We start from the raw sequence: 144,179 nt of genomic DNA on the forward strand, positions 1-144,179 counted from the left end.
CTCTCTCTGTGTGTGTGTGTGTGTGTGAGAGAGAGAGAGAGAGAGAGAGAGAGAGAGAGAGAGAATTGTTGTGGAAGTGCCATGAAAAACCTATTGGAGAGAAAGGGTTCTGAATAATCAGCAGCATTTGCACTGTAAAAAATGGCTTGTTAATTTTTTTCCCTTCCCTCATATTCATAGAAACGGGTCAAATTTCTGCACACATTTCAAATGTGTCTTTTTAATCTTTGAATTTCATGCTTAATTTAAAAGTTTGGTATCAGTTACTCCCTCCTCCTGGTCTAATACTTTTACAATAGAACGTATGTATATATACTTCAGGGACGCGGGTGGCGCTGTGGGTTAAACCACAGAGCCTAGGACTTGCCGATCAGAAGGTCGGCGGTTCAAATCCCCGCAATGGGGTGAGCTCCTGTTGCTCGGTCCTTGCTCCTGCCAACCTAGCAGTTCGAAAGCATGTGAAAGTACAAGTAGATAAATAGGTACCACTCTGGTGGTAAACGGCGTTTCCGTGTGCTGCTCTGGTTCGCCAGAAGCAGCTTAGTCATGCTGGCCACATGACCCAGAAGCTGTACGCCGGCTCCCTCGGCCAATAAAGCGAGATGAGTGCCGCAACCCCAGAGTCGCCCACGACTGGACCTAATGGTCAGGGGTCTCTTTACCTTTACCTATATATACTTCTGTTTAATTCAATCTAAGATTCAGGTGGAGTTTTTTTAAAATCTGAGACAAACTGAAGACAGCAATGTAGGAAAGGTCCTTTTTGGAACTAGCTGAGGTGGGCAGTGATGGGTGTGAGAATAGGGCTAAGGTCTTGAGATTGTCATCCACATACTCTGTAAGTATGCCAGTGTGCCTTTCTCTCTACTGGTGGGATGAGGAGCCATGGATCTCGCTTGCATTTCTGATTCCAGCATCACTGAAGGAAGCTGGGAGTGAAGAGATATCTTAAAGCTGCTGTACTTCCATAGGAAGCTGCCTTATACCATGATGGCTGGCCATTGAGTGGCAGTGGCTTCCCAGGTCTTTCCGCTGCCTGGAGATATTAGGGATGGAGCATGGGCCTGCCTTCTGCAGTCAGCGCATGGCTGTGCTCCTCCCTTTCTGTGTGTCACTGGGGGTGCAAGTTACCTCTTTTGCATATATTGGGGTGGTGCATGTGCAGAAATACATCCCCCCCCCATGCATGGATTACCCCTCTCTGGCCTGTGACTTTACTAATTCATCACTATAACTAAACTAGGATTTGAAGCATGATCTTCGGCAGCAACACCTCACTCTCGAGACCCCTGTAAAATTAACATTTTTGCAGCACCTCCTGTTGTCATGTTGTATGTTTGGTCATAACTGAGATTTTTAAAATCACTGGGTTCTTTCCTACTCTAAAATTCATATACAGTGGTACCTCGGGTTACATACACTTCAGGTTACATACGCTTCAGGTTACAGACACCGCTAACTCAGAAATAGTACCTCAGGTTAAGAACTTTGCTTCAAGATGAGAACAGAAATCACGTGGCAGCAGCAGGAGACTCCATTAGCTAAAGTGGTGCTTCAGGTTAAGAACAGTTTCAGGTTAAGAACGGACCTCCGGAACGAATTAAGTACATAACCAGAGGTACCACTGAACTGTATATAAACTGTTCAGGATAGATTGTCCCACAGAGATGTATTACTGAGTTTTGGAGTTTTGGAAGTGGAGTTTCCCCACTTCCCGGTTATGCTGGAGCATCTATCTGAATGTTCTATTCAGTGAGCATTCAGTAAAAAACAAAACAAAACAAAAAACACCTCTTGAGCAAAGGACTGAACTGAATAATCATCCCCAGGCCTATATAAGAAGCCTAACATTTATGTAATATTTATTTAGAGCTTCAGCATGTTCAAAAACCCAAGGCTAACCACAGCTGGCAGACATGATTTAAATTAATGCTTATTCAAAATGCTTATTTGTTATTAAAAATGAGATTGTTAAAATATGCAAAATAAAATTTCAAACCAAGGTATTTCTGTTTTTACTCCCACATCCTCCAAAAAGTTAACCATGTTCATGGGACAGTATTGCTTTATTCAAAAGTGTTTGGTGCATGCCACCCACATGTACTGGTTGGGCGTTTTATAGCTGTCATTGCTGTTTCAAAAGCTTCGCTGTGTAGGTGTGCTTGGCTTGCATCTCACAATTTATATTGTCACTAAAGTGAATGACTGTTTAGCTGGTATTTTCCCTGGGGAGGAAATTTTTGAGTAATTGAAGTGTGCTTTGGATTTAATTGTACAGCAGAAAGTGTGTGCATCTTGATGTTTTATAAGTTGGTACATTGCAACATTCCTTGTTGTTAAGTGGGATGTTCTAAATGCTTTGCTTTTAGTTCCCTAACAGCCAGTAGAGCCCTGAGCTGATTGGAACTGGCAATTCTTTTTACCCCCATGTTGCTTTTCTGTCATTTGGTCCAGGTGTGTTTGTTATCCTCCATTGTAGAATCTTTTCAGATTTTGGTGCCAAGGGAAAATCCCTCCCTCCCTTGAAAGAAATATTTCTTTCTCTTTCTCTATGTGAAAGAGGCTCCATTTTATGAAGAGTCTTTCTGTCTATGGAGTAACTTCACTGGAGTTGTGAAAAGATTTGTGTGCACATTCATTCAAAGGAGAATGCATTTTAGAGGCTGAATGGTGAGATATAGATGCATTTTGACCTTACAGAACAAGAGTCAAGTTCAATGTAGATAGAACAGATTGCAGTTTCTAGTACCTCACAGAACCTTCATGTCAAATCAAAGATGCCTGGTATTAATTTTGAGTAACAGCACAATTTTAGGGACATCTATATTAAATGAAAAAGGATTTACCCCAGGTAAGTATTTCTAGGATTGCAGTAAGTCTTACGTTTCCAAGAATGAGTGCTATATTTGTTCATATTCCACTTTAGGAATGGAATTTATTTGAGCAAATAATTATATTTCAGCATTAATTCTCAATCTGTTATCCTGTTATCTGTATGCCAACCAAATGTGGAACTCAGACAATATACAGAGTCAATGTCTTTCTGAGTTATCCACCTGAAGCAGAAACCCTGTATATTTGTGGAAAGATCTAACATAACTGAAAATTATCCTAAAAATAATAATAAATAACAAAAATATATTTACCCAATAGGAGCTACTGCTTCCTCAAATGGGAATTGTGAACACATCTGGTTGTTGCCATGACAACAAACACTTGCATTAAATATGCTAATTAAACAGTGACCAATAAATAACAAAATTTCTAAGCTGAATATGTGGCAATCTCATTTTTCACAGGTAGGTTTGAACAAACTGGATTCAGCCCTTCACTTAAATACGTACACTGTGACTAACTTCATTTGTGAGCCTAAAAAATAAGTGTGAATATGGTATATTCAAAATGTTTAAAATACGAAAGGCAAGTAAAAGATTTCTGTACTTTCAAATTTCATGATTTATACAAACCTCTTGTGAATTTGAGGGTCTGATAATTTTTCATATCTGGGATTGTCTATATTCCTAGCACAAAAAATGTGGTGACAAAGATTTGCCATATAACAGGGCAGAGAACTTAGAACTGTGTATATCTTTTGAAGACATTAGTTAAAGATTACAAGAAACTATCCTTGTTTTAAATAAGCCAGCTATCAGTGTGTTATTTACTGATCCTGAGACTACAAATGGAGCTAAATGATCCAAGGTGCTGATACGGAACCTGCAAATACACAAACGCTCTTGCAGGGATGCTTTTGGTCTTTGGGCAGATTCATAACTTTGGTACCGAATGCTATTCTTCTGGTGATGGTGGAGTGTTTTTGAAGTGTGGCCTCATTTGACTGGCAGCAGACACTAAAGATCCTAAAAATGGCTGCTTCCTAGGCCTCATGAAGAAGGGACAACTGCAGGCTGAGCCATGTGCTCACCCAAGCAAAATAATTCCCCTTATTTGTGCCCTTGCTTCCACCATGTTCATGCTTGTTTGTTAACAATACCTCTTGGAAAGAAAATCAGTAAACTGTGGCATATAATTACGAGTCTCCAAAATGGTGTTTCCCCAAAAGGAGGCAAAAGGAAGTCTTCTGTTTGAAACCCTTGGGAGCCACAGCCAGTCAGGGTAGACAATACTGAGTTGATTCCTATGTTCCAAAAATGAATGGGCGTCATGAACACTAGCAGCAGGGGTGTCTACCACCAGAGAAAGCCGCAGTGGTTAGGCCATTGAACCAGGATCCCAATCCCTGCTCAGCCACAAAGCTCAGATCTCTTAGGCTCTCTCTGAGCCTAACCTACCTGAAAAGAGGATGAAACAGAACTGGGTGACAGGGAGCGGCCGCCGAGACCATATAACACCGGTCTTGAAAGACCTACATTGGCTCCCAGTATGGTTCCGAGCACAATTCAAAGTGTTGGTGCTGACCTTTAAAGCCCTAAACGGCCTCGGTCCAGTATACCTGAAGGAGCGTCTCCACGCCCACCGTTCTACCCGGACACTGAGGTCCAGCACCGAGGGCCTTCTGGCGGTTCCCTCACTGCGAGAAGCCAAGTTACAGGGAACCAGGCAGAGGGCCTTCTCGGTAGTGGCGCCCTCCCTGTGGAACGCCCTCCCACCTGATGTCAAAGAGAACAACAACTACCAGACTTTTAGAAGACATCTGAAGGCAGCCCTGTTTAGGGATGCTTTTAATGTTTGATGTATCATAGTATTTTAATATTCTTTTGGAAGCCGCCCAGAGTGGCTGGGGAGGCCCAGCCAGATGGGCAGGGTATAAATAATAAATTATTATTATTATTATTATTATGGATGAGAACCATAAGTTTCTCCATATGACATCATAGGGTGGGATAAAAAGTGGTCAAAATAAGGAGCAAGGTAAAGTTGTCCTTGTCCCCAGGTGATGTAGGCCTCTGTAAAGGTAAAGGAACTCCTGACCATTAGGTCCAGTTGTGACCGACTCTTTGGTTGCGGCGCTCATCTCGCATACAGCTTCCGGGTCATGTGGCCAGCATGACTAAGCCGCTTCTGGCGAACCAGAGCAGCGCATGGAAACGCTGTTTACCTTCCCGCCGGAACGGTACCCATTTATCTTCTTGCACTTTGGCGTGCTTTCAAACTGCTAGGTTGGCAGGAGCAGGGACCGAGCAACGGGAGCTCACCCCGTCGCAGGGATTCAAACCGGCAACCTTCTGATCGGCAAGTCCTAGGCTCTGGTGGTTTAACCCACAGCGCCACCCGTGTCCCTTATAGGCCTCTGTAGTTAGGACTAAAACCCTTCTGTGCTCATTCTTGATACCTGTTTCTTCCCCATGCAGTCGGCATTTCTCAAACTTAGGGCCCCAAACTGTTGTTGGACTACAACTCCCAGCATCCCTAGCTAGCAGGACTGGTGGTCAGGGATGATTGAAGTTGTAGTCCAACAACAGCTGGGGACTAAAGTTTGGGAAACACTGTACACTGTGATGTTAACTGAGTTTGAGCTGTCCACTCCAAGGAGATTTATGAACATTTCCGATGCACGCCTGGAGCTCTGCAAGGGGGAGGGCAGCTTGGAGGAGGAGCTGCAATGGAAACCTGGTTGGCAGGGTCCTGGCTCAGGGTCCTTGTTCCTTGGATGTTTCTCTGCTTCAGATTACCCACTCTCTGAGCTGCTTCCCCCCCTACAAGAATGGGTTGTCAGGGGTTTATTATTACATGCCATGCGTGACGTCATTCATTTTCATGGGAATTGTATTGTCTCTGCATATTTGAAGGACCTGTGCACAGTTCTCCTCGTTTGGAATAGAGCAAGCCCACAACTTCTGTGCCTGTAACTTGTGTGCATTCTGCTTTATGTGTATGGCAACTGGCTTACCTCTCACAGAGTTACAATCCACAGCAGTCATTAATGAACTACCGTGCCCAGAATTCTTGGGAGGGGGAAACTGTGCTTCCCATGTGCTTTGAAGGCCTGGTGTGTGCACAGCTGTACACCTTTGTGCTTCTGGGCTGCTTGTGTGCATTACTCATTAAACACTCCACTGTCTGCTATATGGTGCTTTTCAATTTTTATTTCAGATATCTGAGCTGGGTTTTTTTGTTTTAGTGTGCCTGCAGGTCAAAAGGTTTATTATTTCCTTTTAGGTTGGTGAAAGCATGTCACATATCAAACTACACCTCCAGAAGACCAGAACAAATACACAGGTCATTTCTGTTCCTGTGATGACCAACCTCCTACTTTTGGGGAAAACTGGGTGTGTGGGTTGTTCCGCTTATGAAATCATATCCTGCTTAAGCTCTTTTGCTATGCTTTTCTTTCCCCCTTTTTCTTTTAAAAAGAAGAATTATAATATATTTGTCCTTCATGACCCTCCACCTGATAGTTCATTTACCGGTATATGATCTGCTGAATGCTCAGCAGCAGTTTTCAACAGTTTTCACTTATGGTGCTCAACAGGTACATTAATGCAGAATAGTCCATAATGTCATGCAGAGATCCTTGGGGATCCTGCAGTTTATTTCCTTTTATTGCAGGAAATAAGCCATTTTCAAGCCCAAATCAAAATGTCAGAATTGTGGCTGCCCCTGTTCTTGAATGGAACTTGGTTTTGTTTTCATTTTTAATGGAACAGAAAAAGAGATTTGAGGCTGGTTGCCCTCCTGCTTGGAAATCTGCTGCCTGAAGCAACTGCTTTGCGCTGTTTTATAATAAGATTTATGCCTGCCATCTGCTTTCTGGTTTATTTGTATATGCTTCGCATTCAGGAATCCCGTGCCCACTGGACCAGAGTGTTTGTTGTCGTTCTGAAAGGCTGGTGTCGTTGAGCCGATGCTTCTCCTCACAGAAGCCATGGCTGACTCATCGGCTGCAAGTCTCGCTGCCCTTCTGCATGTGTTGTAACCATCGTGGCCTTTGTCACGTTTGCTTCCCATTTACCGGAAACACAGCTCAGGCCTTATCCTTTGTCACATTTATTTGCCGTTTGGTGTCTCAGCTACACTGCCAGGAAACAAGGCTGCAGGTTGTGGCGCATGAACATCTCTCCAGCTATCTTTCACAATGCAGACAGAGGCAAAGGATCTGCCTTCCTTCGGTTCTCCTTTGAACCTTTGTCCTCCAGCACTTCTCTGGCAGACTTTCTGCTTTCTAATTACTGGAAAAAGAATATTTATTATTAGTTATTATCAGAGGGTGGCAACTGGATCTTCACCTATGTGTTTGATTGCATTGTTGTTGTTTATCCATTTAGTCATGCCCGGCTCTTCGTGACCCCCTGGACCAGAGCACGTCAGGCACTCCTGTCTTCCACTGCCTCCCGCAGTTTGGTCAAACTCATGCTGGTAGCTTCAAGAACACTGTCCCACCATCTCGTCCTCTGTCGTCCCCTTCTCCTTGTGCCCTCCATCTTTCCCAACATCAGGGTCTTTTCCAGGGAGTCTTCTCTTCTCATGAGGTGGCCAAAGTATTGGAGTCTCAGCTTCACCATCTGTCCTTCCAGTGAGCATTCAGGAGTGATTTCCTTCAGAATGGAGAGGTTTGATCTTCTGAGCCAATTTCTGGCGGTGTTGGGAGAGCATTCTTCCCCCCACCTCACCAGAACTTTGACACACCTTGAGAGCTGGAGTGGCATAGCAGCTAAGTGCCCAAGGAAACGTGTTGGTTTAGTTTCCAACAGATCAAAGCAGCAGTGGAGGTTTGTCTGTTAGAGCAAAGGGGGCACTGCCCCACCAACCCATCTGACTGCCTCCGTGTGTGTGGCTGCATTTTCCTTGGCTCCCCCTGCTGTTGGGCCCCCAGTCCCAATTGGCACCTGGCACCACTGGCACTCATGGATCAATGCCGTAATTTGGAGCGGGGTGTGGGTGGTGCATTCAGACATGCAGTTTTCCTGATTTAACACCCCACTTCTACCTGCTATTTGTTTCATGTGGGAAATGTACACGTATTCATTCAAGTGAACCGAATAGCTGCTTGGCTATAAGTCACTTTGGATTGCCTTGGGCAAGATAACAAATGAAATAAAATAATAAAAATAAATGATAGTAACAGCAGCCTGGAGTCGTGGCAATAACAATGGGAGAAATGGCATGTGGAGGATGGGTTAAGGCCATAGCTGTCAACGTTTCCCTTTTTTAAAGGGAAATTCCCTTATTCCGAATAGGATTCCTCGCAAGAAAAGGGAAAAGTTGACAGCTATGATTAAGGCCCTCCAAGAGCACCTGCCTGATTTGTCACTCTTTTATACCATCATGTCAGATATTGATCTGTTAGAATCTTATTTCTGCCATGGACTCACCTTCGGTAACTGTCTCTGTAACGTGGAGGGAGCAATAATAAGGATCTACTTGACCAGTTTGTCGACCGAGTTAAAAGTACGCGAAGTGCTTTGAAGCAAGTGAAATGTTCCGGAGCCGCGAAGAGTTTCCACGCCGCTTTGGGGGAGTAGCTGCGCGGTCCAAGTTCAGCACATGCCGCATACTGAGAACGACTTGCAAATGAAAACTGCAGCCTTCCGGACAAGCGCACGTTGCGAACGTGATCCTAAGGCTGCCCTTGGATGGGAAAACCAGACCCGCGGAGTTGAAAGGACCGGGATCCTCCTGAGGGCAGGAGGATTTAGGATTTGCAGACGCGCCGCTTTCCCTCCAGTGACAAAGAAGACCGTGCGGGGCGCCTTCCCCTCTTGCAAGGATCGCGCCGAGAGGCTGCGAGGAGCCGCGCGGACGCCCCGGGCGCGCTCCTCGCTTTTTTGTTGCAGGATGCAGGTGCTCTCGGCCCGCGCGCAGCTCCGCGGAGGGAGGGAGGGAGGGCGCGGGGCGGGGCGGGCGCGGAGCGATCCGGCCCCCTCGGGGCTGTGGGGCGGCCCGTGGGCCAAGCTGCCCCCTAGAGGCGCCTTCCCGCCGCGCGCGCCCCGGCCCAGCCCCGCGCGCACCGATATAAGCGGCGCGGCCGGCGGCCCGAGAGCGCAGTGCCTGGCAAGCGGCGCCCCGAGAGGACGAGCGAGGCGCGCGGAGACGGCGAGGTAGGGAAGGGAAGGGAAGGGAGGGGAGGGGAGGGCGGCTTGCCCGGGCTCGTCCCGCCGCCAGGCTTCTTTGTTCGGCGCCGGCCATCGGCCCGGAATGTCTTTGTGCGCGGCGGCGGCGGCGGCGAGCGAGGTCGCTTCTCCGTCTGCGGAGCCGAGCGCGGCTCCGGCCCCCGAAGGGCGCGTGGCCAGGCAGGAGGGCAGAAGCGGAGCGCCGGGCCAGCCGAGCCGCGCTGCTTCCCGCGGCGCTCCTCTCCGGGGATCGGCGTCGCCCTCGTCGGATGGATGGCGTCCCGGGGCGGGCATCTTCCTTCGGGCAGCCTGATCTCCAAGCGAGTTGCAGCACTTGGGCTGCACGTCCATTTCCAAATGCATGATTTTGGGTGGGTCAGTGGGGCAGATCAGAAATAGGAATGAAGTGCCTGGAATTGCAGCCTGTAGCCCTATTGATAGGGACCCAGGTGGGACCATGCACACTGAAGAAAGTGAGGCTTACTTCTGAGTAAGCGTGCAGGGCATCAGCCTGCAGAGCTACAATGCTGACCACATGTCCTTGGGGACATCAAATGCACTGTGGTGTTTTGGAATGACATGGCACATGTCAAGGGACTCTCAGCAGATATGGGCTGCGGGCGACAGTCACTGCTTTCGATCCCCAGTGCTAGTCAGGCCAGTTAACAAAGGAGATTTACATCAATGCTTTGGCCACATCACAGGAATCTGTATGAGGACTGCACTCCTAAGCACACGCATTAGAGTAGTAAGTCTCATTTACCCTAAGCAAACATGCTTAGGATGGTAGGACTGAAACCAACAACTTCAAGTTACAAGAAAGGAGATTGCGACTAAACATCAGGACGAAATGGGCTCTCCTTCCTTGGAAGTATTTTAGCAGAGCTTGGAGGGCCATCTGTCATGGATGTTTTAGCTGAGATTCCTGCACTGCAAAGGGTTGGACTAGATGACCCCGGGGGTCCCTTCCAACTCTACAATTCTGTGAGTCAATGATTCTAGGATCACATTGCAGAAGTTTCACAAAGCCACACTTTGAAAAGCGAGAGAACTTGTCACCTGCTCCTTTGTATGCGTATCCCTGTTTCAATAGGAAGTTAAACACCCCTAGAGAAAGAAGAGCTGCTTTTGTGTTGTTGTTGTCATTTCTTGGGGTCAGGCAGTCTAGCGGAGCTCCTTAGCCGACAAGCATTCAAGGGATGGGCAATAAACAGCCACCCTGTAACTTTCAGCAGTAATGAGGAGTTGTAAAGTTACTCTGTTTAGTTGCTAAAAGCAGGATAATGAGGGTTAAAAGAAAAAAGTCAGAGTGCCTCATTAAAAGTTTTATGATCCTCTGAAAGTATTAGTGGGCATTCCCAAGAATATTTTATTCTGCAAAGTTTCAAGGCTATGGCAACTTTTTGTTTGTTTGTAAGTTTAGATGTTGCCGTTGAGTCTCAGACTTGCAGGGGAAAGTGGCAAAGAGTTGTGCAAAGAGGCCTGTGTTTCTCTTCCCTGGATTTTCCACCAGCAGAAGGTCTGATTCATTGCCAAAGGGTTCCAGGAACAAGTTTTCTTTAAAAAGAGAAAGGGACTCCTCCCTTGCCTTGCACATTTCAGATGTTTCTGTGTGTTTGCCACTGTTTTGTTAAATAAGCTACAAAGAGTGAAATGTTAAATGTTCTTTTTCTGTCAAATTTTGACTAAACAGAGCAGACGTTAGGTAGGAAGAGTCACGTGGTTTGATGGGGGAAGAAGCAAAATGTACCACAAAGACCTTTCCACAAGGAATCATTTTTCTTTGAACAAGCTGATATACTTCAGCAGACAGAAAGAAAGGAGCCGTGCTGTTATTTTAATTGACTTTATTAATAGGTAGCAGCATTGCCTATAAATGTCTTCCAATATCACATGCCATCTAATATTGTCTGCCTAGTTTTGAAGGTGTAAAATGGTATTAAGTTGGGTTCATGCCCTCTTGGTTTGCTTGATCTCAGTCACAGAATCAAAGTTGGGGAGCTGTTGGCAGGACAGCTTTGTGAGCTTGTGGAAGAAGAGCTAAAGGAAATGACAACTTCAGAATATTTAGCTAAGACGTTCTGTGGGTGGTTGAGAAGATACAGAGCAACTTTCATGTCTGTTTTTCAGATACACTGCATATGTTTGCACCCAGCCTTAACAACACAAATAAGACTATCTGATGTAGAATAGGCTGCAATTTTTTTCTACAGCTCCTTTATCATGTCTGTTTGAGGTGATTCTTTAGGGCATTGGACTACTGTTTTTCAGGCATGCTTAATAAAAGTGAGTGATGTGTTTGACCTCACACTGAGCTGCTTTTAATTCTCTTAATCCAATTGTTCAGATCCTGTTCTTACAATGGATGGACTGGACTTGGTGGTTCTGGCTTGGGATGGCAGTCAGGTGGATTCTTACAAATACTTCCAGAGTTTTGCTTTTAACAGTTGTAGACAAAGAACATCAAGTCGCTCTGAAAATATTATTGAATATTTTAAAAACCCTTCAACAGTGGATAAAGATTTCAGATTTTTAGACCAACAGAAGGTATGCCAATAAAATAAGAAATTTTGTCTTTGTTTTAATATTAACCATAATAAATGTTGTGTGGAATCAGGTGTGTGTGTGTGTGTGTGTGTGTGTGTGTGTGTGAGAGAGAGAGAGAGAGAGAGAGAGAGAGAGAGAGAGAGAGAGAGAGAAATGTGTAATAGGAACATTATAGGCTCAGTATTCTACTCCTTATGCAGAATGAAATGATAGGCTGACATGGCAGAATTCTGGACTGTGTCATTTCGGATGGCAAGTGTAGTTCTGTATTTTTTAAAGCTCCCTCTCTTAAAAAAAACCACTTCGTTTAGAAAAGTAGTGCCATTGGGATAAAGACTTGCCCAGCCCCAGCCCTTGATGTATAAGGTAGGACTTTTTTTACATGGGAAACATTCAAAATAAGAACCCATCCTGCAGTCTGAATTTTACCACCTGATTATCCATAATGTGCAGAATGATTTGAAGTTTGCAGAATTGGGTTCTGCATATTAATTCCAAAATGCCAAAGGCCATGTTAAAAGTAAATTTGCAGCTATGCAGTAACAAAGGAGTGTGCTTTAACTCCATCATGCTTTGCTTCTTGAAGGCAAAGGGCACAAGGGGAGCTATTTGGCTGTGTGATTTGGTTACGGCAGCAAACATCCTCTCACAGAATCAAATTCTTTCTGGGGCAAAGGAAAAGGAAAAGGCGCACTGGGAAAGCAAGTGCCTGGGAGGACTTGGGTTTTTATGCATGAAGAGGATGAATGACTAACAGGGAAGACTGTATAGATCTTTGTTTTCCTGCTATGATTCCAGATGTGGACTTTTTCAGAAACCTGATTTCTCAGTCATCCAACCCACCTGCAGTTCCTTTAAGTGCAGCCTTACAACAGTTACCCAGCCTGCCATTCTCGCTGCCCTTCTAAAATGAGTGTAAGGGGCAGAATAGCTCTGGTCTCCCTGGCCAGAGGACTGAGACCCCCCCCCCCCCAGCTCTGCTTACTGGAACAAGCCCAGACAATAGCCTTTGGATACTGCAATTGTCTTTGGATATGGCTGTCCCTGATCTTCAATATCAACAGCTAATCCCCGTGGCGATTTGAGCATATCACTTTTCTGGCTGCGGCTGAGCATTGTTGGCATGCAAGCATCTAAATAGCATCATGGGGTCTTGCCACACAAACATGGAGGTGGCTGCAGAATAAAAGTAGACCGGGCAGCACAGTTTCTTGAGCCTGTCCTGGGAGACTTCTGACTGGCATGCAGTAGGACCTCAGAGCCATTCATTAACAAAGAGTCAAGATTGCTTTGTTTTACGTTTCAGCTGGCACACTGGGCTAGACTCCCTTGCTATTCTGGGGTGAGCACTGGCAGGGGGCCACAAAGCCTACAATCAGCTTAAATCCTTTTCTTTCATGGGCTGTTATTCTATCCCATTGCAGCGAGGAGGGGCAGGGAATAGTAACTCACCCAATTGTTGATTTCACCGTGTTGATCTAGCACTACCCTTGATCAATCTGAGCTCCTTTTTGAAAACATTTGCTTAAAATTCACACTGAAATTCTCATTGCATTAGTTGGAATGTGATGCTTTTAGTGGAACAGTTAAAGTGTAATGAGCTGTTGATTCCACAACATTAAACCAAGTTACTTTTAATGTGCTTGACTCAGTCAGGAGATTCCTTTTTCAGTTTCTATTTCCATTGTGGTGATAAGCCAGTACTGTCAGCTGCAGTAAGCTGATTAAGGCAAGTCAAAGCAAACATGCCAGAATCCTGCATATAAGCAAGTAAAACTACATTTTATTTTCTAGTTTAAGCATGATTAAAACTTCTTTTCCACTCACCCCTTCTTTTCCACTCACTCCTTACAGATTGTAGAGTATTAGTAGTAACTTAATTCTTTAAAGCAAATAAATTATTTTACTAGCTAGTTAGTATTAGGAAGGCGACGCAGGTGGCGCTGTGGGTTAAAGCCTCAGCGCCTAGGACTTGCCGATCGAAAGGTCGGCGGTTCGAATCCCTGCGGCGGGGTGCGCTCCCGCTGCTCGGTCCCAGCGCCTGCCAACCTAGCAGTTCGAAAGCACCTCCGGGTGCAAGTAGATAAATAGGGACCGCTTACCAGCGGGAAGGTAAACGGCGTTTCCGTGTGCGGCTCTGGCTCGCCAGATGCAGCTTTGTCACGCTGGCCACGTGACCCGGAAGTGTCTCCGGACAGCGCTGGCCCCTGGCCTCTTAAGTGAGATGGGCGCACAACCCCAGAGTCTGTCAAGACTGGCCCGTACGGGCAGGGGTACCTTTACCTTTACCTAGTATTAGGAAAGTAATGGGCAAGATACATCTTGACAATTTAAAATAGATATGATGAACCCCTTTGATGAATAGGCTAAATAAATGTGTTGATTTCCTTCATTTACACAAGTTGAATACTGCACTCCAATTGTGCAAGTTGCTTGCATTGTTTTTGCACTGAATGTCAGAGAAGAGATAGGAAGGGTAGTAACTGAAAGCCCTCCCAAGGTATAGAAGTCCCAGGGCTACAGTCTAAAAGTCATGTGAAGCTAAGCAGGTTTGGACCCGTTCAGTACCTGGATGGGAGGCCACCTGGGTAACATATGGATTCCCTTCTTTAGCTTCCTGGTGAAAGGGTAGGATACTAATAAACTTTCTCTCTTAAAAACTTAACAATGAGGATTAGAAACTTATTTTATTTTGGGGGGAGGGGGAGGAATTGGTTATAGCTCTAAAGCAGGGTTTCCCAAACTTGGGTCTCCAGCTGTTTTCGGACTACAGTTCCCATGATCCCTGACCAATGGTCCTGCTAGCTAGGGATGATGGGAGTTGTAGTCCAAAAGCAGCTAGAGACCCAAGTTTGGGAAACTCTGCTCTAATGAGTCCCAGCTTCTCTGAGTCGTGTGGTTGTAAATGACATGGTTTTTTTTCTTGCTAATAAGATTTTCTTGTTGGTATAACTTAAATTTTTTTTAGTATCAAAACGAGTTGAATGCATAGAAATATCGCATCTCTGCCCCATGGACATGCCATTAGATGTCCAAATCAGCGGCAGCAGAAGCAGTTAGCAGGGATGAACAGGGATGTAGAGAACTAAGTGACATTGGTGGTGCAAGCAGGTAACGTGGGTAGTTTCATGACAAAATTCGCACTCTTTTTATTCCCTTGGGAAACATGTATTTTAAACAATATTGTTTGTGTGAGGCCTCCTCTGTCTGTTTTCATGAAATATGAGGAAGATGGCCCTGATTCCCTGATAGCCACCTGTTTGTTTACTGATACAGTGGTACCTCTGGTTATGAACTTAATTCGTTCCAGAAGTCCATTCTTAAGTTGAAACCGTTCTTATCCTGAGGCGCGCTTTTGCTAATGGCGGCTCCTGCTGCGCGACTTCTGCTCGCATCCCAGGGCAAAGTTCGCAACCAGGAGCAACTACTTCCGGGTTAGCGGTGTTCATAACCTGAAGCATGCGTAACCAGAAGCACTCGTAAACAGAGGTACCACTGTATCTAGAACTGGGCCAAAATGACCCAGAAATTCCTAGGCAAATGTTTTTTTTTACAGAGACATTTCATTTTCTCACCAACCTGCTTTTCCTCTGAATATTCTCCATTTATTTGTGTGCCACCCCCTTCCTGCTTGATCTGGGACATTGTGGAGGATGCAAAATGGAGGCCATGTTGCCCCCATGGTTGCTGGTGCTGTTGCCAGTTGCAAGAGCAGCAGTACCCAAAACAACACCACCCCCAGTTGGGAGGGAAGAAAATAAAAGAAGTCGTTTTACTGCCACTGCTAATGGTGAGTCTCACACTCAAGCAACTGTTTAAGAATTTATGTTTCCCGGGATAAATGTCATGAAATGCACTTCTCCTATATCCCAAAGTTTCTGCCCACAAATAAAGTGGAAAATGTCTGAGAAGCCTTTTGCACACTTGTCAGAGATGTACCTAAGCTCCCTTGCACTGCTGGCAAGGAGGTGTATTTATGCCCCCCCCCATCCCTTGTGCCCTTGGCAAGGAGATGTACTGGCACCTCTGAAGCCAGGAGAGACCATGGACAAGAAACTCTAAAGTGTTGCTTTTCATTGCCTTTCTCTTGGGAGGGAGCCCTGGAGGGCTGCTGAGATGGCCCATACCAGTGACCGGATTCCTCCACCGAGCCGCCCATAAGTGCCTGTGTGCCTATCAAAGCCACCCAGAGCAGTGGGGGGGCAGCCAGGGAGTAGGCAGCCCCTCCAAGCCAGAGGGAAGAGGCTTGATTTTTGTGTCCCCTTTCCTGCTGGGCCTGTGCCTTTGGTGGTGGCCAAGCTGGCCAACCCCCAGATCTGCGTCTGCACATGGTGATATGTCTATTGATTGCTTTTAAAACTAAAGAAACCTGCAAATCTTGCAGAGGTTGTACCAGAATTTCTGATATATATATATTTTCAGTAGAGGGCAGTATATTCTGAGTAGTTGTACTAAAACCAATCTTGCTTTGCCAAGACAAACAGTGTTCCTTTCTCTGAAAAAGCATACAGTTTTAACATTTGCAGGCACACACGCAAACACACATACGCTATGTATTAATATCTTGTTAAACACCATTTGACAACAATAAGAGTGGGATTAAAATATATTGCAGGGGTTGGCAACATGAATAAACAAGGGATTACCTCAAATCAAAGAGAAGTGGGTGAGTCTTTGTTGTGAAGTTGGATGAGCTCTGTGGCATCTGTCCAGGGTCCTGAGCCTCGATGATGTGTGGATGTTTGTCTGTCTTGTGAAAAATCTCAGTAAAGAAAGATAAATCAGATTGTGTTAGGGTCAAACTAGGTGTGACATGGTAGATCTATGAGCTTTATGCTCAGATAAACAGGTTTCAGTGGAGGTAGGCTAAAGAAGCACAATGGGAGAAGGTATAGAACCCGTGGCTAAATTTGCCTTTTCACCTAACTGAGTACACTTTCCGTACTGGATCTGAGCAGTGGAGAAGGTGACGTTTGGAGGACAGACCTTGTATGTGAGGAGGGCTACCCTCCTCTCCACACATGCAACCCCTTTGCTGCTAAAATATAGCTTCTTCCCGGTGTTGGGAGCTCTGGGTTTAAACAACAGATTTTCTACCATCGTGTTTCTAGTTTGGTCCTCAGGAAGGACATTGGAGAACCCAACTTCTCTTTATTTTTACTTTTTGTATTAAAACTTGCCTTATCAGGTCAGCTTACAGTGAAAGATTTAAAACACCATGCAATAATGACTACATAAAGATAAAACAAAAAGAGCAAATCTGTGCGGAGTTGGTCCCTTTCTGATCCTGTTCTTTCTCTTATCCAATAACACAGCAGCTTGTGGAGGAGCAGAGAAGAGAAAGAGAAAGAACTTGGCAATTTTGGAATGGACAATTGTGGGGCATAGATTTGTTGGTGTTTTGGAAATAAACAGCTGCTGCACCTTATACACCCTAGAATTAGTGAAGCAGTTGGGCTGGGCATTTAAATTGCATCTTAAAATTCAACGTCTGTATAAACACTATTAATCCATAGATTTGTCCAACCAGCAGATTAATAAAACAACTTCAGTTCAGTAGCCTCACACCCCAGGATTTTTCGAAAGATGAAAGGGAATTGACTGGATTGGCCTTTTTAGAAGGGGAGAAAGCCACCATGAAGAATATCCGGTCCTTTTCACTAGATCACCAGGGCATTCTGAGTGGGGTGTTCCTTGCCAATTGGGGGGAGATAGAAGAGAAGGTGTTCATTCAGACACCTTGATCCTGACAATTCAGAGAAGCCTTTCTGAACCTTGGGTTCCCCAATACTGTTGGACTACAACTCCCATCACCCCTGACCAATGGTCTTGCCAGATAGGGATTATGGGAGTTGTTGTCCAACAACATCTGGGGTCCCAAGGTTGAGAAAGGCTGAATTAGAACCTGAAAGGTTTTAAAAAGCAAAGCAGACCATATTGCTTCTAAGTGTGCCTGCAACCTGACCGGTAGCCAGTGTAGTATTTTAAGGGCAGATGTAACATGCGTCCACCATTGTGACGTGGGTAACTTGGGTGATGCTGCCATATTCTGGACCAGGTGCAGTTTTCAAACTCTCTTCACAAGCCATACCACGTAGAGGGCACTCCAAAACTCCAATCTTGAGATCGACAAGGCATAGCTCCTATTAGCCGCTTCCTTCTTAGGTGGATGGAAGGCAGCCGTGGTTCTACCCCTAGGAGGAGAGGGTTGAGTTTCCAGCTCCATGCCTTACCTTGACAATATGAGGGGTGTTTCTCATTATAACTAACTGAATTGTGGCAGGGAGTAAAAGAAAGCAGCTGGTCATGGTTTTGTACCTCCTACATAACCACATCTGAGCTGCCCACAATTTTTCACTGCCCTCCTCTGTTCAGAAGACTTCTCTTTTGCTTCAGTTGTCCACAGTATGCATTCCCAAAGCAGTCTCCTGATGGCTGCAGATTCAGTCCTTCCTGATGCTATACGAGGAGGAGGCTTTATCCAGTGTTGCTGATTTCATTTGGTCTTTGGTCGGTCGGCAGAAGCACGCCTTGGCCATCTTGCCAGACTTTCCATTACCAGGCTGATGTTTAATGGGGAAGAGGGAGCTCCGAGATGTTCATAAAAGGAGGCTGCCAGATAAGTACTTTCTTGGCTTCCACATGTAACTGCTTGCTAAATCAAATTAACACTGCCCCACAGGCCAGAGTAAGCAGAGAAGGGAGCAGGTTACTAGTTCAATAGGCAAGTTCGGTAAAAGTTGGGCCTGGCAACCATCCAAACAGGGGTAGCGGGTGTAGACAACTTTGCATGCAATAAGTACAGTCGTACCTTGGAAGTCGAATGGAATCCATTCCAAAAGTCCGTTCAACTTCCAAAATGTTTGAAACCAAATCGTGACTTCTGATTGGCTGTAGGAAGCTCCTGCAGTCAATGAAAAGCCATGGAAGCCCTGTGGGACATTCGGGTTCCAAAAGAACATCTGCAATCCGGAACAATCACTTCTGGGTTTGCGGCATTAGGGAGCCAAAACGCCCGAGTTCCAGGGCCTTCGACAACCAAGGCACGACTGTATTGGAAGTGCATAATCTAACTCTTAAAGGTGTGGTTGGGTTGTGTATGTTTTCAAAGGGAAGAAACAAATGCGGTCATTTTCAACCAGTGTTTTGACTTCCATACCTCCATGTCTGGGGTGGCGGACCTTTTACAGCCTAAGGGCCATGTTCCTTCATGGGCAGCCTTCTGGGGGCCACAGTAGTGAGCAGAGTGACAGGTATTATTCTTACCTTGTACAAGAAATGTTAGTGGTTTCTATAAACACCCCCAGCATGCACACACCATCTCACATCGCCCCCACCGTTCCAGGCAACCCAGAGTCCAAGAGCCCATTTCCAGTTGCGCAGAAGCGAGCTACAGAGCAGGGCTTCTGAAGAGGGCATGGCCATGGGGTGTGTGGCCTGGTAACAGCCCCAGGGACCATACTGAGAGGCCTGGAAGGCCATGTTCAGGCCCAGGCCTAAGATTCCCCACCCAAGCTCTGAAGTGCCCAGCAACATTACTAAAAGGTTTCCGCCTTCTGATGCGTAAGTGGCAGGCATTCTTTTGAAAAGCTCTAAGGAGCACAAATCACAGCATCTCTCTCTGTGTGTAGGCACATTCCAGATCCTAGAATACCATGCACTCCTCAGCGACTCAAGCATCCCATATGACATTAAACTATCCTGAGTTTGGAGAGCAGTTTGTTCGATGAAACTGCTGCCAGTGTGGAAAGTTGCTGGGTGGAGAGGGGGCGTGGCATGTCCACCTACCTGAGGAACTGAAATACACCTGGCTGGAGATAGTTTTACCACCCCCACTCAAACTAGGCTCAAAATTGTGATTGTGCCACAAGGCCAGAAAGGCACATCTTTGCCTCTGTGTCTGGGCACACATGCCTGGAATGCAGTGAGATCTGCTGTGAAGAAATGGTCGCCTTCTGTCTTTGAGCTTGGGGGGTCATGAGGCGCTTGCTCTCATGTTGGCACAGCGCCACCCAGAGGGCACCACTGCACTAGCGCTCCTTGGAGCCATTCAGCATCTCTCTTTAGGTTTTGCTAGGTCTGTTGCCACCACCGTCTGATAGCAGCACAGAGACTGGCCACAAAAGGAGATCTGAGATGAATGAAGGAGAAGGGCTGGATTCTGGTTTCAGTGCCATGAGTTTAAATTTTCAGAACTCTTCTGAGCCAATGATTACAAGGGGATAAGACAACCTGCTGGAGTTGCTCAAAGATAAAACCATTGTTAAATCAGAAAAGAGAAGTTTCTGAAGGCTTTTAGCCATTTCTCATCCTGACTGATTCTCGTAATAACTGCTGCTTCAGATCTCTCAGTTCCAATATATTTATAGCAATGAGATTCAGTTAGTTTTATTCTAAATGCTTAGAAAGCTGAAAGAAATGCCAAGCATTCTGGAGAAGTCTCAATTGTAAGTCTTTTTCTTTCTTTACATATTTAGCTCTCAGTGGTACTTCCTAGTATAACACTATTCCTCACTTTCTCCTATACTTCCAGCCTTCACAGTAAACCTTTCCACTTCTGACTACATAAAATCCCACCACTGCCCCTCTGTTCTGTGAAAAAGCTTCACCTATTGAATTTCTGCCTAATCCATAACGTTTATGCACATTTTTCTAGAAAAATGAGCAAGCCACACCACTGCATCATGACAATCTATGTACAATATACCCATATTTAGAAGACTATGTGCAGTATTAAAACCTATATTTCAGCAAGTGGAGTCTAGCTAAAAACAGTGTGTTATGGGGGAAAGTCTGCCTTTCTCAAGAAGTCAGACTTAAGACTTGCAGTGCAAGTGGTGTATCACTTGCCATACAGGGCAGGAGGGGTTGAGAACCTGCCCCCCGGCTTTTTCTCAACCCCCCCCCCAATTGTAGAGGAAGATTTATATAAGCTCCATACTGGCATCAAGGAGGAGTGGGAAGCCTGAGGTCTCTGAGACAAATAAAGGCTGCACCTGCCTGGATGTGGAATAGAATAGAATAGAATAGAATAGAATAGAATAGAATAGAATAGAATAGAATAGAATAGAATAGAATTTATTATTTATACCCTGCCCATCTGGCCGGGTTTCCCCAGCCACTCTGGGTGGCTTCCAACAAAGTATTAAAATACAGTGGTCTGTTAAACATTAAAAGCTTCCCTAAAGAGGGCTGCCTTCAGATGTCTTCTGAAAGTCTGATAGTTATTATTCTCTTTGACATCTGGTGGGAGGGCATTCCACAGGGCGGGTTCCACTAGCGAGAAGGCACTCTGCCTGGTTCCCTGTAACTTGGCTTATCACAGTGAGGGAACCGCCAGAAGGCCCTCGGAGCTGGACCTCAGTGTCCGGGTAGAACGATGGGGGTGGAGACGCTCCTTCAGATATACTGGGCCGAGGCCGTTTAGGGCTTTAAAGGTCAACACCAACACTTTGAATTGTGCTTGGAAACACACTGGGAGCCAATGTAGACTGGTGTTATGTGATCCCAGTCACCAGTCTAGCTGCCGCATTCTGGATTAGTTGTGGTCACCTTCAAAGGTAGCCCCACATAGAGCGCATTGCTGTAGTCCAAGCGGGAGATAACTAGAGCATGCACCACTCTGGCGAGACAGTCAGCGGGCACGTAGGGTCTCAGCCTGCGTACCAGGTGGAGTTGGTAGACAGCTGCCCTGGATACAGAATTGACCTGCGCCTCCATGGACAGCTGTGAGTCCACTAGCTGCATCATGGAGGAATGGTGGGATATAAATGTCAGAAAAGCAATCAAAGTAAAAAAAAAGTTTTATCATTGATAAATGATATGGAAAGGAAGACCAACTATATAAAAACCAATCTGGTCTTCATCAAAACACTATTGCACAGGGACATCCAGTGAAATTAACTGCCTGCAGATTTGGGAGAAGCAAGTGTGAGTACTTTTTCACAAAGTGTGCAATTGGTCTATGAATATAGTTGCTGCAGAATGTTCTAATAATCACCAGCACAAATAGTTTTTGAAAGTGCTACATAAATTTGAATAATTTTATCAGTAGTTTATCAATCGTTTTTCAGTAGTTTTTGACTATAATCTGTGGGGAAAGAAACTCCAGGCATTTCCCTTCTGACTAGTGTATTTTACCTTGGGCAAGTAGTGAGAACAGTCACATAACTGGGTTCTCTAAATTTGTACTTGTATCCAGATAAGGCGTTCCTTCTTATCATTCGCTCTCACAAATTCTTTGTGTGGAAAGGAACATCCTAATACTGTAAAAAAGCATTTTGCCAAACCATTCAGTCTGTGCCAAGAGAACCCAAGATAAATACATTAAATAATTGCTGCCACCATCACCTCACACAACTCACGCAGAAGAACTTTCCAGTGAAAGTGTCATGGATCAGATCTGTCTGTCATCAGTCTTGCCACCCTTAATGGCATTCCAAACCGCTACTTGACTTAATGTAAAGACTGCTGTCTTTCTCCAAGGTTTGGGGATTTACTGGGCAAACATTGCACTACAGTTCTCAATTTTATGCAGCCTCATCAAAAATCCCACTAAAATTGTAAACACCTTGAACACTATAAACTGATGGCCCCATCCAGCAAGATTTGATTTTAGTGCTTTCTAAAGCAAGGGATGGGACGCAGGTGGCGCTGTGGGTTAAACCACAGAGCCTAGGACTTGCCGATCAGAAGGTTGGCGGTTTGAACCCCCGCAAAGGGGTGAGCTCCCATTGCTCGGTTCCCTTCTCCTGCCAACCTAGCAGTTCGAAAACACATCAAAGTGCAAGTAGATAAATAGGTACCTCTCCGACGGGAAGGTAAATGGCGTTTCCGTGTGCTGCTCTGGTTCACCAGAAGCAGCTTAGTCATGTTGGCGTCATGACCTGGAAGCTGTACACCGGCTCCCTCGGCCAGTACAGCGAGATGAGCGCCGAAACCCCAGAGTCGGCCATGGCTGGACCTAATGGTCAGGGGTCCCTTTACCTTTAAAGCAAGGGATGACAGTGTTTGCCAGCATTTTTCAAACACTTTGATGGGTTTATTCTAGTGGGAAGCCTGAGTATTGCAGGCTAACCTCTTAGCCTAGAATTGTAGTATTGAAACTACTAGGGTAAGCAGATAGGATACATTGATTATATTGAGAGCTGTATGATTTAAGTTATAGATAACAGACACCCAGCAGTTATTTAACCCTGATATCTTACAGCCAGAGACTGCAGTGCAGCAGAACTATCACTTAAAGAAAAAGTGTACAAAATGCCCATGTTTCCTTTCTACTGTTTTCTGAATATTTTTATGGCAATGGTGGTAGTTTGTTTAAAATCTGAAGGGTGTCGTGTAAGATGCCACTTAACCAAAACATTCAGTGCACAAATTGTCTCTGGACTGGTGGTCAGGTTATTTGGGATGAAGGCATTTGTTTAAAAATGGCTGTTTTTGTTAACCAAGATGCTTATCCTTTCTCTTCTTGCTGCTTTGTTTTGCCTTAGGCTGCCTCCATCCCAGATCGACCAGCTATGAATACCATTGATTTGCCAAGCCTATTTGAACATGTGGAAGGGGAGAATTTCACTGAAACCAACTTGACTTGTGGCAGTGGAGACTGCATCACTGTGGACTCCTTATCGTGCCCAGCTATGCTCAACAGAAATGCCCTGCTTTACACCCTCTCCATCTTTTATATATTTATATTTATGATAGGCTTAGTGGCCAATTTTGTGGTTGTCTGGATGAACTTCCAAGCCAAAACAACTGGCTACGAAACTCATCTCTATATCTTCAATCTAGCCATTGCCGACTTGTGTGTGATCATCACTCTTCCAGTCTGGGTGGTCTCCCTTGTTCAGCACAGCCAGTGGCACATGGGACAGATCACATGCAAGATCACTCACCTCGTGTTTTCCATCAATCTGTATGGGAGCATCTTCTTCCTGGCATGCATGAGCGTGGATCGATATCTCTCCGTGGCCTGCTTCACAACCTCCGGCAGTGTTAAAAAGAAGAGGATCCGCCGTTGCATCTGCATCTTTGTCTGGCTTTTTGCTTTCTTTGTGTCTATCCCCGATACCCACTACCTGAAGACCGTTTCCTCCAACAATGAGACCTATTGCCGCCCTGTCTACCCGGAGGAGAATGCTAAGGAGTGGCTGGCTAGCATGGAACTGAGCTCTGTCATTCTAGGTTTTGTCATTCCTTTCCCCATCATTGCCATTTTCTATTGTCTCCTGGCAAGAGCCATATCTGCCTCTAGTGACCAAGAGAGGAAGAGCAATGGGAAAATAATTTTTTCCTATGTCATTGTGTTTCTGGTCTGCTGGCTGCCGTACCACGTCGTGGTCTTGCTTGACTTGTTGCTGACCTTCCATTTCCTTCCCTTCAGCTGCCACATGGAGAGCTTCCTCTTTGCGGCTCTTCATGTCACTCAGTGCTTGTCTCTGGTTCACTGCTGCGTCAACCCCATACTCTACAGCTTCATCAACCGAAACTACAAGTATGAGCTCATGAAGGCGTTCATCTTTAAGTACTCGGCCAAAACAGGCCTCACCAAACTAATCGATACTTCCAGGGTATCAGAAATGGAGTACTCTGCTCTGGAACAAAATGCTAAATGATCACAGCTTCATAAGAGACTTTTTCTGTGCTCTGTCTTTAGCTGGACAATAAATTTGACCTAATATAATACAAATACAAACATGACTGTGCTTTTTTCGGAACAAATCATGTACCACCAAAATACTGCATTTTAAATGTTTTCTTGTGTTATTTCTGCCATTAGCTAGTCCACACTGTTCAGTTATGCTATTGGGAGTGGGAGGGAAATATACAGTAAACAAAGCCATCTTGTGGTAAAGATGTTCCTTATTTTATTATATACCACTTGGGGAGCAGATAGTCCCTTCCCTAGCTACCTTGACTTCACTGTATACATTTTTACAGTGTGTATTTAAAGAAAGCAGACCTCTATTTTCTTGCTTTTGCAATTATACTGGAAAATCAAATATATTTAATCATGCGTTTGAAGCTTCTTGTCATCCAATATAGAATGCTGTCCTTTTAATGTTAGAATTCCATTCAGTTCACTGTTGTAAGAGTAGTAGTTATAACAATTGTTAAATGAAAAATATATGTTCTTCTCTTCTAAGATGGCCTTGGCAATTTTTTGTGTGGCAATATAGTTGTAATCTAGATTTTTTTAAAAAATATAATGCTCATTATACCATGTGATTATTGTGTAAAGATGTGTTTCAAAACCCTCACACACTTATTTCATTCAGTGTCCCATCTCCTTATTTGTAAATTATTTTTTGAAAAAAATAAATATATTTGAAAACGAAGTAGGAGTAGCATTTCATTCATTTATTTTACATTTACTTTATGATTTTTACATTTCTTTCTGCAAAGGAAGAATAATCAGATACTCTTTTTAGAGGGGGACAGTGGCGTCTACCTCCCAATAGCATCTGCACCATGGTAGCAGTAGACAAGGCAGGTTCTCTTCTGAGGGATTGTGAGATTTCCCGTGAGATTCCCAGAGGTATCTTTTGGAAATAAAAGGACCTTATCTATCTCTGACAGCCTCCCCCTCCGTGGCTTGCACTATGGTCAGTGCAGGAAACCAAGGGAAAGATTCCTTCCTTCCTTCCTTCCTTCCTTCCTTCCTTCCTTCCTTCTTTCCTTCTTTCCTTCTTTCCTTCCTGCTGGACCTGCCTCAAGACTCTTTAAAGTGTTGATCTGTAACTAACAAATATAGGTAGGTAGCCGTGTTGGTCTGCCATAGTCAAAACAAAATTAAAAAATGCCTTCCAGTAGCACCTCAGAGACCAACTAAGTCATACCATACCAATACTCGTATCAATAACAAACTTAGTTGGTCTTTAAGGTGCTACTGGAAGAATTTTTTTTATTTTGTTTCGACTAATGAATATGTTAGTCCTTAAGGTGCCACAATTTTTTTTTCTGTTTTTTGCTGCAACAGATTAACATGGCTGCCTCTCTGTCATTTTTAAACTCCAAATTACTTGTCCTTTTTACTTTTTACTTGCTGTTTTTACATCCGCATGTTGATGCTCCAAACATTATATTTTGAATGCTAATGCTTCATTTTGTAGTTAGACATGCTGTGGCATTCACTAAGCCACAGCGTTTATACATTGCAGAAGGTCAGAGGTTTCTCTTCACTGAATGGTGCAATCAAACCGTACCATAAGGACAGCAACCACAACCCCTACAGCAACCACATGAAGTAAATATCACAAATCAAGTAACCAAGAGGTTGACTTTCTCACTTGGTTGGGAGTCTTCCAGTCTTTCTTCCTCTCACACTTCTGGCCACTTCCAGTCTACTAGGCTCAGTCGGGAACCATTCCATTGGAGAAGACCAGTGTACTGCTCCTCATCACTCCTTTGTGGCTGTAATCATGCTGGTCTGATTTAATGAGATCTGCTTCACAGAGGTATGGTCTGATATAGAACTCATATCAAGGACATCATGGATGGACCATGCTGTTTCTTAAGGAAGTTAGCCTTCAGACATTGGAGGCTCCTCTGAATGCATACAGGGCATGGGTGGGTGGGTGGGAAAGGAGTCATCGTCATGTGTCTTTGTTTATATAGTGCCTTAGCAAGCAATGGAAGTGCCTGGGCACCTCCACTGCAGCTGTGCCAATGAATATGGCACAGCCAGGGAGAAGCTGCCTCTCACCCAAAAGAGGGCCATTATTTATTCCATCCTCTCCCAAATCCATATTCCAGTTGGCAGTGTTTATCCTTTTAAACTAGCAGGTGTACTTGCAGCCATTACTCAACTGCAGTATTTGAATCCCTCAGGAATATTCCTACAAAAAACTGAGCAGGGGTTAACATGGGGAACAAATTATTTTACTGGCTGCAAAGATCTCACTCACTGATGTGCTCAGTCTTTAACAATAAAACTTGCATGACCAAAGGCTTTTAATCTACTACACCTAGATAGCTCAGAGATGACTGTATACAGTCCCACTGATTTCGGATACCTTACTCCAGTGTAACACTGAATCAACCTACAGTATAGTAGTGCCATCTGGTGACTACTGCTCTTAAAAATTCTCCATGGCCAGAGAGTAAAACAGAAGAGATTTTATTCACACTTTTAGGAAACGATCACTAGTAGCAGCTTTAAGCAACTACAATGAACTAGATTTGTAAATATTGAGGGATCAGGAATCTACAGTGCAAAGTCTGGGATCTTTGTTATAATTCTGAAATGTGGCTTTGTGCATATACCCCGCTTTCTCATAGGTGACCACAATATACCTATGTTTTGGTGAAGTTCACGCTTACAGTGAATGCTAGCAGTGTGGTTAGACTTACTGAACCGGTTCAGACATAATGCTAAATGTTTAGTGCTGTGAGAATGAGTCCTGGTGAGCCTCAAATTAATATGCTCCTCATCTTTGGATTCAGCTGCAAAGAGAAGTTTAGAACATTTTGCTTCCATTTTAGATTAATCCCACTTTGCTACATCATTTGAACTTGACAAACTATGCTTAATTAACTGGTTTGTTCAATTCCAAAACATAGAGTTCAGAGGTTACGGCTGTAATCCTCCACACAAGCTTCAGTTTAGCTTGTGAAATTCAGCATAGTGGTAAAAAGATTATTCTGCCAATGCAAGCATTCCTGCTTGACCGATGGAAGGAGCTTGTCTCTCCTTGCTCCACATGCTATTCTGGGGGTTCTCTCTATCCCTGAGAGCAGATTGGAGGGAGGGGGCATATCTGGGGAGCAGGGAGGGGGAGCCCCATTGCACTAGTGAGAACTCTTGCACTAGTTCCCAACAGTGGAACAGCTTAGTTGAATCTGGTCCATAATCTATCCACAGGACTGTGGACTTAAATTTTAACATTAATTTGACTGTTAGATGCATATGCCCTTTAAAGACAAAAAAGTATAAATTAATGTAAGTTGATCTGTGTAGACACCTCTGGATATCCAAACATAATTACATGGGATTCTAATTAAAAAATGTTTTCTAAGATTTAAACAAAAGTCCAAACAAAATGTTGGCTACTAAAACTGGTCACCAAGCAACTGGGTTAAAAACATATGAAAACCAAAGCTGACATTCCTTTTTGTTGAATTCTTTTTATTGCAGCATTCCAAAGCATCATGATTCCTCATACACCAAATGTAGAGATGATACTCAGTTGAAAATTCATCTTCTTTTTTTTTGATAATGTGCAATGCAGTCCTATTTTACAAATACAGCCTTCTTAGCTTTATCAGCCATAAATTATCTTCAGATGTTGCCACGTGGCTACTAATAAAATTTCCTTGGCGATCATCTAGATAACCTACTGTGAAAGGTTCCAGAGATTTACAGGCGTGCTACTCTTTTACCCATCAATTCCTGGATGGAATATTGCTGACTTTAGATACCATCTTGTGATGAGTTCACTGGGCATAAAAACCATTTAAATTTTCTCACAAGTAAGAAATAAATCAGCTGTGAACAATGTGCTAGGCAGAAGACATTGCTAATGTGCATCACACTTTTACTATCACAGTTAGCTGCCATCCATTCTGAATGGGCTCCGTTTAACATTTGGGCCAGGCAGCTCTCTGGGGATTTAAGAAGAGCCTGAGCTAAGGTGGGGGGGGGGGGCAAGGAGAGATTAGAGCTGAGCCCCAGGTCCCCTCCCCCATCTTTAAAACTTGCCAGTGGAGCATATTTGAAGGTACAAACTGAGCAAGGCCCGTGTCATTTAAAAATGCTGAAAATCAGCCTAATAATAGTAATTGGAGTAGTAAACCAAAGTAATTTCAGTGACTGGGGTCCCATGGTATGGAGATGAGCAGCCTGGAGGTGTTCATCTCTCCTGAGCAGAATTTCTTCCCTTTCTTCTATTATCCATCTGTTCTTAATCTCTATGGCTTTCACCCTCTCCATTTCAAGCTACATCCTGGACTGCTCTTATACGTTTTAAGATCCTTACTTTCGGGCATTTTCATTCAAATTTAATTCTGGAGTTTTCCCAATGTCTGGTTTCTGTGCACAAATGCTCATCACAGGGTTTGAAGTCATGAGAAAACTGATAACATCAAGGAAGGCAAGAAACTTAAGACGAAAAATATTATGAAGGCTTTTTATTCATTAGATTTCTAACTGTGAATTCAGGCTGGGTAACAAAAACCAGATAATATTTTATATCATACAATTAAAATAACACCGCATCTAGATCTGCAACCCAGCTCCTGAGAACCTGCTTAAAGGGTATTGCTCTACCTGTCTGCCTGTTTCCTTCCTTCCTTCCTGGCTAGTTTCTGAATGCTTTTCACAGGGAAGGAATGCCTGGTACACAGCAGCACGTGAAAACATCTCCCTGCAGACTTAGCTGTTAATATTTGACAAACGATTAAGGATGTTAAGAACATACATGAGGAAAGAAAAGCACCCAACCTGTCCAACTAAAGGAGTGAATAGAACCTGAACATATAGGTGTGTGATCAAGAACCCTGCAAAACACGGTTTCCTCGGTTGTGTGTACAGAGCCTTTCTGCATACAGCTGTCCATTCTGACTTTCACGGTGGCTGGGGACAGAGAATGCAATCTTGCTTACTTCTTCATGCATTCACTCTGCATGGAGTTGTATGGCGAGGCCCTGGGGTCTCCAGTTCCCCTTAGGTAATAAACACACAGACACAAATATTTTGAGTTAATGGGATAAATAAGGCCACAATTTTATTGGTTACAGATGTGAGCGCTTTGGATTAGGCATTGGGTGAAACCAGACTATAGCCTGACTCCTACCCATCTGCAGGAAGTCTCTGAAGGGTCAACCACCAGTGGGGGAGCCCTATGATATACATCAATTAAGAGCACCCCCAGGGTTCCCAATGGGGTCGTGCCATGGCCTAGCCCACGCCTAGGCTTCGGGACAGGAACCACGTCCCCGGATCCCGTGAACAAGACTTACCCAATGCCTAACCACCACTTGAGCCCCAAAGGCTTGCTGCCAACACCCTCACACCTGCAACCAATCCCTAATGCCCTTAACGATATTGGCCAGCCAAATATAATTTCCCATATCAGAAAGTTGAATGCCATCATTGCAAAACAAGGCCTCCTGGTCAAAAGTATTGGTGGGGAACTCTGTCACCTGACTATTCAATAGTTGCACCTCCTTGCCACTGTACAATTAGCAATTTTCTTGGCCATTTATTGCTGCCGGGTGAGGGCAGTCATGCCAACAATGCCTCTCCAATAGCTGGGACCAGATTAAAGGCGAATCTGGGTACAAGGCAGCCAGCTTATCACAGTCCTCTTTGAAGTTCCAGGTTAGGACAATGCCCTTCCTTAGAACCAAGTTCTCTCCACGTTCAACAATCAAAGTGTCTGGTGGGCCATGCTAGATAGCTCTGGCCATCACAATTGGCATAAACTCTTCCCATTTCATGCCACGCCTTGTGATCCAGGAGACTCTTGACTTATTCTGGAAGCCCCAGGCAGCTGCCCATGGAGTACCCAGGAACGTCTAATAGTTTAATTTAATTTTACATTTCTATCCCACTTTTCCACCAAGGGGCTTGGGGTGGCGTACATAGTTCTCCTCTGCCCGACTCCATCCACATGGCAACCCTGTGAGGTAGGTTGGGCTGAGATTAGGTGATTGGCCCTCCGTCACCCATGGCGGGAAAACGATGTTAGAATCCAAACACAACAGAACAAAGGAGTGGAACAGCTGTGCTACCCTCTCAGAGCACGAAGATTGCCTGAAAAGGACATTGACAACGGCTTGAATATCTTTCCAGAAACAAACCCGCCGGTCCTTGAAGTCCTCAAGGCAGAGGTGGACAGACACAACTACCGTGAAAATCCAAGAAGGTTAAGGCACGTGTGATGGAGGTACACCCACCCCCCCAGCTGACTGGCCTCTGTTGTGCCTGCCACATCAGATTTCACCTGGAAATCATTAAACACCCTCATATTATCCTACCAAAGGGAGAGTTCCTTATATTAAAATAGGAACCTAAGCCATACCCTCAAGTCCTCCACGACTGTTTTGGAAAGGCCGTGAGTCTTGCTAAATAGGCACAGAGGGGCGACCGCATGGCAAGCCAAGTTCAGATGCCCCACAAGCCATTGAACCTGCCGGAGTAACTTTCCTAAGAGGGAGCAATGGAGAGATGGTATCCTTAAGGGATGCCACTTCTCTGGGGGAAGGCATGAGGACTGAGCCACAGTGTCCAGATCAGTGCTCCCTAACTGACTTCTGTCTAGGCAGATCCTTTGAGTTAAGGGGGGACAAAACTAGTATTCTAAAACCTTGGGAAATGATCCAAGGGTTCCTCGAGAGTTTGTGAGCTGAACTTCTGGCCTCCCCGAAAGGCGCCTTGCTCATATGGCAAAAAGCAAAGGAAATCCCTCATGCCTGATGTTTGCTGGAGAGCATTCCGCCACCGTAGGCAAGTCACCCATGGAGTTTGATATATGGCGGCTTTGTGATGGAAATCCACATGCTGACCAGGAATCAAGCCCAATATTGTCTATACTCACTGGCAGCTATGTGGCTCAGTGTTACCCACACTGGTCTGCAGTAACCTGCACTGCTTAATCGTGCAATAATATCCTAAAAATGGCACAACCAAAATATCATTAAACCAGCAAATAGACACATATGACCACAGGCCAACCTTAGCCTGAGGCTAAGCAGCCAAGGGCTAAGCACGAATTATAATTTATTATTATTGTTATTGTTATTTAAATCCAGTTGTATAATACATAAAGAAATTGTTAAACAAACAAATAACCACAACCAAAACCACAAGCAATAACAGTAGTTTGCTCCTGTCTATGCCCCATGGCAGCAATGCTTCAAGGGGGTCAGGGTGATATTGCTAATACTGGACAGTGGCAAGCCACATATACAGAATTAGTATTGTCTACACCAATTGGCAGCAACCCAGCAGCCGTCTGTATTAATATTGTCCACACTGACTGGCAGCTATACAACTCAATATTGTTTACCTGTGTCTATCTATGTTTTATATTATTTTGATTAATCCATTTACAGTATTAATTTTATTTATTTTTTGGTTAATGTGATAAATCAATATTGTCTACACTGACCCGCAGCAGTGACCTAGAAACAAAATCAGTGGAAAATACGTCCTGGTAGACCATTTAGTATTGCCTACAGTCACTTCTAAATCTGTTATTGGCAATAACAAGAGGCAAAGCAACTGAAAGCAAGAAGACCAACAATTCAAACGGAATCCCCAATGCAACTAAACACCTATTTATTTCTGTATTCTGTTATTTGTTTGTTTGTTGTTGTTGTTGCTACCCTAACCGACGACAGCCCCATGCTGGGTTGCAGCAATGGCAAATGAAAAGAAATTAAAGCAGGGATTTTAATGTATGTATGTATGCATGTATGTATGTAGCAGGTATGTAATAAAGTAGTGATTTCCCCAGCACCATGTGCAACCAAAGATACCGGGCCGTGAAGAAGAAAATAAAGCAACCAGGGTAAAATAACATAAAATGTATGCTGCCAATTAATGGCACAGCTGCTTAGGCAAAAGCTGCCTCTCCTATTATTTACTAATGTTTGTTATGCTACGTGCCTCATCCAAAATGGCCTCCAGAGAGGCACAAGGGGCAGAGCCACGTGCCTCACCTAAGATGGCCGCCAGACATGGCTGGTAGTCACAGGGAGGTCCCGGGTGCTCTCCCACAACTCCACCCCCAGGAAAAGGGAGTGGTCTTATCTGAATAGAGCTTGAAATTCTGTTGTTTACCATTGTCCTAGGACTGGTTCATATGCATATTGGGCAACATTCCACATTTCATCACTTGAAGAGTTAGTGACCAACTTCCAAAATTGTGAGCTGACTCCATTGAAAGGTGTTGTGTTTTCAGTGATGTCAGCTGATACAACAGGCCTGTTTGCAATACTGTAGTAGATGTGAAGTCCATTTCACGTGTACAAGTCTTTGCCTGGTGTTGTGAGTTATTGACTGATTGCCGTGTGAACACATTCTAGCAAAGAGAGTTTTTAAATATTCAATAGGTTAAATCCTGAGCTGAGTGTATAGTTTTCAACAGAAAACAGCCAATCAATGGAGCAACGATGATACAAAGCAGCTGGGAATTTGCCCCCTGACCTGTATATGTTTTCCCCCACTCAGCCGTCTTCTATCCAGTAGTTTGAAGCACAACCTGATGACTGATAAGTTTTCCTTTACTTTACACACCACAAAAACACATCGATGCTCTCTACTGTACTATTTTCAGAATAAAGAGAAAGAATTAAATTACACTTTAACAGCACAACACTGTTAACACCAAAGGTCAGGAAACCTTTAAGTAAGGTCACCGTATCGATTGCAGCACTGAAAGGATTAACATCAAATACTTGGCCATGAAAGGCTGAAAGGAAGTAAATTCAGCATGATATATTGAAACTGGTTTCTTTCATACATAGCAGAACTACTGACATAACAGGTTTATTGTTCAAACCAAGTTATGTTGCCTTGCCAACTTATATTCTGAGCTATCCAAGCAGATTTAATGTTTGTGCAATAATGACATCTCTCCCTCTTTCCCTTTGTTCCTTTCCCTTTCTTAAATTGTTAAAGAAGAGTTCGCGCCTACCTAGGAAATGACCTTAATCAATTTAGTTCCAGAGACAAGGATGAAAACTGCAGTTCTTGGGTTTTTTGCTTCTTCACAAGAGTAAATCACTATTGTGATGATCAAGGTGTAAGAGCCGCAGCTTGGCAGAAACTTTTGTTGCATTTCCCAGCAATTCAGTATTCTTGTTTTGTGTCACTTGGATTTGATTGGCAGGTATTTTGAATAGCAAGCTGATAAGCAAATGATACTAGAAATATCCTGGAAAGACGCAATACCAACATGCATATTTTGGACAGTGACTCTGGCCTGGTCTGGCGTATTTGGGTGTTTCCTAAGTGAAGCATTTGACTGACACAGGCCATTTTGAGGAGGTGCCATTTTACTAAGGCTGCCATATGTCCTGATTTTCCAGGACATGTCCTGGAATTTGCCTCCGAAAATGGTGTCCTGGATTATTTTTCAGAAATCAGGCAAATGTCCTGGAAAACTGTCAACAGGGGTTATATTGTGCCAAAAATGCATTAAAAAGCTCCAAAACTAAATTATTGTAGCTTTCAATTTAAAAAAGCTCAATAATTTTGGTGGTTTCCTAAAAAAAAAAAAGTCAACAATTTTGGGGTCTTCCTTTAAAAAAACTCAGGAGTTTTCAGGGTGTGCTGGTTTTTACTTTTTGAAATATGGCAACCCTACATTTTGCAATGCTTAAAATCCTGAAAAATGGTCTTGGCTTACTACAATGTACAGTATGTTGCATTTCTTTTGTATATTCTGTCCAAAAAAACCCCACCCAGAAACTTGCTATCCTCTAGTTACTTACTAATTGGAAGTTCAGATGTCTAGTGTCAGTCATGCCTTTCCCAGATCAAACTGGTATTTCAGAAGCCCTGTCTCTTGTTGACCTTGTTTTGTTCTTTGGTCCAATTCTGGTTGGAGAATCTGGATTTTCAAATCTAGGGATTTGAGACTGCTTCTGCTGTGCTACATGTTTCAAGAGCCTTGTGGCAACAGCCTTTTTCAAATGGTCTGTGCAAGGTATCTGGATAATAAAAGTATGTTATTCAGATTCCAAAAATCTTTATGCAAGCTTTTCTCCAGGTTTTGGTGATTTTTTGGGGGGTAAAATATATTGTATTTTGGTACTTCTCCAAACCTTTGGGTTCCACCAAGCCTATTGATACCTTCCTCTGGTATATGGATAGTGCTGATTTGGTTATGTAAGGACTGGTACTCAGACACTTGAGTTACACATGATTATATATGATGATGGATCCCTTAGTGCTCATCTTGGGATGGTGAAGATAGAAGAGGAATCTTTTCTTAGGAGCATTCTGAAGAGGTGGCACTCACAACACATGACCCATTTAACCGGTCAGTGGGCTAGTGATAACCTGCATAACACTTAAGTATGTCTAATGCTAAATGGCTTCTTCACAAGGAGACAAATTAATGCTCATTCCCTTTCATGCCCAGGGGCCGTGTACCTGCCACCATCGGCTGTAACAGTAAACATAGACACAGACAACACTGTTGAGTTAAAATTAGGCCACAACTTTACTGATTACAAATGTGAGTTTTGGCTTGACATTGTGTAGTCACCAACTCCTCCAGCCCATCTGCTGGAGGGATAACAGAGGTCAAGCCTGATCTGGGTTTGACATACATCAAATAGCTGCAATCCCTACAGATTTAGGATTAGAATCGTAGAGTTGGGAGGGATCGCAAGGGTCATCTAGTTCAACCACCTGCAATGCAAACATCTCAACAAAAGCATCCCTGACAGGTGGCCATCCAACCTCTGCTTAAAAACCTCCAAGGAAGGAGAGTCCACCTCCAGAGGGAGACCATTCCACCTATGAACAGCTGTTACTATCAGAAAGTTCCTCCTGATGTTTAGTCGGAATCTCCTTTCTTGTAACTTGAAGGCATCGGTTTAGGTCCTACCTTTTGGAGCAGAAGATAACCTGGAGTTAGTGAGGGCCCTGCCCTCCCAGGCCAGGTGGGAAAAGGCCTGCAAGGCAGGGTCTTCCAGGACTCCCAGCCACAATAATTTCTTGGCAAAGGCCATTTCCCACAGTTCCTGTCATCTGGAACTGGCTTCTCCACCACCAGCACCACCACACTGACTTCTAGCAACTTTTTTTGGCCAGGGCTGGAAGAATAAATTCAGCAGATGAAGTTTTTCACACCACTGTATCTCCATGACAGAGAAGCGTTTGCTGCCAGATTTCTGATTGGATATACAATGGATTAAGATAGTTGAATTCAGAGAAGTACTGAGAATGATCGCGAAAAGGCAGTTTTTAAAAAGGAAAAAGTTTGGGGTTTTCTATGAATAATAGTATGGGAAGTGCATTTGTTTAGTGTTTAAAATGGCAAAATCTTAAATTTACAGGAGGTTTAAGGAGAAACAGGTTAGCAGATTCAGTAGGTAGGAACTCCATGAAGGAAGTGGGATAATATGGCTTTAAAATGTAAGCTGCCCTGAGCCTAGAAAGAGCTAGATGTGAATGGGAAATAAGGAAGGAACAGACAAATATTTACACGGTAGCCTCATGCGTCATAAAGTCAAATATTATGCTCTTTCCTGGCAAGTAGTCCCACATGAATTGAATGAAAAAAATTAAATAAAATGCACATTCTTAGAAAAAACCAAGAGCAGTAGCATCTGCATTTTCTCCTGGCCCAGACAAGATTGGATGCAGGAGTATGTTCAGCATTCCTTTCTGTGTATAGGGCACAGTTTGAAGGGAATCCAGATGTGAAGGTCAGCTTCCAGATGTGGGTTGTATTTACTGGATCAGGAGTCTCAGCATAGGAAGTGTGTCAGCACTTTCTTCCAGTATCTTAGGCTGGTCCACAAGTGGGTGGGGACTGGAACATCGCACGCACGTGATCATTCCACCAGTGCAAGAATCTCCACTTACCAGAGCGAACCATCTCCCCACACACTGTTCTGGGGGGATATCCTGACCCTCCTGAGCAGATCTGGATAGTATGTGTGGGGCACATGGGTGGAGGAGAGGGAGTGAAAGTCCCATTGCACTGGCTTATGCAATAACTTAGATTAATCTGTTTCTTTTGTATTATTTATTTACAAAAGAACCAACTCACATGCAATTAGAGTTTTCAAATACTATGGTCAAAAATATTTTACAGCAGTTTCAAGACTGCAAAGAGGCACCAATAATGCCCAGGGTTGCTTTTTATAATCATTATCATTATTATCATTAATTTAATAAAGCATCTGTCAAATGAAGGAAAGTCATCATACAAAAGAAAAATGCAGAAACTCGGTATGAGGTAAACTGCCATGATACCAGTGTCTTCACCATTAAATTGCACAATGAATGAAGAGTATTCTCTTCTGGAACAAAGAAATGGCAACTTGCCTGATTAACCAATTCACAAATGGGGGAAAAGAGGTATAAATCCTAATGTTCCAACCAACTTACTGAAGCAAAAACTTTGGGTTCTTGATGTACTTATTAGTGGAGCTTAAAAGAAACGGTAGTCAGTGATCCCAGAAGTTTGCAGAATTGATGCTTCCAAGTGACTGCCTTTCTAAATCTGTTTGCTGCTTGATAAGAGTCTCATTCACCAGCCTAGAAGCCTAAAACGTTGAGCTACAGGCAGAATCAGCATCCGCTTGCTATCAGCAGGTATTCTCAGAATTCTTAACCCTGATTAAAGGCTGGGAGAGGTGAGAGAGGCTCAAGAGTCTTCACATGCTTGGATGAAACAGACACTATACAAATTGCTGTGATTAAATCTGAGCCAAGGCCCAGAGGGGGTCCAGTGATAAGACCTGTTTTGACTATCAGGCCTCCACCTTAAATATGTGAGCAAATAACATTGTACATCTGCAAATGCACAGAGTGCATTTCTAGCCCTATTTTTAACACATCTGTCTAGAACATACTTTACTAATTAAAGTCAACTTACCCTTTGATGAGGGATGTGGGTGGCACTGTGGGTTAAATCACAGAGCCTAGGACTTGCCGATCAGAAGGTCGGCGGTTCGAATCCCCGTGATGGGGTGAGCTGCTGTTGCTCGGTCCCTGCTCCTGCCAACCTAGCAGTTCGAAAGCACATCAAAGTGCAAGTAGATAAATAGGTACCGCTCTGGTGGGAAGGTAAACGGCGTTTCCGTTCGCTGTTCTGGTTTGTCAGAAGCAGCTTAGTCATGCTGGCCACATGACCTGGAAGCTGTACGGGGCCTCCCTCAGCCAATAAAGCGAGATGAGCGCCGCAACCCCAGAGTTGGTCACAACTGGACCTAATGGTCAGGGGTCCCTTTACCTTACCCTTTGATCAATATGGGGATCCTTTAGCCCTAGGTAGCAGCACTGTTGACCTTGGTCAGGCAACGCCATCCTAACACAAAGAATCAGATCAGTCAAGACAAGCTGATGGCATGTAGTGGTTTGTGGCAGCTAGACAAATCCATCCTTATTGAAATTCTTTTGCCCAAGGAGAAAACACTACAGTATCAGATAAGTGATATTGATTGCCACATTTGGGAATGCTGGGGGTGAGGGTGTCCTAAAAACTGTATTGATTACAATATGATGCCCCGAGGGCAGGTCATATAAATAAAAAGCTGGCTTCCTTATAAGATTTGTCCAACAGCTCCACAATTTCTAAGGCCTGATGATTCAGCAAAGTTGATGCACTTAGCTAAAAGATAGCAACAGTTTTCACACAAGGAATGAATGTTGTGCTTAGATGTACAGTCGTACCTCGCAATTCGAATGCCTTGCGACTCAAAGGTTTTGGCTGCTGAACGCTGCGAACCCAGAAGTGAGTGTTCTGGTTTGCAAACATTCTTTGGAACCTGAATGTCTGACGCGGCTTCTACAGTTTCCGATTGGCTGCGGGAGCTTCCTGCAGCCAATCGGAAGTCGCACCTTGGTTTCTGAACGTTTTGGAAGTCGAACGGACTTCCGGAACAGATTCCACTTGACTTCCGAGGTATGACTGTATTCCTATGCTACTAGCAAGGGTGAAGCTCTTGGGATGACTGGACTCTTTGTTGGTTAGCATGCTGCAGGATTGCTAATTGAAATAGTACTTTGTGAGTGGATTTGCACATTGCAAACAAGTAAGAGATATGAAGAAGGAGTTACCGCTGTGCCCTCTCTTTGTGTGCCTTCTGCGTATCTGAAACACATGAACTCCAGCTTCACAGTTACACAGAAAGCATGAAAAGAAGCAGCCCGGTGTTTGCGGTCTGGTGCCGCCTCCACTGCCATCCTCTGTCCCATGGTGTGGCTCCGGTGGTCATCGGGAAACACTATAGGCTCTCCCAATGGCCCCAGGATTCAAATTCACCTGCCTGCAATCTTTGACCAATCATAGGTGGACTTGGGGGCATTGCCATGGGGGGGGGCTGAGTCAGACTCCTGGAGTCCTCACTCAAGTCCACTTCCTGAGGAGGAAAAGCCAGGTTGGTCTCAGCCTGAGACCACAGTTGGCTTCAGATTTCTCTCCCACCCTCCCCATAATTCATTATATAGTGTTCTGCTTTGCAACTGTGCTGTTCCTGGATTGACCTTGCTATGGTTCTTATGGTCATCGTATTCAGGGCCAGGGAGAAATTTCTCCATCAGACAAATTGGGCCCTTCTGAGGGTTTGGCCTTCCTCATAGCAATTGTCATAGCTTCTGGTGCTTATGGCATTGGATAAGTCTCTAGTCTTTGGCAGAAGGGTAACTTGCCCCCCTTTTGATGGTGGGATATCATGTTGGAGGGATCCACAAGGGAGGTGCTTCTATCCTTGTGCCAGGCAAAGGCTCAAGGCCAGAGCACTCCCTGATGGTTTCCCTCAGGCCTCCACCCACCGCATGATGTCACAGACATGACTTACATTACTTACACTGGCAATATCACAGCTTGACTTATTATTTACTAGATTTTTTAAATGTGGGTTGTAAAACTGGTTCTTAACATTAGAACATTTACAGATTGTGGAGAATATTCTCCAGAGAATTTTCTAGCAGATAATATTCTCGTTCTCGAGAATATATTCTGGAGAATATTCTCACCTCACATCACTACACAGACGCAGGCCAGCCCCCTCAAAATTGGGCAGAACCCGGCACCTGTACTCTTCTCCATTCTTCTGCACCAGTTCTCTCCTCCATCTCTGAGTCTCTTCAACAATAGTCTGCCTAAACTGAATGTGCTGGAAAGCTGTGATTAGACAAAGCCAGAAATTGAGATGGTTGCTGACCTATGAGCCCATGGCCAGTGTCTTGAAACTGCAGATAGCATGTAGCTCTTGTGAAGATAGCTATACATACTTCCCATCCCATCTTCATGTCATCGTTGCTCATCATTTATCCATTTCTGAATATCAAATTAATTTTCTTTGACCGTATTCCACTAATCTGGCACCTTGAAGCTCACTCTGCTGAATCCCATTCTTATTCCCTCAGGGGAAGTTTCAGCAGGGTTTTTTTCTTCAGCCCTAAAACCAGTCCACTAAAACCCAGCCAGTGTGTAGAAATAGATGTCGCTTCATTTGAGACACCAAGAAATGGTGTCAGAAACTTTGATACTTTAATAAACTTTAAGAGATGTAAACAGCTCAATGACAGTAGCAGAAAAATCTTCAGAAACTGAAAACTTAGTTGTACAGGAAACAGTGCAAAGCAGTTTTCGGCCTATTGTTGGATTAAGGCTGGTGCAGAATGGATCTTCATGCAGAAGACACTCTCTACTTGAGATAGAAGGACAAAAACTGGGAGGGGTAGCTAATGTTGCAGAAGACAGAATCAGGATTCAAGATGACAGATTAGAGAACTAGGCCCAAACTAACAAAATGAATGTCAATAGGGCTTCACACTTAGGCAGGAAGAAACAGGTGCACAAATATAAGATGGTGAAAAGGATCTAGGGGTCTTCGTAGACCACAAGCTTAACATGAGTCAACAGTGTGATGGAGCAGCAATAAAAATCTAATGCTAATCTAGGCGGCATCAACAGAAGTATAGTGTCCTGATCAAGGGAAGTAATAGTACCACTCTATTCTGCCTTGATCAGACCACACCTAGAATACTGTGTCTAGTTCTGGGCGCCACAATTTAAGAAGGATGTTGACAAGCTGGAACACATGCAGAAGAGGGCAACCAAGAAGATCAAGGATCTGGAAACCAAGCCTTATGAGGAACAGTTGAGGGAGCTTAGTATGTTTAGCTTGGAAAAGAGAAGAATGATAGGAGATATGAGAGCCATCTTCAAATATCTAAAGGCCTGCCACATGGAAAATGGAGCAAGCTTGTTTTCTCCTGCTCTGGAGGCCAGGACCTGAATAAATGGATTCAAGTTATAAGAAATTATAAGAAGTTATAAGAAAGGAGATTCTGACTCAGCATCAGAAAGAACTTCTGAAAATAAGAGCTGTTTGACAGTGAAAGGGAAGGTGGTGGACACTCCTTCCTTGGAGGTTTCTAAGCAGAGGTTGTATGGCCCTCTGTCAGGGATGCTTTAGCTGACATTCCTGCATTGCAAGTGGTTGAACTAGATGACCCCTGGGGGCCCTTCCAATTCTAAAATTCAATGATTTTATGAAAATATATGAGGTTGGACAAACCGGTTGAATGCCTTCACAACTTTATCAAGGATATTTGTATATAGAGAGAGAGCAAATAGGCTGAGCCATGGCATTTTGACTGATGTCTTCGAACTGAGCAGTACATGTGGAGCCATTTAAAAAATCAGCAGTGTCCCAATGGTGCGGCCATTAAACCTCAAGATGGATATTCTGGTGGAGAGAAATAAACAATTTCCAGTTTTTTATGCTTTCCATGCTTTCTTCTAACCCCCCCCCCCGCTAAATTTTCAATGCTACAATGTAGTGATGCGATGGATGAAGGAAGTTGATTTGTCCCATTCATATTGGCGGAAATTAGGCATTAGTAGTTATAAATATGAAGAAAGAGACTGCCAAATATATGATGGTACAAAACAGCCACATGATTTGTAAGAGACTGGTACAGTTTCTGCAGGAGGTAAACAAAGCCAGCAGAAAACTAGACATAAATGCTTCCTAATGGACACTTTATGGTGTGAAACCACATGGAATTCCACAGCAGTTGAATGACAATGGCTGTGGAATATTTGCTTGCAAATATGCAGACTTCATCTCCTGGGATAAGCCTACTGCATTTGCAGAGTAGTTATTTAAATTATATTGCCACTCAACCAATATTTATTTATGTCTGCACCTGGAAATTTTGTTAGAGCTAAAACAGAAATTACAGGTTTAAATTTGCTGTTGAATTTGAAAGCTGCCATTGACAGGTAAACCTCCCTAGGAAACTGTAATTGGTCAGAGCTCAGGGATACACCTTGTGCTTTCCAACGTGAATGCTGAGAATTCTGAAGGCTGTCTGAAGACAGGCAGAGAAAGCTGGAGGAGAGCAGAGGCAATGCAAAGGGAAGCAAAGGAACACATGGAAAGCCTGCTGGATGAGGCCAGTGGCCTGTGGGAAACCTATAAGCAGGACAAAAGCACGACAGCACTGCCTTCTTGTGGTTTCCAGCACCTGAGAAGCACTGCATGCATTCCTCTCCATGGTTTGTTTTTGTGCTCCTTTCCCTCCCAATTCAAAAGCACCTCAAAGTGCAAGTAGATAAATAGGTACCACTCCGGCGGGAAGGTAAACGGCATTTCCGTGTACTGCTCTGGTTTGCCAGAAGCGGCTTAGTCATGCTGGCCACATGACCCGGAAGCTGTACGCCGGCTCCCTCGGCCAATAAAGCGAGATGAGCGCCGCAACCCCAGAGTCGCCCACGACTGGACCTAATGGTCAGGGGTCCCTTTACTTTTACCTTTACCCTCCCAATTATCTGCTTACCAAAATTAACCACTAAATGTGTAACTCCCATTCATTTAGAGTTTCCTCTCTTTTTGTCACATACGTCGCTTTCAGTATTTCTTGTTAGCTGCCCTTCTAGCTTCCTCTGCCTGTCTCTGGGGAAGCCTCCAGAATTCCTTACAGACAGAGCATGGCTACATGTGGCTACTTTTCACATGGCTTCATAGACAGGGCCGGCCCACCCATGAGGCAAGGTGAGGCAACTGTCTCGGGCTGCAGAATCCACTGAGCATTAGATCTTAATGTATATCTTTATTCCTCCCTTGTTCCTGATGTAGATCTTCATTCAGCCCTTTTTTTCTGGTGGGGAGTGGGTCCCCTTTTATGGGTCACCTCAGGTGACACACATGTCTGGCCGTGTTCACGGGTAGTGAGGATTCAAGGCTTAGATCCCAGATTCTACAGTGGAAAATTGAGCCGAGGGCCCATGACAGCTTCTGCTGCTCCTTCTTCCATTGTGCTGAGATCCAGGAGCAAAACCTAATGTAAAAAACCAATTGTCTCAAGGGAACCTCACATAATGTTTTGCTGAAAGAGTCACTGCAAGTTTTGGGAGGGAAGAATCCTTGGGACTTATTTCATTGAGATACTGTCTTCAAAGAAAGAGATTCCACACTTTGACAAATCCTATCAGCTTTCTAACTATGATAGGCCAGACCTATCATTGCCCTGTGCTACGTTGATTTATGTCTATTCCATTTTGGATTAATTTAATTTGGGTGCCAGAGGGAATATCTATGCCAAAAATTCAATTGGATATAAGTGCATAGTAGGGGACCATTACATTTCTGAAAGTTTGGCTGTCTTTTGAATTAATTTGGTTAAACTTAAATTACCTGCTGCTATAGTACTGTAGGCCTGTCCAATGTGGTTCATATTCAATTATGTTTTAGCTAGTATTTCTTTTCCTGTGCAGTGATTAAAACTTCTTTGTATATTTGAAATTTGTCCCCTGGTGAAATTAGGCAGTCATTTCTTCAATTAGAGCAACATAACCAGTTTCATTTTTTCATATTTTTTTTTAGTTCCTGTGAGACAACAATGCTGTTCTAAGGTTTTTAACTAAAATTAATAGGCAGTGTTTGGAGAGATCCCTTATTTTAAGTGGGATCCTCTATCCAGAGCCATAGCTGGGTGATCTTGTGCCCCTGGCAGAGCCATCCAGATTGCGCCCCCAGCCACGGACAAATTAGCTCTTCTTTCCGCCTCTCCTCCAACCCTCCACCCATTCAATTAACCCTCTATTTAAAACCTTTTCTTATGAGGCAATAATCAATATTTTTATTAGGAACATATTTTAAAGCCGATTTTGCGCCCCTCCCTTGCCTGCGCCCCTGGCCAGGGCCCACTTCACCCGCCCTAGTTATGGCCCTGCCTCCATCCCAGAGTATTATAGTTTGATAAAAAATAATAATGGATCACCTTTCTCTCAAAATATTGCTGCTCCTGCTTAGTTTGTGAATAGACTCTGCAGCCCAACAGCCATTTTCAATAGCTGAAATCTTTTAAAAATCTCACAAATCTAATCTTGGGATAGATCCACCAGCGCAGAATGAATAAAAATATTTTATAAAATATTTTCTCTCTCTCTTGCAAGCTTCAGGATTTGCATGTGTTAGGTACACACAAAAGGAAGCCCAACTAAATGGTAGGTGTAGAACCAACTTCCACTCGTGCAGTGGGCTTTCCCTTCCTCTCTTCCCAATACGCCCTCAGAAATCTGCTCCAGGGGGCTGGGGACACTTGGGATGCGCTGGGTGCTGAAGGGAGGAGAGGAAGCAGAATTTGCATTTCCAGGTGGAGTAAAACCACTGGTGGTGGGGCCAAGGCAAGATAAAGTTGCAATAACAGCAGGACAACCAACCATGATATAAACAGGCCTCAGTTTTATTGATTACAGACGTTAGAAGGTTTTGGCGCAGACATTGGGAGGTGTATCCTGAACTGACCTGTCTGCCGGTTGATTATTTGGCAAGATTACCCAAAGTTAAGGATCGCCCTATGATGTAAATCAAATCAGGGCAACTCCCCCCCCCCCATCACGATTTTTGGGGGTGACATGACCCATCCACCCTCCCGGTCTGTCCCACGGAGGACCTTAAGGTCCATAAATAGCAACACCCTAGAGGTCCTGGGCCCTAAGAAAGTCAGATTAGCCTCAACCAGAGCCAGGGCCTTTTCAGCACTGGCTCCCACCTGGTGGAACGCTCTGTCTCATGAGACCAGGGCCCTGCAGGATCTGATTTCTTTCCACAGGGCCTGTAAGACAGAGTTGTTCCGTCTGGCCTTTGGCTTGGATCCAGTTTGATTCCCTCCCCCTCTTTCTTTTTTCTTTTTCCTTTCTCCTCCTGCGATGAGGCTACATTTTAATATTTTAATGTTTAAATATTTTAATGTTGTATTTTAATTTTGTTTTTAAGTTGTATGCATTCAACTTATTTTTATTATTGCTTGTTAGCTGCCCTGAGCCTGGCCTTGGCTGGGGAGGGCGGGGTATAAATAAATAATAATTATAATTATAATTATAATTATTATTATTATTATTATTATTATTATTATATGGGGTGTCCAGACAGATGCACCTCCCTGGATCCCTTTAAGGGGATCCCCTGATCCTTTGGAGTGAGACCCCACCCCTTGGCCATTTGGACTAAGGACCCAGCCTTGTCCCCATCAACTTGTGACAATGACTACGAGGCAGACAAAGCCCCCAGACAGGCCCAATTTGTCTGAAGGCAAATTCTTCCCTGGCCCCAAAGCTGGCGAATAAAGGTTTCCATAGCAAGGTCCTCTGTGGGAGCTGCCTGCTTGCCCTCGGGCAGCCCCACCACATCAGGAGCAGGGTGGGCAGGCAGGGAAACCAGCGACAACTGAGCTGTGGCCTGGGTGCCCTGGGCTTCTATAGCCAGAGAGTCTTCCCTCTGACCAGTTCCCCAAACCATGCCCCATGGCTTCAACTGTGGGTGAGCCCTAGCAGTCAGTGGACCCAGCAGAGGAAGAAGGGAAGTCTTTCCCCAGCTGCACCAGAGCCAGGAGGCCGTTCCCACTTGTGCCAGAGCTCAACTTCTACACTGAATGAGTGGAAGCCTGTTCTGCTCACAAAACAATAGTGATGAGGGAGAAATAAACTTAGGTTCACATTTTAAAGTGAATTTGCACCGTCCAAAACAATACACAAATTGAAACAAATAGTTATCCTTTGACATTTGCACTTTTTCAGATTTGACAGTGCATAAGCTCTGTACAAAACTGTGTGAATTAGGAGAATGTGTGCATGAAAATGCATGCATTTGGGAAAACAAAATTTTTAAAATGTATTATATTAGAGGCAAATTGCTTGCAAAAATCTTCACATTAGATAAACTTCCATACAAAAATGTGTATTTTAGGAGAAACTTGCATTTTCATGTTGATGAATTCTCCTGGGGATTTTGTCTTCTTCTTCTTCTTTTTAACGCAATTTGAAGTGGAAATGTGGAAAACAAAACTTCAGACTTGAAAAATTAGGAACTGAGAAAAATGAAAATTGACAGATTTGTCCATCACTGTGCAACAGTAGTGCTGCCTGCAAGGCCAAAAGTCTTCTCCAGTTTAAATTAGGGTTTTGCAAATATATCCCACCCTTGTGGGTTGATTCAGAATGCATACAGAACCACAGATCACGTGCTGAACTTCCACATTCCCTCTTATGCAGGACTGTCAGGTATTTGTTATTTTAAAGGACGCCCCCACTTTACAGAGTGTAACAGATGTTATTTAATTTCCAACATGCCTTACCCTATAAAATTCAACAGAAATGGTATTGCAGCTTTTACCTTTAAGGAAAATTAATCTGTTTGCCACTTTGACATATGAAGCAAATGTTATTTGTTTTGGATATGAACAGCCAGAACCTCCGACTTTGCAGAACTGTGATCCATATACGTTACTGTTCCCCAGGACTCAGAAGCCTGCCTGTAGATCATTAGTTGACCAACTTGGTGTAGAATTCAAACTCTAAACTCTCCTTGCTTTTTGCAGATTATACAAGTGCAAATTATATAGCTGTGCATCCAAATGCAATAACGGAGGAATAGTACAAAATGCTTGATTATTCAGGTTCAGTGCCACAAACGGAATCCACATGAAATGTTTGTATAATGGCAGAAAATGAATAGCTGTGGTATGAAATCAGTGGGCCACTATCATTGGGTGAGTGGCTGCAGTTTCATTTATTTATTTCTCAGTAGATTTCAGTGGGGTAAACTCCTGAACTGATACTGTACATTCCCCTGTGTCATTTCTAGAAATGTGACATGGAACTTCTTCTTTTTTAGGTCCCAATGGATACAGCCACCTACAGTGGTAGCTGTAACTGTTCTTTGACTTGCCAATCAAGTGGAGTGGAAGAAGAAACCTTGTCCTTTCCCCTCTTCTAAAGCTTCTGGCACACTGCTAGATTTGAAGAGGTGTTTATAGATGACTTCAATTATGCTCCTCACATAGACTGGGGACACGTATTCTAGTCAAGACAAAGAGGTCAAACCCTAGAACAGTTGGTCATGGAATCAACCAGGAAGTATAGCTGTCTTAAGATTTACTTTTCTAAAACAGAAGTATTTTCATAGTCATTAAAGAATTTAAAGCAGGCTTTGGAGCAGTGGTTTCTCATTCTGTATGCTTGTCAAACTAGCAAAGTGGCAATGCACTCAGATACCAGTGTGTGTTGAATTTTTCAGATTTCAGATTCCAAAAATGCAGGGTGCTTATTTTTTGTAACATGACTTGGGAATACAAAAGGTGTTTTGGTTAAACTACTGCAATTTAATTTTGCTTGGTACATAAAACATGTGTAAAATCAAATAGAAATCATTACAAATGATTGCCAAGTATGTGAAGTTATACATCATCACCATCATTATTTAGCATTACCTGACATTTTCAGAAGGGAAAATTAAAATGCTTTGATTTTCCAAAAGCAGTTTATATGCTTCTTTATCAAACGTAGGCATGCCAAGCTAAATGTTGTTCAGTCACAAAAACAATAGCAAATTTGAATTCCTCACCTCCAAAAAACGTATTTTAAAGACCACTCACTAAAGAAATGTGCAAAAACTAAGTTTCACTCCTTAAAATTGTAAGCCCTAGACGGCCAACCTGGCCACCTGTTCATCTTTATACCTTTCCTGCCTATACTGTCTATTAGAATCAAGACCTGTTTTGATGTAGTTACTAGACACTTCTGCTACTGAGAACTTAATTAGTGTTCAGTGTTTCTATGAAAATAAATGGAAGAAGGGGCGTATCTGACTGCCATAACTAGAAATTACCATGAATCTCTCCATTTTTAACCAACATTATTACAACAAACCCCAAATCCTTATTAAGAGTGTAGCAGTCAGTTGCATCATGCTGTATTCCCACTCGTACCAGCAGTGCGCTGTTAAATCATAACAAACTTTTTCCATATTCTTGTGAAAATACATCTTCCTTTTGCATAAAATATTGTTAAATAGCTCTGGGCACAAGCCAGAAAATGCTTGCCAAGACTGAGTTTATGTGAAAGCAATGGAATGGAACGTATTTGTGACTAAGATTGCAGCGCAACCCCATCACAGGCACCTATGAGAAAGTTACACTGAACTCAGTAGGACTAACTTTTAGGTAAACAGTATAAAATGGCAGTGCATCTTCTTTCATTGCAACTTATGAGTGACTAATTTTTGGATTGTGTCTAAAGTGATTGCTATTTAAACAGCCAGTTGTTGTTTTTTATATATCCAAATAAATTGTCAGGGACTGGGCAGAGGAGGAATGGGGGAGACCGCCTCCCCAGCCTGACCCTTCCAGAGAAGAAGAAGACAGTTCAGAATTACAACAGGGGTTTGAGGGAGGTCACAGCTCAGAGGCAGAGGAGAGGAAGCTGGGAAATAATGGGAGAGGAGGAGGAGGAGGAAGCACCAGGGGGGTGACAGCTGATGGACTCAATGTCTTTAGAAAGCATTCCAGAACCCCCTCCCAGAACCTGGCAGGCTTTGAAAGTAGGAGAGCAAAGAGCTCAAAGGCAGAGGGCACGTTTCACTTCTTCACTTCACCCGTAGTGATGACTCATGAAGAAGTGGGAGAGATTCACTAGGGACAACGTCATTATTCTGAGAGGCTGCATTCCCAAGCCTCTTTCTGTGAAAATTGAATAAAAGCAGATGGTAAGGACTTTTCCTTGTCTTGTCTGTTCCTGGCAACCTGCCATGGAGGTTGGCTCCTCTGCCGCCTGACAGAAATCTACTGTTCTGCTCCAGATGAAAAACATGTTCTTTATTGCACAACTCTAGTTTCAGCATTGAATACAGTGAGCCCACAACTCACGTGGGGCTTACGGTCCAAAGATTGTGCGTAAAGCCAAAATCATGTATAGTCAAAGCACACTGGATTCAATGGCGGATGGGATTGCCAAAGTCCCTTTTTCAGAGCCCCTCTGCCCTGATTTCCACCCCCCTTTTTTGCCACACACACAAAGCTGAATATGCGCAAGTTAAATGTGTGTAAGTTGAAGGCTTACTGTATCACATTAATTGCTTGCAGAATTGAAGCATTAGATGACAATACTCCAGAGCTATTCAGATTTGAAATTGTTCCCAGTTATGACACCACATTGAATGTTGCCATATTTGATAACCTTTTTGAATCACTAGCAAGTTCAGGTTAGGAAAGGGCACTATTCTCTCTGTCTCTCTCTCCCCACGTACATGCGTACATACACAATGTACTTAAAGGGAGAGGTTCATAGAAGAACCAATTATTAAAGATTGAAATGCTGAGAATGGATTTCCAAGCAAATGAAAAAGGAATGCTGTGGAAACCCCACTTTTATGATTCTTGTTTAGTTTTATAATTCAAAGCACATGGCTGGCCATCTGGCTATCCAAGAATCAAAGGATTTGCACTTAACAGTAATTTACTTGCCCTGAGACTTGTATGATCCCTACATGTGTTTTCTCCTCATCTTTAATATATGTGGTCTTCACATGCAAAATGCAGCAACTGAAACACTATCCAGACAGTTTACGGTGGCTGATTACAGAGCAGAACCAAGCGGCAATTTCCTCGAGCGGTATTTGGAAAATTCTCAGTGCCGGGTTTTATTTTCTGTTTGGATTTCTCATCCCCTCAGATAAATATTGGAACCGGCTTTGAGTAAATAATAGCTTGGCACTGGTAATACAATTCACTACAGCCATTTAAGACCTGCTATTCTGTGATGACTACACTTCAGAGCAAAAAGTGGTAAATCAGGAAGTAACTTATTGAATCCTGCCCCCCCCCCCAATATACAGTCATAAAAGAAGTCTTAAAGGAAACATGAGGTTGTTCCCCCCTCATGTGATTACAATCGCAGGAGGAGAGAGTGGGGCTGCCCCCCACAAACTGGCGCAGGGCAGAAAGATCCAAAGCCGGGAGTCTCAGGAGCCTTACCGGTTGGAGGGGATTGGCTACAGGGTTGAGAATCCTGCAGAACTAGAGTTCTGCATCGCTGTCAGGATCCTACCTGTGCAAGAGGCTGCCCATTTCTGCCTTTCCACGTCAAGAAGTGGATGAGGGTGACAGGCCAGCCAAGACACAAAAGTTGGGAGGGACCACTGAGCCCGGCCCCTTTCCTCCCTCGTGGGGTAACCGTCATGTTTCACTCTTCTGTTGTAAGGACATGGCTTCTCTCATAAATCGGTTAACTGCCATAACCATTTAGGCTATGTTTGGCTAGATGGGTTAGAAGCTGTGGAAGCCTGTTCTTCAGTTCCACTGTAATACTTTTTTGGTAAAGGATCGCTGTTTTCTTCCAGAAAAATGGTGCATTGATAATGCAATTTACATTGGATGAGCGGCATGTAAGCACATTCAGGTAACATTGACCTGGCCGTCCTTGTACAGGCTTTGTGTTGTTCTTGAGGATTCTGTACTCCACTTGCCACCCATCAGGAAAACTCAGCCTCGTGTTCACACCACTGAACTGACTGGTCCTTTCTAATTTTATGATGGGTTAAAACTTTTTATTTTTTATTTCAACAGTCTCAGACTTCTTGTCTGATCATTCTGGGTTTGCAGCACATGACAGATTGCATTGTATTTCCTCTTTTCTGGATTTCTTTGGGGGAGATTGGCTTTAATTCTTTTTTTAAGCTGCTTTTTGCCATCATTTTACAACATTAAATTTGGGGAACAAATGGAATAAATAAACACAAGCTTTCAAAAACCGCCACTCCCCTGCTGGGCTACTCATATTTAATGCCCTCTTTTATCCAATGAACATAACATTGCTAACACTTTACAACTTAATAATAGTAATATCATTCTTATGAGTGCAGATGAGGAATATGAGAAGAATTATTCTTAAATGCCCCCAAGGCATGTCTTTGAGAAGGCCATATATTTGTACAAACACGAGAGAACAAATAAAACTGCTTCACTCAGTTCTTTGGGGAAACATTTGGTTCCTGCAAGTTTCATTTTATTACTGACACTTCTTATTCTTTCACTTTATCAAAGGACAGAAATGTATTTTTGCTCACCAGGGCCATTTGGAGTGCTCCTTGATACATCCTTTGAGTTATTTACTTACCATCATGGAGAACTTCATGAAATGCACGAGTTCATTTCCTCAAGGTCCCTCAGGGGATGGATGCTACATGTTCAGTCCGTAATGTAAACAGGTATTTAATTACACATTTTATACAATAAAATCTCCACATCTCAAATTCACAGGTCAAGACACAAGTAGGACATTCAATCCAAAAACTTCACAGTGGAGGAGGGCAGATAGCAGGCTTATACAAACAAAGGCTGCAATCTTGCATGTGTATCTAAGTGCAGGAATCCAGCAAAAAAATTACACTCCTATACAGATTTACATAAAAGTAAATCCCTCTGAAATCAGTGAGACGTTGGGAGAGAAGCGTGAGATTATCAGAGCAAGCCCATGCATATTTATTCAGAAGTGCCACAGTGTTGAATGGGACTTAAGGTAAAGGTACCCCTGCCCATACGGGCCAGTCGTGTCCGACTCTAGGGTTGTGCGCCCATCTCACTTAAGAGGCCGGGAGCCAGCGCTGTCCGGAGACACTTCCGGGTCACGTGGCCAGCGTGATGAAGCTGCATCTGGCGAGCCAGCACCAGCACAGCACACGGAAACACTGTTTACCTTCCCGCTATAAAGCGGTACCTATTCATCTACTTGTACTTAGGGGTCCTTTCAAACTGCTAGGTGGGCAGGAGCTGGGACTGAAAGACGGGAGCTCACCCCGCCGTGGGGTTTTGAACCACTGACCATACGATTGGCAAGTCCTAGGCACTGAGGTTTTACAGCACCACCCGTGTCCCTGAATGGGACTTACTCCCTAGTAAATTCCTTTGGGATTGCAGCCTAAAGTGATTATTTGAACAAGAAATACTTTCAGATGATAACCCATAGGGCTCTTAAGTTGTAGGAGTTGCTCAAAAACAAAATTTGCTGTGGAAATTTAATTTTTAAATCTTATGTCACAATTTGTCAACCATTTTATGTTTCAGTGGGGTGGGTGCAGGGAGGACTTCATTACAGGAGGCAAGTTTCAATGCAAGAGGCAGCTCATTTGGGGAACACATTCTGTTATTATTTTTCCTAAATCCTAAAATACTAGATGAGGTCTGAAACTTGGGGTGGTTGGCAACCCTCCCTTCTAGGTGACATTACCTTTTCCAGCAAAACATATATTTCTCTGAATTCCACAAATCAGTTATCCCTCACTGTGAAGGGCCATGCCCTGGAAGTGTAAGAGTGGCCTCAGAAGTCACTGCTGAGCCCCCAGAGTTTTGCTGGCTAGGTGCCTGAGCCCCCTATCCATTTGGGTAAAACACAGCAGGCCTAAGACATTTTGGCACCAGAAGCAAACCACAAAATGGTGCCACCCTCTCCACAAGGGGAGAAGAGGAGAGTGAAGATCTACAACAATAACAAGGGGGAAATAAAAATCTGTATCAGGACCCGCTGCCCTGTGGATCCTGCTGCCCGAGGCAGTTGCCTCACTATGCCTCGTGGGTGGGCCGGCCCTAGACTGAACAAAAGGAAGGGGCTCCCTGACCTTCAACATGTGTTTCCAGGGTTTCCAGTGCTGAACCTGAGCTCTCTAAGATCCAAAGTGTATGTAGGGAGGAGATTCTTGTAACTGGCCCACTGGCTTGAAGTGGGAGCCCAATGGCAGTCTAACCTCCTTACATGAGGCAGGGAGCCTTCTGTTTATGTTTTTGAGCTGCCTTCCTTGCTTTCTCATTCTTTCCTTTCTGTTGTCTGCTGCACACTCTGTGCCTCATCTGGCCTGGCCTGGTTTCTCCCCTCCCCTTCTCCATGAGAAGAACCTCAAGATCCTCTTTGGTGGGGGCTTGGGAGGTTATATAGTGGCACTGAGGCACTTCTGGGCCAGCCGGTCATAGCCTCATAGCCATAGGAAGGGCAACAGTGGTGCAGCTCCTCTGTGATATTCTTCATTCTGACTTTTATGTTTTATTTCTTCTGCTTAAGGTGGCCGTAGCGGACGCGTGTGGCGCTGTGGGTTAAACCACAGAGCCTAGGACTTGCCGATCAGAAAGTGATGGTTCGAATCCCCGCTACAGGGTGAGCTCCTGTCGCTTGGTCCCTGCTCCTGCCCACCTAGCAGTTCGAAAGCACAAAGTGCAAGTAGATAAATAGGTACTACTCCGGCGGGAAGGTAAATGGCGTTTCCGTGCACTGTTCTGGTTCCCCAGAAGCGGCTTAGTCATGCTGGCCACATGACCCAGAAGCTGTACGCTGGCTCCCTCGGCCAATAAAGCGAGATGAGTGCCACAACCCCATAGTCGGCCACGACTGGATCTAATGGTCAGGGGTCCCTTTACCTTTAAGTTGGCCGTATGTCCTACTTTATAGAGGACAATCCTCTGTTTGAAGGAGTCTTCTGTCTGAAGCAATGTCTGATCCAAGTCTGGTTTAAAGATAAAGAACAACTGTGGAAGCGAAGGCCCAGAAAAAGCTCAATATGGAGGCCAAATGGCCAAAAATATTGGGAAATTTTGGAACAAGAGGGAGATAAATTAAAATTGCAGAGCTTTGAAAAACTAAAAAACAAAGTGCAAGATTGGCTTCATTATTATCAAATAATGGAGGCATATAATTTGGATAAGAAAATTGGCTTCCAGGTGGAAAAATCAAAATTAGAAACAGAACTGTTAGATCCCAAAACTAAGATTTTGTCAAGAATGTATAACTTGCTGTTGAAATGGAACACTCAAGATGAAACGGTGAACTCTGCTATGATTAAATGAGCTCAAGATGTTGGACACAACATTATGTTGGCTGACTGGGAACAGTTATGGACCACAGGTATGAAGTTCACGGCATGTAATGCCTTAAGAGAGAATATAATGAAAATGATATACAGGTGGTACATGACACCAGTCAAGCTTGCAAAAATATATCATTTGTCTGATAATAAATGTTGGAAATGTAAAGAGACTGAAGGAACATTCTTTCACCTTTGGTGGACGTGCGCAAAGATTAAGGGTTTCTGGGAGATGATGTATAATGAAATGAAAAAGGTATTTAAATATACCTTCCTGAAGAAACCAGAGGCCTTTCTCTTGGGCATGGTCGGCCAATTGGTGCCAAAGAAGGATAGAAATTTTTTTATGTATGCTACAACAGCAGCAAGGATACTTATTGCAAAGTATTGGAAGACACAAGATTTACCCACCCGGGAAGAATGGCAGATGAAGGTGATGGATTACATGGAACTGGCGGAAATGACTGGCAGAATCCGAGACCAGGGAGAAGAGTCGGTAGAAGAAGACTGGAAGAAATTTAAAGTCTACCTACAGAAACATTGTAAAATTAAGGAATGTTAGAAGGATGCTGGAATGAAGCTATGTGGTTTTAGCAGTAATGTTATAAAGGATTAAGTAAAAATGGATTGTTAACAGGTCAGAATGTAAAGTTACAATATATTAAGATAAATTAGTAAGATTAAAACAAAGAAGGAAATGATTTGCTGAAACAACTAATGAACAAGAATACAAAAACGGGAGGTGCAAGGAGGTCAAATAACAAGCAAGTGATAGATAAGATATGGAAAGATGGATTTGTTTTTAATTGTTTTTATTTTATTTTTTTGTATTTTGTATTTTCTGTTTTTCTTTTTCTTTCTTTTTTATTCTTGTAACTTTTTGAAACACCAATAAATATTATATATATAAAAAAATAAAGATAAAGAACAACTGGAAGGGAGAGCAGAGGCTGCCTATCAGCACATAAATCTGCATGCAAATTTTACACACATCTAAGTTTTCCAGAGCAGCAACAAAGTAATGAAATTGATGGGAGGGAAGGATGGGACAAAGGATTTGGCAGCATATGATGGAAAGAGAGGGAGGAAAGGAGAAGGGATTTGATTTCTTCTTTGGCTTGGATTAAAATCTGAGATGAGAAAGAACTTTTGGGATTCTGATACTATAATATTTGTCACAAGCAACAGGAGCCACCAAGATTCATATTTACAGGCTAGGAAATATGAAACTTGAGGACATCATTTAGAAAACTCCTGTTTCTCCCCATCATCTTTGCCAGTTTGAGGTATTCAATCATAAGAGCCTGCCATTCTATGATGGCAGGGAAAGTAAGAGGGCTCTCAAACCAGAAATTATACAAAAAATGGAAAATATTCAAAGATTACCTAAAAACATATTGTTCAAATAACAATCTCCTTGCAGAACTAAACAGATCCTTGTAAAACACAATGTGTAAATGTTAATTTACTAGAGTACATGAAAACAAATCAGGGTAATAGGAGGCTGTGTGTTAAACGTAAATAACAAAAATAAAAGTACAAGAAGAAGAACTGGAAGTCTTTTATTTAGAAATTCAATGAATGATTGTATAATAATGCAAATTCTTTTTTTTTTTTGGTATGTTTTCTTTCTTCCTTTTTCTTTTTTCACCTTAATCTTTTCTTTTTTATCTCAATGTATGTATATATAGAGGGACGCGGGTGGCACTGTGGGTTAAACCACAGAGCCTAGGACTTGCCAATCAGAAGGTCGCGGTTCGAATCTCCGTGACGGGGTGAACGCCTGTTGCTCGGTCCCTGCTCCTGCCAACCTAGTAGTTCGAAAGCACGTCAAAGTGCAAGTAGATAAATAGGTACCACTCTGGTGGGAAGGTAAACGGTGTTTCCATGCACTGCTCTGGTTCGAACAGAAGTGGCTCAGTCATGCTGGCCACATGACCTGGAAGCTGTACGCCGGCCCCCTTGGCCAATAAAGCGAGATGAGCGCTGCAACCGCAGAGTCGGCCACGACTGGACCTAATGGTCAGGGCTCCCTTTACCTTTTATGTATATATATTTGTATTTTAATTCAATAAAGATGACTAGAAAAGAAAAAGAAAACTCCTGTTTCTCAAAATCTGTTTTTGTGCAGCAAAACCTAAAAAAATATTCTATTATGTTACAAATTTTGTATTCTTACATTGTAGCCCACTCTGTGATTCTTGGATGAAGGGCGGTATATACAGTAAATCAAATGAATGAATGAATGAATGAATGAATGAATGAATGAACAACTTGGCAAAACCTTAATTCTGATTTCTACATTTCGGTGTCACACAGAACAGCTCATTCTGCCAGTTTCCACATTAAAGAAAAGAAAGTCGGATATACAAATGTTTGCAGTAACAAGAGCCCAGACCCCTTTTAAGGGTCATAATCTCCAAGGCTGCGTGACATGTGAAATTTGGCAGGTGATAGTATCAGAAGTACCATATATTTGCTGAAAGAAGCCTCCAGTGATGAAACACTGCATGCAGAGAAAGAGGCATGAGCCTGAGCAGGAGGAATGTGTAAGGAGAAGGAATCTGTGGAATGCGAACCTCTGTTGCTGCAACTCGTTTTTCTTGACTTAAGCGAAGAAGTGAAAGGTAGATAAGCAAAGCAGTGTGAAACTAAGGCTGTAATCCAGTGATGCTTACATGAGTTTGCTGCAGCAAAGAGGGCTACCCCTCTGGAAATGGTTGCTTCAAAGTAAGCCCCATTGAACAAAGGGGGCTTCTGAGCAAGCAAGACTCTTCACTGTCTTTTGGGTTGTTCTTGAACTTGATATCCTTCTGGACTGGACTGTGAGGTGGAAGAAGAATTACTTGTTGATGGGTTCTAAACTGAATTTATACATGTTTCCTCAGAAGAAGGTCCACTTTGGTTTCCTTACTTTCAGGTCAGTGTGCACAGAATTGCAGCTTTAGGGCTGGGCTGGTTTTTAGGGGCCCAGTTTCCTAGCTTTGTGTGCAACACTACATCCATTCAATGCTTCTCAGATTGTATATGCCAACTATATATTTGAGAAAATGTAACTGACTGTGCCAGCCTTTGCCAGCCTAATGCCCTGCAGATGTTTTGGAGGACAACTCGGCTGGGTCTGGGGGGGGGTGTTGTCATCTAAAACACCTGGAAGCACCAGATTGGCCAGGCTGGCTTATTCCTTTTCTCTAACCCATTGATTATTTCCATATGCATATTGGAGGCAAGGGAAAGGACCTCCATCCCCATCTAGCTAGCATAAAGGTGTATACTTACAGCAGGCTTTCTCCTTTCGCAAAAGTGTTATTTACACAGTGTGGGGAAGAACTAGACGTGGCCATCCATTTTCTCTCCCCAAAGGGTGCATTCAGCTGAGCTAGCAGCTCTTTGTCACAAATCACAGTGCCCCTTGGGGTGGGAAATAACGCTTTTATTGCATTCAAAACTTGAAGATCAGCTTGTAAACTCTCAGCACACCCTCCCACAGCATATTCTGGGTATGCCCTAAAGCTGCAATTCTATGCACGTTTACCTGAGAATAAGTGCACAGGGTCAATTTGCACACCTGTTTAACTCCATTATAGACGACTTTCATTTTTATGTCTTTGATTTGCATTTCTATAAGGCTGATTCCAGATGAAAGGCCCTGTCTGCTGCGACGAGTCTGCTTTCCTCTATTGTGCTACAGGCATTGTTGTAATACACTCATTTTTATATTATGAAAATGCATTCAACCACTCCCATACCCTCTAACATTCCTTAGATGAAAATAGGAACATTTCTCACTCCCCTGCAACTGACCCTCCTCGACCCCCATTTTGTTGTCCCACCCCGAACATTTCCTATCAGAAGTAGAGCAAGTGTACCACCACCACCACACCAATGGGGCACAGCGCACACGTCCTTCACCATCCTGAGAAAACCCCTTAATCCTGATCTTATTTTACAAAACCAAAAAACCCCACACCAATAAATAAATTTGAAAAAGGTCAAGATTAGACGCGAACACACATAGCATTATTATTTAAAAAAACACACTCCACTCTGCTGTGCCTTTCTTCCCACCCAGGGTGGCCCTGCCCTCTGCCTGCCCCTCAGAGACCACCGTCTCTTGTCACATGGGGCCAGGCCCCGGTGGCCACAGCCTCTTTTCCTCCGCCCCCTCTCTCCAGTAGTCTCCAGTAGTTGCTGCAAGCTGCCCAAGGGAGGAGGCTGGCAGTGGTGGCCCAGGAGAGGCAACGGGATGTTCCCTCACAGCTGAGGCCATTGTCACTTGGGACAAGTGCTTGCTCATCCTCCTCCCTGAGCTTGGTGGCAGTGGCACTGACAGGGGAAATCGGGGCATTCTGGGATCAAACTGGAACCTGGATGGCTTTCGTAATTCCAGGGCAGTGCCTGGAAAATTGGGGCACTTGGAGGGTAAGGCTCTATTTCCCTTTAAAATCTGAATCAGGAGAGGCCTTGGCTTGGTGGTGGGCTGGATGAACTCCAGTAAACTGCCCCTGAATCCTGACAAGATGGAGGCACTGTGCCTAGGTGGTTCCCAAGTCCAGATGGGTCCATTGCCTTTTGGGATAGGGTGATACTTCCCCTAAAGGAGCAGGTTAATAGTTTGCGGTTACTCCTGGGCCCATCATCTAAGGTGACCTCTGGTGGCCAGAAGGCCTTTGTAACAGCTTTGGCTGGTTATAGAGTTACAGCATTTCTGGGTCAGGATAGGCTGGTCACTTTCACCCATGAGCTGGTACAGCTTGCATACCTGTGATGCGTCATATGCGCCCTTGAGGCTGCCCTAGAAGTGGCAGCTAGTGCAGAATGTGGGAGCTGGACTGCTCAGTGGGGCAGAAGATCACCATCATATTTTCCTGCTACTGAAAGAATTCCACTGGCTGCCAATCAATGAGCTGGATTTGGTAGACACAGCTTGAGACCAGGATACCTAAAATATCATCTCCTCCCCTACATACCCAACTGATGACCACAGTGTTCTGCAGGAGGGAACATCTTGCAGATACTGCTCTATCAGCAGGTTCCTTCTGCATGAACGGGACTTCCGTGTGTTGGAATCAGGCCTTTAGGATGGAGGAACCTACCCTTAGGAAGTCCCTCCCGTTGCTTACCAGACAGGCACCTTCTTTTCAGTGCATGCTAAAGATGTTCCTCTTTTAACAAGCCTTCTAAAATCTTTTGTCTCAGTTGATATCTGTCTTGGAGTGGAATTGATTTTATATATGTGCTGTTGTTGTTTTAAAGTGTCTTTAGGCATGTGTGTAATTTTGCTTTTATATATGAAATTGTTTTAGCTGTTTCATATACTGTAAATAACCACTCCATATGTAAACTGTTTTATATTTTGCATTGCTTTCAGATGCCGCAAAGGAAGCAATACATGAACAAAAGAATAAATAACTTCAAATTTTAAAAAATATGCTTTTATGTATTGGTGAGTCATTCAAAATGGCAAGGGAGAGAAATACGATGCCTTATATTGATGTCAATAGATCATCCAATAAGTGCCTGTGATATCACTTCTGATGTGGGGAAGGGGAGGTATGTCACACTCACCATTACTAGGAGCAAGAATTGCTGCTTTTTAGGGGCTTTTGTTGAGCACATGGAAGCTGTTTTTCTCCCTTGCCAAACAGCTAAAACAATTTCATATATAAAAGCAAAATTACAAAAATTCCCAGCTTTGCTAACTGGAGATGCAAAGTCCTCAGTTTGAACTTGGAGAAAGCATGCGCTTCCACAGTGACCTGGGATCCCTCCCTGGTTTTGTTACACATCAATGATGAATCCCCTACACTGGAAACACATTCTGGGGCCATGTTACTTGACTGGTTCAGTCACAGATCAACAGTTATTCTGTCTCAAATGCAGTATCTGGTTAAGGCATAAATAACATTTTAGCCTAAGTCTCTGAACTTTCCTTGCACACTTTTGTCTCTTATGCTTAGTGTCATGACCCAGTAACTCACATGCAAGAGGGTCTGATATCAATTCACATGTGTATCCCAGGCGAGGGCTTGGAAACAATGCCTGTATTAGAATTAGTTTACCTGCCAACAAAATCTGTAGGCAACCCATGATTACATGCTGTTCCTATTTCTTGCCTTCCTTTCATCAAGCTGCTAAATCACAACGATGGAAATAGATTCATCACTGTCCTGGTATTAATTTTCCACATGAGCAACCGCTGCGGTTGTCACAGAGCTGCTACTGATCACCAATTGCAGGGGAGGTGTCCGAGTGACAACCTATCAACACTTCGGCCACCACACAGAAAGATTTGCATGATGCCCACAAGGAGTCAAGGCCACCTATTTAGATGCTTCCAGGTTCGTCTAAATTAAATCCTTTCTTTATAAGCAATGTATTTATGCTTCTGGGACTTGATTAAATCTTTCATACTTTGACTTATATCTTTGCCTGAAAGGTTCTATTTATCTTTCCGTTTTCTTCTGTAGATACCTTCCAATTAAAATAAAAGAAAACCAAACCAACCACTGGGAAATCCAGGCTCTCTTACTCCAATACCACTGTTTATGGTTTCTAGTCATCAAACTTCTTCTATTACTGAAGTCTCACCCCCACCCCGTAAAGAGGAAAGCTTTGATATTTGCAGAAAATTCAAACTTTACTTATGGTTTAAAAATACATGTGTTGAATTTTCCTGCGCGCTGTAAAATTACACATTGAAAAATTAATTCAATTATTGCAATTTTAGATGTAAAAGGAAGCTGTAACTCTGGCACAGAATATAGAAAAGAGTGAACAGTGTGTCTATTCTGTTCTATTCTATACTTCACACATGCACACACAAACAAACAAACAAACAAACAAACAAACAAACAAGCAGACTAATAATAATAAATAATAAAGTTGTGCAAAACTCTAGGAGTCCTCACCCCGCAACACACACAGCTTAATTCCATGCTAGCTTTTTAAAGTGGTACATTTATTTCATTTTTGGACAATGCTTTGGTATGATGCTGGCTCCAAGGGTAAAGAATTCTGTTGGCCAGGGATGAAGACTGCCACATTATGAATGAATTCATACAGCCCTCCCTCGTCTCCACGAATTGTTTCAAAAGACACTCAAAATTCTGTTTGCTGAAAGCCTAGTGGCACCATGACGCCCTGAAAGCAGTTTTCATGCGGATCTGTGACAGTGGAAATAAAAGCCACTTTCTAAAGAGGGAAATGTTTATCCACCTATCATATTCTGACTGCTCTGTTCTTGTCCTCAGGTGAGATAGTTGAGGTAGTGAGGAAGCTGCCCAGGTCTCCGCTTTGAAGAGGACATAAAGGATACAGCAGTCTCTTAGATACAAGGAGTCAAAGCCATTTTGGTAGCTAGCCTCTTTTTTATTACTACAGCTAGAATAAGGGTTTAAATATTCTCAATGACAGGACCAAAGAATGAAACTTGGCACAAGCATTTGTTTAGGCGTTTAAAGTAATATTAGAAGGGGCCTTCAGGGCCTCAAAGGCTTAACACAGATTTTCAATCAAATGTAGTGAGAGAATTACAATAAAGATGGATAATACCAGGATCTTTGCCAATACCACAGTCAGACACAGGAGGAAATTGAAGAATGCTGATAACACGGCTGTGGAATGAGCCTTGAGCTGTTGTGTTCATGGATAAAGGATTGTGGTTGTTGCTCGCTCGAGATTCTTCTGGGAAGAGGCTGCCCTGCCCATCATGTTCAGGCACCGGCAACTGGCGTAAACAGGGCTTCAGCAGCTCCAAGATATACAGACTCTGTGTTGATGATGAATCAGAGGATAATCAGTGCAGAATTACAGCCCCCCCCCCCCTGCATGCAACCTCCACACATTGGTTGGCATTTCTGCACAAAGCATAGAAATGTGCAAGTGCATGTGCAAAAGTCTTTCTGCAACGATCGGCTGCTGTGTGTGCGTGTGTTTCTGCAGGGGGCAGATTGCACATTCAGCTCATAAATGCCTAAACTTTAGCAGAAGAACCAAGTGGCACGTGGATGTTATGAGCAAGTCAGTGATCCTATTTCTCTCCCTCCATGACTTTTTTTATCCTCATAAACATGGAGGAATTGAGTGACAAATTCAAAATGCAGGGAACCCTGGGAGGAAGTGATCGTGTCCTCGTAGGTTTCATGACACAAAGGCAAGGGAGCACGGAGTGTAGTTGAATGTATGGTCTTTGGGTGCTTCAGTTGAGATTCCTGCATTCCTGAAGGGCCTTTCCAACTATGGTTCTATGATCCTTAGGTATGTCGTCTGTATAGGTTTAAAGCCTTCAAGGATGACAGTTTGCAAAGAGACTTGCTGGTTCATTGAGCGTGAACTCACAGCTGACTGTTATTTTTAAAGGTGCATCTTAAAGAATAAAAAATCACTTGATGGGGAATTAAACTTTTTCCAAATCCACTTTTGGGGCTGTTAAAATCCGTTGCTTGTCTCCAGCGCCCACTAACTGGAACTGAATCCCTGGTCTTTGCCAATTCAGTATTGCCATTTAATAAATTACTAGTTATAATGTAGCAATTTCCTTTAATTACTGGTTACAGTAATTTCTTAATTAGATATCTTATAATAGCTTATGATTAATTCAGAATTGGCTATCAGGACTAGTGTTCAATTTCTGCAGTGGTGGAAACAAATTAGGAGAGGTGGAGATTAATCACATCTATTAAATTTGAGGTTTTTGAAAAATGCCATCCACACATTATATGTTGTCTTTAAAGCACACGAAATACAATTTCCACTAGGTGAGCACAAAAGAGTATCTCTTTAAAACACAAAGACACCTGTCTGGTTCTCCTCTTCTCTGGCTCTGGGGTTGCCTGTCCTGGTCAAAAGCCACAGGCTGCGTGTTTCCATAGGCCCCCCCGATAGCGCATGACGAGGCCTGCCAGTATCTTCTGCAAGGCCTTGCAGCTGGACTGTGTGTCTCTGCTGAGCAGGCGTGGTGGTGGGTACCCTGCTGGACTTTAACTGGGGAGGAAGTGCCATGTTAGTACAGGCTTGAAACTGCCAAGCCCAATATGCCAATACGGTGGGGTATCAAGCGATCTCTATCTCTGCCAGTGCAGCAATGATGGAATTGCTCACATAACGGCAGAGAAGACCTCCTGCTCCTCTCGCCATCTGCATGGGCAGTGGTGCCCACACTGTGCCAAGCTCCTTCCAGCCTTGTTCCCCCCTCTCTCAGTAAATAGGAGGCAGGAGAACAAAGCAGCCTCACCTGCTAGGCCTGCTGGCCCCTCCCACTGCCTGCTATGGCAGGACCATTATGAAAAACGTCCTGGGTGTCCTCACACCACCCAACCTCAAGGACCCATTTCCTGTCACTTCTGGCAACGCACACGGAGATCCAAGGCTTTGCCACACAGCCACCTCCTTGCTTTTCCCTGGAAAAAGATATTTCTTTTTTTGTGGAAATAGCAAAGGGATATAGGAAACATGCATTTAAAAGTGATAGCTCTCAATTTTTCTTATCTTAATATGAAGCATTTCCAACACGTTACCTCATCTCAATATGAACTTCATGTAACTTGCCATATGTAAATGTTGTTTCTCACATTCCTGACATTGCAAGAGAGAGGCTATCTGCCTCCTCACTCTGCACCGTAAAGCCACTAATATGCAAGTTATTTCTTCCCTTCTTACTCTCCGCAACCACCAATCTCACATCATTATCCTCTCGCTTTACATGAGACACTTGTGCAGCTCACTCCAATTCACCATTACGTGATCTGGCAACCCAGTGGGAGGCAATGGGGACAAGGAGCAGTGCAGGGGAGAAGAGGCATGAAGGATCACTTCACATAGTTGTGCCACCCCCTGCCCCCACCCCCAGGGAAGCCTGAAAAGGTAGATTTCTCCAACAGAGTCATTATCTGCAGTGCAGATAATCCCACAACGCCTAGATAAAATAATACTTGCCCACACTGGGCAAATATCCCAGAGGCGGTGGAATCTGTGGAGGCTCAACAAGCTCAGTTAATTGCAAGAGACGGAAGAACTTCCAGGCTGCAGCCAATTTGGGAAATGGAAGGGGCAAATACCCCAGCAAAGGCCACACATTTCTCCCCTAACATAAGGAACTTCAGATGTGCATATCAAATTAAAGATGCTTATCTGTGCTTATCCAAATACATGAACCTTATTTGAGAATCTTGATCGTTCTGCATATCAGGGATATTTTCATTTATATTTTTGACTAGCAGGAAGTGCCAGTACCAAAGAAATAATGTATGGACCATGCAATTTGTGAGTGTTAGGGCACACACACACACACATGCACATACACCAACCCAGGGCTCTCTCCTGACCCAGGGAACACCTGACTCAGCCCCAAAGGATTGGGGGGAGGTAACCTCCCCAAGTCCAACTCCCCTCCCAACAAAGGCTAAAGCCATTGTAGCTCTGCCCTTTCATATACCAAGAAGCAAGGCTTCCGAAATGCTGCTTGTAGAACAGTGATTTGATTATTTAACATATTTAAAGTATCTCTAAGTGGTGTATAGAAAACGGAAGCAACAATGGAGAACTAAAACAAAAACATTACACAAATGCTCAGTAATATATAAATATGTTACAACAATTAAATGTTAAAAAAAAGAAAAGGTAAAGGACCCCTGGATGGTTAAGTCCAGTCAAAGGTGACTATGGGGTTGCGGCACTCATCTCACTTCAGGCCGAGGGATGAGTGTGTTTGTCTACAGACAGCCTTCTGGGTACTGTGGCCAACGTGACAAAACTGCTTTTGGTGCAACGGAACACTGTGACGGATTCCAGAGCGCAGAGAAACACTGTTTCCTTCCCACCGCAGTGGTACCTATTTATCTATGTGCACTGGTTAGCCATGTTAAGGGAATTTCTGGACAAAAAATTGGCATGCGGTTTCATCCACTTCCGGGTCGCTGCAGCGCACAACCCGAAAATACTTATCCCGAAGCTACTTCAACCCGAGGTATGACTGTATCTTTAAGGATAATTATGTAAGAACCTGGAAACAAATAAAGAAAAATATGGATGGGGAAGGATGAATTTATCACTATGGGGAAGAATTCAAGTAATGAAAATGAATGTATTGCCAAGAATGCTATTTTTATTTCAAACAATACCCATAGCCACTGGAGTGGGACACATCAAACAATGGCAAAAAGATGTTTCTAGATTTATCTGGCAGGGGCGAAACCCAAGGATTAACAGGTGTTAAAGAAAGAGGTGGATTTTCACTGCCGGATTTGAAATTACAGTGCTACCTCAGAAGTTGAATGGAATCGGTTCTGGAAATCTGTTCAACTGCCAAAACATTCAGAAACCAAGGCCAATCGGCCAACCAGAAGCCGTGGAAGCCGCGTCGGACGTTCCAGTTCCAAAGAACGTTTGCAAACCGGAACACTCACTTCCGGGTTTGCAACATTCAGGATTCAAAACGTTCAACTTGCAAGGAGTTTGGGATCCAAGGTATGACTGTATATTATGAAGCATCCTGCCTCTTCTGGCTGTGGGGATGGATAACTTTTTAAAAATATAGATATTCTAGACCTTGAGGGTCATGATAACAGATTTGGATGTCATGCATATTTTTGGTATGAGAAGACCAAAGTGCACAAAGTGCAATGGTTTTTAAATCATTTGGTTTGAATATCAATTTATGGTGTATGGGGAAAATATAAAAATCTGTTAGAACAGAAGTCACTATGGTGGCTTTCCCCATTGGAAGCGATATCCTTGAAAAAGATGAATGTAAAAAGTGAATGTGCAACCTATAAAGAGTTATTATTGGAAGTGGAACAGCAATTAAAGTTGAAAAGATTTGAGGATATAAGACATTTAGTAACAAATCGATTGCAATATCACCAATTAAATGATGTGTTTAAAATTGATAAGAAAAATATATTTAGTAAGGAAATTTCAAGGTTTGAAAAAGATTTATTGGAAAATAATGTGAAGTTGTTTCTAAAATGTATAAGTTGTTGCTAGAGTGGCACACTAAGGATGAAGAAGTTACCGGTAAATCAGTAATGATACAAGAGGCACAAGATATTGGGCATAATATTCAATTTTCATCTTGGGAAAAGTTGTGGAAGGAGAACCTAAAATTTACAGCATGTTGTGTGCTGAAGGAGAATTATATGAAAATAATGTACCGGTGGTACTTAACACCGATAAAACTGGCAAAGATTTATAGACCTGCTTCAAATGTATGTTGGAAATGTAAGGAAAAGGAAGGCACATTCTACCACATGTGGTGAACATGCAAGATGACAAAAGCATTATGGGAAATGCTTTGATGAGTTGGAAAAAAAAGTTTAAAATAATGTTTGTGAAAAACCCAGAGGCATTTTTACTATGAATTTTAGGAGCAGAGATACCAAAGGAGCAGAAATGAATATTTATGTATGCAACGACAACAGCACGGATACTACTGGCTCAGAAATGGAAAGAAGATAAAGTCCCAAACAGAGACAAATGGCTGATGAAGATGATGGACTACGCCAAAATGGCGAAATTGACCGGGAAAATCAGAAGCCAGGAAGAGAAGGACTTTAAGAAGGATTGGGAAAGATTTACAATGTATTTAAGAGAACACTGTGAACAACTGAAAACTTTGGCAGGATTTGAGGAATGCTTGTAATGTATTAAAAGCTAAGGTAAAATTGGATTATTTAAGAAAATTAGAGAAAAAAGTGAAGCAGTGGGAAAAGATTGAAAACGGTAACCATAGAAGTGTGGAGGGAATCCTAAATGATTATGATGATGTTTATTGTTTGAATTTAAATTTGCAATGTAAAACTCAATAAAAAGATTTATTTTTAAAAAAGAAATTACCCCTCATTATGGGGGGGAGGGGTCCCCCGCTTTTACACAATGACCTCCTAGACTCTGCCTGTGGTGTTTCCTGGGCTTTGAGGTCCTCTCCTTGTGCTGCCCACCCACTGCCTGCGTCCTGATTCCACAAAGGTGGAGGTAAAAGTTATCTTATGAATAAAAAAGAAAAAGTCATTTAAAAAGGGAAAAGGAAAATGCGGTTCTGTTGAATGGCCTGGGTTATTGGAATGTTAAATGTGCACTATATATCTGAATGAAAGGGAAAATGGTGGCAGGCAGGAAACATGGATTATTTAATTTTCAGAGTAAAGGCAGGTGTGAGCTATTTACGTGATAAATTCAGGAAAGAGAAAGCAATACTCCAAATCCAGTGGCCATAAACGCATCTCTAAAAATACAAGGGATTGATCCATTTATTTAAGCTGAGTTAGAGCTTTCTTTCGCAAAGAGAACTGACCAGATGTCTCTTTACTGCCACATACAATGCGCCACTCACAGTGCAACAATCCATCAGGGGTCTCGTACTGGCACTACAAAAAAGTCTCTGGCACATTTTTACAGAAAGACCCATATTCTCACAACTTTTGTGCATCTTTGCACTTGACAAATAGCTGTTTGACTCCGGTTTTGTTCTGATTCACTATTCTGTCAGGCACAGGGCTCCTATTCAAGTGGCCAGCAATGGTGGCCTACAATTTGCTGTTTTCTTTTCTTTTCTTTCTTTGTTTCCCCCTTGACAGACACTTGTGTACTTCTATCATGTATCTGGGCATCTGAAAAAAAAAAACGTTTTCAATGATTTTACAACAAAAAAAACCACACAGCATGTTAAAAAGAGGTCTGAGTGACTCTGGTAGGATGTGAGAAGAAACTGTTCATGTCACTAAGTTCTCAGGCTCTATCCCTCCCCCTTCCTCATATACTTAATATTGACAGTTAAAACTGGGATGTAAATAATCAACATGATTGCGTTTGTTTATGTGTTTAAGTTATAATGAATATTCTAGTACTAAAATTTGGATGGAAATCTTTTCATTGTTTGCATATTTTGATTGTTTGCAAATGAATTTACTTTTCTTGGAATCACACACTAAAAACTGTTTCCCAAACTGACACTTGGTATTGGGTTTTCTTGAGAACTTGTTTCCCCCACTGAAATGTGAAAACCAGTTTTTGGTAACCTGCATATTCATTTTACTTTTGGATTTTCAGACTCAGTCTCGGAAGCCTGAAAATGTTCTTAAAATGAAGATATTTGAGAATCTCCAAAATAAAATTGACTGAAACTTTTGAAGCAATTCAGTGTTCAGTGTTACTGCTTTACCCGATAAAGCAAAAAGTAGTGGTACTGAAATTAGGGCTGGCTGGCCGTCCTATGACATTCTGGGGTTTCCACGGTCATATGCTTAAGTCAATAAGATTCCTTGATTTTCCATTACCTTATTATATCAGGTCAAGTTTTTGGAATGGTTTTATGTGGTGTACCAAATTTGGTTCTTCTACCAAACAGTAGCTGAAGTTATTATTTTCCAACTCTTTATTTACCCCTTACCCTGCAATTCTTATGTTTGCCTATTACTACTGCTATTGTTATTTCAGCAAAATAATTGTATGAGTGGAATGACTTTTGTTTGCGCAACAGAACCTCCCCTCCTCTCTGGCCCCCTTCACCCTAAATCTGTTTTGGAGGTTCCCTAACCCTTTGGAGCAGATTTGGGGACAGGGCAGGGCCTGTGTGGCAGTGGGTGGGGCAGGGGGAGTCCTGTTGTGCAAGCGGAAGTTGTTCTGTTTGCTCAGTTATTTAGCTGAATATTGCCTTTTGTCTTAAATCAATTCTATGTTAAATGCATGGAATAACCCCTAGTTCTATTATTACAGTACATAACAAAATAAGAAATTGATTTACAACTTTTAATCTACCTGTGATTCAAGCAGACTTTTACTAACAGTAGGCCCAGAACTCCAGTCAAATGTACAAAAACCTACCACAAATAATTCCTGCTACTAAAACACCCCAATGTAAAATATATGAAGGCCAGAAAAAAAATGAGGTTGATGGGAGGAGAAACCAGGGCCAGCTCAATATATTTCAGTGCCTGAGGTAAACCACAAAATGGTGGCTCCTTCCTCGCCAGGAAAGAAGGAGGTAATGAAGACCTACATTAGGAACAATGAGGAAATAAATATCTACACTGGGGTTTGATGTCCTGCGGCTCCTGCCACCTGAGGCGGGTGCCTCACCTTGCCTTATGGGTGCACTGGCCCTGTGAGACCAAAACTCCCATGTGACCAGGGTTCAAATTCCCACTCAGCCATGAAACTCACTGGGTGACATTAGGCCAGTCACTGCATCTGAGCCTAACCCAGCTCATATGGCTTTTGTGAGGATGAAATAGAGAGGGGGAGAGCCAGTTATGCCACCTTGAGCTCCTTGGAGGAAGGGTGGAATATAAATGTAATAATAATGATGTTGTTTGTTGTCGTTTAGTCGTCCTAGTCATGTTTGACTCTCCATGACCCCCTGACTCAGAGCATGCCTTGGGAACTCTCATTTTCTTCTCAAAGCTTCTCCTTTTTTATGTGGATTGCCAGTTCCTTCTCCAGATGGATCACATTTAGTCTAAACTCTCGGCTATGACCTGTCCATCTTGGGTGGCCCTGCACAGCATCATAGCTCATAGCCTCTCTGAGTTATTCAAGCCCCTTTGCCACGACAAAGCAGTGGTCCATGAAGAGAAAGAATGATGATAGGGTTGTGTCAGGGAACTGCCATCAGAACGAGAGACGGAGGCAGGGCCACCCAGCGATGCCGGAGAGGGGACGAGCAGGGGGGAAGGATTTCAACGTAACACCCATAGAGAAGAGAGGGAGATGGAGGAATTGGTGACAGGGCTCCAAGACCCTTCCCCCGACGATAGTGGAGAGAGCGCTGGGACGCCCCTGCCTTCCCCTTACTTGCGCAGACGCGTTCCGTGCAGAGAACATAGGAGGAGACTCGGGGTCAAACAGCTTTTATGCTGGAAGAGGTTCAAGAGACGCCCACTCTCGGATTCTGCAAGTGACTAACAGGTCACGGAGGGCAAGCTCCGACCCTGGGCATGGTTGGGGCAAGCAAGCTAACTGAACTGAAGTACGGTTACGCACAAGTAACCCCTAACAACCATTACAGGTTGCCATATTTCAAAAAGTAAAAGCTAGGACACCCCAAAAGTTATTGAGGTTTTTTTTAATACAAAAATGCCCCCAAAATGTGATTTTTCTGGTGCATGATGGTGGTCACAAGCTCTCAAAGAATTCCTTTGAGCACTGCCCTTTATTCTCCCATAGTAGATTATGTTCATGAAGTATTGAAACTCCTCAAATCTACTTGATTAGGGACAGCCCTATAATATTTATTCAGAAGGAATGTCAGCTGAATTCACTGGGACCCATTTCCAAGATATTTGTGCACAGTATTTAAGTTTAAGATATTGAAGTGCCTTCGGAAGGCATGAAATACTGAAGGAAAACATTTCCCGCCCTGCCCCCCGCTCCAGAATTATAGCCTACACCGGCCTTTCTCAATTTTGGGTCCCCAGATGTTGTTAGACTACAACTCCCATCATCTCCACTCCATAAAACACTACGTCCATCGGGATCACAATGCCTGCTGGCCCACCCAGAATTCAGTTGACCCAGCCATTGCCATTGGATATAGTGGGCAGATGTGCCACAAGAGTGGGGAGTAAAAGATTTGCTCTCAGCATTTCACACCGTGTGTTGCAAGCTGGCCTAGTTTGACCCAGGCAGAAGCAGAACAGGGCTGGATGTGAAAGCAAGTCGCAACTAAAAACCTACCAGCAAAACCCTTCCTAGGCTATTATTAATCTTTTGAGTCCTGCCATTCCTTTTTGATGTTTGAAAAATGTGACTTGACCTCTAATGCTCTGTTAAAGCAAGGTGCTTGTTATTAGCTCACTGAAATATGAATCTCTGCATGGTATTTCTCTTGCAACCCATCCTGCACAGAAGTCAGAGGCTGAAACGTATTTGTGGCAGGTTAATTTTTACCTCTTAAATCTGGCAATATATTATGATTTATCTTTCCTTCAGTAATTTTTTTTCTGTTCTATCACTATTCTCCTATTCATGCATCATCAGTATGGAGATTTTGGTTTCTTCGTATGCACCTATAATCTTTCCAGCCGGTGGTTTATATGCCTTCATCCAAGCATCAAAACCATCTCATAGCTCATTGCAAAAATGTCTAGTATTATGAGAGCCTGGGGCTCTTCTGACAGCTGACAGAAACTACCTGAATGATCATTTTTTAAACTGGATCCATGATTAATCTTTGAGAAATAGGCTAGTTCATATCATCTAAGTGAATTTTGTCTAGTGATCATTATTAATTCCAACAGTAAAAGTGTGCCCTTTTCAGAAAGCTACAGGTTTGAGAAAGAAAACTTAAGACATCCCCCCCCCCCCCGCTATGAGATTTTTTGCATCCCTTTCTGGTTTGGAGGGAGGGATTACTTCAGAGCATCACCCTAACCATGTCTACTCAGAAATAAATCCAGTATAATTCAATGGGGCATAGGCCCAGTAAAATGAAGTTACAATTGGAAACTTAGTCTCCCAAAGAAGTAGTTCTATGAAGGTTTATGAAACAGTGAGTATGCAAACTGTTCTTGAGCTCCAGTTCTGTATTTGTCTGTATAGTGACAAGGTTAAGTATGCATTAGAATACTGGGAACATCTTCTTGACGAACGTTTAAGTGCACCATTGGGATGGGCTGCAACATCCCTGCTGGTGACATTCCTGTTCATTATCCCAGTCTTGGGATCAGTGATGCAGAGGAGCATGGGAAGGGAGAGAGCAGTTTAGGGTCCCCCGCCCCAGACCAGGAGCAATGATGTCATCTGCTGGAGCAACAGAGTACTGAATCAACCCTCCTTGCCTTGGTAAGGGTCCTCCTTGCACTGGGAAAACCCGATGCTAGAGGGGCTTTTAAGCTCTCTGCCTTCCTTGGGGAGCAAGGTCCTCTTGAAGCAATGGCTCCAGAAGGCATGGGATGCTCTTGTCAGATCTTGTGGGAACTTGACCGCCTCCAGTCTCCACTTCCTGCCCCCATTCATCTCCAAAGCTTTCATTTCACCTTCCTATGCCCATTTCTGAAGCTGCTTGTCTCTTTTATTCAACAGCCCTTATTTTCACCTGTTTTCACCTTCACCTCCTGTCCATGCCTGCCCCTTCTTTTGTGTAGCCTCCCTGGCACACAGGCCACTCGCATGGTCAGCTCCCGCACATTGCAACTGTGAAGTGCCGCTTTTCACCTTCCACCAATTTATGAAACCACCATTTCTATTCTGAAACCCCTTCTGTACTTCCACGCTTGTCTTAACCTCAGTTCCACTTCCTCCTGCTCTTCTTCTTGCAACCCCTCCAAGTTCACCTTCATCCATGCCCATAGACTGGCCTTCACCAAAGCGAGGTTCAACGTTTTCCCCTCCAACGTCCTGAGACATAGATTCTCAAAGGGCCAAGCCCCCGCCATGTGCGAATGTGATAAGGAGACACCGGAGTCGCTCCAGCACATTATGTTCACTTGCCCCCTGTTCAGTGTGCCACGGGCAAATTTGTTGGGATCAATCATACAGAAACTAGAGGGTACCCCACCAAAATTCCACCTTGCCCAAATCTTGCAGGATAAGGATACTCATACGACCCTGAAAGTGGCAAGGTTCCTGGTCGCTGTCCTTACCCAAAAGCGACGCCAAGGAGCACTACAAGCTAACTAAGGCGTAGTATGCCATTCTATCTTATAGTATTTTACTGTTATAGTGGTGTTTTAGCGGCTGTTTTCCCCACGTGCACAAGTTGTTATTTATGTGTCGTTTTTATCTGTATGGGCCTATGGCCGTAAATAAAATTACTTACTTACTACACCTTCATCCCATTCCCCTCCCTCCTCCTCTTTCCTTTTCTCTTTTCTTCCTTCCTTTATCCCTCTAAATCCTACCACCTGAAGCAGCTTGCTGCATATTCGGGCAATCCTGCTCAAAACTGACTCTAGCATCTGCCCATGATCACCTCATCTTTGGGAAGCCACCTGGGTGACTAATGCACAAAGAGTTCTGGCTTGCAGTTAAAATTCTGTTTACTGGCACACTCTTCTGGTGCATGTCTTGGAGAGGATTCCTGTTCTTACTTGGCTATTAAGCAATGACTCTCACCGAAAAATATGGGAAAGAGGAATGAAGACAGCATGTTGTAATCTCAAATTGCTTTAAAGACAGATGGTTCCCCTAGGCAGCCCTCACCATGACCTTCTGAAATAACTTAGTTGCAGGATGCATCCTGACTTCAGAGCCTCTTCAAAATGAAAAGGAAGGCTCCCAAGAGTGTCACATATAAAACCCAAAGAGAGTCACACATTTTCTGCCTAATAAAGGTAAGATTTTATATTAGATAAGATTTTATTTTCTTTCCCATGTGCCTTTTGTCCTCACAGAAGGAATTGTGTTCAAAGCAGCACACAATATATGAAACAAAACAAAAAAATACAAAAAACACAAATATCAAGGATCATGATAGCACAGTACTATCATTTCAAGAAATGCCAATAGTTCAATAATATTCCAGACAAAGATTCATTTCAAAACAAATTAACAATTTTCTAGGCCTGTCCAGTTGGAAGATTTTGTAAGGCATTGTATATGTCACAATCCATCCCCCAGAAGGTGCCTCCATCTCCTCCATCCACATCTTGGATGCAAGTGAAATGTTTAGCTGTGGAAGGATGTGGATGTGAGCGAGAGCTTGGGAAAGCTGGCTAACAAGGAGCCATGAGGAGAGGAAGAGCACACGTTGTTTGTGAAGAGATGTGTTTGTGAGCCAGGACTAAGAAGACAAGATGCTTCTAGACATGCAGAGAAAGTTGTGGAAAGGCTGCCTTGTACCCAAGTCACAGGTCTATGGGAGGGGGCTGGGGCTTCACTGTTACAGGCAGGGTGGGGGAGGTGAATAAGGGCAACCACCTTGCGTTCTGTGTTTTGGGGTGACCTGTGCCCAGCACTGGTAGCTGTGGCCAGCAGCGCTATCACCCACCCCCTGCCCCGCGAGGATCTCCACCACCTCCCTAACCAGAGCCATGCAGAGAGGGAGGAGGCAGAGGACCTGGGCAGTTCTGTGGGATGGCTGTGGTTGCAGGAAATGCATCCTCACAGGTCATGCTCTCTTCATTACACATCTCAGGCTACTTCTGATCCCCAATACTTGGCTCTGTTTCAGTCTTGACATAATTACATGTTCTCAATTGTACAACAAAGACTTCTGGCGCCATTCATATTGTGGACTAACTATGAAAACATTATAGTTTTAGAAAGCTGGATGCTTATAATATACATGTATTCTGAACAGGACAGCAGATGTGGTGAGAACATTCAAGGCCCACCTGCAGTCAGAAGTGGGGTAGACCTGAAACAGCTCCACCTGCTCCTCTGCTACCTGTGAGAACTTGGCTTCTCCATTAGATTGTGGCCCAACACTCTCTGAATTAATTCACCCATAGAAAGTAATCAGCAGGGGCAACTTCAGAAAAAACTACTGTTTTGGACAACCAGTGACTTCTTTGCCATTTAGCCAAACTATTAACTAGAACAGATAGAACTTGTAGCTGTCATTGATTATTCTTGTATAAATGTTTCTACAGATGAAATTCCAGCTTTACTCCATGCTATTTTTAAAAGACTTGCATACTTACTTCTCTGCATGGCAGCACATGTGTTTCCAAACGACGTCTTTTAAGAAGCAGATTTTTTAAAAATCACTTTCAGATGGTTTCCTAGCAGATAAAAGAAAGGCTTGAAAGTTCTTGAAGTTCTGCCCAGAGCTAAGTCCTGGAGCTGCAGGAGAGAAGCGTGTGACTGATTCTCCTCCTGCTCCCCAAAGCTTTTACTTAAGGAGAAGCTGGCTGAAGAAATAGCAGCGGGAATAACTGGATTGCCTAATTCTGAGAAATGTGTGTCTTGCTAGGGATGCTGGAGAATTCATATGAAAATGAAAACAGAAGTTGGAATTGGCAATGTTTACTTATTTATCTCATATCTGGAACAACAATCTGCCCAATTAATGTCAATTGGTATTTGCCCCTGTTATTGTTTTTGGTATGCAAAAAAACACACATAATTGATGACATCTTTCCATTTAAATTGTGTTTCCTTTGCACTGAAATGAATGGTGTGGAAATGATTTTGCCATTAATTACATTAAATCTGTAACTTACATGGATAATTATGTAAATTATGTTAAATAGCAAAAAGCAGGAAGAATAACCTAGGGTTGTTTTCAGTGTACTGCTAAGGTGTACTGCTTGAGGATTTCTCTTGTGCATCAAAACATTCTAAACCCCCCAAGCAGATTTGGGGAGGGCACTGGTTTCATGGAGGGTAAGGAAAGGAGTGGGGAAGTTAGTTGAATCCTGCTGATAGAATTTGGTGGAAATCGAACTGTAGGAAAAGGGGGACAGTGCTGATTGCGACAAACAGAAATCAGAGCGGAAGCGGCTGTTTTCTTACATGACTAACCTTGCACCACCCATTCTCTGGTGCTACTCAAATCCATCCAATTTACCTCTTGCTGTCCTCTATGAAACTCTATAACTTAGAATGCTAATTGCACTCTATAGAACTCTATAGCATCCAGAGGAGTGCAACCTCCCTGTATTAAAATACGGATCCCCTGAGAACTCTGCAGCTCTGAGGTGAACCCTGGACCTTTGCACCTTCGTTTGTGCAAGTCAGTCTTGAAGAAGGTGGCATGGTCCACTACATTCTTATTCAAATGTGCAAAGTTCCAAGAAGTTCTGATTAAAACTTTGAACTGGCTGTAGTAAATTCACATTTGTTCCTTGCCTCCCTGCCAAAATAAATCATTTATTTGAGAAAGATTACAGGTGGCTGAGTGCATCACTTAATGCCTTGGTCAGACCACACCTGGAATACTGTGTCCAGTTCTTGCCACCACAATTTAAGAAGGATGTTGACCAGCTGGAACATCTGCAGAGGAGGGCAACCAAGAGGATCAAGGGTCTGGAGACCAGGCTTTATGAGGAAAAGTTGAAAGAGCTGGGTATATTTAGCCTGGAAAAGAGAAAACTGAGAGGAGATAATTATAGTCATCTTCTAATATCTAAAAGGCTGTTCCATGGAGGAAGGAACAAGCTTGTTTTCTTCTCTGGAGGGTAGGACTCAAACCCATGGCTTCAAGTTGTGGTTTGAGGACCCGAACCCCGCGCAGTGGAATGAAACACAAGGACACGTGATATAAGGTTAATGGGCAAGAAAAGGCCACAACTTTATTGATTACAGCAAGTGAAAAGGTATTGGCTTAGGCATTGGATTACGTCAGCTGACTCCACCCACTTGGAGAGGGGTGAGTCTAAAAAACAAAGGGGGTTTATTCACCAGTAGGTGGAGCCTGTTGATGCTAATCCAACTATAGGCTCTCCCTGATGTCACCGAGGGTCGTGCCATGGCCTCCCGCCAAGCAGGCATCGGACAGAATACACGACCGCCGGATTCCTTTAACGGAATACCCAAAAATTGAAGGCGCAGGCGATGGCCACACCTAGCCCTTCGACACCGCAACACATTATTCCAATGCCTAACCGCCAACCGAGCCCAAAAGGGGCTCGCTGCCAATACCCTCACAGCTGTAACCAATCCCTGATGCTGCTGCTGATGCTAGTTAACCAAATGTCATTCCCTTGGTCTTAAAGATGAACCCCATCATTCCGGTACAAGGCTTGGTCGCCAATCCAGATACGGTCATGAGAGATGACTCGGCCATACAAAAAGTGCACCCAATGGGCTATTGCACGATTTAGTGAGGAGCCGGGGGGGGGGCTGCATTTGGCCCCTAGGAATGCCTGAGGTTCCTCATCATTGTTTCAAGAGGTGACTAGGAATCCAAGACTTTTAAGTCCAGCTGGCAATTACGAGTGAAATAAAGGAGTGTCCATTCCTGCTTACCTTTGCAGTGGACCTGAATTGGAATTAGGGAATGACTGAGCCTGGGGGCAGCGACTCCTGTACAACTAATAAGCAGGGCAGCTCTCAGCATCTCTCTGTGAGGGACGGCTTGGGGATGGGGGGGGCTGAGTATGTGCCTCATCCATCACAACGATATAATCACTAGCTAGGTATGTTCAAAGACTTAAAGACAAACAGAAACATGTCCTTCACTCCTTCCCTGTATCTTCTGGGCTTTGGGGAAATCAACCTAAAGCTTCTCTCCCCATCCTCACCCTGCCCAGAGCTGGGCTAGCAGGAGGTGTCTTTGTCAGCAGGGTTTAAAATCCCCTCCAAACAGCCCGGCAGCTGTTCATCAGGAGGTTAAGCCTGGCCGCTGGCAGCCTACAAGGATTCCTTTCAGAAGAATGTTTACGAAAGCTGGGATGCATCAGGACAGAATGGCTTCCACCCATGATCCTGAAGTCCTCCAGATCTTGGAGCTGGCACCAGGGGTAGGTGCTCGATAGATCAAGACCAACAGGAAGAATTTGCCAGTTTGTCACAGACAGAGCTAATGGTTTCTCTCTGGCCTGTAGGGAAGTGTGGCAGAGTGAAGAACGTTTCCATTTGAAACCTCAGACGAATTGGGCAGGAGCACCAGGATGGTTCTCACACAAATAATGCTTCAGCATTTGTGTCAAACATTTTTTAAAGAAATCTCTCACACTTCTTGACGCACGGCTGCTTTCTTTCTCCTCAGCAGGATTGGGCATGTGGCCATAACAGAATGGAAAAGCTTGATCTTTGGCCAACTCTGCCTCTCTCTGTAGATCTTCATTAAGACGATCTAGCCGCCTTTTCACCACTTCCATAACAAAGGAATCAGGAGCAGAATGAGTGAGAAAGCAGTATGATTTCATTAAACGTTTTCCTTGTCTTTGAGATTATTGACCCAAAAAGTCTCTAAAATAAATTTTGAAACACCACTCATCCCCATCTATTCTCTGTTGGATAAAATGTTGCATTATAATCACAATTGCTATTTCTTATATCCTGCCATATATATGTGTGTCCCATGAGGAGCCTGGCGGGTGACTAAGACATGCATAAACCAGGACAGTACTATAGTTACAAACAATATATAATATTATACATCATTTCATAGCAGTTTCCATTTCTGAAAACAAATTACAGAGAATATTTCATTTATGCTCAAAACAAACCTGTGAGGTAGGTTCCTAAATGTTCCACATTTTCAGATGGGGAAATAAGGCTGAAACTTGCCTGTGACCTCCCAGCATTTTCAAAGGTCTCAGGAATTTAAACATGTCTTTTCACAGTTTAACCCCTGGGCTAGACATTCAGCTTTTGCCTGACCAAGTGACAAACCTCTTCCTTGACTGTACCACTTCAGGCTGCAAGTGGGGATGCTTAATTTATGAATAGTCCCCCAAGTGGGAACAGTAAGTTATACAAAGAAAACTGGCATGTTGAATAAAAGGTTAGACTAGAAGGCATCATAGAAACATAGAACTGTAGGGCTGGAAGGTATCCCAAGGGTCACCTAGACAGGGAGGAGTTTTATTGTTTTGTTTTGTTCATGATGTTAATATGTATTTTGTGTTTTTATCTTGTGAATTGCCCTGAGATCTATGGTTGAATAACAGTATAACAAACAAGCAAACACACACACACACACACACACACACACACACACACACACTGACTCTCAACTAAAGGATCCATGAAAGATGCCTATCTAACCTCTGCTTAAACACCTCCAATGAAGGAGAGACCACCACCTTCCAAGAGAGTCTGTTCCATTATTGACCAACTCCTACTGTCAGAAAGTTCTTCCTGATGTTTAGTTGAAAACTCTTTTCTTGCAACTTGAAGCCATTGGTTCAAGTCCTACCCTCTGAAGCAGGACAAAAAAAGCTTGCTCTATCTTCCACGTGACAGCCCTTGGGCTATTTGAAGATGGCTATTCTATCTCCTCTCAGCGTCTTAGTATCTCAGGAACCAACTCTCTCAACCATTCCTCATAAAGCTTGGTTTCCAGACTCTTGAGCATCTTGGTCGTCTTCTTTTGCACACATTCCAGCTTATCAATATCCTTCTTGTTGGTTATATGAGGTTGGATATATCCCAGAAGCAGAACAGAGTGGTACTGCTAGTTCCCTTACTATAAAAGGTAGCTGAGTAGTTAGGTGAGTGAGTGGGATAGAATCTGTGTAGTAATGCAGCAGGCACTACTAACAGTTCAATTTGTGTGGATTTATTAAGACCTGATACACAGAGAGAACAAAAATGAGAGGTTGCCTTTTTTAAAAAGTTTACCACAAAATTTATTGACTAGTGCTTACTTAACAGAAATCCTAAAGTACATAGCAGACCATGCTGGCTTACAGGCTAATCCTGCAGTTCCATCAGTGGATGACAGAATTCCTCTGGGCCATTGCAGATGGAGACAAGCTGTCCCCCAAATCATGCTATGTTTCTGCTGTGTGCCAAAAAGGGGCTTAGAGTTGAGGGAGAGTAGCTGAATTCAATCAACAGGTGAAGTAAACCCTGCTTGGAGCAACACCTGCAACCTGTCACATACCTGTCAGTAACTGTGCCCCTGATGGACCAGGTGCGCAGCCTGGGAGTCATTTTGGACTCACAGCTGTCCATGGAGGCGCAGGTCAATTCTGTGTCCAGGGCGGCTGTCTACCAGCTCCATCTGGTACACAGGGTGAGACCCACCCTGCCTGCACACTGTCTCACCAGAGTGGTGCATACCCTGGCTTTCTCCCACTTGGACTACTGCAATTTGCTCTCTGTGGGGCTACCTTTGAAGGTGACTCGGAAACTGCAATTAATCCAGAATGTGGCAGCTAGACTGGTGACTGGGAGTGCCCGCTGGGACCATATAACACCGGTCTGGAGAGACCTGTATTGGCTCCCAGTACGTTTCCGAGCACAGTTCAAAGTGTTGGTGCTGACCTTTAAAGCCCTAAACGGCCTCAGCCCAGTATACCTGAAGGAGCGTCTCCACCCCCATCACTCAGCCAGACACTGAGATCCACCTCCAAGGGTCTTCTGGCAGTTCCCTCACTGCGAGAAGTGAGGTTACAGGGAACCAGGCAGAGGGCCTTCTTGGTGGCTGCACCTGCCCTGTGGAATGCCATCCCTTCAGATATCAAGGAGATGAGAAATTATATAACATTTAGGAAACATCTGAAGGCAGCTCTGTATAGGGAAGTTTTTGATGTTTTTAATGTTTTACTGTGGTTTTATAAATCGTTGGCAGTGACCCAGAGTGGCTCGGGAAACCTAGTCAGATGGACGGCATAGAATAATAATAATAATAATAATAATAATAATAATAATAATAATAATAATAATTTGAACAGACTTGTCCTGTTGAAATGCCTTTATTCTAACAAGAACAGGTCTTACAAATTGCTTGAACAGTATTACTGCACTGAAAGTATGAAAAATGCATGAAAAGCAAACAGATTTATGCATTCGCCCATGTGAGGAAAGCTGAAAATTCAGGATGAAATGTTTCCATTAAAAACATGGCTTTTGTGACTTGGAAATGCTCTGAATTCATGCAAACCATTTACTGTGGGTATGCAGAAATGCTTGTTTGTTTGTGCTTTAACACTTTTTCAGAAGGCATCTGCTCATTATTATTTTTGGCTATGATTACAATTGTGCAGAGCACAGCTCAAAAAGAACAACCCTTTTGTTTGCATAGAAACTTAAAATGAGGGCCTAATGTACTCTGCAAATACAACTTCTCAACTGAGCCACCTTCAGTAAGAGCTTATAGCAATGTGGTTTCATAAAAAGAGTTCTGTTATTAATACAACATTAAACCATTCTGGAAATTGTAGCTCTGTGAAGGGAATAACAACTCTCAGGACCCTTAAAAAACCACTGTTCTCAGTATTCTTGGGGGAAGCCATGACTGCTTAAGTGGTATGATTCTGCAGGGATGGCCCAAGAGGGTCAGTTCTAAAAACTATAAATGGAAGAAACCATTTATGGGTGGTTTTAGGCATAGGATGCAGTGTGCACATCAACAATAGAAGCATGAAATGTGCTTCTGTTGTTGTCAATTGATTTAATGTGTCCTGCTGCAGGAGAAAAGGTCCTTGCCCAGAGGGGCTTACCTTCTACAATTCAAAAGAAAGTGAAACAAGGATAGAGAAACGGAGGGAAGTGGTAGCAGGGGGAAAACAGGGGAAGAAAATGCAATTATTTCTCTTAAAAATACACTTAAGACTAGTTTCTGTTTGAATGTTATGTGGCAGTCAGGCAAAGCAGATTGCAGAGACAGTGACAGTTTGTTTCAATACAGTGGAACCTTCTTCTCGAACTTAATCCGTTCCAGGAGTCCGATCGACTCCTGAAACAGTTTGACAACCAAGGCGTGGCTTCCAATTGGCTGCAGGAGCTTCCTGCACTCAATTGGAAGAAGCCACGTTGGGCGTTCGGTTTCCAAAAAATGTTCGCAAACCGGAACACTTCCGGGTTTTCAGCGTTCGGGAGCTGATTTGTTCATCAACTACAGTAAGTCATTCGAGAACCAAGGTTTGACTGTACGCCTTTTTTATTATTATTCTCTTTTCACTTATTTCAATCATTAAATATACCTGTGAGGAGGGAATTGCTCTGGCATGAACTATAGAAATGTGATCCCTTGTAAAGAGTGCATAAAAATAAATTTAAACATCAGCCACATGTTCCCAAGATTTAAGATGTCAGAGCTGCTGACAAAGCTACATAGCACCACATTATATTTTAAGTATTTTAGGACAACCCTCATCTCATATATAAAAGTCTCACTTACCATGAGCAAAGCTAAACAGATTAAGCTGTCCTTTGCTAGTAATATTCATTCTCATATCAGCTCGGGAGTTGGATAGTACACATTTCATACAACTTAGAGCTCAAACTAATACCCACAATAATTCATAATTTGATCATTTCCCCAATAATTCCACTCCAAATTCAAATTTGCAATATCCAATTGAGATTTTGAATGTGATTTTTTTATTTTAAAACTAATCTTCAGTCTGTATCTGTATAAGAGCTTTCTTTCGCATACAATCTAGAGATGCAGGTACATTGCAGATTCCACTCTGAAATAAACATATATATTCAGTCTATTGAAATCTATGTGTGGCAAGTCTACACTTGGGTTGCAGTGAAGGAAAATTATAGAGCTGAACACAGAAGTGCAATACATTTGTAGCTAGGATTATGCTTGGTATGTACAGCAGAAATATAAAATTTTTGCCCACACTTCTTAAGATATACATAGACAACATGTTTTCACATAGGAGTGGAGGCATGGAATTTGGAATCTTTCCACAATATGCAATAATAACTAGGGAATTAGCTGTTACGTGTATTTGCCAGATGCTTTTGTAATTCACATTAATTTCAGTCGCACCAGTGTGTATATATGGGATGCATCTGTCCTTGGCACTTCACTTTTTCCAGGTGGAAACCCCTAACTAATCCAGAGGGCATAAGCAAAATGGGAGAGATATTTGATTTAATTAAAAGCAGGATGTTTTATTTGGGATTCTTTAAATATTTGTGCAAGAGTGGTGCCCATTTTTGGAAGCGCTTGGTTTTAGCTTTTATCTTTGTGATCTAAAACAGGTTTCAAATTATATACACTGCGTTTCCCTCTCCATTTAGTTCATTCTTTGCTAATTTATTCTTTCTCCTATATATCCTATAACAATTCCACTCCAAACCTCAAAACTCCATTGTGGTTACAGAACTAGTAATAGAAGATGCATGATTACTTTGGAGCAGTTTGACTCGGTTGTATAGGAAACACAATAGCAAAGTTGCCACAGCACTCAGCTGCATTCCTGGAGACTGTGGGGTCCAATCTTATTTTGTCTGACATTTATTCCACCTCATGGAAAATGTTCTCCAGATCCATTGACATGGAAAGGTTAAAGACAGGGGAACATGAGATTTGTCATATGACACCATGGCAATCTTAGTAACTTGTGTATGTTAACCTTGTTAACCAAACCGTTCTGCATCTCTGATTATATGACTTCAACATGTCACCATTCTGAGCTAGTACAGTAGTTAGTTGAGTCTGAGTAATGGGTGAGAGAATAAGGGACATTTTGGAGATTACTTTCTGATGGTAAGAGCTGCATGACAGCTGAGTGGACTCCCTCAGGAGGTGGTGGATTCTCCTTCCATGGAGGTTTCTAAGCAGAAGTTGGATGGTCATCTGTCATGGATGGTTTAGTTGTGATTCCTGCAATGCAGGAGGTTGGACTAGATGACATTGGGTCCCTTCCAACTCCTTAATTCTATGATTCTAGTTTTAAGTCAAGTTCACTAGCACAGTGGGTACACTTACAGAATGTTTCAGAAACCAGTAATATACCACCAGTCTTCATGTGCAGTTCTTCAGTCCTTTCCTCTGATCAGAAATTGGTAATATTTGATTGATCATAAATATAAGTTGCTTTTAACTACCTTTATCACCATTAACACTACTGAGCAAAGCATACTCAGTATATCTCCTGCAAAAGTTAACAATGGCAACTTGTTCTGGCCACAATTCAATATGGTTCTGATTATTATTTCATTTTATTACCCGCCCTCCACCATAAGGTTGTTGTTGCTATTATTAACAAAATATTAAAAACACAGTAAAACATAAATTATTTAAAACTTCCCTATACAGGGCTGCATTCAGAAGTCTTCTAAAAATTGTATCGTTATTTATCTCCCTGACATCTGATGGGAGGATGTTCCGCAGGGTGGGCACCACCACCGAGAAGGCCCTCTGCCTGGTTCCCTGGGCTGAGTGATGGGGGTGGAGACGCTCCTTCAGGTATGCAGGGCAATACAACAAATTAAAATGCAGCATTAAAACAAGTTACATTCATAGAACACTGGTCTTACCCGCCTGCCTGCTCACTGCGGGTGGCACTGTTGTCTAAACCACTGAGCCTCTTGGGCTTGCCCATCAGAAGGTCAGCAGTATGAATCCCCGCGACGGGGTGAGCTCCCGTTGCTCAGTCCCAGCTCCTGCCAACCTAGCAGTTCAAAAGCACACCAGTGCAAGTAGATAAATGGGTACCGCTGCGGAGAGAAGATAAATGGTGTTTCCGTGAGCTCTGGCACTCATCACAGTGTCCCGCTGCATGAGAAGCAGTTTAGTCATGCCTGCCACATGAACTGGAAAGCTGTCTGTGGTCAAACACCGGCTCCCTCAGCCTGAAAGTGAGATGAGCGCCGCAACCCAATGGTCACCTATGACTGGATTTAACCCTCCAGGGGTCCTTCACCTTTACTTTTTACCTTGCTCATTAACTGAGACCAGAAGCCACCCTATCTCATCCAGCTTTGCCTATCATGAAAAATGTACAAGATCTAATGAGAAGTCTTTTTCTGCATAATATTTTAGATTGTATCATGGCTTATCACATTTTACATGTTCATTTGAAAATGCTAGAGTTTCTTGTTGATAGCTCTGGAAATAATCTTATTACATTATTTCCTTTAGGAATCCTTATCTGATTGGTGCAGCATTAAAATTCCAGAGGGGAAACTAAGTGGTTTTGTGGTGTAGGTTTTTGACCCTCCTCTTCTGCAAACTCAACAAGATAACTATCGCACATGAAGTGTGCTCTGAAAGTAAGATATGTTAATCTCTCAACATCCTTGTCATTCCGACCTATAGTTTTAAACCAATAATGGACATGAAACTTCACAAGACATACACTGCTTGAGACTGCCAAACCGGATCATTATAAAGGAATGATCTATTATGCGGCTCCATATTCTCAAGGAGCTGAACTATACATTATTTGGAAACAAATCCTGTGGTTTTCAACAGACCCTGCATTCAAATGAATGTACAGTACCTTTACTTTCCCCCCTCCATGCAGTAAGGGACAATGCAGGGGTATTGTGAGTGAAAAAGACAGGGAGCAGGCAATGGGGACATTCACTTTGAAGGCTCACCACTCCTGTGGGACTTACTTTCTGGGAAAATGTATGTTCTTTTGAAAATACCTTCAGCTAGACTAAGGAAAAGTTTTCTGACCTTGGAACAACTCTTGGATTATTGTAAATCCACTTACTATCTTCCTCCTTACGACAGGACTTTTTTTCTTGCACCTACAGGAATAAATCAGATTACATGCTAAGAGGCATATTTATTGTCTCAGAAAGAGTGCTTTCTGTTTGCTTCTCAATAGCAATCTATAACTCTTCAAAGAATGACAAGACGGTTTCCTTTTATTACAGTGTGTCATCTTATGTCTTACTAAATAAATACAGGTGCACTCACAGCTCTATTCAGAAGATGCAGCAACAGGCTCAAACTCAAGCAGTTTAAGTATATTGATAAGTGCTTCTTGCAAATAGTGAGGAGTCCAAAGGCAGAGCTTCATTTTTAAATATATAGCAGGAGCAGCTGGGCCTAAGAACCATCTCTCCTGCTGAGATCCAGTTCCCTTTGTGGTAAGCCATTGCCTTTTAATAAGTACTATTAACGCTGATCATTAGAGCTGAAAAACATGTTCAGAAACATCACATGTTGTTGGAGATAAGCAGTGTCCAGTGCACAGCGGAATGATGAAAAGTACGTGCCAACATGCTCTATATTACTTTATTTACACTTCAAAGCTGGTAATTTACAGAAAAAAACATCTTCCCTCTGCCGGAGCAGAGAAAGGCATCCTCTCTCCTCTAAAGCACGGAGAGAATCACACTGAACTGCAAAGAACAGTGAAAAACAGGAAACCAGTGTACGTCACATCCAGCCTCCTTTCCCGTGAGAAAACCCAACAGCACTTGACTGTGGAATGTAAACATTGTCTTGTGACAAGCACTTCGCTGCTCAGTGAAGGAAGCAGAAACCAACATCCTCCCCCTTTCTGTGAACATCACTGGGCAGCGTGTTCGTACAATATTAGTACAAACCCAACTTCTGCACATAGGTACAGTGTTGATCCCTTGATACAATCTTGGACAATACATCAGCAGGAATTTCATTACCTGGCATATAGGACACCGTTACGAGTCCCTTTTGAATACGTTCCCTAGCATGTTGCAACTTCAATTGCAAGTGCTTCGTGCTTTGCTTACAACCTTCAGAATTCAGCAAAGCCAAACATGCTTTGTTGTCCTGGTAAACCTGGATTGGACATTTGACAGGAATTTTCATGTCTTTGCACAATTGTAACAACCATTCACAATCCTTAAGTGAATAAGACAGTGCATTCAGTTCAGCTTCACAAGTACTTAAGCTAACTGTTGTTTGCTTCTTGCATGACCAATCAAATAGACCCTGATTGTACTTATAGCAAACTCCAGACGTACTTTTCCTGTCTGTAGTGTCACTTTCAAAACTTGCATCTGCAAATATCTCAAGACCACCAGACTTCTGATTGTTAAATCTCAGTCTGTAATGCATAGTGCCTTTCAAATACCGGGCTATGCGTTTCAGAGCTTTCCAATCCTTAACAGTAGGATTGTTGACTTGTCTGCTTAGCAAATTACAGCTAACAGCAATGTCAGGTCTTGAACATCTGGCAATGAAGTTTAGCTTGCCTAGCACACTTCTGTACAGTGTAGTATCAGAAAATGCTTCTCCAGTGTCATCTACCTGATAACCTGTTGTCATCGGTGTGTCTACAGGGTTAGCATCCATCAGGTTTAGTTTGCTTAACACATCAGCAATTTTACGTGACTGGTGTACTAGAATGTTACCATCTTGATCTCTCTCTATTTCCAGAGATAGGTAGTTGTTTACCTCACCAAGATCTTTTATGTCAAAGTGCTCTTTCAATTGAGCTAGGGCATTATTGTACATTGTGACATCCTTCCAAAAGAATAAAAGATCATCAACATAAAACAAACAATACAGTTTCTTTTGCCCCTCCTCTTTGACAAATACACATGGATCAGCTTTCCCTTGCTTAAAACCTAGAGAAAACAATACTTCAGTGAGTTTTGTGTGCCAACACCGTGCACTTTGTTTGAGACCATAAAGGGACTTCTTCAGAGCACAAACAAATCCCTGTTTTACCTGTACGCCATCAGGTGGAAGCATATAAAATGATTCATCTAGAGATCCGTACAGAAAAGCTGTATTCACATCATGGTGACTAATGTGTAGATTCTCCTCTGCAGCTAGCTTGAGCATAAGCCTAATGCTCTCATACCTCACGGTGGGTGAGTAGGTCTCGTGATAGTCTTCACCTGGTACCTGTGCAAAACCTCTGGCTACCAATCTGGCTTTGTGTCTGACTATCTTGCCATTTTGATCTGTCTTCGCTTTGAAGACCCATTTGCTTCCAAGCAGTTTCATTCCTGGAACTACTGGAACAAGGTCCCATGTTTTGTTCCTTTCCAAGGAATCAAGCTCAGCCTTCATGGCATTTAACCATGGCTCAGCTTCCTTTGAATCCAAATCCTGGATTTCTTGGAAACTTGAAGGTTCAAACACCTTCTTGGAGCTTTTAACAGCTGTTACTGCTATCTTAGCAAACTCATCAGCAAATCTCTTTGGAGGTCTGCCTTTTGTTGCTCTCTGTGACCTGCGAATTAGCCTTAAGTCTTCAACACTCTCCTCTTCCTTCTTAGGAGAAAAGTGACCTATTGTGAACAATGGTTCCTCCAATTCTTGATCAGAGCTTTCAGAGGGTCGCATAGAGGCTTTCGCACTCTTGAAATCCTCTGAATCACCCGATTCAGTTTCAGACTCAGAATCAGAACCTTCATCAGTGGGTGTGGGTTGTTGCGGTTGCTTTTGACTATCCTCAGTTTCATCACTGTCATCAGGATAACATTGGAAAATTCCCACATTCTCCCCCCACTTGGCATTGTACTCAACACTTCTTGTGAGCTTAATTGTCTTAGAGTCAGTCATCATTATTCTGTAAGACCCTTTCTGATAACCTAGAAAGATACCATGCAATCCACGCTTGTCTAACTTGGAGCTTTGTGGTGAGTGAACCCACATGTCAGAACCAAAAATTTTCATGTGTTTGATGTATGGCTTCTTGCCAAACATCTTCTCATAGGGGGTACAACCAATCGCTGAAGATAACCTGCGATTATAACTGTAAGTGAAACATGAGAGAGCTTCGGCCCAATAACTCTCTGGAAGATTGGCATCATGCAGCAAGGTTTTTAACCCTTGAAGCAATGTCTGATTTGCTCGTTCAGCAAGTCCATTCTGCCATGGCGAGCGAGGACTAGACAAATCGTGTTGAATTCCTTTCTCAGTCAGAAAAGCTTCAAACTGCTGAGAAGTGAATTCTCCCCCGCGATCAGTGAAAAGAGTCTTTACCTTCTTACCATGCACATTTCCCAACCAAGCACAGAATTCCTTGAACCTTGGAAAAGCCTCTGATTTCTGCTTGAGATTGTACACATAAATATACCTGGAAAATGCATCAATGAGAACCATGAAGTACCTGTTTCCACCCAAAGAGGGCGCTAGTGGTCCAACCAAATCAGCATGAACAACCTGGTATGGTTCTGTAGCTTGCCTACTAGACACCTTACCTTTCGCAGCCATTTTTACCTTGTTTGCTGCGCATGCCTTGCACTTCATGTGGTACCTGCAGGGTTTAATAGTCATACCTTCAACCAAGGCAGGCATTTTAGATACTGCCTCAAAATGCAAATGACCAAATTTTCGATGAAAATCGTGAATACATTCTGCATGCAAACTTTTGTTAGAACCTGCAATGCAACAAGTGTCATCCTGCACAACATCATCAAAATACAAAACATACAAACGATCGACATATTCAGCATGCAATACATAATCATTTTTCTTTGTGATGATGCACCTTTTGTTCTTAAAGGAAACGTCAATTTTCCGCTCATTCAGCTGTCCAACGCTGAGCAGATTATGCTTGGCATCTGGCACATAAAGCACATCCTGTATCGATAAGTCCAAACTGTGAAGAACAACAGTTCCGTAGCCTTTACTGGGAATTGTGTGGTCATCCGCCTGGTGAATCGCACCTTCCTGCGGTGTAAAAGACACGAACAGTCGCTTATCGTTGCACATGTGATGCGTTGCAGCCGAATCAACAACGAAGAAAGATCTAGACGTCTTCTGGACCTCTGCAACCTTTGGAGTGAAGCGTGAGACCATTGCCTTGTGCTGCGTTGTCCTGGACACCGGACCTTTGCCTTTGCCTCGGCCTTTTCCACGCGATGAGCTTTCGCTGCGCTGCTCTGTCTTGGCCCTGGGATATCTGCATTCCCTCTTCATATGGCCTAGACGTCCACACGTGTAGCATTTCACTGCCTTCAAAGCTTTGGCGCCATCTGGTGGTTCCACTGCACTATGGGATGACGTCTGTGAAGTCTCCCCCTTGCCCATGCAGCTATCACCCTGGCGGTCTGCTTCATTCTGAATCATGGCAGTATCACAGGCTACTCTGAGCTGAGCATGTGGCTGATTGGCATCAAATTCCCCACTTGCCTCATCCAGCCTTCTGCAGCTAGCCATCATGACTATGGCATTAGCCTTCTGCGTCATCTCTGCTGCTTTAAATCAGGCTGCTTCATTGCTGCAGCTGCTTTACTTTCGATTTCCCCCAGCATAGGAAAAATTTATCCTTCTAGCCTTTTGCCTGTGCCACGGCAAAACCGGCTATAAAAGTTCAAAGTCCAGCCATAAAGCCATTAATTAGAAGCTGGCAGGCTGCCCGGAGCTGTAGCACATACCTCATCAAATCATCTTGACGCGCAGAGATATCGTCCGATCCGGCCCTCTGCATTCCGATCCTTTGCCGGCACTCCAATTCTTTGCTCCTTTGTTCCTTTGCCAGGAGCCCGACTTCTGGAGTCCATTCTCAAAACACTGCGTTTTTCTGGGCCCGGAACCAAATGTTGGAGATAAGCAGTGTCCAGTGCACAGCGGAATGATGAAAAGTACGTGCCAACATGCTCTATATTACTTTATTTACACTTCAAAGCTGGTAATTTACAGAAAAAAACATCTTCCCTCTGCCGGAGCAGAGAAAGGCATCCTCTCTCCTCTAAAGCACGGAGAGAATCACACTGAACTGCAAAGAACAGTGAAAAACAGGAAACCAGTGTACGTCACATCCAGCCTCCTTTCCCGTGAGAAAACCCAACAGCACTTGACTGTGGAATGTAAACATTGTCTTGTGACAAGCACTTCGCTGCTCAGTGAAGGAAGCAGAAACCAACCTTCTTCATCTGCAGTTCCCACACTTCTGCCAATCAGACACTTGCTGAAGACTTTGTGGTTTAAGAGAAAGGTAGACTGATTTCAGTCTCTCATCTATCAATGAGAGCCGAACCCATCTTATTATTTAATCGTATTATTTTTGAAAAAGCATGGCCCTGTGTGTGCACTCTTGCTAAGGAACCTAAGAATTGCCCTTCTAGGTCCAACTAGTTCATTGTTATTTGCAAGAATTCCAGCGAACAGTACATGTTAGGTGGTCCACCAGAAGCTGGTTAGTGATTCACCAATGGACCATCATCTGCGTTTTGCCATCCTCTAGTTTAGGAAAGAAAGAAAAGGTTGCTGAGGCTGAGCAACAAATGGAGAGTGTATTAAAGGGGTACATTCTGTAGATGTCTAGAGTTTGAGTATGGAGCTAAGGTCATTATGAATCCCAATTCTATATTCTGCAGCATTAGCTACCCCTCCCAGGTTGGTGTCTTTGCAAATTTGATTAGCTTCCATTCAGTTCCTTAATCCAAGTTGTTTATAAAGACGTTGAATAACAATGGGCCAAGGACGGAACCCTGCAACACACCACTTGTCAATTTTCGCCAGGATGACGTGGAACCATTAGTGAGTCCTCTTGGGGTTCAGTCAATCAATCATCTAACAGTTACCTCATCCAGCCCACATTTTACCAGCATCCTTGCAAGAATATCAAAAGTCTTACTGGAATATACTATGTCGCATACGGATTTTGGCCAAAAATGATGAGCAATATAACATTCATATATATATATATATATATATATATATATATATATATATATGGCAGCAGGTAGAGCTGATTTAATCATGCTCCAGAGAGCTTTCTTGTCCAGCTCCCGCTGTAACTTTATCTATTTTATTTATTTAATAAAATTTATATACTGCTTGATGAGAGGGACGTGGGTGGCGCTATGGGTAAAATCTCAGTGCCTAGGGCTTGCTGATCACAAGGTCGGCGGTTCGAATCCCCACGGCGGGGTGAGCTCCCGTCATTCGGTCCCAGCTCCTGCCCACCTAGCAGTTCGAAAGCACCCCTAAGTGCAAGTAGATAAATAGTACCGCTTTATAGCGGGAAGGTAAACGGCGTTTCCGTGTGCGGCGCTGGTGCTGGCTCACCAGATGCCCCTTAGTCACACTGGCCACGTGACCCGGAAGTGTCTCCGGACAGTGCTGGCTCCCAGCCTCTTGAGCGAGATGAGTGCGCAACCCTAGAGTCGGACATGACTTGCCTGTACGGGCAGGGGTACCTTTACCTTTAACTTTTTATACACTGCTTGATAGTAAAAAAAACAACAACTCCTCAAAGTGGTTAAAAAACAACAGCCATAAAATCAGGAAAAAAATTGCAACACAACAGATTAAAACCACCTCAACTTTCTATGCATCTCGGTAGGCTAGACTAAACAGATGTCAGAAAGAATACAGTGAAGGCGCCAGCTTGATCGCAATCAGCAGGTAATTCCAAAGCCTAGGTGCTGGTGTAGGTATCGGTAAAGACGCAGCTCAGCTGAAAGCGAGGTTTGCAGGTAGCCCCACTTGCCACCACTTGCAGAGCACTGTGCCTTTACAAGAGTCACCTGATTCTTGGTGATGTGCCAGTGAGCAGCTGGCCATGGGCCTTTGCAAAGGCACAGTTCACTCCCTGTCCTGTTTGATTTCAAAGGAGAACAGATCACCCAATATCACTCGGGTTGGCCCACAGGAGTCGGGGGAATTAAGGATCCAATCTGCCAATCAGATTCAGTTTTCCACCTTTCACTTAATGAGACTTTTTTGGGGGGGGGTTAGCTTTTCCTAGGTGCTTCAGTATGCCAATCAAATGCTATAATTTTAACTGAACGCTGAGGCATCAGGGACAAAATGGTTTAAAAAATAAATAAATCAACAGGCAGTTTGTTCCCTGGAAGTCCCTGCATTGAAGAAAGCAAAACTCTGCATGTTCACAGCAAGCAAGACACACTGTGCAAATGATATAGTGCTCTTCAATGGGCAATTGATCTGCAGAGTGCATGTAGTCCATGTCAGAATGCTCCACTAAATCTTGGCTCATGGGCTATTTCTTTTCACTGTGAGCTTATGAGCTGAGGAATGATGGTGGGTAATAGGGGTATAAAACCTCTAGGTAGCAATAGATTCTGCGCCAAAAGCTGTATTCTGAAATGCACAATATCCAGCAGAATTTTAGCCTCTGAGACCTAAATTGGAAAAAGTGGAATAAAGCTGTCTTAGCGAAGCAAGTTTTTGCACATCCATTTCCCATGAAAACCTGTTATTTTCTCAGTTTGTAAGAAGTTTATGGCATACCAAAAGAAGAAAAGAAACCTCAGTAAATGTAGAAGAGAGGGAGAATTGTATTGGTATGGAAGAGGTTACGCTCACTGTAATGCCCCCCAGTGTGTTAATTTTCAAGAATAATTAGAAATAGATTAAAGCTCTGAAGAAAAGGGTGAAATCTTTCAGGACATATTCACATTCCTCAGGCAGCGTATTAAGAGCAGTGCTGACAAGGTATTCTTTTCATGTGGTGTTATAATGCAGCTAAAAATCGTTTGTCATTTTGTGGCATGTGGCTTTATAATTAGTGAATATAACTGGAGGTTGAGCGTTTAGACTGGTTCTGGCCTCCGTTTTAATTAAGGCACTTAAAGGCATTTTTATATAACCTCTGCTGCAGGTCATCTGATAAAACTAATCTGGACATAATGCCCCAACCCTTCCTAACCTTCAATTGTTACTTGTATGGTTTAATGCTAGTTTTAAAGGGACATTACCCCATAAATTAGATGCCCAAGTACTAAGGAAGAGCCAGAACTGCTGCAAATTAAAATACTTTAAAGCTCTAATTGGACAGGCCCTTCAGACAGGCTCCCAAAAGACTTTCCTGGCAGCCTTTCATAAAAGATCACATTGTTTTGCAATTCTTCTTTCTAAAGTTGCCCATAAGCTTAATCCATCCTTCGGCTTTTAGATGAAAAAGAAATCTTACCACATTTGATCTAAGTCATGATATGGGTTATAGAGGGGATGATGTCTGCTTATGAACAATCCGTTAGCGGTTAATTAGGAGCCAGGATGGAGCTACAAGGAACCTTCAGGTCAGGTTTCAAACCCCATCCCATGTCAGGCTCTCTCTTTCACTGATCCTTTGTAAATTAGGACATGCATGCTTCCAAATCCTATGTTTAGGCATAATGCCACAACAGGGTGAAGGAAGCAACCCACTACAGTGGGTTGGATGCAGATTTAGTCAGCAGAACCTCCCATTCAAGTCAATGGGATTTAAAAGTTATGAATAACTTGTCCCATTGATTTCAATGGCACCTAAACTCATCTAATGGGTCCATCTGGCTGCAACCCAACAGACTAAACTGTTTACTATTTGTCAGATAGCAGCAGCAGAGCTGTACTTTGAAAATTATGAAAATAAGATAGCTTAAAAGTTTAGCAATGGTGTAAATATTTTTCCAGGAAAAATAACCTTGTTTTGTTGTTGTTGTAAGGGATGAGTGACAGCTTCCAGGTCTGCATTCTCACCAGAGAGAAAGGTCTGTACCAGTCATTGGAGGTTTGTAAACAGAAGTTGGATGGCCGTCTGTCAGGGAATCTTTAGCTGTGACGCCTGCACTGTTGAGGGTTGCCACCAACTCTACAATTCTGTACCCACATTCCAGCAATGCAATGCTATGTGCGCATACACAGAATAAAGTCCATTGATTTCAGTGGGACTTACTCTCCAGTATGTGCATGATAGGACTGTAGCCTAAGGCGTTTCAGGCCCATTTGATATCTACGTGCTTAAGTTTGTCTGTGCTGGTTGTGACTGATCTCTTCACCAGCTATAAATTGATCTGAGTCAGCACAACTGGTCTTGCCCTATTATGCAGCTTTGCTGCAAATAGTTCTCGCATTCGCACTTGTAAAAAGAGGCTGAAAGTTCAAAGGCAGACCTCTCAGAAATGCTTTTAAAATAATCTAATTTGAAATGGGAGCTGATGCAGTGTGGCTTAAGAGAGCGCGCTCAGCCAAAATGTCCCTTGTTCAATCAAACGTTGCCTCTTCCATGAACCCACTTGGTGGCCTTAGGCCAGCTCCTCTCGCAGCCTCTGCTCCCCCAGACTTGCCTGCCTTGCAGAGTGTAAGAAATAAAACATGTTCATCTCCCTGTAGCAAACTCAACACTCAGAAGTGACAGCGATGCTTCTTTAATCTATGAGCCAATGCACACATTAACAACTTCTGTGAGATGGAGTAAAAATCTTTAAATGAAAAGAATTAAATTATATATATATATAATATATAATAATATAATATAATATATATAATAAATATTTTTTATTATTTTCCAACACAAATATACAATTCTATCAGATTTTCACAAATTTGGTTCTTTTTAGACTTCCTTCAGCTTCTCTGACAATCATCCATATTTACTTCTCAGTTTACGCATTCCTCTGTTTATATTGCCATTAAACTTCCCTCCCACTCCTATTTCTTTTTAACAATATATCTCGACTTTCACAGTGCTTCTTGAAATCCCACCAGTGTTGTTTGCACATCACATGTTCTTTTCAGATATTCAACAAATTTCCCCCCAGTCCTTGATGAACTTTTGGTCTTGAAAATATCTAATTTTCCCGGTTAATCTGTCCAATTCTGCATAGTCAGTCTCCATTCTTCTAGTGTCGGTATTTCCTCTTGTTTCCATTTCTGGGCCAGTAGAATTCTTGCTGCTGTGGCTGCATATTGAAAAAGTTTACAGTCTTTTCTTCTAATTTCATTCCCTGTAATTCCTAAAAGAAAGGTCTCTGGTTTCTTTACAAATGTATATTTTAACTACTTTTTCATTTCGTTATAGATCATCTCCCAGAAGCCCTTCACTTTCTTACATTCCCACCACATATGATAAAAGTACCTTCTTTTTCTTTACATTTCCAACATTTGTTACACGTCTTATACATTTTTGATAATTTTACCGGTGTAATGTACCATCTGTAAAACATTTTCATGACGTTTTCTTTAAGTACTGTACATGCAGTAAATCTTAAATTCTCTTTCCACAGTTTTTCCCAGTCCTCGAGCTGAATATTATAACCAATGTATCATTGTATCATTACCGATTTAACTTCCTCATCTTTGGTATTCCATTCCAACAATATTTTATACATTTTTGACAAAATTTTACAATTATTGTTTATCACGTCTGTCTGGAACTTTGAGTCTTTTTCAACATAACCCCTTTCTTTAATATCAAATTATATTCATTAAGATTATGAAGAGAACATACAATTCTTTCTTCCAAAGAATCAGTGTTAACTTTTGATCATGGTTAAATATTTTAAACATCTTTCTGCTTCGGCTGCAAATTATTGGATCGGGGCCAAATCATTAGTTTAGTTTTGTGGAATGTTGCAAGGAAATCACATCAGAGTCACTCCTAGAATATAGGAAAGAAGTTTTACCCTCATGTATCCCAACTGGGAATAAACACAGAGATGTGAGTGGATATAAGTCAATGTGTGCAGATGATGTCATCCCCAAGGCAAACTTATTTGCACAAATTTCATTCAAAGAAGGGAAGGGGCTGATTAGCAGCAGAGACCCAGATTTCTGCCTGAAGGGCAGGCAGCTTTGGCATGGCACCACTTTCACTTGAGCCGTATTAGGAGTAAACTGGCAGGGGAAAAATTGCCCTAGCCATTGTGCAGGAATGGCTTAAGTTGCCACCATGTAAAGCAATTAGGAAGCTGTAATGTATAAACCGAGTAATGTTGTGAAAGCAAGTTCTCATGTTTTGGGGGTAGTGAGAAGTTCTGTTCATTTGCATATGCTAATTTTAATGTACCCCAATTAAAAAAATTCTCCTTTCTGCAGTATTAAGAAACACGTTTCTAATGAAGTTGGAAAAGAAACAAACTTAGAATGGGAGGGGGGGAGCGTCCAAAATTTAAACCTGTCCCTATAATTTTGAGAGGCCTTTAAAAATAAAATGCATTTGCAGCTTAAACCTCTGTTAAACCTGCTACAGTTCTAAAATGAATGTATATTATCTGAAGTAGTCATGCAGTGTATTATGTATTTTGTAAGTTATAGCCCATAAGCCTCAAACTAGCAACTTCAAGTTCTTTTGTCTCAGACCTGTACAGACAAGAACATGGCTGTACCTCCTGATGCTGCTACTTTTGTCATGCCACAAAATGTGAGGTGTTTTTTTCAGCACTCAAGGGGGACAGTTGGCACAAGGCCCCCGAGATGACTTCATCAGGCTGCTGTCTGGCTCCCCTGCTGTGGCAAAGGCTTTGTGCCACAGTGCCATATGGCACCTTCCCTGGGGGTTTGTGCAACCAGTATCGCAAGCGCTTCAGGAAAATCGCACTAAATGAAGCCCCCAGTGGAACTATAAGGCATTTCTCAATCCTCCACAACCCCACTGCCAAGCAGTAAGCACAAAGCCCTCTCACCCTGTTCCCTTTAGACATTTTGATTTCATAACTATTCATAAGCACCAGTTCATTCAGAAGACTTGCTTGAATTTGCGTTCTTCACTCCTTCTCCACATTTATTTTCCTTTCCACCTGCATCCTATCTGGATTAACACCTGTGGGTTGCAACACCTGTGGGGGGGGTTTCAGCTGGACAACAAACCCTCAAGATATAGCTTTTCTCTTGTTATGTGAGCTGAGATGGTAAATAAGTTCAACAGGAAATAAAAAGCACATGCATTTATAAACCTCCATTCGCCCCACCCCAACTCAAAGCCTGCCAAAACTGGTAAAATGGGTGGTGCTCAAAGTGGGAGAGATAGAAGAAGGTTGATGAACCTGGCAAGGAAGGAGGGGGAGAATGGCACAAACAAATGTATAGGTGCCTCCCAGGTCCAACTGCAACAGAGTACATATGGGACTCGGTTTCTCCTACTCCCCCCCCTCTCCACGTTGTCCCCCCCCCTTGGTGCTGCAGTGAGAAGAACTGGCTAGTCTAGAATGAAGCCTCCTCCAGAAAACAATGACATGCTAGAATAGGAAAAATTGTTGTTGTTGTTGTTGTTTAGTCATTTAGTCATGTCCAACTCTTCGTGACCCCCATAGACCAGAGCACACCAGGCACTCCTGTCTTCCACTGCCTCCCGCAGGTTGGTCAAACTCATGCTGGTAGCTTCGAGAACACTGTCCAACCATCTCGTCCCCTTCTCCTTGTGCCCTCCATCTTTCCCAACATCAGGGTCTTTTCCAGGGAGTCTTCTCTTCTCATGAGGTGGCCAAAGTATTGGAGCCTCAGCTTCACAATCTGTCCTCCCAGTGAGCACTCAGGGCTGATTTCCTTCAGAATGGAGAGGTTTGATCTTCTTGCAGTCCATGGGACTCTCAAGAGTCTCCTCCAGCAAGATTTAAATGGAGAATTCCTTAAGCTCAATGCAACTCACTTGCACTTGTCTCAGTAATCATAGAATCAAAGAATTGCAGAGATGGAAGGGACCCTGAGGGTCCAACCCCCTGCAATGCAGGAATCTCAGCTAAAGCATCCATGCCAGATGGCCATCCAACTGCTGCTTAAAAACTTCCAAAGAAGGAGAGGCCACTACTGACTGAGGGAGTCCATTCCACTGTCAAACAGCTCTTACACTCAGAAAGTTCTTCCTGATGTTTGGTTGTAATTTCCTTTCTTGTAACTTGAAGCCATCGGTTTGGGTCCTTCTGGGCCCATTGCTCCATATGACAGCCCTTAAGATATTTGAAGATGGCTATTCTAGCTTATGAGGAACGGCTAAGGGAGCTGGGCATGTTTAGCCTGGAAAAGAGGAGGTTAAGGGGTGATATGATAGCCATGTTCAAATATATAAAAGGATGTCACATAGAGGAGGGAGAAAGGTTGTTTTCTGCTGCTCCAGAGAAGTGGACACGGAGCAATAGATCCAAACTACAAGAAAGCAGATTCCACCTGGAAGAACTTCCTGACAGTAAGAGCTGTTTGACAGTGGAATTTGCTGCCAAGGAGTGTGGTGGAGTCTCCTTCTTTGGAGGTCTTTAAGCAGAGGCTTGACAACCATATGTCAGGAGTGCTCTGATGGTGTTTCCTGCTTGGCAGGGGGTTGGACTCAATGGCCCTTGTGGTCTCTTCGAACTCCATGATTCTATGATTCTATGATCTCCTCTCAGTGTCTTAGTATCTCAGGAATCACTATAACAATGTACTTACCTGGACTTTCCCCCATCAAATAAGGTGACTGCTAGTGAGAAGCCATTTTCAGAAGGGGTGCCCCACTTATGGAATGCCCTCCCCAGAGAGGTTATCCTGGGACCTATATTTTTGTCATTTTGGTGCTATCTTGCTTCTGCCCTTTACCCTGTTTGAGCTATAAGCTGCTTTTCTGGGCTTTTTGTATTTTCTTTGTACTCTTATTGCTACCAAACTTTAAATTTGATTTCACCTTGAGAGCTTTGTTATAGGGCAGCCTACACATACTTGGCCCAAATAGATAATAATAATAATAATAATAATAATAATAATTTTTTATTTATACCCCGCCCTCCCCAGCCAAGGCCGGGCTCAGAGCGGCTTACAAGCAATAATAAAAACAAGATGAATGATTACAAACCTAAAAACAAAAATAAAACACAACAATTAAAATAATGGAACATTAAAGATAAGGCAGGATGTGGGGGGCTTGGCGAAGATCCCTTGGTGAGTTTATGGCTGAGGTGAACCTTGAACTAGGAGCTTCTTTTAAGCACTAGGCTGCATAGGACTTGTACGGCCCTCCATCATAGGCTGTGGGGCTCAAATCAGGAGCCCTGCAGATCAGACAATGGCTCCTTGCTACCTGTGGCAGCTGAGCTGGGGGCAGGCAATTCCATAACCACCCATAACCTTCCTGGTTGGAAGTTAGGAGATAGAGGAAGACCATTCTGGTGATAATGGCAAGTTCAAAGACTTTGAGACATGCTGACTTCCTCAGGCTGGGCGATGTGTCCCAGAGGTTCTCCCTCCTCACACCTTTGGCCACTCAGCCCCAAGTGGCCTGCCTGAGCCTGAGCAATGGACTTCCCTTGGCATTGATGGCAAATCGTGCAAACAAACAGCCATTCTCAATGCACCCTGATGGCGCACACGCAGCGAGCTGTGCTTTGTACTGTCAAGACAATAGCCTTAATTCCCTATCAAACCTGAACCTAGATGGATAGTGGCAGTATTGCACTTCTTAACATGATGCAAGTCACTACCGTGACTCCCATGAAATATGATTGTGTTATGACTTGTTATGCCGTGTCAGCTCTCCCTGCGTAATTAATAAGAGATGATCTGATGCGGCACCAGTGGTTTTGGAATTGAAATTAAAAGTTGTCCGCGCACCACAGAACACATCTGCTTCATGGCATTATTCAAATTAACTTCAGGGGATTGACTCCATTTTAGTGTCTGAGTCAGGGACATCAAATATAAAGGAGTACAGGAAACCCTGGAAGCTTCTGTGGATTCTTGTTAGGCAGATCGCTTTAAGTAGCTGCTTTCCCTGCTAAATGACTGACGCAAACAATTTTATTTAATATGTTGTAGCACACCGAGTGTAATTCTATTAACAGGAACTTAATACTCCAATACCCAAATTGGTTTCTGCTCTAACGTGGCCCAGGGTACCAACTTTGTGCTTGTTCAGCACTAGAGAGAAGGCTTGAGGGAGGCAGCCATGACTTCCGCTGCATTTCTGAACTTTGCCCGGCCTTCTTGCCCAAGCAAAAGTCAAACCCTAAAGGAGACAAAAGTAGGTTCCACATATGTGTGAATGCAGAGTTAAACCATAGCTGGATGCTGCAGGTAAACAAAATCCTTAGTAGGAATGACATTGCTACAGGTGAGTTCAGAGCAGTAAGACAGAAAGTGCAGGGTGAATAAAAAGGAAAAACCAGGAAGAATGAGAAAATAGCATTACCTTTGCGGAATTTTTTTTAATGATGGGGAAAGCCAAAGAGCAGGAGGTCAGACATCAGTAGAAACATTTTGTCATTTATTAACTATTATACTTGCACCTCCGAGGACCTCAAGGTGCTGTGCAGGGTTCTTCCTCTCCCTGTTGTATCATCACAGGAAGGGGCAAACGAAGGTGTTGCGACACCCAGGGCAGCAAACCACTATGTATGGCGCATGTGTGGCATTGCTACGTACAGTGCATGCGCTGCACAAAGCAACACTGCACATGCACCGTACATAGGGGTTTGCTGACGCCACCACTCCAGCGCCGTATGGACGATGCCAGGATCCTCTGCTCATGGCTGCAGCTGCAAACGGAGGATCCTCCGTTCGCAGCTGTAGTGACAACGGAGGAATCCCACCACCATCCGCACGGCACTCCAGCAGCCTTTTATCTCTGTCGGGGTAACGGCCGGTCCTGATCCCCCTGTGACTCACCTCCCTGTCTTGCCCGAAGGCAAGCACTCCTCCTGCAAGTACTCAGGTCTCTCCTCTCTCAGACCTCAGTCTCTGCAGCTCGGGAGATGTCGGTGGGTTACTAGACCCAGAGGCCACCTCAGCCTCTCCTGACCCAACTGGTAGTGGAGCAGCTGTAAGTGATTCCACAGCTGGAGGCAACGAGGTCATCCCCACATCTGGAGCCAGGGCAGGCTCAGGCCCCTGACTTGGACCAGCTGGTGTTTGTTGCAGGGGAACCTGTGCAGACTGGGGCTCTTCAGGATCAGGCACCAGACTAGGTTCAGCTGCCACCTGAGGCAAAGGATCCAGTGCGGACTGAGACTCCTCTGGCTCCAAGTCTGAGCCCGCGTCCCAGGCCATCACACACTATCTCAGCCTCACCTACCTCACAGGGTTCTTGTGAAGATAAAATGGGGAAGCAGGAGAAAAGTGCATGCCACCTTGAGCTCCTTGGAGGCATGGTGGGATGCAAATATTGCTATTATTACTCTATATAATTCTTCTTAAAAGAACAGAATCATACAAAATGTAACAAGCCTCTGTAGGACCATACTCCAAAAATAATTCTTCCATGGACCAAAAGCTTGGCCAATGTAACATGCCTGTGGCCTTTTCTTAAAGATTTTCCCAGGGCTGGGGGGGGGGGGCACTGCAACAAGTGGGAGGGATCAGTATTTCTTCTTTATCCACTTCTGTTCCAACTGAGGTCTTGCAGCTCTTAGCTGTGGTGAAACTTGGGTCTTCCAGAGAAAATGCCCCACTTGAATGGTCATTTCAGTGACATTGCCCTCATGAAGGTGCTCCATAATCAGACATGGCAAAGAGATCCATGATCAGGACACCTGGGAGCAGGATTGTAATCCTTTCGCTGCAGCCAAATCAAACCCTGCCCTCCACAGATGCTATTAGTTGGGAAAGGACAGGTCCAACCTAATTTCCCTCCATTGTGTGTTCATGGGGTGGAACTAGGGGAAAGAACGGGGGTCAAGGACTGAAGGAATGAACCCAAGGAGGGTAAAGAAACTCTTCTATGTGCCAAAGAGTCAGAAAGAGCAAAGAAGTAGCAACAAAGACAAATTGTTTATTTGTTGGCAGTGCTCGTTCTTGTCCTCCAGAAGCAAACAAATCAGAGGGAAAGAAGCCGAGCCACATGGCCCCACAGCATGGAATTCTCTTCCATGCTGGGGAAGCAAAAGGATTGCCAAAAGGAAGCGAGCATCTCCTTGATTTCCCACAGTGAAATCAACCGCAGCAGACATTTTTCTTGCAGTGGCTTTTTGTGGCAACTTTTCTTTACTTATTCGTCAAAATTCCATTTCATATGTTTTGGACTCTGTTCTGTCCAATACACATAAATAGGCCAAATAAACCCATGCATAAATTTATCCCCCTCAGATCAATATAATATAAAAGTATTTCACTTGGGCTGTATCATGCCCTACATGTTTATATGCATCTGACTGAATCTTTCCTGCACTCCTTCCTCCCTCCTTCCACAATATTATGTAGTTAGAACTGTATGTGAGTGTGCAAGTTGTTGCATCTATACTCTCATAGAATCATAGAGTTGGAAGAGACCACAAGGGCCATCGAGTCCAACCCCCTGCCAAGCAGGAAACGCCATCAGAGTACTCCTGACATATGGTCGTCAAGCCTCTGCTTAAAGACCTCCAAAGAAGGAGACTCCACCACACTCCTTGGCAGCAAATTTCACTGTCAAACAGCTCTCACTGTCAGGAAGTTCTTCCTAATGTTTAGGTGGAATCTTCTTTCTTGTAGTTTGGAACCATTGCTCCGTGTCCACTTCTCTGGAGCAGCAGAAAACAACCTTTCTTTGAGCATAACTATATATATATTTTAGATTGTATACATTCTTTTGTGTGTGGTTGTGAAATAAACAGGGACGGCCATCTGTACTGAGCAGTGAGCTGATACACACAGGAAGGTTTCTAAGCTTCCACACCCACTTAAAAACATGGGATAAACTCCCAACATCACCTAACACATCATCATTACTCAGGGGCAACTTACAGTTCAAAAAATTGTAAGTGGAGGAAAATATTTAAGCAGCCCAGTGGACCTGGATGGAGACACTTGGATGTACCTAAAGGCTGTATGTGGATTGTGGCCTATGAATGTCAACTTTAGTACTGTTATATCCTGTTTTGACCACCAGAAACCAAGGCCTGTAGGTGGCTTAGTCAGTCAGTTTCAGGCTTGAGTTGCAGAACCTTGGCTAGCTCCAAGCAGTCAACAAAGCTCCTACAAAGCTCACTCACACCACAGTCACTCCTGCGAAGGAAGTCCACACACTGAAAGGGAAGTGGAATCCAGTCCATGACATCATACAGCTCCTCGGCTCCACCCCAAGATCTACACATTGATTATGGACATAGAGCTGTATGAGCATAGACTTACACATGACCAGAATCTTACATGACAGCATGGAAGCCTACATAGACAGACCTCCAGGCATTCACCACTGCAGATGTCCATGTGTGTTGTCCCAGGGTGACATGCGTTGCCATGGTCAAGGCCAGCAGGGTGCCCCCACTGCCTGTTCTGCTCATGAGGTGGCCCACCATGAAGTGGCCTAAAGTCTGAAAGTTAATGAAAGCCTTTTATTCTACCATTTTACCCCATTTTACCAATGCACAGTTCATGTTCCTGGGAATGTGGAAACTCAAGGGGTGCGTCAAGAAATAATTAGAGACTCAGAATTTCAGAACTTCAGAATTTCATACATACAAACTTGCACACACATTCATGTTAAAGGATGTACAACCCTTCCAGTAGTGCTCTATGAATGTTCATTTGGAAAAATCTGTGATTAACAGCTATAGTGGGCCAATTCACACAACCATTATTTTCAACAGTTCTGCTTATTCTTCTCCATCTGTGTTTACACTAACCTGAATATTACATCATGTGGCTAAATAGTTATTAGTCCTGGTAGTATATTCGACACAATAACATGCTCTTGCTAATTATATGTTGTATCCAATGCTGCACATGTAAAGTTCAGCTAATGCAGCAGGACTTCTCTCTCCTCCCCTCTCCCCATACATCCCCCAAGTCTGATCTTCAGGTGCAGCCCATCCATGAGGCTAGGCGAAGCCATTTGCATTGGGCAGCAGTTCTGACTCCTGCCCCGCCCCGCCCCCACCATCCCCATGCCACCAAACAGTGCCATTACAGTCACCACTCCCACTGTGTCCTTGCTCCCATCTTGGGGCAGCAGTGTGGATGCATCAACAGGCAAGGATGCAGCAGCAAGGGTGTGACAGTGGGGCAGGAAGGGACTGGCATAAGAGCCAGCCCTCTGGAGCAGTTTTTGAGGGTGCATGGGATGCTGCATGGAAGTGGAAGAGGGGAGGAAGTTCCATTGCACTTGTACAAGTCTTTTGGGTAGAACACTTGTACAAGTGTTGGGTAGAACCTCGTCTTTTCTTTCAAACGACAGTGTAGTGTTTTATATATCTTATGCATGCTGTTATAAATTTATAAAGGTAAAGGTAAAGGGACCCCTGACCATTAGGTCCAGTCGTGACGGACTCTGGGGTTGCGGCACTCATCTTGATTTACTGGCCGAGGGAGCCGGCGTACAGCTTCCAGGTCATGTGGCCAGCATGAATAAGCCGCTTCTGGCGAACCAGAGCAGCGCACGGAAACGCCGTTTACCTTCCCGCCGGAGCGGTACCTATTTATCTACTTGCACTTTGATGTGCTTTTGAACTGCTAGGTTGGCAGGAGCAGGGACCGAGCAACGAGAGCTCACCCCATCACGGGGATTCGAACCGCCGACCTTCTGATCGGCAAGTCCTAGGCTCTGTGGTTTAACCCACAGTGCCACCTGCAGTACCACCAAATGCTGCACCAGCTGAAGTTTCTGAAGTGTCTGTAGAGGCAGTCCTATGCATAGCATGTTACAGTATTCTATCCTAAAGGTTACCAAAGAATAGATGACAGAAGTTAGGCTATCCCTGTCCAGACAGGGGCACAGCTGGGCCACCAGCTGAAGCTGATAGAAGGCACTCTGGGCCACTGAGGCCACCTGAGCCTCAAGTAACCGCAAAGGATCCAGGAGTACCTGCAAGGTGTGCATGCTCCTTCAGAAGGAGTGTAACCCCATCAAGAGCAGGCCACCTCCCAGCCATCCGGTCTAGGGAACTGCCCTCTAACAGTACCTCAGTCCTATCAGGATTGAGCTTCAGTTCTCATGCAGGCCATTACCGAGGCAAGACACTGGTCCAGCACTTCCACTGCTTCACCTGCAGATGTAAAGGAGAAGTAGAGCTGTGTGTCATCAGCATCTTGCTGACAATGTACTCCAAACCTCTGGATGACCCCACCCAGCGGTTTCATGTAGATGTTAAACAATGTGGGGGATAGGACTGAGCCCTGTGGAACCCCATATTCAAGGTTCCCAGGGCTGAAAAACATTCCCCAAGTAACACCGTCTGGGAACGACCATCCAAGACAGACTGGAACCACCACAAAGCATTGCCACTGACCCCTAACTTGGACAGCCACTCCAGAAGGATTTCATGGTTGATGGTATCCAAAGCGGCTGAGAGGTTTGGGGGTGTGAAAGATAATTTCGTTGGAGGAAATAGCCAGACCCAAATTTGTATTAGGGCGTAGTAATGGTTGTGGTGGACCCACTGATATGTCTCTGTTATTAGCACATGTAAAAGCTACTTTTTGGGTGCTGCTGCGGTGAGACCCTCCATAAGTAGGCTCAGGTTTGTATATATGTGGAAATGAAGCCATATATACTGCAATCTCTGCTATGCCTAAGTAATGAAGAAAGCACAAACCCTGGTTAAATGCCAAGACCCCTGGAATTCTGTGCATAGAAAGATAGAAATGTAGAATTGTAGAGTTGGAAGGGGACATGAGGGTCATCAAGTCCAAACCCCTGCAATGCAGGAATGTTTTGCCCAACAGAGGAGACTGGGGTGGAATGGATATGTGCATTTTGCGCTGATGTTTTGGTTGGAGAACAGGATTACAAAGTCCATGGAAGTATGAATTCTGAAGGGTAGCTGTCTCTGTCTGCAGTTCCTAAAGTCCAAAGTTGGACCAAATAACCTTTTTTTGTATGCCTGGACAAAAGTAGTTTTCTATGGAGTGTGTTAAATTGATCCCTTTCCAGAATCTCACCCTCCCCAGATGGGATTTCAAAAAGGCTATTGCCAGAACAAAACTCAGAAGAGAAAAGGGATGTTTGAACTGATATTTACGTATTTAGGAGTAATGGCATTCTGGGTGGTGCAAAGGAGGATAAAGGCTCTCTCACCTTTAATCGTCATGTAGAAGAAGGAATTCTACAAAACAGGTGCAGATTTTTCACACCTTGTATGTCCAGCAGCACCTGCTAAGATTCCTCCCTCTATATTGTATCTTTAATGAAGTTACAGGGCCCCTGAACTCCTGTCACTCTCATTACACTGTATGTGCAAAATTAAACTAAAGCCATCGCCACATAATTTATTCATTATTTAATTAATTTATTAGACATCTGCTTGTGTCGAGGTGGCTTATGGTGTTGTTGTTGTTGTTTAGTCAATTAGTCGTGTCCGACTCTTCGTGACCCCATGGACCAGAGCATGCCAGGCACTTCTGTCTTCCACTGCCTCCCGCAGTTTGGTCAGACTCATATTTGTAGCTTCGAGAACACTGTCCAACCATCCCATCCTTTGTCGTCCCCTTCTCCTTGTGCCCTCCATCTTTCCCAACATCAGGGTCTTTTCCAGGGAGTCTTCTCTTCTCATGAGGTGGCCAGAGTATTGGAGCCTCAGCTTCAGGATCTGTCCTTCCAGTGAGCACTCAGGGCTGATTTCCTTCAGAATGGAGAGGTTTGATCTTCTTGCAGTCCATGGGGCTCTCAAGAGTCTCCTCCAGCACCATAATTCAAAAGCATCCATTCTTCGGTGATCAGCCTTCTTTATGGTCCAGCTCTCACTGTGGCTTATGGTATAAATATATAAATGGAATTTACACATGGACTTATGCAGGCAGAAGATGTAAACACAAACTGATCTAACAGCCAATAAAACAACCTGTCCCCTCGAGTGTCTACCCCTCTGGGTACTCTTGAATCTGTTTCTCTCCTCTTGCCAGATCTGAGCATTCACTGCTGCCCATGCTGGAATCATTAGGTGCTCTGGCCTCCTATCTTTCCCTGCTGGTTTCCTTTTGTGAAACAAACTCTCATCTTTTTGGCCAAGGAATGCCATCTGTTCTGTCTCTACAATCCAGCTGTTTCGCCCCCTTTAATCCCACCCTATTCCCCTGGTGCCTTGGGAAATGCTACTGTATTCCAGTTTGTTTTGATCTTGAAATTAAAACCTCTTTACACCCATGCACCCCATTCCACAGCTGCTCATTAGCCTTTGGATAAAAGTAAGGATTACTTGGGCCATTTTGAAAGGATGGGGTGGATGCCCAAACAGAGGATCCCCATTGTAATGTTAACACTTATATCAAGGTGCCTCTCTAATGAGCCACTCTGGGGAACTGTAATTAAACTTAAAAAATCAGGAGTCATTTTCTGATTTAATTTTTTCTGTACACTAAATCTAGGCTACACGTTTGTAGAGATGGGGCAGGAGAAAGTAAATAGTCCCTTTTTAATTTACTTTTTTTAAATAGAAAGCTGAAGTTTGGTTTAGGGCTTATTATTTCAGCAAGTTAGAGTTTGCTTGTTTCACTGAGATACCAGTCTCCAAATTCTCAGGTGAAGGTGTGGGAAGAAAGAATATTTTCATCCACTGGCTGCCTCCAATCTCTCTCAGTTCTGAAGTAGTATGTCAGCGTTTGCCCCTTGATTTGCTGTAAGCTGCCTGCTATATTTCTGTGGCCCAAGCAGTGAATGCAATTCACACAGTTTCTAAGGAACATGGCTTTTGAACATCTGTTGTCTGTGGAAATTTATGGATACAAAAAAGTGGGACTTCTGGGTTAGCACCGGCAGGGAGTGAGGGAGAGGAGCTGCTTCCTTTGAAACCCGGGAAATTTAAGGGACATCATCAATAAGGGACAGCAGCGGAACACAGCGCTGGGATAAGGGACTTTCCCACCAAATAAGGGACGGTTGACAGCTATGACCAGAGCATGTGGATTGGACCGGAGGGAGAAAAGGAGGGCAAGATAATGGAGAAGCTCAGAGAAAAACTGGAGGTGATGCAGAGAAAAAAGCAAGCCAGCCAGCATGCTCAACAATCCAGAGAGTTAAAGGAAATTAAACAGAGAATGGGTAAAAAAAAAGAACCACTGAGCCCTTGGGCTGCCTCATAAAAAGAAATGAAGGCAGGAGCACAACACGTTTGCAAACTTCATGGACACATCAACTAATTTGTATGTCTTTGTTCTGATCTGATCATGATCTGTTGGATATTGACCAGGGAGGTTTGCGGAGGTCACCAAAGCCTCTCTAGCCGGACCCTCAACTCGCGAGGATGGGATGGGGGGGGGGGGAGCCATGCACCCACCAGGGCTTCAGATGGCAGGACATACTGCCTCAGACCATCAGGTGCGTTCCGGTGACAGATAAATAGGCCTTGTGTGAATGTACTTTTTCTGGTACTTTTTTGCCTTTACTGTTTGGATTTTTTGTTCTGTTGCTGCTGGGTTGTGTGACTGATTTACTTTTTTAATGTTGTTTTCTGTTTCAATACAGTGGTACCTCTGGTTACATACTTAATTCGTTCCGGAGGTCTGTTCTTAACCTGAAACTGTTCTTAACCTGAAGCACCACTTTAGCTAGTGGGGCCTCCCACTGCCGCCACGCCGCCAGAGCACGAGTTCTGTTCTCATCCTGAAGCAAAGTTCTTAACCCAAGGTTAGCGGAGTCTGTAACCTGAAGCATATGTAACCTGAAGCATATGTAACCTGTATATGTTTGTGAGTTGCCCTGGAGGACCTATAGAGCAGTGTTTCCCAACCTTGTGCCTCCAGATGTTTTTGGCCTACAACTCCCATCATCCCTGACCACTGGTCTTGCTAGCTAGGGATGATGGGAGTTGTAGGCCAAAAACATCTGGAGGCACAAGGTTGGGAAACACTGCTATAGAGGATGGAAGATGAAAGACACAAATAATTTTGTATGTAAATAATTTTGTAAAATCCCGCTTGTCTGTCTGCTCAGATCATTGCTTTTTTCTTTTCTAATAATAATTTTTATTAGTTTTCAATTACAGTCCAATAACAGCCTCATTATAACAATACCAATTTATAATACAATTTTATTTCTGCATTCCAAAATCTAATTAATTTCAGTTACATTCTGGTCATAATAATTATTCCTCTTACAACAACTGCAATATTAATAACTTCTATTCATGTTAACACATTAAATGATTTGTAAAACTACAAGTGAGGAACTCAAACTATATCCTTGTTCTTCCTGTGTGTGGCAATTATTCTATTCATGGTGTTCCTTCCAGTTCTTGTAAGATGTTATGTCTTTCTTTCCCCCGGTTGTTGCTATTATCCGTCATGCCTTGGGTGGAGCTGTTATCCCATTTCCCCGTCGCAATGGCCTCCACCTGAGAGGGGCCGGAACTGAGTTCCAGAGAGTTCTGGCTGGAAAAGAAGCCCTGGTCATAGTGATTTGGATTGTACTCCCCTTATATCCATTTAAATTTGCCCCGGTTATAAATACAGTGGTACCTCGGGTTACATACGCTTCAGGTTACAGACTCCGCTAACCCAAAAATATTACCTCGGGTTAAGAACTTGCTTCAGGATGAGAACAGAAATCGTGCTCCGGTGGCACAGCAGCAGCAGGAGGCCACATTAGCTAAAGTGGTGCTTCAGGTTAAGAACAGTTTCAGGTTAGGAACAGACCTCCGGAACGAATTAAGTACTTAAGCCGAGGTACCACTGTACCAAGCAGGGAAATCTCTTCCATCTGATTGGGACAGTTCAGGTAAGCACTGGCAAACTTCAAGGACCAGATCCAGGAGATCCTGCCCCGCCCTGATATATGAGCCCTGCCTTGTGTTGTTTAGGTAGGTTTTTAAAATCATTTTTGTTCAGGATTGTGAGAGGGGTCAATAGGGAGTAGTCACTGTTCTTAGTCTCATATTGATGTCTTTGGATGTGATATTTTGGATCAAGTTCATTATATAGAAGTATTCAACATATTTTACTGCTGTTACTATGATTGTGATTATGCTATTTTTTACGTTACATGGTTTCAAGTTGTTTTGAGTTTTGTAAAGTGTCATGGATACTCTATTTTGTATAATCGCTCTAAATGTAAATAAATAAATAGAGAAAATAATTGTAATAATACTAAATTCTATTACATTCTGGATATATATGCAATTACTGAAATGAAAAAATCCATTTAACAGCATTTAAATTATCATTATTGATCAGAAGCGAAGCATCCACCAACAACTTTGGCTCATCAATTTAAACTTTCTTTGTGTGCTAAACATTGCTTGTGTGTGTTTGTGTGTGTGTGTGTGTGTGTATTTGGTATTTAGTAGCCTCTGTGAAAAGGATGAGTTGTAACTTGAATAAATAATCGAAACTGGAATTTAAGAATGGGCATAGCAGAAGTATATCCTGAAAATGGAATGACCAGAAAATGCTTGATAAAGGCCAGATGTGCTCATTAGGGCAAGGAACCCCCCGAGTTGGAGCACAGTTTTGTCTGTGTGAGCAAAGCTAACAGAAGGCCTATTGTAACCATGTAAGTGGTGCGAAGGCATAGGGTGGAATTTCAATGATCCTGAGGCAAGGGACCACTTAGAGATCTGCAAAACTGGCAGCACTCTGTCCAGACCTCACTGAAAAGACCATGCTTAGACAAAATGTTATGTTAAAGCAGATTTGTTTTTAATGCAAACATGGTAACCGTAAACTTATTTTAAAGGTGCTTTCAGGAATCATTTCTCCTCCATCCACACAGGAAGCAAATCTCTACAGCCTGAAATATCCTTTAAAGATACAGTCAGCTAACTGGAGACAGGGGGTAGTTATTATTCCAGTGTTCCTGGGGCCCCAGACACACTAGCAAGCTGAGATTTATCTACCAGAAAGAGCAGTGGCAGAGCCCTCATGTTGTTCTGCTACCCTTGTGACATTCAGGCCATGCCAATGTTGCTTTATATAGGAAGCCATTGTTGAAATGGAGCTTAATTCATAAAAAGGGCACTTCCATGGTGAAATGTAGCATATAAGTTCCCAATCAAATAGCAGTTGGCTACTCTTCCCTCTTTTTTACAGTTAAATAGTTCTGTTGATCACTTCCCCCTCAATATTACAGCTGATAACAATTCTGTTCAGGGGGAAAAACACAAAGGGAGAGAATCTTCCTTGCTTGAGGCCAATGCAGAACTGTAACAAGAGCAGTGTTAGTGAATGTGGGGCAACCCATGGCCCGTTTACACTTTTTAAAAAGCATTTCATAATTACATATTTTATAAGTAATTATGTGCTCTGCCCATGTAACACCAATCTTAAGAGATCTGTGCTGGCTCCCAGTGTGTCTCTGGGTGTCCTCTAAAGCCTCAAGTGGCTTGGGACTGGTCTTCTTCCAAGAGTTTAAGACCAGCTTCAGAGGACCTTCCGCAGGTGTCCACAGCAGGTGAAATTAGCACGGTGGCAACTAGAGTTAGCCTTTTCTGTGGACAGCCCTCCTCTAGCAAGGAAGGGAAGCCCCAAGCCTTCTATCATTCAGCCTCAGGGTCTTAGCAATGCTCTTGCTACAGGAGGACAAGGCTGTGGAACTGCTGTGCCATATCTAAAATGAGTTAAATCCCAGGGTAAGGAGACCGAAATGGCAGTGGTGGGAAGTTCTTTCACATGGTCCCTATGCTCCAGTCTTCTCCCATTCTGAAATTTGAACCACCCCCTTTTCTTTTTTCTTTTTTAAATGATATTTATTAAGTTTCCAATAAAACATATAAACACAAATACAAACCACAATAAAAACATACCAACAAACAAAACCAAAACAAGTATACGTTCAGACCTTATTTTCTAAACCTCACACCTCCCCCTTCTGTATTCTAATCTCATTTATCTTATCAGCAAATCCATTCCCATATTTCCCATAGTTTTTATTAATTCTATTCTTTTCCCTTGATCAACGCCCCTGCAAACCACTAATTTTTAAACCCATATCTTTTTAGCCTTCATTAATTTTATAATATTTATTAAGATAGTCTTTAAACTTCTTCCAATCTTCTTCCACTCTCTCTTTGTCCTGGTCTCGGATTCTGCCAGTCATCTCTGCCAGTCCCATATAGTCTATCATCTTCATCTGCCATTCTTCCAGAGTGGGTAGATCTTGTGTCTTCCAATACTTTGCAATGAGTATCCTTGCTGCTGTTGTAGCATACATAAAAAAAGTTCTGTCCTTCTTTAGCACCACATGGCTTACCATACCCAGGAGAAAGGCCTCTGGTTTCTTCAGGAAAGTATATTTAAATACTTTTTTCATTTCATTATATATCATTTCCCAGAAAACCTTAATCCTTGGGCAGGTCCACCAGAGGTGAAAAAAAGTACCTTCATTTTCTTTACATTTCCAACATTTATTATCTGCTAAGTGGTAAATTTTAGCAAGCTTGACTGGGGTCATGTACCACCTATAGATCATTTTCATAATATTCTCTCTCAAGGCATTACATGCCGTGAATTTCATACCGGTGGTCCACAACCTTTCCCAGTCAGCAAACATAATGTTATGACCAATATCTTGTGCCCACTTAATCATAGCCGATTTAACTGTTTCGTCCTGTGTATTCCATTTCAACAGCAAGTTATACATTTTTGACAAATTCTTAGTTTTGGATTCTAACAACTCTGTTTCCAGTTTTGATTTTTCCACCTGAAAGCCAATTTTCCTATCCAACTTATAGACCTCCAGTATTTGATAATAATGAAGCCAGTCTCGCACCTTGTCTTTTAGATTTTCAAAACTCTGCAATTTCCATTTATCATTCTCCTGTTCTAAAATTTCACAATATTTTGGCCATCTAGCCTCCATATTAAGTTTTTTCAAAGCTTTTGCCTCCATTGGTGACAACCACCTTGGGCAGATCTCCAGCAGATCTTTATATTTAATCCAGACATTATACAATGCTTTCCTGACAATGTGGTTTTTAAAACCTTTATGAGCCTTAACCTTGTCATACCACACATATGCATGCCACCCAAAGAAATTGTTAAATCCTTCCAAATCCAAAATGTCTGTATTCTCGAGAAGCAGCCAGTCCTTTAACCAGCAGAAAGCTGCTGATTCATAATAAAGTTTCAAATCTGGCAGGGCAAATCCCCCTCTTTCTTTTGCATCAGTTAGGATTTTAAATTTTATCCTGGGCTTTTTGCCCTGCCAGATAAATTTAGAAATATCTTGCTGCCAACCCTTGAAACAGTCCATCTTGTCCACAATTTGCAAAGTTTGAAACAAAAACAACATTCTAGGCAATACATTCATCTTTATAACTGCTATTCGACCAGTATCAATCTATTTCTATTTCTGGGTGATAGAGAGGCTGGCAATAAAGACATGGAATACGTATTGGAAACCCACAGTAAAGAGGCTACCGACTCAGGAAGAGTTTGATGGGACATATTGACGCCTCTTGAGCAAATGAATGGCCACATTCCACCAGCCACTGTTTCCTGCTCGGAGGGGGACCACCTCTGAGCTCCCAGGCTCTGCTCCAAAGTCTCAGGAAAGCTGGCAATTTGACTGGTGAGTAGCAGTAGCAGAAGAGGAAGGGGCAGGATAGGGGGCTTCAGGACATTATGTAGGGGAAAGCACTGTAAGAACCAGAACCCTCTCCAGTGAGTGCAGGTACATTTTGCCCTTGGTCTGCATTTAGTCCAAATAGCAGGCGTCTGCTCCATTCCTCATATTATGCCGGAAGCATGCTGTGCTGCTTTGCTCTTCCACGAGATCCAATGGCCAGTGTAATGGTTTAGAAGTGGGCAGGCAATTGCTTTCTGGTACAACATAGGGGACGCGGGTGGCACTGTGGGCTAAACCACAGAGCCTAGGACTTGCTGATCAGAAGGTTGGCGGTTCAAATCCCCGTGACGGGCTGAGCTCCCGTTGCTCAGTCACAGCTCCTGCCAACCTAGCAGTTCGAAAGCACGTCAAAGTGCAAGTAGATAAATAGGTACCGCTCCGGCGGGAAGGTAAACGGCATTTCCGTGCGTTGCTCTGGTTCACCAGAAGCGGCTTAGTCATGCTGGCCACATGACCCGGAAGCTGTACGCCAGCTCCCTCGGCCAATAAAGCAAGATGAGCGCCACAACCCCAGAGTCGTCTGCGACTGGACCTAATGGTCAGGGGTCCCTTTACCTTTACAACATAGAGAATCCCAGATAAATTTTGTGACTGTCCAAGAACTTAACAAGATACACTGGGAAATGAGAACAGACTCCAGGATTTGACTGTCAGCATTTATCTATGTATTTCCAGAAAGTTAAAGCAACTATTTCTCCTTACAGGCATTCACAAAATTCATCTGGGATTATGATCATTTGCATTATTGACATTTTGGTCATTTATGTGAAGGTTTCCAGAATGGTTACAGAGAAGCCCCCATTCAACTTCCAGAGTGAGAATTGGTGAGGCCTGAAACATAGCCCTGCCCAAGCTTCATTGTCTTGCTGAAAAGAACTGCTCTCAGGTATCCTCCTGTCTCTACACTATAGATGATTTGTTTTGTTCCTATAGTGCCATCTGTGTGTCTGATGCTTTAAAAAAGTGCAAGAGACCTGTATCCTAAAATTTGACACAGGAGACAACAGAGAAAGGGGGAGGAAATAGGAGGTGCAAGTAACTACGTCAGCTTCAGACTATGTTACTGACATCTCCTGCTCATACCACTTTCACCATTCCTGAACCATCCTCCCACCATTGCCAGAGAGCCAGAAGGGTGGTGGGAGGGTGGATCAGGGATCACACTGAGTCCCCGGCTCAGAGATCAATGGCCGTACAAACAACCATGGCAAGCAGCTGTCCTTCCTTGTAACATGCTGAAAGCAGGCATACCTAATCAGTCACCCATAGGCTACTCTAATGTCTATTTTGACTTTCTTACCTGGGATGACAGTGTCTCATACATTTCCTGCACTGCTGTCTATTATCTTGTCCATCAAGAAAAGCATTCTCTGTGAAATCTCTCTCTTTCTCTCTCTCTCTCTCTCTCTCTCTCTCTCTCTCTCTCTCTCTCTCTCTCATTATTGAGAGACACAAAGCACCTTTATCAACGCCTTTAAACCATGGCACTGAATCAATTAAGAAATGCTTATCTTTGAAAAATAAAGCCAGCCTTTCTGTAAGCAGGTAAGACTGCCAGCACATGTGTGGGAAAACATCCTTCTCTGCAGGAGCAAAATACAGTGGTACCTCGGGTTACAGACACTTACAGATGCTTCAGGTTATAGACTCTGCTAACCCAGAAATAGTACCTCGGGTTAAGAACTTTGCTTCAGGGTGAGAACAGAAATCGTGCTCTGGCGGCATGGCAGCAGCAGGAGGCCCCATTAGCTAAAGTGGAACCTCAGGTTAAGAACAGTTTCAGGTTAAGAACAGACCTCCAGAATGAATTAAGTTCTTAACCCAAGGTACATCATGTCAGTACTTCATTAATTCAAATATAGTGCAGTTGTGAAGCTGAAACATTTCAAAAGAAGGAAGCAAGGCAAAAAAATTGCCAAAGTGCTGGCTATTATTGTTTTCTTATTGTGTTTTGCCAGCCAGTTGTGAGTAGCTTGCTTAACTACTGAAGAAGAGGTCCTATATCCCAGCAATATCTTCCTTTGTAAACAGAGTTGGGCATTTTTTTGCTAAGCGTTTCCTTACTTCATGGCTGTCCTTTTCCTCCTATGGATTAGAGAAATATCAGATAAACATACATTGGCTATTTTAAGGGCAGAATCATGAATGTGATCTTAACTGATTCTATAAAAAATTCTAGCAATGTTCCATGGGAGAAATAAATTGCAAGAAAGGTTTGACTAAAACCTTTGGTACAGATAATTGCTGCTGTGTATTAGTTTCAGGTTTTGAATTATGGTGCTGGAGGAGACTCTTGAGAGTCCAATGGACTGCAAGAAGAATGTTTATCCATTCTGAAGGAAATCAGCTCTGAGTGCTCACTGGAAGGACAGATCGTGAAGCTGAGGCTCCAGTACTTTGCCCACCTCATGAGAAGAGAAAACTCCCTGGAAAAGACCCTGATGTTGGGAAAGATGGAGGGCACAAGGAGAAGGGGATGGCAGAGGACGAGATGGTTGGATAGTGTTCTCGAAGCTACCAGCATGAGTCTGACCAAACTGCAGGAGGCAGTGGAAGACAGAAGTGCCTGGTGTGCTCTGGTCCACGGGGCCATGAAGAGTCGGACACGACTAAACGACTAAACAACAACAACAATTAGTTTCAGGGAAAAAGATTTCTCAAACCAAGCAATAACTGTAGACCCCTGTAATGGTCTATTATGGGGGTTGGGAATCCAAAAGCAACTGTGTTATAATGCTTTTATTAGGACCAACTAAAAAGTTATAAAGACGTAAGCAAGCTTTTGAGTTCTTCATGAGAATCTCTGTTAAACTAAAAAAAAAAAATATTAAAATGAGGGTGGCAAGAGAAATAGGCATTGCTGAGAATGATGAAAAACCCAGTTTGTAATAGTCTTGATATGGATAAGAAGTGGTATTATGCAGCCGCAATTAGGTAAGACTATGCATGATACAAAAAGATTTCAAGCTGCACCAAAGGCTAGCAGTACAAAGAAACATTGTCTTTGAAAATGTAAAAGCTAGCAGTAGAACAAATGGTATAAATTCTAGAGTGGCACTGACAGAAAATTAAAAAGTACTTTCAGGAAATCCAAACCAAGTAATTGAAATATCAAATACCTTTGAAGATTTCAAGCCATAAAAAAGAGGGAGGAAACCCCTTACTCTTCCTGGAAGTGTGCAATATTCATTGTGACTTTCTGTTCCTCCGCCTACAATTGCTGGCAAATTCCAGCTGCTTTGCAGAGTGCACTGAATGAGGAGCCACAAGTGGCAGCACAGCAGTAAATTTGGTGTCTGCAAGGACCCTGCAGAAAGCATGTGATTTGATTTCAAGCAACAGGTGCTCAAAAGTAAACATTACATAGCACTGAACAACACGGACATTTCAAGTTATTTAAAAAATAATAAATATAGAAATTTGTATGACAACACATCTAAAAATACATATATTTACATATCAAAATCCTCATTTGCTATGGCCTTCCTAGTCTCCTAAACCTATTAATACCTTACAATTGCACCAACCAATAATTAATTATGTATTTGCACAATAACAAATAATTTAACCCTGCTTCAAGATCATTGTAACACAGATCTTCAATATTCCTCTATAATACTTAGTGTTTTAGAGATGCAATTAATTTAAATAGCTCAATTTGCTCTCACAGCATTTTGGGGTAATTTTTGGCACTGAAGAAAAATGCCCCCTTTTCTTGCCTTTTTATGACACTTCTAATGAAAATAGAAGTTTACTTACCCTCACTTTCACTTGCCCTCAGTAAAATCATCACACATCCAAATCTGATTGGCCCGTGTGGCATTATGATGTAATCCCCTTCACTAAGTGCACTTTGTCCGAGTGTGCGATTAGCCACACAATTATCCCTGGGAAATGGAGAAAGAAGGAGCAGTCAGGAATGTGCAAAGAAGAGCATTAAACCAACAGCCACCAGAGAAAGGGAAAATAGCATTTATCTTGATGGGATAAAAGTGAATATTTGCACAAATTATTTTTTTTGCTGGGGGGCACAGGGAGTAAGGTTCTGCTCCACCAAATGTAGTAATTTCTGCTGAAAAACTGGAACTGGGGTTTGTTTGCTGGTGTTTCCCATTGTTCTCGCCCTGAGTGTACATTTACCTTAAGGGCATGAAGATGAGACACCATATGCAAATACAGCCCAAAGGAGGCCAGGCTGTCTGGAATATTTAGCTGCTGAGAGGAAAAGCAAACTATAATGTTAAAATAAATATTCATTTTGGGCTTTCCTTGTCATTTTACAACTAGTTATTTTGCACTGAAAGCATTTTGTACCTTTTCTGTTTCAAGTGCTGAGTTTGTGTAAAATTTATGGTTAAGACGATCCTTTCTACCAGAGAAATTAAAACCAAAATATCTCCTTAACTTCAGGACTACATCAAGAACGCAATAAGCACACCAATAAATCAGAGGGGGGAATTCTTTGGTATTCATTGCAGAAACAGCTCCAGGACTGGGTGAAGGGCCTTATTCCATAAAATCATCACAAGGCAGCAACAATAAAAATACTCTGCACTGCAAAATGAGTGTTTTCCATCCTGCATTTATTGTAATATTACCGTGGAGCAATCAGGCTCCCACTGAATCCATCTGCAGTACATTTGGATGTTCATAAACATATTTTTCACCACCATTACACTCAATATCAATACGGGAAGTTTCAATTTGCAAGCCTAAAATGATTTCTTTATCTGTTCTCAAGCTGTGCCGTCGGAATGAATCCCGGTGATCTATGGCTACAATTACTCAATACTGGATTAAGTGCAGCTACATTATGCAAATGGTTACTGTGATTAGGAAACTGCCTGCAGGCTAATGTGCTGCCGAAGAATACCACGCCATTTTAGAAGATCTTGTTCGCTCTCTACAAATTCAGATGTGAATCACCATTTTTGTTTGTAACTAAATGCATATCACATGAAAATGTAAGAATTACAGGCGCTGATAAATTCGTATGTAATATCCGCCCCTCCCCTTCCAAAAACGACTACCGCAGTTTCACTGCCCTACTGCCTTCCTGGTTCAGAATTATGGTTTCGCTGCTGGATCTGAAGAGGTGGCAGCCTTCTTGGTGGAGGCCCTGAACTGACGCAACTCATGAAGACGGGCCATGGGGAGCCTTGCTTAAGCAACAGGTTCTGCATGAGTTCTGTGGATTCCTATATCCTTTGTCATTCTTATGGTCCCAACTGCTGTTTTGTCCCAGAACTTCTGGTCATAGCTGTCAACTGTCCCTTATTTAGCGGGAAACTCCCTTATCCTAGCGCCGTGTCCCGCTGCTGTCCCTTATTGATGATGTCCCTTAAATTTCCCGGGTTTCAGGCTTGCCCGGCTTGGGAGGGAAGCAGCGGTTTGGGGTGCTCCTCCATGAGAGAGAGCACGCGCACAAGCTGCTGTGTCTCTGTCTCTCCCTTTTTCCCCTCAGGGGCGCGTCTTGGGTGGGCAGGCAGCCCCTCTCTTGCGAGACTTCTGCCGCACTGCCAGGGGAAGCCGGAGGCGGCAGCGGCGGCTGAGGAGTAAGCCTGAGAGAGGAGGAAGAGGAGGGGATAGGGAGGGACGCAGAAGGGCGGCGCTTCAGTGGCCACCGCAGCGCCACAACTGCCTCATGCTGGGCTCGTGGGCGGCGTGGGCAAGAGTCCCTCTCCCTCCCTCTCTCCCTCCCTCCCTCCCTCTCTCTCTCTCTCAGGCGGGGGTCGATCGAACTCCTCACGCCAGGACGACGGCAGCCCCGACGTGCTGCTTAGCATCCCCTCCAACCAGTGCAGCATCTTAATGTAGTGATTTCCCCCTCTGCATCCCTTTCATAACTCTATTTTTATAAATCATTTGCCCATCCATAATTCAAATTTTTACTACAAGTTTTCTGTCAATCCTACCAATGTATGTAACTCTTTACAAAAGCTTTTCAAATAAATTATAAACTTTCTCCATTCTTTATTAAAGAGGTCCTCTTCCTGGTTTCTAATTCTGCCTGTAAGCTTTGCCATCTCAACATCGTTCATCAGTTTTGTCTGCCACTCTTCTTTGGTCGGAGTTGTAGACGCTTATGATCATCTAGTCTAACCCCCTACAAAACACAGTCAGTCGCAGCAAAAGCAGCACGGCTCCATCAGTGGCAGATTTCTGTATAAGCTAAGCCAAAATCCCTTATTTTGGCTGCTGATCCCTTATTATCAAGGCTGCTGGTCCCTTATTTTCAAATCTGTAAGTTGACAGCTATGCTCCTGGTTCCAAGCTTCTAGTTCCCAGCTCAAGGTTTTGCTTCTAGCATTTAAAGTCCTAAACAACATGGGAACAGCCAGGGTGAGGCAGCCACCTCAGGCAAGTGAAGCAAAGAGAGAGTTGCGCTTCCCCCTGTGTGTGATAAAACCAGCGGCACATGCCTTTATTTCCCGACAGAGGCAGACTTTGCTACTATGGCTCCTCAGCCAGGCCAAAATTTGGTGCCCCCTTCCAGCCCTTGCTCTGTGCCGGCCTGGGCAAGTGCTTCCAGGGTGGCATGTGGGTGCCCTTTCCGCTTGGCGCCCAGTGCGGGGGAAACTGGTCATGCTGCCCTAAAACTGCCTCTGTTACTGATGAGAGAGATCCTACACATGCTGAGATTTGAAATGGCAGGATCTCAGTGAGTTGTCTTTTTCTTTCACTCACTGCTAAAATAAGCTTGGTATTCTCGCTGCCTTAAATGAGAAAATGAGGTTATGCACTCCCATTTATTCCCTAGGACTGGGTGAGTTAGGAGGCCTTGGGCAGATCTCCCTAGTAAACACAGATCCCGAATGCCAAGATTGCAAGTGAATTTTAAACAGGCAGTTTACTGCTCCATAACACAGCTTCAAAAATCCTTTCTATTTTCTTCCAGCATTTAAACAGAGCCTACTCTGCTGAGGATTTTTACTGAGGACCAGAACAGGGTTTCTTCCTCTAGGTGGCCAGTGCTCAGAAGTTTTTCTCAGATGCTTAATTTTTTATATGATTACAAATTCTGCTGCTGAGAAAAGTTACTTCCTTCTGCCCTGCAAAATTATCTAACAATTTCTATTTCCCCAAAAATTTTTTATTGGTTTTCACAATATTATAAACAAACAAACAAACAAACAAGACAAACAATCTGGTGGAACGCTCTGTCACAAGAGACTAGGGCCCTGAGGGACTTGACATCTTTCTGCAGGGCCTGCAAGACAGAGCTGTTCCACCTGGCCTTTGGCCAGGGCACAGCCTGACTCCCTCCCTTGGCAATCTTTGCAGAACTCTGGCCCAATGGTTGCCAGTGGCTTGATTTGAATTAATTTTATAATGAATGATTTTAGAGTGTTGTTTGTGCTGTACTTTTGTACTGTTTTATTGTTGTTAGCCGCCCTGAGCTCGGCTTCGGCTGGGGAGGGCAGGATATAAATAAAATTTATTATTATTATTATAAATCATAGCCTTATTGAAAATAACACTTATTAACTTTGTTAAGTGACTTCCTCACTTCCCCTTGGCTGAATTTCATTGCATGTCCTTTTAACAGTTTTCCAAATCCCAATTCTTATGAAATTTAACTTAAACATTAACATCCTTAAATCTTCACCTTATGGAATTATACATATTAATTATACATATTAATCCAACACTTAACATAAATAAAACCCTAAGCCAATTAAGTATGTGCAAGCTATTTTCAGTTAATTTAACTTAACAAATTTAACTAGATAATCATTAAATTTATTCCACTCTTCCTGATACTCCTCCTCCTTCTGGTCGCAGACTCTTCTGGTTAGGTCTGACAATTTCTAAGGACCTGGTTGTGAATGTTCAAGTGCATACGTACCAGAAAACAGAGACTTGTTTACAATTTCCTTTCTCCTTTTACATTTTTGGTTTTCATTTTTCTTCTTTCTTTCACACTCCATGTGTGGCATATAATGATGGACGGCTGTGAAACTTCCCTAAGAAATTTTTCCGTGTGACTCTTACATTGTATCAGTTGGAGAACACAAGTCCATAGGAAGCAAAATTTTAGTTTATGTTTGCATATGCCCAAGATTAATCTACAAAATTTGACCCCTCAATTGCCATCAGATCTACAGCTAGCATTATACATATCTATTACAAATGAAAATCGGGTTGATTGGTGAACAAACAGCAGATTAATGTTGTGTAAATCTTCAGAAAGGCTTCATAACGGAAGAACTTGCTGAAGCAGACCAAGGCTTATCAGTATGCATTTACTTGACATTGGTAGTATTGAACAAAGCACAGTGTAGGTAGGCACTTAAATCTAAAAACTCCAAAATTTAGCTGCATTTAGTTCAATTCCCACCAAAACACTTCCATTTTTGTAAAAGTAGAATGTTAATTTCAGGCATCTTAATGTTTAGAGAAAAAGGCTACATATGTATTTTGCGCATGAGCATAAGAATATCCATGTAGCAGCAAAACCGGATATCTTCATCTGCCTCAGCTGCAGCAAAACATGTCTGCCCTCTGGTAGCACAAGGATGGAAGACTGAAGAAACCCCAGCTAAAGAATCATGGCAAGAAAAATTGACGGACTATGCAGAACTGGCAAAACTGACATATAAGCTACGGGACAAGGATAACTGTGACTTTAAGGATGAATGGGAACCCTTTATAAAGTATCTGAAGATGCAACAAAGTGAACTGGACTCCTTGGCAGGTTTTGTATAAACATTCACAAACTTTTTATTGATAATAATCAGCTAAATAGTTTGAGGATCTATACAACTTTGTAACATGCAGAAAACAGCAGTCTCAGAGAAACCAAAGACTGGAACTGAGGGAAGGCGGGGGCTGGGAGCAGGTGGGTTTGGGGGGGGATGGAGGAAAAATGGGGGGGGGGACAAGGATGATATGTTTTTGGATAATATGTCTTGTTTTAATTTTGAATAAATGTCTGCCCTGCGTTGGTGTGCAGACGCTGTGACTCTCCAACGGATTGGCTTCACTCCGAAGGCAAACTCTTACATTGTCTCCCAAGACAGACAGATGCCAACAATTGAGCCTGCGTCAGGTCAGTGGTGTTCCTCCAATGCAGGCCAAATGAATAATTCTCCTTATTGTTTGTATTATGATGTGGCAAGATTTGATTTGACACCAGTTGGAATATTAATAATTGAAAATTAATAAAAAATATTTTGTAAAAAAAGCATGCCAAAGGTGTTATGTGTAAAAACAAGCCATCTCTACATCAGTTGTGGTAAACCTTTTCTAGTTTCTATATATTTCTATATTTGGGATCCAGCGTAAGAGTCTTGGTACGTCTAGGAATGTATCCATCTTCACCTAAGCTTTACAAGTCAACTGAAGCTGCCTCTTTCAACCAGGTCTGTGGTGATTCCTAGCTGTGATTATGTGCTGCAAATGACAAAATAAGAATCCTTCTATGAAATGTGACAGTTTAGCAAAATCAATAGATTTTGCCCCACATGTGCCCACTGCAACCACTTGGATCAGCAGAATGGGCACTGCTGCAGCTGCCACGTGATCCCCACTTGCATTTGTAAGAACTCGGCCATTTAGTGTAGCAGCACTTGCACTTTGCAACTCCCTGCCTGGGGAGATCAAGCTGGCGCCTTCATGGGACTCTTTTCTATGCCTGCTAAAAACGCTCCTCTCTAGACAAGCCCACATGGGTACATTGAAAGTCCAGGTAGTTTAAATCTGTTTTAGAATTTTAAGTTTTGTATTTTTTGAAGTAGGGTTGTAAATTTTTCTTGGTTTTACTGTTTTCTCTTTTGTAAAACGCTTTGAGGCTTTTTACAACCCAGCAGTATAATTTTTTTTATGAAATAAAGAAATAAACAAAACATATGGGCAATTGCTTTTTAATTTTTTGTGAAAGGGATATTGGGGGCTGGGGAGCACAACACCCTTGGCCTCCACACCAAGGCTCTGTTCTCAATATTTACTTTTTCTAAAAAAATAAGGGGTTTGGGGGCTTCTTGTTGGTTTGTTGGGGGAGGGGGTCTTCCTGCATTTTGTGTCTGTGCTTTGCTTGTTTGTTTTTTTCCTGGGGGTGGGGGTGGGTAGGAGTGGGCAGGATCTGAGCAGCTATTCTTCTGCAAAAATGAATATTTTCTATCGCTGTCAGTGTCTTAAATTTCCAGAGGTGCCCCTTGGTCCCCAAACGTTGGACTCGGGTTTCTTCGCTCAGCATATTCCCTTTCCTTTGCCTCCTGCTCCCCCCCCCAGCCTAATGCTGAGCCATGCCCTCCCTGTGAGCCAAGAACTGTATTCTGTTCCCCGTAGGTTTTCATTTACAAAACACACCGACTCCACCCAAATATAATGGAAAAACGTGTTTTGGATGCCTCATATGCAATTCATTTTGTGTCTCTGTATGTGACAGAGGGAAAAAGAAGGGAAGGAGAGAGGGGGAGGGATAGGAATAGGAATTTGTAGAATTAAGAGAAACAGAACCAAGTAATTATATCGACTTCTTATGTGTGTTCTTTTGCATTCAGGATAAGATGACATTCTATATAGAACCTGGTCTCTGATGAGAAATGTATCTCAACAAGACTCAAACGGCAGGTGACCCAGAGTTTTGGTTCTTTCCTGTGTTGTTTAACGCCCGGCCAGCTGTTTCTGAGCAGCAGAAGAACACCCACCCACACCAAGAAGGGCTGTTTAGCCCTCTTCCATTCTCCTCAATTTAAAGCTGGTTTTTCACACACGGAGGCAAGAGAGAATTGCTGGATCTTTCCCCCTAGAGCCTTTCCTTTCACAGGTCAGAAGAGCAGCTTTGGGAGGAGGAAGGGTTAACAGGGGAAAGGAAAGACAGAAGAAAGACTCTGCTAGCTTGATAATAACCTCTGTTTTCTTTATTTTAAAAAATAAAATGACTGCCAGCTCACACAGATCTCAGCTAGTGGAAGGGAGGATATCTAGCCAGCACCTGCAAAACGCTGCCAGTATTTTTTCCCTTTTTGGGTGTTTTCATGCTTCCATCTCCCTCTAGTTAAGTTCTCCTTCATTTATATATTACACTTGCCATCTTGTCCATGCAAGTGCCTTCCTGCCACAATACAGCTTTTCTTTGCACCACTGCAGAATCTTGTGCAAACTCAAACGTTAGGGTCAGAAGTTTGAACTAAGTAAGTCAATACTTAGGTTCCTTAGGGCTGCTTAGGTCCTGGTAATCACATTTGCATATTAATCCTCTTTTTATGAGTGCGGAATTTGGACTCATGGGACAGCATTTGGATCTCATTTCTTTGTTTCATTTGGTCTGTATTATGGGAATTTGAGACTTGTCTTCTGTACTACACTATAGACATAGTGTTTTAGCAGTTGAACCAATGATATATTGCTCATTAATTCATTCCAGGGTGTCCATCTTTCAAATAGCTCAGTTAATCTAATACAGAAAGAAAATCATTCCATTTCCCCAGACTTATCTCTCTCCCTTAGCAAATTGCTGTTATCCCACTTACCTACTAATAGACTCGTGCTTTATCAGAAAGGGCTAGTCATGAACTCGAAGGAATAGAAAAATGTGAGTGAAATTAATCGAACATCATTTGAGAGATGTAATCAAATTCCAACCCCAATATCTGCAAAGGGTTTGCATCGCTGCCTGGCAGTGACAGATACTTCACCTCTTTCATCACCTTATCAAGCAAGTTGTGAAATGAAATATTTAAGTTGACCTGTTCATTGCCAAATACACAGGCTGTAATTCCATTTTAAAATATTCCAAAAGGAACCAACACTCTGCTATAGACATTGAGGCTTTTTTTGTTGTTCCAAAAAATACAAGCAAATCTTTTGCAGATCTGCCTTTCTCTGTGGATTCTGCGTCCCACTGAAATATCACTAATTAATTAGTATATCAAGAGAAGTCAGTGCCTACCAATTGATGATTTCTTTGAAACTGCATGTTCAAGATCACATTTTTCCATATCATGTGGTATGAACAGTTTGGAACAGGACAGTGTAAATGCATCCATTTTACAAGGGAAATATCATTCATGCCAATTAGATGGCAATGTTTAGTTAATTAATCAAATAGCTTGATTGATTAAAACTATATCGGTCAATTAAAAAGTGCAACATGCTCTTAACCCCCCCCCCCCCCCCCGTGTAACTGCATCTCTCTTCTTCCTTCTTCCTTTTCCTGCATCTCTCTTCTTCCTTCTTTCCTACACAGAAGGAGCGCCTCTTTGGAGATGCATGAACATATTATCTAAAAAATAAATAATATCTCTTACTTCAGAATGGTGATTTTAGTTGTGTGCAACTGTATGCAGGTTTAATTAATTATCCTAATCCTAATGCACAGAAATCAAGTGCACACTTGAAAATCTCATGAACAGAGGAGTACTTACATGTATTTACATTTTTTGCCAAAAAAGTTCTAATTCACCATTCAAATTTAGAATCCATATTTTTATTTTAAATTACTTTTCACCCCAAAATTCAAAATTTTCAGCAAAATCTGATATAGGTTCACTTGAAATGTACTGAGTTCGGTTGCACTAACTCCCAGGATAGAGTGCATTGGGTTGCACCTTTGCAGTCTGATCCCATAAATGTCCACTTGGAAGACAAATGAGATTTATTCCCAGGTTGGAAGGCAAAGGACGGCTGGGATAGTCTTCTTGCTATGTTGTTCCTGACTACATTCATTAAGGTAAGAAACTCAGGTGAGGGGCCCAGTGCATAAAGATTTGCAAATCACCAGTATAGTGAAGGTGCAGGCAGGAAAATGGTGAGTGATCAGGTAAAGGTAAAGGTAAAGGTAAAGGGACCCCTGACCGTTAGGTCCAGTCGCGAATGACTCTGGGGTTGCGGCGCTCATCTCGCTTTATTGGCCGAGGAAGCCGGCGTACAGCTTCCGGGTCATGTGGCCAGCAGGACTAAGCCACTTCTGGCGAACCAGAGCAGCGCATGGAAACACCGTTTACCTTCCCGCTGGAGTGGTACCTATTGATCTACTTGCACTTTGATGTGCTTTCGAACTGCTAAGTGGGCAGAAGCAGGGACTGAGCAATGGGAGATCACCCCGTTGTGGGGATTCGAACCTCAGACCTTCTGATTGGGAAGCCCTGGGCTCTGTGGTTTAACCCACAGCACCACCTGCATCCCACGAGTGATCAGGTAGGATTGGGGGAAAACAAGGGACAGTGGTATGAACTCCTGTTACATAATAACTGAGAAAGGGCAGGGCTGAGGAAAAGGAGAAGAATACAAGAGTTAAGACAAAAATACCAATTACATTGATACCCAGCATACCCTCCTTCTATACCTGAAAGCTCGTAAGAAAAAAATCTAGGTATAGAGCAGAAATCAGGAGAAAGCACAGAAAGGCTCTATAATCATATATATTGTTATTGATTGCTCCAGAGACCTGCAGTATTTTAAGTAAGTATTTAACACACAAAAACCAACCCTGTTTGAAATATCTTTTTCAAAGGTGCCCAGTGAATCCATGCTATATTCCACTAGGATTTGAATTTGTTACTGGTTAAACTGCGAGCTCAAATATTGCCATCCAATTATAGCAACAAACGATCCTATGGGACAGCAGCAGTTGTCTCAATCATCATTAAGAGAACATTTGAAAGAATGAACAGAGGGAACTCTGCCTCGCCTTCCTGGGGGTTGGTTGAGCCACTGGGCCATATTTAGATCACACCCCTGCACTGAAGGGGTTTATCATCTGGAATGGAAGAAAATGAAGATGTTCTCATGATGCACTAGTAAGATGTGGTGCTGGAACCAGCATAGTAAAACAGAACCTTTGAAATAACAGATCCAGCTGTTTAGAAGCCAAGCTTACCATTCACAATTCAAAAGCCTTGTGGTTTGGTTTTGGTCCATCTGCAATTTAAAATCATGGGTTTCATTTTGGCCTACCTCCAGGAAGCTTTTTTCCCCTGCAACAATTAAGATCCTAAAATGGAAAATAGATTCAGGCTTATAAACATTTATGTGTGTGCTCCATAAAGTAATTATTTTCCTTTCTGCTGTGTAAAATTTACAACTGAGGAGACCATTAAGTGCCGTGACCTCCTGCCAAACAACAAAGCAAGTTCTATCAGAATAGGGCTGCCTCTCTACCACATTTGGCTCCTACCAGATGGCATGAGAGAGACTAATTTCTGGAGCTCATTTTATTCCAAAACTTGTAAACACACCAAAGCATAACCTTAGAATATGTGCCAGTTGTTTTCTCCCATTCTCAGCGCCATTTTTTGAAGCTCCCTTTATGCTGCATAAGATTGTGCAACCCACAGAAGGAGCTTTGTCCTGCTTCTGCAGCTCATCAGCACAAACATGGTTGCTGTGTATTTATATTTGGCGGCATAAGAGCAGGATCCGAAATTCAGCCCAAGCTTAATGCGCATTTTCATGTTTTGAGTTTGATCCTGAGTGAATTTGATGTTGGTGCTGTAGGTCCCAAAGCAGTCTTTCCCATTCACACCCCTGGACATTTTGAATTTTGGGGGACCTACATGTTTTTTCTTTGCCCCACCTTCCAGTTTCTTAAGTACCTCCCCTCCAGTCAAGCATACACTGTGTGTGCTTGCACTCATTTGAAAAACATATTTTAAAAGGAGGGAGAATTAAGAGGGAATTTGCTTGCACACGCATTGCAGAAGAGGCGAACACAAAAGGGGAAAGCAACAAGCCATTGCAAAGTAGAGCCAAACACTTTCCCATCTGTGCATAAGTCCCCTGTTGGTTTTTTTGAAGGGAGATTGCCAGCTGCTTCTGCTGCCTGCCGTGATTGGGAATACTCAAAAGTGGTGAGAGTCTTTTCCACCTGTTATGTACTGAGTTGAATAGGATCCAAAATGCAGCAGTCTGATTGGTCCTAGAACAATAGGATTCAGAATGCAGCAGTCTGATTGGTCCTAGAACAATGCAGCAGTATGATTGGTCTGCAGGAGCCACCCAATCCAGCTCCAGATGGAAGTGAATCCACAACCTGATTGGCCTACAGGAGAATCCCGGAATTAACCAATCATGTGCAACCCATTGTGTAAATAATGGATATAAAGCAGATACTTTGAGGGGACATTCATTCCTCCTCACCACTATGAGCTGAATAAAGAGCATGAAATCCACTCTCGATTCTGAGTATATTTCACCACCTGTGTACAAAATACACTGCGGTTGAAAAGGAAGAGGTAAAAATGGCTTCTGCTTCAAGCTGCTGGAAATCAACATAGCAGGCACCAGAAGAAGGGGAACCCCATTGGAGGCAGCAGGCAGAGAGCAGGGAGGAACATTCAGTAAGGGAAGGGAGAAGAAGACACCAGAGCAACATATCCAATTACTGTGTAGCCGTGCTTGGGAGTTGGATTTTTATTTTTGGATTATCTCTGCATTGGTGGACATGCAGATTCACTGCAAAAGAAGAAGAAGTGATGGGTGTTTAATTGCATAGCTGTCAACTTACAGATTTGAAAATAAGGGACCAGCAGCCTCGAAAATTAGGGATCGGCAGCCAAAACAAGGGTTTTTCCAAGCACAGGTATGTTCAACTTCTGAGCCAAAGGCGGAAAGCCCAGCCAGCAGCCAAACGAAGCCTCAAGCAGTGGTTCCCACAGCACAGCAACCTGGCAAAGGGGATGCAGCAAGGAAAACCACCGTCACCTCTCCTCTGGGAAGTGCTGAGCAAAGGTGAGTCTCCAGGCAACACGGCCGATTTGATCAGCACAAGGCATGCAAGCTCCACCCCCCAGTCGTTCTTAGACTCCTTATTGGGTGAGCAACGCAGCCAAGCAACACAGTTGGAGCCTCCCTCCTCCCTGGCCGGCAGGGAGGGAGGGAGAGGAGCTGCTTCCTTTGAAACCCGGGAAATTTAAGGGACATCATCAATAAGAGACAGCAGCGGGACACGGCGCTGGGATAAGGGAGTTTCCCGCCAAATAAGGGACAGTTGACAGCTATGGTTAATTGAGGGCAGTGTTGCATGGAGAGCATCCCCAAAATGAGAGACACCCAGCTACAAATCCACACCAGTGCGGAGAAGCCTTGTATCCAGACAGCAGGTGTAAATATACTGAGAGAAAGATAAATTAAATATATTTGCATTTGATATTTAAAGAAGAAGACTGGCCTAGTAAACGAGGGCCACGACAAGTGAGGTATCTGTGCCACACCTGGGCAGCCGAAGCCGCAGCAGCAAGGTCCAGAGTCCTGGCTCTGGCTAGGGATGAGTGACTTTTCCCCATGTCCCAAATAGTTCTCTAGTTTTCTTTGTCCTGTGTTCTGTTCAGCCATTGAGAACTTTGAATGGCACGTGTTGGGCATCGGAGAGATGATGGTGCACAAAGGAATCTTAATGTGATCATATAAACACCTCCACCATCTCTCTCTCTCTCTCTCTCTCTCTCTCTCTCTCTCTCTCTCTCACACACACACACACACACACAGAGAGAGAGAGAGAGAGAGAGAGAGAGAGAGAGAGAGAGAGAGAGATATGCAGGAAATCTGATGCCGCAGCACTGGATGACTTTTGAGGTCTTTCCTATGACTCTGTAATTATACCTGGATCCCACTTTGTGCTGTAATTCAATCAAAGCACACACTGAGATTTATTTTAGGTTCTGTGATTTTAATCACTGTGTTTGGGATGCACACTGGTAACCTTGTAAGGGAACGAGACATAACCTGAAAATTGTGCATGGCACAGCAGTCCCAGCTAAGTCCAGAAATCAAAAGTGAAAGAATGACATGCTGCTAATTCATTGTTTGCCCTTTTGGTAACACAATTAAGTGATGTGAGACTCCCAAATCCAGTATCCCTGGAGCCAGGCCTGCGCTGTTGCCTCCTGCCCTCGGCTGCCCTTTCCTTTCCTAGCTCAGCAAGCCAGAAGCAAAGCCACTGATGGCCCTGAGAGCGGCAGAGGATGCCGGGGGAGGGGGCATTTGGCTGCCTGAAGTGAAGTCCAGTGGGGGCTCTTCCCCCATTGGGACCAATCCTCTAAAGGATGGTGATGCTCCATTCCCTGGACTTGTGGCACTAATTCCTGCCTTCCTCTTCACCCCTGTTCACAGTGCTGCCTGAAACAGGTTGTTTCATGCAGTTGCATGGCAGGTTGGGCGCAGGAATACAAGAGTATTCGGTTTGCTTTTATTACTTTTAGCCACAGGCAACTCTCTCTCTCTCTGTGCACATAATTAAAACAGGATCAGTACAAGCCACATTTTTAAAAACACATTTGTAGTAGTCTCTTAACAAGATACCTACATACAATGATTTCCCATAGAGAATTATTAAGATGCAAAAGAGCTTTGCCTCAGAACAACATTGTGCACTATGCAGTGATATTCTGTGGAACTCCAGCCACCTTGCATGAGTTTCCATTTGTGCAACCCAGCTGCCCTCCCCACTTCCGCTTGTACCCTGCATACTCCCCAAATCTCCATGTGGTTGGGGGCACCCCTAGAACAGATTAAGGGGAGGTGCAGGGGGAATTCCATTGCACAAGTAGCCATGCACTGACTGAATGAATTAGCTGGATACCACCCCAGATTTTGTATTATTTTACAAAATAAATGGAAAGTGATGGGAAAGCTTGAGGTATTGAGGTTGTTTTCATGAAACCCTGGGAGATGTTCAATGAAACCCTGGTTGAAAAATGCTGGTTATATACTGGTTGAAAAACTCCGAGAAAGACAGCTATGGGGTCAAATTGGTTTGCTTCAAACAAGCCATAATTTGACACGACAGCAAACTGCAGTTCATCACACACAGAAGTAAACACTCCTGATCTCTTCCTCACAGCTGTGCCAGAGGAGGCAACAAGCAACTCCAAGGCTTGTTATGTCTCACTACACTTCATATAGTTTAATATAATGTCTGAACATGGCCTACAGTAGGTCTGAGTCCCACATAATGCATGGGGAAGTATAGTATAGCAAGGGCAGAATGTGAAAAACAAAACAAAACAGGTATGTGTTCTTCAGCCACATAGAGAAATGTTGATTCTGAAAAGAACTCTTAAAAACCCATCACCACACTCATGGCGCCAGAGGAAGAGGGTGGTCTTGTTGATTTTGTTCTTTACAGGACTGCATGGCTCCTTCATGCTTGAGTGGCATGGAAATGGACTGCTCTGCTTGACTGTAAAAGTTAAGCTAGAAAAGAAAAGATTGTGAATGTTGATGGGGAAAGAGAAGGAGAGGAGATGGTTCAATTTTTTACCAGGAGCGTCACAGGCACAATCCAGGAGGAACCTTTGTCTCCAAGTGACAAAATATTGTTGTTTCCATGATAGGAAAATGTGGTATTTCTGCTGTACAGTATAGATATTAGCTTGAGAAAAGATTCATTGTAAGGAATTGTTCTTGCTGAACAGATTTCCAGAGAAGACATAGCCTGTGCGGGTCACAGGGAAAGGTTTCATATTTCAAGAACCCTCCCTCTTTGTTTAACTATGTTATTATCTTTAGTAGAAAACCACTTTTCATACGAGTTTCCTAATTTGGGAGAAGCCCTCTGATCCATGGATGGGCAGGAGCTTCCTCTCCCCCATTGTCAAGGAACTTCAGGATGAATGATGGAGTCACAATGTGGTGCTTCTGCCCTGAGACCTTATGGTGATGGGCAGATAAGAGATCGGACGCAGGTGGCGCTGTGGGTAAAAGCCTCAGTGCCTAGGACTTGCCGATCGAAAGGTCGGCGGTTCGAATCCCTGCGGCGGGGTGCGCTCCTGTCTTTCGGTCCCAGCGCCTGCCAACCTAGCAGTTCGAAAGCACCCCTAAGTGCAAGTAGATAAATAGGGACCGCTTACTAGCGGGAAGGTAAACGGCGTTTCCGTGTGCGGCTCTGGCTCTGGCTCTGGCCAGAGCAGCGATGTCACACTGGCCACGTGACCCGGAAGTGTCTTCGGACAGCGCTGGCCCCCGGCCTCTTGAGTGAGATGGGCGCACCAACCCCAGAGTCTGGCAAGACTGGCCCGTACGGGCAGGGGTACCTTTACCTTTACCTTTTAGATAAGAGATCTAATAAACAGACAAATATAAAGAACACAAACAGTTTCATTTTCAGAGATTAAGTTCTCTAACAGACATTTGAACAGCATGTTTTCACTCACATCCAACAAAACTCAAAAATAAAAAATTCTAAAATTTTGAAAATCTTCCTTTCAAAGTACACAATTTAAATTAAATTTAGCAGCAATAGACATAACTACCGTCCTGGCCACCAGTAAATTGGATCAAGGATACCTGCAGTATACTCCATGGAATAATAAAAACTATATTAGATCCATGGTAATTCCCCTTGCTAATACAGCTTCTTCAAGCCCTATGCCATTCACTTCCATACTTACAGCAGCATCTCTTCCATGACCTGCTAATCTCTACATCTAATACAAAGAGCACCATCTACTGGAATAGCAGGAAATCATGGATCGTTCTTCAGTGAGAATGTTGCCTACATTTTCCATGGCTAGAACATGGAATGACTGTCTTCCTGTGTTTTTAGCACACCCACACAGGGTACAATTCAGCAATGTTTAAGCTCGCTTTAGTCCCGCTGATTTGGATGGGAGCATTAAGCATGTGCGTATCTCTTCTCACTGAAAGAAATGGATTTAAAATGGCTTATGTGTCACTGGATTGTGGCCATAAATATTCTTTCTATGTAAGAATGTATGTTTTATGCTAGTTTGTATTGTAACGATATCTAGGTCGTTAGACAGAGCTCCAGGGAGGGACTGCCAATTCCTCATTTATCTTCAATACCTCCACTTGGAAGATCTCCATTGCACGTTGGATCTGGGAGGCTCTATGTTCATCTGGTCCAGTTATGCTAGGGAATGTTTGCCCACAGAATTTTCTATAGCATCTCACTGTTGGATCAGCAGGACTCAAATACACAAGGAGGAGCTCTAGACTTCATCACAGAAATAGGGGACTTTGAAATATTTTGCTACACAGTAAAATAAAGCCAATTGTTCTGCCTCAAATACATGAGCATCCCTTCATTTCCTTCATCCTAGCCATTTACAAAGACGCTGAACAACAATGGGTCCAGAACAGAACCCTGCGGCACCCCACTTGTCACTTTTTCCCAGGATGGCAAGGAACTCTTTAGGTTCAGTCAGTCAACCAGTTACAAATCCACCTAACAGTTACCTCATTCAACCCACGTTTTACCAGCTTCCTTGCAAAAATACCATGGGGGACTTTGTCAAAAGCCTTGCTGAAATCAAGATACATTATGTCCACAACATTCCCCTGATCCACCAAGTTTCCAACTTTATCAAAAAGATAGACTTCTCTGTGTTATCCAGTAGCTCCTTTAGTACCCTTAGGTAAAGCTCATCAGGCCCTGGAGATTTGAATTCCATTAAAGACTTTTGGTTTTGCCTCACCATCTTTTTTCTTCTCTTGAGCTGCAACTCTCTCCTTACATAATTTATTCAGCTGTCACCAGACTGGGCAATGAAAGCATTTTGGGTGAAGACAGAGGCAAAGTTGGTGTTGAGCAGTTCCGCCTTCTCTCTGTCACCCAATAGCATTTCTTTGTCTTCTCTGTGCAAAGGACCTACCACTTGCTTGTTCTTCCTCTTGCTTCAAACATAGCCAAAGAAACATCTATTATTATTTCACACCTCACTTGCAAGCTCATTCTGAGTTTTAGCCTGCCTGACCCTGCAAGGGGCCAACAGCGGAGTAGGGGTAGGTGTAGAAATGGGAGCTGGTCCAGGGCACCATTTAAACCCCCGCCACTTCCAAACCTGTTTCAGATCAGCCTGATGTACACTCACAGGATTGGCTTATAAAGGTAAAGGTAAAGGGACCCCTGACCATTAGGTCCAGTTGTGACCGACTCTGGGGTTGCAGCGCTCATCTCGCTTCCGGGTCATGTGGCCAGCATGACTAAGCCACTTCTGGCGAACCAGAGCAGCACACGGAAATGCCGTTTACCTTCCCGTTGGAGCGGTACCTATTTATCTACTTGCACTTTGACATGCTTTCGAACCGCTAGGTTGGCAGGAGCAGGGACCAAGCAACGGGAGCTCACCCCGTCGCGGGGATTTGAACTGCCGACCTTCTGATCGGCAAGTCCTAGGCTCTGTCGTTTAACCCACAGCACCACCCGCGTCCCATTGTTCCTGCTGCTTCATAATGATAACCTGGTGTTAAACTTGATGGAAGAGAAGCTGTGCCCCTGAGCCCACCCTGGAATAATGTGGCTTGGCTCCTAGGCAGTAAAGGTGAGCATTCCCTGCAGAGCTCACCATTGGAGCAATTGGGGTTCCAAAAGGTTGTAGTACCCTTGCTGTAAAAAGCCGGCAGTTAATCAGTTTGGGCCACTCTTGCCCTCTTGTGTAACCCCATGGCCAGTCAGGGTGTGCCGTGAATCCCTTGTAGGGCCCAGAGACTCTTGCTTTCCCCCACCGGAGCCCTTTTTAGAATTGTCTTGGAATCACAGCATCTGCTTGCTTCAGTTGCTGCTTATAGAACTGGAAAAGACAATGATCAGCACGTCTTTCCTTTTTTTACCCCAAACAAAAAAGAAATTCTTCTGAAACTGCCATGCTCGGTACAATTTTGAATCAAACATTCTGCATTAATAAGCAGGCCTTTGGATCCTAAGATGTGGCTTTTGTGTTGGGCTCACCGTGAATTTTAATAAGCCTGACTTTGTACGGAAAGTGAAAAAGAAACATGCCCAAGCACCACAAAGACAAATTTCATTAGACTCTAATCTCCAATAGGCAGTTTCTTCTTTGACAAATACTCTCCTGCAGATTTCTCGAAATCCTTTCAGTCGAGCAATACTTTTTTTTTTGTTCCAGCCAAAATACAACTCATATCAAAAAAGGCAAACCTTGGATCTACACACAGAACACATTATATTGACATTAAGCCAGGCAATGATTAAAAAGGCAACGCCTTTCATGAAGGTGAGAGATTGTTAACGATGTCTCCCATGCTGAAGCCGACCAGCAAAGCCTTTGATGAAAAGCACACCAAGCGGCAGAGTGTGATTTATTTGTATTCATTTTCTTTCAATGGTGGAAGCATTGGCTTGGCTGGGGGGGCGGGGGGGGATGGAAAATAATAAATGGCCCAGTAGTTATGCTTATTTTGGCAGCAAGTTTAGAACTGATAAGAAGAAATGAGCACAAAGGCAGGGGAGTGGCATAAGTTGGCAGGGACCCTCGGACAACCCTTCTCAACCCTCGTTCCCCAGAAGTTGTTGGACTACAACTCCCATCATCCCTGACCACTGGCCCTGCGAGCGGAGGGGGGCATGTTGGGAGCTGTAGTCCAACAGCTTCTGGGGACCCAAGGTTGAGAAAGGCTGCCCACTTCACGGGCATCTGAGAGCTGCCCTGTACCGAGTCAGCCATGCAGCTCTCTATCCCAGGGCTATTGAGTCTCTTCGAGGCCTTTGGCACACAGGTCTTCCCAGTCCTGCTACTTTTTATTTTTTAATTGTGGAAGAGAGGGACTGGGTGTGGGGCCCTTTTCATGCAAATCCTGTGGTGTGCCTCCAAAGTATGGGCCTTTCCCAGGTGGTGGCTGTTATGTACTGAAGTTCTCACCCTGGGCCAGCAGGGGGGTACTGTAGATAGTTATGCAAATAAGGGATCGAAAGTGACGTTCAGTGATTGGATAGTTTTAGAAAGTTGTTACAGTAACGTTGTACTGGAACTCTATATAAGCAGTCTGACTGAACCCTTCAGTTCAGTTCTGTCCTGGCCTGTGAATAAACAAGAGCTGTTTGAAGAATCGCTGTGTCGTCTTAACAGTGGCAGTGGGTGAGTGGGGCTGTCCTACTAGTAGACACCTAACCAAATGTGAAACTTCTGTAGTTTCTCTCATCAGGTAAAAGGGTGTGTGTCTACATTCCATTTAAACCACCATTTGTTACTATTGGGACACATGGCAGCTTCTGCCCAACTCCTATGCACACTTTTGTGGCAACAGGAAGAACTGGGGATGGAGCTAGAATGAATGAATGAATGAATGAATGAATGAAATTTGTATACCACCTTTCATCTGTAGATCTCAGGGCAGTTCACAACATACAATATAAAAAACACACAAAATACATATAAAAATAGGAACAAAAACAAAGCAATTCTTACCCCCCCCCCCCGCAACACATTTAAAAGGGCATCAGATGTCAAACAACCCAAGGCGTGGTTGGAAAGAAACGTTTTCGTCAGGGTCTGGGAAAGACATGCACTTCACATGTCCTTTCAAAAATCAGGCTGCAATCTCAAGTTGCTGGATCTCAGTGATTAGGGTTTTATTTATTCCATAAAATTCATACACTGCTTTATTGTAAAGATAAAACAATAAAATTGAGGGGGAAATCACAACCGTACCATAAAATACCTCACCCTTATAAGCATCTGGGTAGGCTTGTCTAAACAATATTTTTTTAGAAGGTGCCAAAAAGAGTACAAGTAAATAATTTGCATACTTTGCAGATTATGTTTACTGGATTTAAGGACCTGAAATGCTTCAACACTGTAAATTTTTAAACATATAAGAATAACTTACGAGTGCATTCTTACGCAGTATATTAACATTTATATTTGTCCTGATAGAATAGCACTTATTTAACAAAAAACAATGTGGTACGCAGAGTAAACACTGGACTAAAATAGAAAGGGAGATTTCTTGAGGAGTTAGAAGAAAAGGGCAGAGCTAATGGCACATTTCACCTATGTGGTTCTTGCTGTTCTGTCTGGTAACAGATTTTAAGAGTATGGCTTTAAGAGTTGCAGTCTTCCAAAGGTGCGGCTATGAGGCCATCATTTCCCCAAAGAATGGGTGAGAGTTGGCTGCCTGTGGCTTGGCTTTTAGGCATGAAAGCAAATACCTCATTCAGGTCACACCCTCAGGAAGATTTGCAGAGGGAATTCCTGGAGATGCTCAAGCAAAGGCAGATTCTTCATTTTCGGAAGATGAAAGGTCTGGCATTTATTCACACATGAGCTTTGACGTTGCTTTACTTTTCCACTTGCTAATTTGTTTGCCTTTTTGGATGCAGCTTTTGGGAAGTAACCTGAGGAAAAGAGAAACTGTGGTTTCCTTTAACAAATGGACACACTCTATATTATTTTATCCAAAAGCTACAGATGTAAGGGAAATTTGATCCTGTAGAGTTGGAATGATGTTATGAGTCATACAGCCCAAACCCAAACGCTTACTGCTTTGTCTTAGGAATACTTTTTTTCATCCAAGTTTTCTTTAACAGGTAGGTGGAGGTTGGGAAGAGGGGGGGGGGGAGGAAAGGGGGAAACTGTGCGCTTGAGAGAAACCAGTTTGTTTGAAACGGATGCCATTCAAATTTCAAATACATTTCCTCTCAAGATGATTCCCCCCCCCCCCATTATTACACACTAATGGCCCCAGTAACATGCATTCCCATCCCATATTAAGAAGTGTAATACAACATTTCTGTTCCAATTCTGTTCAACTCCATTAGAAGTACAACTTTTCTGGGGAAATTACTTTTTAAATTTGTATGGCTAAGCATCACCTCTAAAGCCACCTGCAAATTCTGAAATGGCAAATGCACATCTGAACCTTCCCTTTTTTAGACTGGGATCAAAACCAACAACAACAAAAAAGAGGGACTGGTAAAGGAGCAAAGACAAAAATTCCACAAAACCTTTCCTTTCGCATAAAAGTTGCTACTGGCGTATGAACATACAATAAGCACAAACATCCATGGTTTCTCCAGCATAAGCCACCAACATTTCCCTCTTTGCTTGCACAGATTGGGAAAAAATTCCACGGGGCTCCTCCAGGCAAGCTGAAATGTTGTCTTCCATGCCAGTCCCTCTGCTAGGGGCATGGCGGCTGTTAACCATTCCCCTGGCAGTCAACATAGGCATGCAGTTCTACTCAAGCAATGTAGACCTGGCGTCTGCCTGCAATGGGAAAGTTTACAGAGTTTCCCTCAAGTCTTGACATTTTTCCTGCAAGAAATTAAGACTAAAAATCATTGTGTGTTTGGCAGCACCTTTTAAACATTCTAAAACCAATATTTTCCTTAAAACAATTATGATATCTTTTTACATTGCAGTGGTACCTCGGGTTACATACACTTCAGGTTACAGACTCCGCTAACCCAGAAATAGTACCTCGGGTTAAGAACAGACCTCTGGAACGCATTAAGTACTTAACCCGAGGTACCACTGTACATCTTACATTTGTAACCACGCCTGCTGAAGTTAAAAGGGCTTCAGAGGCACCACAAACCAAGATTTTAACGTTGATATTCAGCTACTTGTCTGAACTTGGACATAGCTGTTGATGGATGACACTTTAAGTCAGACTTAAGATTACTTCATATATTATATTTTCCCAGGTTGGTGTAGGGAAAACAAATCATGTACATCTGATTCATTGTCATGCAGAATTATGTACCTATGCAGCTTCAGTAGGGAAGGCAAACATTTTCACCTAAAATTGATGAAGTGTTATGTGCTTAGTAGCTCTGAATAGTGGGCTCACTACTTTTGCCATTAATGGAAACCTCTTTATTTCAAAACCATTTCTGGGCACAATCCTTAATGGGTCAAACACCCAGTGAAGTACACTGGAATGGCAATCATAGTACAGTATTCAGGTTGATTGAGAACTTTCTTATACTGCTGCCTTAAGTGCAATACTTCTACAATATTTACAGCAAACAGCATTTTTTTTGGAAAAATCTAAAATGGTGTAAATAAAAAATGGGCTACATTAGAGTGTAATGTGTCAGAAACAAAAAACAAAAAACCCAGGAATGACTGAGTTCTTTTTTATATTGAAAAATGCACAAGAAATTGATCTTAGAAGTATTGCAGAATAAAATGCCAAGACACAAAATGATCTCCTCTGAAATGAAGTTGAACATGTTTCCAAATGCACCCCTCTATAGAATAGTCTAACACCCCCACTCCAACACAGATAACATGAGAAAATATTAACAGCATGTGATATTGTTTGTTTGTTTCATAATTTTTTACACTGCTTGATTGTAAAACAAAAAAAAATCAAAGCAGTTTACAAAAAAAAGTTAAAATATGAAAATCAATAAAAAATCACAACCATTCTTTAAAACAAAATAAAAAAATTCCTTCCAGTAGCACCTTAAAGACCAACTAAGTTAGTTCGTGCATGCACACGAAAGCTCATACCAAGAACTAACTTAGTTGGTCTTTAAGGTGCTACTGGAAGGAATTTTTTTATTTTGTTTTGACTATGGCAGACCAACACGGCTACCTATCTGTAACTGGAACCATTCTTTAAAACATACAAAATTTAAAACACTAAAAGACATTAAAATAACTGAAAATCTTGTTTGGTGCTTTTCTTGGAATGTACTACCAGCTTTTGTACCTTTTTATAATATAGTGGTACCTCTGGATGCGAATGGGATCCGTTCCAGAGCCCCGTTCGCATCCAGAAGCGAATGCAACCCGCGTCCACACGTGCGCAGGTCGCGATTCGCCGCTTCCCGACATGTGAGTGACGTTATTTTGACTGTCTGCGCATGCTCGAGCAGTGAAACCCGGAAGTAACGTGCTCCGTTACTTCCGGGTCGCCACAGCACGCAACCCAAAAATACTTCACCCCGAGGTATGACTGTAATAATAAAAAAGATCTGGGGAAGGAACAGAAGAAGCTGCTAAAGTACAAAAGGGTTTGTTGCATTGTGACTTCTGGAGGAAAAGAAGAGAAGCTTTATGAACAAATGGCTCATGTGTTGCTCATATTTGTTCCACTGCTGCTTTGGCACCACTTTAAAGACTATGTCCTTAAGTGACTCTAGCCAATCAAAGGCAGTTTGAGAAATGCACCTCTTGCCTTGGTTCAGCCCTAAGACCCTGGTCATCCATTCCCATTCAGATGGTGTGTGGGCACTGTGTCATGTGACTGATTACGTGGGGCAGGGCTTACATGGGCCCCCACAATATTTGATTTGATTCAAGTTGGCACTCCTGTTGGTCAATATGTTCCGCTATCCAACAGAAATCTGACAAAGATTAAGTGGTGCCTAAGCTACCTGTAATGAATGTATGGGGGTTGCTCGTGCGTAAGTTGCCACCATGCCTGGCTAGTTAGCCTGGTTAAACCTTTCCTGACTGGACAGCCCTTCACTTCGTGGCTGTTCAGTCGCTAGCAGAATCCGTCAGTGGGCGTTTCTTAAACTTCTTCCAGCACAAAAGCTCTTTGACGCCAAGTCTACGCCTACTTTCCCTGCGCGGAAGTCTTCTGCGCAGGGTGGGTGTGGGCAGAGGAGGACCTGTGCTCTCCCCGCTGGTCTCCAGCGAAGAGTCCTGGAGACCCCTCTCTGATTCCCCCAACCGTCCCCCTTTATCTCTGGTGTTACACTGATTTCCTTCCCCAGCCGATGAGTTCCCTCTCTCCCTGCTTGGCCCTTCTCCGGCATCGCTTGGGAGCTCTGCCTCCACTCCTGGCTCTGATGTCAGTTCCCTGACACTACCTTTCAAGCAACCAGTGATGGGGGAACCCTCTCTGGCACCTGGGGTGGGATGCTAAGGGGCGGGGCGAAACCGCCCGGTGATGCATGCACAACGTCCATACGGACTGTGCATGTGCGGCATCCCATACAGAGTGCGCATGTGCAACGACTGTACGGGCTGCCGCACATGCGCACTCCGTAAAGGATGCCGCACATGCGACTGTACAGGCAGCCGCTTGCATGGCGACCATATGGGCTGCTGCGCAAGTGGCATCCCATATGGCATGTGCATGTGCGGCATCCCATACGGACTGCGCAAGCATGGCAGCCCGTATGGTTGCCATGTGAGAGGCAGCCCGTACAGACGCCAGTATTGATGGTGCACAAGAGCGGCAGCCTGTACAGACGCCGTGCGAGCGGCACCCAATCTGACTATGCACACCCTCAGCCACTCTACAGCTGGGGGGAGGCAGGTGCCATCTTGTAACCCCCCCCCAGAATGCCACCCTAGGCGGACCGTCCCCTCCGCCCCCACTTCATACTCCCCTGCAAGCAACCACACTTACTTTTCCTCTGCCCTTTCCAAGCACAGTCCGTGATTTAAAGCTCTGTGTCTGGGTGCCCTTTTTATGCACCAGAGCTTTCCCCACAAAAAACTGCTCTTCAAAATGCAATCAGAGCAAACAGCAATCTGTGCCTGGAAAGAGCAGGGCAAAAGGTATTGATAGGGCCAGTTTTCTCCATGGCTTCTGGGAGCATTTATTTCCAGGAGAACTTCCCTCTTCTTGTGTGGCAGGTGAGAGCATTTGTCAGCTGGGTCCCTGCCACTTTGTGGGCCTGTTCACACTAACTGGAACTCAAAGGGTTTCACTGGATGAAAGAGATTGCATGGGATCCTGCTCCTATAATGCTTAGGGCTTGGGAGGTGAAAAACAGCATGTTAAGTTGCATCTGGGAATTGTCTCCTAGTCTGTGAAGCTGGAGCTTCACTATCATGCAATGCCTACAGTAACTCTGAACAGAGAGGTGATCATTATGGACCCTGTACTGCAGGAAGTGTCTTGTTGGAGGAACTCCCCCCACCCCAATTCATGGCAGAGGCAAGAGTCAAACTGTGGAGATCCAGACATGTGAATGACCTGTGAAGAGGAGCATGGCTGCAATGTCTTGTTATTTCAGGGTAACAACTGTGAAAAAAAGCAAGCCTTGACCTTGAATTAATGTGGGGACGTTTATTAAATAGAACGTATCTAACAAATGCATCACATAGCAGACATATTTTGCCAGACACAGTGGTGCTTAAATAACACATTTTCTGTGCACATAGAACATTTGTAGCAAAAATATGGGAAATGTTTGTTGAAAACTGAAGACCTAGCATGAGTAATGTGATTGTGGGGCCATAAAGGTACCCCTGCCCGTACGGGCCAGTCTTGATAGACTCTAGGGTTGTGCACTCATCTCACTCTATAGGCCGGGAGCCAGCGCTGTCCGCAGACACTTCCGGGTCACGTGGGGCCATAGCATTACACAAAAGAAAACCAAATTGATTGATGCATAAAATGCACGGACCACCATTTTCTGCACCATTTAGTTCCAAAAGGAATGATGAGTTCATTTTGAACATATTCTCCTACCCACCCCACCCCACCCTGTTTTAACTTGAAGCATTTAAGCAGCTCCCTGGGTAGGCTGAAGTAGCCCTTGATATAGAATCACAGAATCAGAGAACTGTGGAGTTGGAAGGGACCCTGAGGGTCATCTAGTCCAACCCCCTGCATTGCAGGAATCTCAACCAGATTCCATCCAACCTCTGCTTAAAAACCTCCAGGGAAGGTGAGTCCACCACCTTGAGGGAGTTGATTCCACTGTCGAATGGCTCAACATCAGTGTTGAGTTGGAATCTCTTCTCTTTCAACTGAAATGCATTGTTACTTAAGAAAAGTCTGTTCATTAGAAGGGGGAAATGCTGGGAGGTCATGAGAGGAAGTTATGTTGCAAACAAACCAGATATTATTAGGCATCAGGGAAAGTGGAAACTTTGTGTATGTACTCGGATGTAATGCAAACTTAAACAAGTGTGAATGAGACAATGCATAAACAGGATGCTGAAGTGGTTTTGGTTCTGCTAGTGTGCTCTTAAATGATAACATGCACCCAAACCATTGTACATTCCTGATCCCTACCATGGTCCCATAACAGCCTGTTTACATATTGTCTACTACAGGCTGTATGATTTATGTGTATGCTTAAATATGTCCCATTGGTTTCAGTATGTTCCCTCCAATATTTCACCATTAAAAATGGGGAGACACTTGTAACGTCCTTATTCATGTTGTGATCTTACTGCCCCCCCCCCTTTTATCCTTTGCTGAGGCTCCTGCTCTTTCTGTGATTGTATGGCAGCAAAAGCCCTTTAAATCCAGTTCTGAATATGCAAGAGAATTGGTAAGGTAAAGGGGACCCCCGACCATTAGGTCCAGTCGCGGACGACTCTGGGGTTGCGGCGCTCATCTCACTTTAATGGCCGAGGGAGCTGGCATACAGCTTCCGGGTCATGTGGCCAGCATGACTAAGCCGCTTCTGGCGAACCAGAGCAGCGCACGGAAACGCCGTTTACCTTCCCGCCAGAGCAGTACCTATTTATCTACTTGCACTTTGACGTGCTTTTGAACTGCTAGGTTGGCAGGAGCTGGGACTGAGTAATGGGAGCTCACACTGTTGCGGGGATTCAAACAGCTGACCTTCTGATCGGCAAGTCCTAGGCTGTGTGGTTTAACCCACAGCCCCACCCGTGTCCCTCTACACACCAATTAAACTTGCATATACAATTAGTCAGTCAAGAATGCTAGAGAAGATGTAAACAAAAGGAAACTTCTTGTCATCTCTGGAATAACTTTAAGAAAGAACTTTCTGACAGTAAGAACTATTCTACAGTGAAATGGACTCCCTTGGTCAGTGGTGGACTCTCCTTCCTTGGAGGTTTTTAAGCAGAGGTTGGATGCCCATCTGTCAGGGATGCTTTAGCTGAGATCCCTGCATTGCAGAGGGCTGGACTACAGTAGATACAATTCTATGATTATGTGAAATGTAAACGTGGATAACTGGTGCAGAATACTCTGGTGTTTGGCAGTAGCCTAACCAGGTACAGTTAGTGTAAGGGGGAAATGACACTGGAGTCCCTTTGAGAAACACGACAGGCTTTTACTGCATATATTTATACATGCAGCACTGCAGCGTATCCCCCAGAAAAATATGGGATGATCTGGAACAAAAGTTTTAGAATTCCCTCTTTCTCTCTCCACCACATCCTTGAAGGGGGTTGATATTCCTGGGGAGTTGTAACCTATGGAATCTACTATGTACCATATTTTTTGCTCTATGAGACTCACTTTTTCCCTCCTAAAAAGTAAGGGGAAATGTGTGTGCGTCTTATGGAGCGAATGCAGGCTGCGCAGCTATCCCAGAAGCCAGAACAGCAAGAGGGATTGCTGCTTTCACTGTGCAGCGATCCCTCTTGCTGTTCCGGCTTCTGAGATTCAGAATATTTTTTTTCTTGCTTTCCTCCTCCAAAAACTAGGTGCGTCTTGTGGTCTGGTGCGTCTTATAGAGCGAAAAATACGGTAATCTAGTATTTTCTGTACTTTGCAGTAAGAGATGGAATAATTTTCTACTTTTGCTTAGATATACCTTTGTTAGCTGTTTTCTTCTTTTCAGTGCTCCTGCTGAATTGGTAACTATTGTATCTGAAGTATTATATACAGTGGTACCTCGCAAGACGAATGCCTCGTAAGACGAAAAACGCGCAAGACGAAAGGGTTTTTTGTTTTTTGAGTTGCTTCGCAAGACGATTTTCCCTATGGGCTTGCTTCGCAAGACGAAAACGTCATGCGAGTTTGTTTCCTTTTTCTTAAAACCGTTAATACCCAGGGAATCCGCGCTTCGCAAGACAAAAAAATTGCAAGACGAAACAACTCGCAGAACGAATTAATTTCGTCTTGTGAGGCACCACTGTATTCCGGGGGTGAAGTCAAACCA

At 43.4% G+C, this 144,179-nt stretch overlaps 1 protein-coding gene and 1 long non-coding RNA gene across 3 annotated transcripts; both read left to right on the plus strand.

Moving 5' to 3' along the window:
- Positions 1-8,851: 8,851 nt before the first annotated feature.
- ACKR3 (atypical chemokine receptor 3) lies at positions 8,852-24,895 on the plus strand. Of its 2 annotated transcripts, none has more exons than XM_083754551.1 (2): positions 8,852-8,999; positions 23,051-24,895. In XM_083754551.1, exon 2 carries the CDS (start codon positions 23,078-23,080, stop codon positions 24,170-24,172), a length of 1,095 nt encoding a protein of 364 aa, XP_083610677.1. In that variant the 5' UTR covers positions 8,852-8,999; positions 23,051-23,077; the 3' UTR covers positions 24,173-24,895. The 2 variants fall into 2 exon arrangements, with proteins under 2 accessions (XP_083610677.1, XP_083610678.1); XM_083754552.1 differs by lacking the exon at positions 8,852-8,999 and adding an exon at positions 21,871-22,018.
- Positions 24,896-56,013: 31,118 nt separating this feature from the next.
- Positions 56,014-62,003, plus strand: LOC310833946. The gene is made up of 3 exons (XR_014559012.1): positions 56,014-56,307; positions 59,519-59,728; positions 60,650-62,003. It is a non-coding gene; the product is annotated as an uncharacterized lncRNA (long non-coding RNA).
- The last annotated feature ends 82,176 nt before the right edge of the window (positions 62,004-144,179 follow it).

This window comes from Podarcis gaigeae (genome assembly GCF_964106915.1).
Source record: "Podarcis gaigeae genome assembly, chromosome: 1".
Taxonomy (NCBI): Eukaryota; Metazoa; Chordata; class Lepidosauria; order Squamata; family Lacertidae; genus Podarcis; species Podarcis gaigeae.

Excerpts from the sequence above, each read along its gene's own strand:
- ACKR3 (XM_083754551.1), top strand. The coding sequence starts at position 23,078 with ATGAATACCATTGATTTGCCAAGCCTATTTGAACATGTGGAAGGGGAG.